Genomic DNA, 134,651 nt, shown 5'->3' with positions numbered 1-134,651 from the left:
GTCCTTCATAAAAATGCCCATGATTGGTGTAGGCATTGCTCGTCCACGTCGTTTCGTATAGACAGGTTAGGTTAAATAAGAGGAAAATTATAATAATGAAAGGAAATTGCTGAGGATAGGTGTATTTGAATCACGGTATGTACACAAAACCAAACTCATTCCATTGCCTTTTCTTAAAATGAAATTAAATTAAATAGCCTCATCAAGATTAAAATATGATTAAAATAAATGAATTAAATATCTGCCATAAGTCTTTGAAAATAAATAAGGAAAATTTAAAAATTATATGCAACCGTAATTAAATAAAAATATTAATGTCCATGATTGGCGTGTTGCCTTCAATTATAAATTATTGCTATATTGCTCTGAATCTACCTGTCTTGCAAGTTGACGGTGCTTAAAAAATAATACACAAACGCTGCAGTTAGCAATAAATTCCAAATAATAAAAACTAATATAGACATGGGCAAAGGGTTTAAAACTAATTCATGAAATGAAATGCCCTTACTAATAGATTGATTAAGTTGCTTTAAGGCAAGTTCAAGCGGAGTCCACTGGGGAATAGTAAAATCAGATAAATTCTTAGGAATATCAAGTGGTAATTCAACTTCCTTAACTTTTACCTCCTCAAAAGCTAAAATTCTGGTATGTAAAATTTGTTGATCCACAATAATCTGAGAAAAATCCTGATAATTAAAAAATATAGATTGCCCCTCGTTAATCTGAATAGATCTGTGGGTGTTCAAATTATTATTCAAATTCTGAATGACAATAAATTGACCTGAGCCTGATATTAAAATACCATTACGTGTTCTCATAAACTGAAATAATTTGTTGTCAGTAATAGACTTCACTTCAAAGTTATAAGAAACTGATCTGTTGTGTAAAAGTAAGTCTTCTAGACACTGTACATCTCTATCGATGGTAACTTCACTATGCGAGCAGAGATAAATAAAAGTTTTTAAGCTCGCATGCGCTCTCAACAATTTGGACTAATCGTGGGCTTCCCTTATGTTGCATACTGTAAGTTAACTCTGGGATTCTAATGCGGGACCAAGAATTATTACGTAAAATGCCTAAGTTAACTGCTCTAAAAATAGGAGCGATGTCATTCATCTATACTAAAGGTGTTTCAAGAAGTAAATGAAATGATCTACTACTCGGTTCATAATTAATCAAATATACTTTGGTCAAAGAATAAAATAATCCTATGTCTGTTTTGTAAAGCGAATCTTTAAAATTGGGGTGATGCTGAATAAATGTACGGAGCCAATTAGGAGTTAAAATATGATAAAATAATTTTCCTGAAGCTATTTCCATAATCATAAAATCTAAACGCTCTATCATCTCAGAGGCGTGCAATAAAGCAACTATATGTCTCTCTCTTCATTATAATCATCACAAAATTTAGCAAGTAATTCTTCTTTTAAATACAAAACTGATTTTTTAAAAGTACCAAAATTCCATTAACAATGTTGACCATCTTTACTTGACTTTGTTTCATATTTTGTTCTTCCTGAATTATATGATGTTTGATTGGCTGCTAAAGTTTTAACTGTTTGCGATAAATGATGAACTGACATGGGATTGAAAACAGAAAGTCCTGCACTAAACAAATTTATTAAATTGAGAAATATCTGCCTCTTCTCTTTGTTGTGGGTATTAGTAACATTCTGATATAAATTTTGACAATTAGGTCTTACGTCTCCTACAGTAAATTTACATGGAAAATACTGAGAAATTTCAGTAAGATAATCATTGATTTTGGTGCTAGTATCATTATGAATGACCTTTATATTGCGCACATGCGGAATCATTTTCAACCTGAATATGCGCATCGATGAATATATTCACTGTGGTAAAAATATTCTTACTGCTATGAATGGTTAACCCTTGTCTCTCATAATATAAGCCTACTGATTTGAAAAATATGTCTTGCGACTGTTCATTGTAGGGTAGGGATACAATAAAATTAATCAGGGGTAGGACTAGGATTAAAATCCAAAGTAGGAAAGTAATTCTGCGAGTAGCCATGCTTCTGTAATAAAAAAAATCCTGCATCAGTGCAGCTTGAAGTTGGGATATATACCTTAGTAAAGCTAAACTTATGCGGATGTAGTGACAATGAACTAAGTATGGGATCAGATAAGTAACTTGATCGGTATTAGGGAAGGGGTAGGAAATAATACATCAGCAATATCATTCGAAGGATGGGAAAGATACTGTAACTCTAAAGCCAATACCGTTAGTAGACCACGAGTAATGGGAAGCATACAAATAGATCCCTACGACTTCTGGATAGGGGAATTGGAAAGGGTACCAGAAATAACTAATAACATCTTGAACTACATTCCCATGGTCCTACTAGTGTAGTGCCACCCTAAATTTATTATTTTTTTATTATATAATTTTGGCTTTTCGTTTTTCTTTTATCAGTTAGTTTACCAGTTGTTTTTTTTAAAGTCGCACCCAGTCCCTTGCTTGGCATGGTGAAAGGGAGAACCGGGCTCTTTAGGCAAGTTACACTGGCTAGGGTGTCCTTTCTTTTTTTTCTTAGTTTTTCTTCCTTTTGGGTATTTGTGTGTTTGTGTGTGTGTGTGTTAGAGCCACTGTACAAGGCTAAAACCGGCAACATTGGGAGAACACAGGGGAAGTTTGAGCGTCTTTGGGGAAAGACAGGACACAAGGAGAGAGACGAGAGGAGTGAGGAGGTGTATTTTGGAAGTGTGGCTAAATTTGGTATGTGCATACAGCGATGCAAGGAGACACGTTACAAAAGGAGGTGAAGTGTGATTGTTGAGCAGCTGACAGCACCGTGCAGCTCAAGGAGCGGTGTTTTGTTCCCGTGTAATTTGAACTACTCCCGTGTGTTAATCACAACATGTCGCCGGAGCATCAGCTACCAATGTAGGTGAAGTGCGATTTGTGACAGCTGACAGTGTACAGTGCACCAAGGAGAGCTGTGTTTTTTTAATTTTGTGTAAATGGAACAACTTCCGGGTGGATACTGAACAATACATGAAACAAATCACACCATGTGACTGGAACGTCAGCCAGCCTGACCTGAAGCCGTGAACAGTCCTCTTTTATCCCCTTCAACAACGAACTACAACTAACCCCTTCTCTAAAATAGGAACAGTGTGTGTGAGGAAGTGCATCGCATAAGTGACAATAAAAGGTAAGGGATCCCAACAAACATTTACTTATGGCCATAAGATACATGAAGGTTATTTAATACTTGTGTTTGTATTTGTATGAGCTATGCCGGGTTAATATACATATTTTCTTAAGATCAATAATAATCTTCCGAACAACTTTCATGTTATTTACATATTGCCCCGCCACAAATGGCAGCCCAACTAAGGGGCACGATTACCACCGATGTTTAGGCTTAAACAAAAGAAAGGACAATTTTTGTTCAAAACTTTATCAGTAAAATTAGCATATTTCCATCTTGATATCAGCAACTAACTTATGTTGTCAGTAGCCAGTATCAGTCATGCTTTGTTTAGCTTTCAAACTTATTTTCCGGTTTGTCTTTTGTCAAGCCACCCAAGCGACTGGATTGAGGAAATTTTATTTAAATTGAAGGGGAAGTTCCTTACATTCAGGCACATCATTTGGCCAATTTTCTTAAATATTACTTTTTCCTAAATAATGCGGGTGTTTTTTTTTTCTTTTTTTTTCTTCTTAGCAAAGGGGAGAAATCCACTAAAAACAGTAATGCTTTGTGAGTCATTTTCAATTTTTTTTTGTAAGTTTCGTTTATCATAGTTTTTTTTAAAGGCATTTATAGAGTTATTTTATGTTTTCTTTGTATTGTTTGGGACAATCATGGTTTTAACGAGGGAGCAAACGCGAATTTCTAGTTTCATCGAAGCTAATCAGGTCACAAAAAATTTAGAAGAGGATGTACAAAATTTAGAGAATTTAGAACGGGATACGGAAAATACTGGGGACAGGAGTATGGAGTCTGAATCTGAAAGGGGGGAAGCTGCCCCGATTACATTAAATGACCTCGCAAGAATGATGATGGATTTCAAGCAGGAAATGAGAGAATTACGGAGAGAATTTAGAGAAGGGATGGAGGAACAGGCGCGTCGGTTCGAAAAGTCGCAATCTGAAATGGAAAGAAATCTGACCCGTAGGATAGATAATGTGGCAAAAGGTAGCGCAGGGACGCGAAAAATTGTGGATCAGCTTGTCGTAAGAACCAGTACTTTAGAAGAAACTGTAGGAAATTTAAGCGAGGGATTGGCGGCTGTTTCCGGGTGCGAACCGGAGGTATGTAGGCAAAATGCGGCCGAAAGAAGGCAGTCTGTAGCAGAGCTTCAGGAAAATGTAGCAGAGGAAGTTCGACAAAATGTTGCGCAGCAGATTAATGGGGTTTTGCAGCGTCATGAAAGCCGACTAAAAAATGATTTAAGGGAAGAAATAGAAGCATTAAACGCCCGCTTGAACGAAGTCCAGGGTTCGGGAGAGGCGAGCGAACAGTTGCTCGCGGCATCCCCTGCGGCGAGCAGCGATAGTAGTACAACCCCAAGTAATGTGTACTTGCACAGGGACATGCGCTTACCAAGCTTTTCTGGTTCGGCGAATGAAGTGAGAGCCAGCTCTTATCTCATGGAGCTGGAAACTTACATAAACCTGGCTCGAATCCCGGCTGAACAACAGGTAGGCGTGGCGAGCTTGTCATTGAAAGGGGCCGCACTCAGCTGGTTCAACGTTAACAGAAAGCAATGCAGAGATTTTGCCACCTTCAGGGAACTGTTTGCGTCGTATTTCATATCTGAAGAAAAATTATTGCGCCTGAAAGCTGAGATTTTCACGAACCGCTATGTTGCCGGGGGCGGGAAGACTTATTGTGAGTACTACATGGAACTCATCGAAAGGAATGCCATCCTTCCCGAACCCCTGAGTGAAAAGGCCTTGGTTCGATTGGGGATAAAGCAACTTCCCCCGTTTGTGCAGAGGAGTTTCCTTGGGTTGACCATCGACACCAGCAGTCAGTTACTCGGGTTACTGAAAGAACTTCAGGAAACAATGAACTGCGGTGTTTCGAGTCAGTCATCCCCACGTCATCGTCCTAGACCCATAAATTTTATGGAAGCGAACCCAGGCCAAAGCAACTCCGAGAGGGGAGCTCGGTCACGGGGCAATTACGGCAATAGACGCAGGAGAGAATTTGACAACCCTCCCAACCTACCTTCTCGCGAGAGGGGAGGTTTCCAGCGAGAAAGAAGGAGCCCGAACCGACAAGTAGGTTGGACGTTTGGCAACGATGGAGAAGGAAGGGGGCGGAGTGCCCGAGGGGAAGGATCACCCCCAAATTTCCCTAATATAAACGCCATGACTTTTGAAAGTCAGAGTGGGAGGGGGCCACCCCCTCCCGACAACGAAGCATGACAAGGGGAGAGCACGTTGAGCGGGGGCTTTGCGGGTCAAGTTGAGAGTTGTTTACGTCAACCCGAAGAAAGTGAGCCTCAGGATAGCCATAAGGATGCCGACTCGTGCGAGACTGCGGTAAAGAATGTATGCTCGGTTTTAAAGGAATTTGTAGAGGAACCACAGACCTCGAAAAAAGAGACCCCAAGATCGTTGCCTGAAATTAATGTGATTATAGAAGGAAAGTATTATGAGGCAGTCGTGGATACGGGGGCTACACATTCATGCGTTAGCGAGAGTTTATGGCTGGAGCTATTGAAAATTAACCCACGGTTGCCTTGCCTCGCCGTAGGCGGATTGAAAGTTGTCTCGGCATTCGGGACTAAAGCTTCAAAAGTAATCACACAGACGTATTTAAATATGAATTTTGGAGGGACTGGAATAGATGTAAACTGCTTAGTGATAAGAAATTTAGTAAAGCCGATTTTATTGGGGACTGATTTCATGGAGGATAACCATGCAATCCTGAATTATGAGCAGCATGTGTTAAAATTAAGAACTGAGAAGGGGTACACAGAAATAGAATTATCAACATTTAATGAGCCAGCGGCGTGTCAGGAGTTGCACAATTTCCGAATAGTTTACTCTTGTATGGATCCTATTTGTCGTTGTGGGGACGAAGTTATGTCAACCATGGGTCCTGTGGGTCCGAATACAGGAAACGTGTGCGGGGCTGAAGGATGTAGCTGCCGGCACGAGAAGGAGCCTGCATTTTTGGTAGAGGGAGATCAATTTTGTGAAGAAAATCACTCGGTGGTTAGGGAGAAAGGAGGACGAGAATCTTTCGAGAATGTAATGGAGGGAGATGTACACAATGTGAATGTAATTTCAAATGAAGCTTTATACGAGAGGGACTCCGTGAATAAAGATCAGCCGCTAGATTCGTTTAGAAGGTTTGAGAGAGGGACCAAAGAATCACAGAGCCACGCGATAGAAGAAACTAGGGCTACCAACACCCAAATTTACGAGAGCGTAGAAAGGGCGCAAGGGTTGACTTCTGAACAAAGGGGAAAATTAAGAGAGCTGCTTTTCGAATATCGCGAGATATTTGATAACAAACCAGGGTTGGTCCGTGGATACGAGCATGAAATCGACGTAATAGATGATAAAGCTTTCACTCAGAAAGTGTATCCCATTCCTTACCAGTACCGGGAGGATGTAAGCAAACAAATTAAGCAGTGGTTACAGTGTGTGACGTTTTTCCTGCGCGAATTGTAATAAAGACGTATTTTTTAGTCACCTTCATCTTACAACACCTAAATAACACCTCCACAAATTGTTTGCTATTTCAATCCCGACCACAATCTATGTCAGAGTTGGTAACTCTCGCCCATTCTATTACTCCCTTGGAGATGCAAAATGCATACACCAAAAATCCAACAGGTCGTGTGGACCGGCATGTGGACTTTCCACTTCCCACAGTCACCACCCGGGACCAAAACCCTCAGCGTTCTTCACATTCACGCCAATCTTTTTACTGTAACTTTTGCCGCCGAACTGGACACTCTGCTTCTCATTGCCGACGTCGTCCCCCCACCACCCGTCACTCTTCTCATGACCCAGTTCCTCGCATCTAAGAAATGCACGGAATACCACAACTTTGGATTTTGTATTTTGGTCCTGTATTTGACTTGGAATATTAAGAATATTGAAGATATATATATATTTTATGCAATTTTGATATATGCTTGATTTTTTTGTTAATATTTTTTCATGTTGTAAATTGGCTTATGTGTGGTATATTGTGTTTTTGAGACAAATGCTTTCTTGTCAGATGTCAATCATGAATTCATTGGTAAATAATTTTCTTAACTGCAATTTTTGATGTATATGTAGAATGACTGTTTTAATCACAAATTGTAATTGGTGCTCCCATTTCTCATTGTATTCCCCTCTGTTTAGGTTTCCTCTCCTCTTTCCTATCCTTTTTTTTTTCTTCTCTTCTATTCTTCTATTCTAATTCGCCCTTTTTTTCTGTTTATTTTTCATGTTTATTGAGGAAACATAAATATCGAGTGTGCCAGCCTGGAATCATTATTTGACGCAAAAAATGGAAAACGTACCACCATATTACTCTCTTGGAGTGCTAACCTGATTGTAAAACGTCTCCTCTGTTTTTAGAGAAATTCTCCACATACTAGTGTTTATTTGCACTCTCCTTTTCTACTTACAGGTGTTATTTACCAGGTATCTTTATATTGAGTGTATTGTGAAACTTGAATGTTTACTTTGATGTAATGCCTTTTTTAATGGCACATATACTCATATCTCTGGTTAAGAGTATTCTTATTTGTAATGTTAACTTTTCATCCAATTTGGTCATTTCATTAATACGATTGCAATCGACTTTTCATGCTCACCTTGTTCGCAATCATTTTTTATAGAGTATTTATTCATCTTATTATCTATTGTGTTTAAATTGGTTACCAACATTGTGCATATTTTTGATATTATTCAATCTAGTCTCAATTTCATCAATTTGTGTGGGATATATATATATTTTTTAGGTTCTTGTTTGCATATATTCTCACATGGTATGTGTGTTCTCTATTTATTATGTGTCTTTATGGTTCTTTAAAAACACACGCATTTGGGTATTTCTTCTTCGATTAAGGGGAATTTGCTTACATATATATTAGATGCTCCCGAAATGGTATATCTGTGTCTGGTTAGTTCATGTGACTTTCTTGCCAAATTATTATGGTTGTTATTATTATATATATTTGTTCTTTTTGTATTTGTTAGCCGGGGGAGTTTGTGACGTTTTTCCTGCGCGAATTGTAATAAAGACGTATTACGTCTATATTTCGCGTAGAAAAAGCCCCACATTCCTCCTTCGTAGTACGCCTTGCGTCTCGCTTGTTTTGTTGGTTGTGCCAATCGCCGATAGGTGTCTCCACCTATCTTTGCCCAGTGCTGCATTTACGAACGTGTAAGCTGAATCAGTTCTGATCCGACCGACTTTCACGTAACAGTCAGGTTCTCGCGGGGAAACGAGCGAGGAAAAAGGAGGATGACGTGCGATTAGTGTGGAACAGTGTCTCGCTGGACGAGACTTGCATTTTTTTGATATCCTAATTGCACGCATCATTTTGGATTATTTTCTCCATACTTCGGACAACCGCTCAAAGTTTGGATTGTTCTCGCAATCTCGCATTTGAAATCAAGTAGTAAAAAAAAAAAAAACTACGTTTGCACGGAATCTAATACGCGTGATTCGACTCATGTTTGACGTGTGACAGACTGTTTCGGCGTATTATGCACGGTACACGTTACCACTACTTCTATGGAATGTTCTCTCGGAGCCGTGATTGAGGGGGAAGCTGAGTTTCGTCATGCTGATTTGAAGGAAAAGACGACTGGATGAGAAGGAAGCCAAATCCTGTTTGACGCTCCATTAGCAGAGTCCGATTGGCCAGATGGAACACTTTTGAATGGACTGTTGAGGTATGTACTGTGTCAAATCCCTCGTTTGTGACATATCAATTAAAGTGAAGTGCGACGGGTTTATATACTTTGAATCTCCAGTTCGAATAATTGAAAGAAAGAGAAGATAAGGGTCGAATTATTGGAAGTATGCAAATCGAATTATCACGTAATTGTTTGGGCAAGCACGTCTACGTCACTGTTTTCTCGTGTACAAAATAGTAAAGGAGAATTTCTAAGTTCTTAATGTAAATTAAGCAAGGCGTACACTAGGGCAATTTATTATTGCGTCTCAGAGGGCGTTAGGATACAATGAGAGATAATGTTTGTTTGGCACAATAAAAGATATTAAAATAAAGTAACTAGGGAGCATCAAAGTAAAAGGGGGATAAATTGTTACAAGAAGAAATAAGAGTTTTTGCTATAAAATGTTGTTGAGAATTTTAGCTTGTTAAAGGTGTTTGACATTATATAATTCTACGGTGTGGTTGAATTTATTCTTGTTTGTTGTCGTAACTATAACGACCTAATGTATGAAAGCTATGGAGTAAATCGAGGGGAGAAGTAATTGTTGGATCTATTTTTGATATAATCTTGTGAGATTTAAAAGACGGGCCTCTCGTTAATAATTGTTTGATGTATATGTTTTCATGTTGGGACGTTAATCAGTCTACGTTGCGAGATTAACGCAATAAATTTTGACCTAAGGTCGCAAATGAACTTTATTCTCTTTTTTCATCTTTTTTTTTTTTTTTTTTTTTTTGTTTGAACCTTGCTTGCTAACAAAAGAACGAAAGATTTACCAGCGTTAAATGAAAAGACGAATTGGTTGGTTAATATTGCATGCATTTTTTTTGTGGTGTTCCGTGTACACTCCCGTACATGAATATACACATATCTAAATTGAATGGTCGGTATAGTGTGAAATTTTCCACGATACTCTGTGATTATATTTATTGCATACCTTTTGTTTTTTTGCTTAGCCTTTTTTGGGAGGGTCCCGTATCTTCGGACGCGTGTCACCCCTTTTTTCCCATTGGTTCTCAATAGAGACTGAGGCGGCAGTGATAAACGCTTGCCATTAACCTCAACATTTTTGTGACTTTTGTAACTGGTTTGTTGTTATTCGTTTCTACGAACGTACGTCAATTGATCCCGGACCTTTTGCACGTTTTCCTAAATAACTTTCACTATCTTTATTACGTACGCAACAACCACGTTACAAGTGGGGGATTATCAAAAGAGCAAAGGCACGATTCGTGAATCCACTTGTTTGCGTGAGAAAACCGGGAGGAAAGTCAGTCAGAGTTTATCTCGATTCCAGGGGTACCAACTTGAGAATACAGCCAGAATACGACTCTCCCCCTTCCATAGTAGAAGTGCTTCAGAGATTTGAAGGAAATAAATATATTTCTTGCCTTGACCTATCGCAATTTTTTCTCCAAATCGGCCTGAAAGAAGAACACCAGCAATATGTGGGTTTTATGTACGAGGGCATTGTGTACACATTTCAGAGACTCTGCTTTGGGTTGAAGACAGCGTTAGCGAGCGCTATAAGATGTTTGCGGCAAGTGTTGGATGATGAAACTTGTCATTTCATGGCGGCCTACTGTGACGATATTTCTCTTGCCGATGATGATTTTTCGGACCATTTGCAGCATTTGCAGGTCATTTTTTCCAAACTGAAAGAAGCAGGGTTAACGCTAAAATTAGAAAAGTGCCAGTTTGCGAGGCAGGAAGCTTCGTTGTTGGGATGCAAGGTGTCGTCCGACGGGATAAGGAAGGACCCAGAGAAACTACAGACCGTCAGTGATTTTCCCAGGCCAAAGAACGCAAAGCAACTGAAGTCGTTCTTAGCCCACTTGCAGTTTTACAGGATTTTCCAGGTGAATCATTCAGAGCTCACGGTGCCCCTTCTCGAACTCCTTCGCAAGGGAGCGGCGTACGTCTGGTTGCCTAAGCACCAGGAAGCATTCGAGAAGATAAAACGTGCGTATTTGCAGGATGTGATAATCCGTAGCCCTCTCCCTGGAAAGACGCTGTATCTGGAGACAGACGCTTCCGACAAAGCTATCAGTAGTCTGCTGTACCAGTTAGAAGATGGAGGGGGTCCTCGGCTGATTGCATGCCACAGCCGCGTCCTCAGCGACTGCGAATCGAGGTACACAATAACGGAGAAGGAGTTATTAGCTATTATTTATGGCATACAGAAAAACACCGTGTATTTACTGGGAAGAAAGTTCACTGTCAGAACGGATCACAAGGCGCTACAATTCTTATTCACATGCAGGTTAACAAACCCACGAATAGCGAGATGGATATTGTTCCTACAGTCGTTCGATTTTGATGTCCGGTACATCAAGGGTGAAGAAAACATGGCGGACTTCTTTTCGCGTTACCCTAGCGGCACAAGGAGCGCTACCGTTCACGAAATAAAGGAGCCGCACGAGGTAATAGCGAACATACACTTCAAGCCATCGCCTGAATTGGTAGAATTCATGCAAGAGTTGCCAAATCGTCAACAAGAGGACCCTGAACTTGGGAGAATAAGAGATGAGATGTTGAAATCGGGAGATGGAAAAAGGGCGAGAAAGCTCGAAGATTATGCCTTGAAGGATAGAATATTGTGCAAAAGAGAGCGAGGAACCTTTAAAGTGTGCGTTCCGAAGCAAGTTGCCAAAGAGCTAATCGCATTTTATCACGGTCGGGGCCATTTCGGACAAAAGAAGACACACTGGGCTGTTGCTGAACACTTCACGTGGAAAAAGATGAAGGATCAAATTAAAAGGTTTGTCAACGAGTGCGATCTCTGCTTGAGGACAAAGCACCTTAATTACGAAGTGAAGGGAGCGATGCATCCCGTGATCGCCGACAAACCGGGAGCGGTGATCTCGGTGGACCTGTACGGGCCGTTGCCAAAGGCTAGGTACGGCTTGGAATATTGCCTCGTTATGTGCTGCTTGTTTAGCAAATACATCGCGATATACCCTCTGAGAAAGGCCACCACCAAGGACGTTTTGGGAAAAGTGAACGAATTTTTGATAATGTGTCCCAACGTCAGAGCTATTCTCACAGACAAGGGCAGTCAGTTCACCTCAAGACTGTGGAAAGAAGAGCTTCAGTCGAGAGACATCGAGGCACGCTTTATAAACGCTAAGCATCCTCAGTCGAACCCCGTCGAGCGATGCATGAGAGAGATCTCACGCTTGTTTAGGCTGTGTATAGATGGGAGCCACAAGAAATGGCCGGAACACATTCCCGATATGGTAAAGTGTTTAAATCTGGCGGTTCATACCTCCACAGGCTTCGCTCCAGTGGAATTGTTTTTCAACAGGAAACCGGACGACGAGATCAAGAAACTTTTTAAATTGCCCTCATTGAATGATGACCCACGCTATGAATGGAAGCTGCTGAGAGCAAAGGAAAACGTAGAAAGAGCGGCAAAGAACCGCAAGAAGCAATATCACAAGGCAAGGCTCACCTCCTTCGAGGCGGGAGATATTGTTTTAAGAAAGTCATTTGCGTTCTCGGACGTGCAAAAGGGAATTTGCAAGAAATTTGTGCACCTTTACGTGGGCCCATTCCAAATAAGAAACGGGTGGCACCAAATGCATATTTGTTATGGGACTTTCAATGTAACAAAGAGGCTGGAGTGTATAATACATCGAACCTGCGACCTTATGCATCGGCAAAGGGACAAGGACAACCTGCTGTTCCGAATACAAAGGGACCCTCGAGAGCGTGAACCCAAGTGGTTGGAAAAGAAGAGGCTCTGGCCTGCAGAAAGGAGGGAGAAAAAGGTCGAAGCTAAAACCCCTCCCCTTTTCCCTTGCACCTTGTCGGGCGAGGTTTACCAGGCAGGGGTATAAGAGTTAATGGAGAAAAGGAAAGCTGTAAATAATAGGAGTAAACATATTTTGGGAATGCATTTAAATAAGCGTGATTATTGCTATTGTGAATGCTTTTAGTGGGTTTCTTTATTTGTTTATTTTTATTTTTTATTTTTTTTGCGTAGCCGGGGGGAAAGAAGGGGCATTACCCCGTTTTAGTCTTTATTTTAAGTTTAAGAAAATAGGTTCAGATAATTATGATACTATTTTCATATTCGTTATCCTAATTATCTGAGGGGGAGATGTAGTGCCACCCTAAATTTATTATTTTTTTATTATATAATTTTGGCTTTTCGTTTTTCTTTTATCAGTTAGTTTACCAGTTGTTTTTTTTAAAGTCGCACCCAGTCCCTTGCTTGGCATGGTGAAAGGGAGAACCGGGCTCTTTAGGCAAGTTACACTGGCTAGGGTGTCCTTTCTTTTTTTTTCTTAGTTTTTCTTCCTTTTGGGTATTTGTGTGTTTGTGTGTGTGTGTTAGAGCCACTGTACAAGGCTAAAACCGGCAACATTGGGAGAACACAGGGGAAGTTTGAGCGTCTTTGGGGAAAGACAGGACACAAGGAGAGAGACGAGAGGAGTGAGGAGGTGTATTTTGGAAGTGTGGCTAAATTTGGTATGTGCATACAGCGATGCAAGGAGACACGTTACAAAAGGAGGTGAAGTGTGATTGTTGAGCAGCTGACAGCACCGTGCAGCTCAAGGAGCGGTGTTTTGTTCCCGTGTAATTTCAACTACTTCCGTGTGTTAATCACAACATGTCGCCGGAGCATCAGCTACCAATGTAGGTGAAGTGCGATTTGTGACAGCTGACAGTACAGTGCACCAAGGAGAGCTGTGTTTTTTAATTTTGTGTAAATGGAACAACTTCCGGGTGGATACTGAACAATACATGAAACAAATCACACCATGTGACTGGAACGTCAGCCAGCCTGACCTGAAGCCGTGAACAGTCCTCTTTTATCCCCTTCAACAACGAACTACAACTAACCCCTTCTCTAAAATAGGAACAGTATGTGTGAGGAAGTGCATCGCATAAGTGACAATAAAAGGTAAGGGATCCCAACAAACATTTACTTATGGCCATAAGATACATGAAGGTTATTTAATACTTGTGTTTGTATTTGTATGAGCTATGCCGGGTTAATATACATATTTTCTTAAGATCAATAATAATCTTCCGAACAACTTTCATGTTATTTACATATTTCCCCGCCACACTAGGTCCTACGTGGGATTGGCGAATAAAGTACATTGTAAATTTCGCCATCAAGGATAGGGTGTTTCGAGAAATAGGCACCCTGATAGAGCTGGAAAATCTGGTACAGGAATACTGGGAGGAGGTGAAGAAACAGGAACGACTTATAGCAGCCTGCCCCAGAAATTACCGGAGGAGGCTAGCCTTCCTCCAGCAGGAGCTGGAGTTGGTCCAAAACGATTTCCTGTGGCTGGGGGACCTATTCCTCAGCTGCAGGAATTGGGGAGTCTTTGATGAAGACTCACAGTAGTGCAAGTGAACAAAATTTCCTAATAATAAAAATTAATAATAATACATTCTCAAATTATAACATTTGTGGTAAACCACACTAAATTTGGAAAGGCTAACGGTGCAGTGGAAGGAGTGTATCCATATGACCATGTTACGGACTCTTCCAAATTTTCGGATAGAAGCCTTCCTCCTAAAGAGATGTTTTACAGTCAACTTATACAAGAGCATATTACAGATAAGGAATACGAATATGCGAAATTAATGTGGGATAAGCTAGATTGTAAAACATTTGGTGACTATCACGATTATTATTTAAGACTAGACGAAACTATTCTTGCTGATGTGTTTCAATTTTTTAGAAAAACATCTATGTCTATTTATCGTCTCGATCCAGTTCATTTCTACGGTCTTACTGGTTTAGCCTGGGCAGCTATGCTGTTGAAAACAAATGTAAAATTAGAACTTATTTCAGATGTAGATATGTTACTGTTTATGGAGAGGACTAGACGAGAAGGGATAGTTCAGTGTACACAAAGGCATGCTAAAGCAAATAATATTTAAACGACTGATTGTTCTAATTCTAATTATATTTTCTATGCTGACGTTAATAATCTGTACGGTTATTCCATGATGGGAAAATTACCCTATGGTGGATTTGAGTGGGTTGATCCTACCAAAATAGACATAGTTAATTTTTATGAAGAAGAATGTGGATTTTTTGCAGAAGTAGACTTAGAATTCTCGAATAGTTTACATAATTATTTTTCAGATTTGCCACCTGCACCCGAATTTCAGCGTGCACCTGGAAACTTATGTTGACTTTAGAGCCTGAAAATAGATACGTACTTTATTATAAAAATTTAAGATTCCTAATAGGTAAGATGGTTTGTGTAAAACATGTTCACAAAATTCTCAAATTCAAACATTCAGAGTGGTTAAAATTATATATTGACACCAATACTCAGCAAAGAACTAATGCTACTTGCGATTTTGATAAAGACTTTTTAAATTAATGAATAACTCTGTATGCGGGAAAACAATGGAAAATGTAAGAAAACACATAGACGTAAAATTAGTGTCAGATAGTAATAAGTAGAGCCCGGAAGTTCAGGCATTTATTTTCGTTAAAATAGGCAGGCAAAAAGGCAATAATAATGTGGAAAATAGGCACTAAAATGAAAAAAAGGCAAAATAAACCGAAAAAAGGCACATTTGGAAGTCGCTTACTTTTATCTATAATTTCTGGCAACATGTTAAAATCTACATTGGGAAGAGCATTTCAATTTTCTCCGTCTTGATTGCACATAACTACAAGGTGTTTTTTTTTAATTACTCAACATTCATTGATAGTCGTCTGTCAGAGAGAATGTTTTTCATTATAGAAAATGATATTTCTACTCCGACAGAAGTTATTGGAGCATACATAAAACAAGCTAATGTGGCTGGACTCATTTCGGTAACAGCATTTTCACCTTTTAGAATATCACAAATTGTTTTCGATTGTTTCAAGTCCTCATTTGCACTCACTACCCGCTTGCACTTTTCCGCAACAGCTGACCCCTTTTCTCCTGGCACTTCCATCATCTGCTGCATAGATTCCTCGTACATTTTCATGGATGCTACAAGGTGTTTTTTTTAAAAGTTTTGTAATTGTAATTATCTCTGGGAATGCACCATAATGTGCAAAAATAAACTTGAATAGCACAGGAGTTTTTTTCACTTCACGAATTGAAGCCGCTTCATATTCTGGAATAGCATCTATCACCTCACTGAATTTTTCAAGGTTGTTAGCATAATATATAGCTGCTGATATGCAGGTTCCCCATCTGGTCAAGACTGGTTGCGGAGGTAAACTAAGCTCAGATGCAACTTCCTAATTTCTGGTTCGAGAGGGAGATTTCAGAAATATCTTCTTTGTGTTCGAAATCAACCTGTCCACTTCAGCAGTTAATCATACACAAGGAAATGTTAACCGAAAGGCAATATCCTAACTCAGCATGAAATACATTTTTCTCACACTTTCTCCTTCAGCAATGTTGAAACATGCATGAGTTCAATATTACTTAAATAAGGCGAAAATTATTCACATAATAAACGAAAGAAAAATAAATGCCAACAACGTTTTTTGGGAGAAAAATAATTTATATACACATTTTGTTTAAAAAAAATTGTCAAATTTAATTGAAAAAGGCAAAAAAGGCATTATAATTAAAAATAGGCAGTGGGGTCCCAAATAGGCAAAATAGGCAAAATGAAAAGTCTTCTAAAACATTCGAAACAACATGAGAAATGTATATCCGGAAAAATTTTATCAATATATGTAGTGGATAAAAAGAGGCATTTTGCCAAACTTCCGGGCTCTAGTAATAAGTGTAGGAAACTAGTGGCTAAACCCGTATTTAAGTCTAGAAAAAAATACTATGAAAACTTATCATTTTTTATTATGCAAAAGAAAATAATTTAACTCAATAAACATATTTATGTTGGTGCAGCAATTATAGATTTATCTAAACTACATATGTTTGAATTACACTATAATGTAATGAAACCATTCTACAAGAATTGTATTTCTCTTCTCTATATACATACGAATAGTTTTCTTTATAATATTGAACCATCTAATTTTTACGAAGATTTGAAAAATCAGAAACTATCCAAATATTTAGATACTTCTAACTATCCTCAGCCAAACAAATTTGAAATTCCATCTTACAATAAAAAAGTTCCAGGCATGTTAAAAGATGAAAAAAATGGTGATATTATTTTAGAATTTGTGGGATTGAGAGCAAAAATATATGCTGCGAAGACGGAAAATGATGTTACTAAAAACGCTAAGGGAACAAGAAAAGATACAGTAAATAAAAAATTGTTTTTGAAGACTACTTTGAATGTCTGGAATCGCATAAATCAATATTAAAAATTGAAAGAAGATTTCAAAGTAAGGACCATGTATTAAAAACTAATAAAATTCAAAAAGTAGTCCTAGATCCTCGTGATGACAAAAGATATATTTTGACTTGTGGCATTCATACACTACCTTGGGGACACTATTGTTTAGAAATAAGTAAGATATGCCCACAATGTACTTAGGAAAAAAAATCTCACACCATCGTTTAGAAATTAATGAACATTGTATGTAATGCACTTAAACAATTGAAACTTAATAACTATAACAACATATTTGGATACACCAAGCATGTAGACCACTTGTAGACTATTTATCGAAATATTTAAATATTTATTAGAACATTGTAACATGTAACATGTAACGTCGAGCTCAATGCCATAAATGTAAAATTAAGAATTGATTCAAATATTATATTTTTTGTTTGTATTTTTAATTAATTTATTTATGTGATATAATTATTTCTTTTATACATTTTATTGAGTCCCTTAAAAAAAGCTCTGAAGTAAATAATAAAATTTTATTAAAATTGTTCTATTACTCTCTCATTCTTCACATCAAAAACATAAGACTTCTCCACAATTAAAATTGCACTGCATATTGTATTTTCTGGTAGAGTCTCATAAAATTCACATATCAATTTTATATTAGTTCGATCATTTATAACTACAAATTTTCTTTTTGATCCATTGATTAAAAATATTCGTCTGTGAACTATGAACTCATCTGGATTATAATACATGTCTATGTTACCTCAGTTACTTGTTTAAAAGCACTATAAGCTTCATATAATTTTAAATAATCTTGTTCTGCAATATTTGAATTGTAATTTTCACGAGGAAATACTTCATTTCTGCCATTCTTCAGATACAGATTTTTAACTTTACAATTATCAAACTGGCTGCTATCCTTTTCCTGATTGTCATCTCTCCCTGTCTGAAACAACACAGCTACAAACTCTGGCATGTCATATTTTAGAGATTGGAACTGATTAGTAAGGTCAAATTCATAAAAATTTACCCTCCACAGGCTTCTGAATGCATTGGTATGTATAAAATTGTATCGTCATTTGGGGATTTTTCAAAATGTTGGCTTTGTATTTGAGAGCATAATTCGATTCATATTCAACTATAGGCATTCGTAACTCCATAGACTGGATCACACATTTCGCAGCTTCGGGTAAACTAGCCTCATTAGCTGTTCCATCTGAATTCAAAGTTTTGTATCAAACCACCTTTCCACATAATTTCTTTATCATCAGAGAAAAATCCAAATAGCAATCTCATGGGGAACAGTACTGTGTGAATTTTTGCTTGAATTTTTGTTCCAGCTTCGAACCGACCAACTTTATAATATGCACTCTCTGATTTGGACAGATTCAATTTGCCCTCTGTAGTGGATGTAATTCCGGGACAATCAAACCTATCAATTACTGTACCATGCTTTCTGACTTCAATTTGAGAAAATAAGAATGGAACAAAATTATCTACAAGTTTTATATTATATTTATATTCTTCACCATTACTTTGTTTTACAATATCAAATTTTATATACAGTGCAGATCTATGTGGATGAATGAATCCATCCCCCACCGTGATGTCATACTGTATTGGGCTGATTCAAATTTGTAAATGTCCTCCTGTTTGGAGGGAAGGACTGTAATTCATAACTCACGATAGTTTCCATCTTGGTATTTATTAATATTTTTTAAATATTAATTTCTATTATTGCAGTGCTATTAGCACCAGCAAAATCGATGATCTTATTTTTCTCATTTGTAATTGTTATTTCTATGTAATTAACTTTATCAATGGAAACAGGGAAATAGACTGGTGGGATTGGTTAATAGAAGATGGGTTCCATAAAATCCGAATTCGGTTTAAATGTAGCAATAATACCTGTCTCCTTGTGACTGCCAATCGAATTTTCTTCTGCTTTGATAATCATACCTTTGGCAATGTTGCAGTGAATATTCAATGTCTCAATAGCTAAGAATTTTGGTATAAATTTACCTATGTGCCTAACACCTGGTTCTAATTTTCTATTGTTCTCAAATCCTAAAAGTTCTCCTATGGTAGATAAGTCCACTGTTTCATTGGTAGTTACAATCTCTACTCTGTGTGTTACAGAATTTTGAGAAAGCAAGACAGTGTTTCGAAGTTCAAATTGTAAAGTAGATAAGTTATACTGTCCAGGAGGAATACTTATTTTTTTATTACGTACTAATATTGTATTGTTGTAGGTAGTTACATTCGGAATCAGATACACGCTGTAGAATGCTCTCGGAGCTATTAATTTTGGATAGATAATATAATCGTGAAGATGTAGTTTCAAAACCGAAGTCTCGCTGGAGACATGAAAAATTCCCATATTTAATATATAATACAGCTTTTTGAAAATTTTTAATTGACGTTTGGTATTTTATTTAAAATTCTCAGCATCGTAATGCAAACATGGCCACATATAATTTGACCGAAATCTTTAATACGATCGTCGTTGTAATAAATTTTAACATGTTTCAAGTAACGAATTAATTCTGTAGGGAGTACCCCTCCGAAAGAATCGAAAATAAAAGCATTGTCATTTTGTTTATAATAGCATATCCAGTGGGTACCAACGTTTTCGGACTTGTCTAAATTCACCACGCCACATTCTCGAGAGTGGGGACTACCTTTTGGGAGAGAATCAGACATGAAACCCCCCTGAAGTGTTTAATTTTAAATATTTTAACTAAAGATTCAATGTTTTGGTTGGTAAGAGCTTCTTCTTTTTTTTAATTATCTGAGTGGTCTAGACTTCACACCTTTGCCTATTTTTTTCTCCGTAGCAAGATTATGACGCTTTTGCTCTTCTAGTTCTGCCTTATTTTTTTTCGAATCAATTACAGTTTTGGCAATAGCAGCACTATTTCCAGCTAAGCTCTCAACTGCCCCCAATGCAGCCAGGATAGCTGGAATGCAGAATAAAAATCCTCCACTGTGTGTTTTCTTTCTTGTATTTTGAAATCGTTTTAATTATGGCGTACTGAGTAATAATTTCATTCCATTTCCTTTGGCTATACATTGCCTCTTTTTCTCTTGTTGTTTTTTTTAGTTAAAATCGAATTAAGTTTTAAATTTTTAAGATCATGACATGGTATTTGGTGCAGAACTCCCTTTGGTTTCATGTTGTTCTATTATTATTTTTCAGGGTATTTATATTACAAACCCAACCCTAATTTTTGTTTTGAATTCATAGCAATGGTTGTACCCAACGCTGTTATTTTTTCAACCAATGATGCATCTCGGCTTGTTAATCTTCCAAAAGCTGCCTCTTCCAGTTTTTGATCAGCTACATGACGATCATTCAGATCTTAGTGTGTGTTGTAAGCAATATCATGTTCTTTGCAAGCTGCATCCAGAGGATTAATACCCTCGTCCCCTCTTTCTATTCGTTTCTCAACTTTTGTACCAGGACCACATTATTGGTAACCAGGTACGTGTAACTCGAACGGAAGTTTATTAATAATATCATTCACTAAACCTCGACCCTCTGATATATTCCAGATATTAGGAGGTAAAGTATTGTTAATTTTAATTAAGTATCCTATACCTTTAGGATCGTTTACAATAAAACTAGCTAATTTATCACTAATCATGTTTACAACACTCATTTTCTCATTATGGAAATTATTGTTCCAAGCATTTTCCTCACCTGCTATAACCAGCAACCTATCTATAAGTTTTCTCACATCGTTTACCCATACAAGTTCCTTAGGTAGAGTATTGTATTGTTTTGTACCACTACCGGTTTTTAGTTGATTCCAGATGGGTTTCATTAAATTTTTGTATTTATCACCACTGCTCGATTTCACTCGCTTCTGACTGGCATCATTATTTTGGTACAGAACATCAGAGAGTATCAACATTTCAGAGTAACTTTGATAATCATCTTCTGTAAAATTTTTTGGTGTTTTTTTTTTGTGATGAGCTCCCATAGCCCTACGGTACCAAGATATCTGGACCAGCTGTTTCTCCAACCCAAATTAATTTTTATGTTGTCCCCTTCGAATGTAACTTATTTGCCAATTTTCCATACTACACGTCCATTAGCCTCTATAGTTGGATACAATCCAAATACTTCATCTTTTTCGAATTTTCCTGTAGTCAAATAATCCCTTGCCGGGGAACCCAATTCCATTTTCTCTAATTATTCTATAGCTGCTTTAGCAGATGGTTTCTGGATGCTGGATAATGGCGTAGGAGGGAAATCTGCATAATTTTTAGCAGTAAGAGTTACCAATTCATTCATGAGGTTTTTATTTTGTTCTGTCACACCCTTAATCTTTTTACCAAGACCACTGATTGCATCGATAATAGGTTGGTCTTGACACTTGTGTTGTTCGTAAAAACCTCGATTATCTGATTTCCAACCTTTGAAAGGTTTGGACAAGTACTCTCGTAATTTCGAATTATCTTCAATTTGGTGTTTCGTCATATTTATTTTTTGATTAATGGTTATTTTATATCGTTTCAACGTTTAAAAAGTCGTTGATTTTATTTCTGGATTTACCATTTTTAGGTTTATGGGTCATACTGATAGTAACAAATCCAAAATCGTCGCTGTTCCAACAAGATGAACAGAATTTTGAAAATTGGTTGTAATTTAAGTCTCCTTCCACATAATCATCGTATACATGTTTCAAATTAGTATGATCGTGACGAAACAAACAGATTAAGTTTGTATTATCTCGTAGTAATTGTTTGGGAATTTTGGAATAAGTTTGAGCTAAATAAAAGCAGTCTATTTCTTTGTGATGACCCTGTGTAAAAAAATGTCTAATTTCATTCTGATTTTCCAGAATAACATCATCAAACACCACAACAGAATTTTTCACCCTCGTACAGCTTCATGAGTTGTTGGTATTTCGGTTGTTCTAAACTCTTTGAGAATACATACAAGTGTCAATTTTTCCAATCTAGCCAATTAGGAGCAAGCAAGAAATTATCAACCAGCAAAGTGGTTTTTCCACAACCTGATGGGCCTGCAATGAGGCATCTTATGTTTTCAGGTAACAAACTGGTAAAACTTGAACTACTGAGAATAACTCCGTACTCCAATTTTTAGTGAATCCCTCCTCGAATAACTATTTATATTTACTGACCCTTACCTGATCCCCTATTTTAAACTTTGGCTTCTTGCTAGTGTATGTATATTTTTTACAATAAACAGTAGAAATCAATCGTTGCTCATCAGATTGGTTACCTCAGCAGGTTTCATGTGAATAGTATTGTGTACTGTATTGTTATAATCATGAACTAGCTCGGGTAAAATTTGCACCCACTTATAATTGCCTTGTAGAGTAAATTGTCTCCACAAGCGATTTTTTAATGTCCTATTGAATCGTTCCACTATACTAGCTTTTAGATCACTGTATGTAGAATAATGTTTAATATTATGTTGTTGTATTAACTTAGCAAATGTAGAATTGTAAAATTCTTTCACTCTATCTGTCTGTAAATATTTTGGTATCCTCCCATCACTAAATATCGACTTAAAAGCCTCGGTAACACAAGTACTATTCTTGGATTTTAGGGGAACAGCCCATGCATATTTGCTAAAGGTATCAATTACTGTAAGCATATATTTGTAACCATGATTTATCTTATCCAACTTTTTTAAGTCCCTCTTGGTGGGAGGCTGTCTCAATCAGATCAGCCTAAAACAAATCATTCACGCCTTTCGTTATCACAATCAGTCGTTTGTACGTTGTAGTTACGACGAGCTGGTCTGTGTAATTCATTAACAACATCAACTTGACATCGGATTCTATAAGAAAATATGACATAAAATGGATTATCCTCGGGGTATAATTGTTTCACTTCAAATAATAATTTGTAATTAGCTTGCACAAGCAAAACAGATAATTCCTGATTCTCATGTGTTTTATATTTATTTCCAGATTCGTCCCAATATGCAACACGTATCTGTACTGCTCTGTAGACGCCATCTTTTCTCTGTATGGTGAAATTTGGTACTTCCACATGCTTTTCCTTCTTCACATAGCCAAATGTTAAAAATTTAATTTCGCCATCAAGGAAAAATTCATGAGACTGATTGTAAGGGTACCTTTTGTAAACATTTCCTGCATTAACATAAGTCCAGTGCCCTCGTACAATTGGTACACTCTCAAGCCTAACTATCTCAACAGTGAAAAATTGACGTAATTCGAGTTCGTCTAATCTGCTTAATACCGTTTCTTGATATTCGTTTATGGTGCGTACCACTTCATCGTAGCTGGGTTAGATTTTTACATCGACATGCAATTGTTTAAATTGTTCTTTTGAGATCGTGAAGTTCTGATGTGAAACCTGATAAAGCAGATTCCTGACTTGTTTCGAGTGTAGCAATTTGTTCTCTAATGGTTGAAGTAATCTCCAGTAAACTTTCTACAAGTTTCAATTTAGTGCTCTGGTTTGTAAGATCTAATACCTGCCTTCTGATTTCTACAAACAATGCATGTAATTCTTTCACAATCCTATTGGTAGGCAAAGTAGCAATTGTATCTTGAATTATGGCAATTTCCGCTTGAATATTCTTAATGTCCTTCGACTTCAATATTCTATTTACTGCTCTTTTTACAGATCTCATCTCCTGGGAAGTGGGTAAATTGGATAATGTATTTTGAAGTGAGGTTAAAGCTTGCTTAACTACATCTAATTCTGTAGCAGATGCTACACTTGTTAAGGCATTTTTAAGTTGCTGTATGTCATCTTGCGTAGGGGTAGACTGTTGCAGTGTTTGCAATTTGTACTGTACGTCATCTATGAGATGGTGAAAATGAGATAGTTCAGATTCAGTGTTGAGATTCTCTAACTTTGTGATCTGTCGTTGAATTACATTTAAAGATTCAGTTATGCTTGGCAACTTAAATTCCAGAGTTTCCTGTATATTAGTTAATTCGTTTCGCATGGTTGTCAAAGTATCTTCAATATGAGCTATGGTAGCCTGTAGCTTTCCAAGCTTCGTAAGTTTCTAATTGCAATTTGATGCTTGCAAAACACTGCGAGCGATGGCATTTAATACGGAAGATGAAAGTAAATTATTGATAAAGTCTTCGAATGTTTATAGGTTGGATTGAAGGCTGCATGTAATTGGTCTGTTTGCAGTTCGGATTTAATATATTCCAGTGAGGGAATTTCAAAAGATAAAAATTGCTCACGTAATTCAAGAATACTTGCAATAAGCAGTTCATATTGCTCTTCAGTCTTGATAGTTCAAGTTATAGAAAGTATTTCGGTACGAATAGTATTCGCTTGGTTATTAGTTCTTGCTTTAGATGTTCCGAGGTAGTTGTGTGAATTTGACTGAATTTATCAAGATCATTTTTTAATTTAGCTAAATTCTCTTTCAAATTTTCAACATTATCGAGAGACGGTAAATTAGTATATTTTTGAAGTAGAGAATTGAGTTCCCCATCAATTTTTATTATGGGATTAATTAATTCAGACTGTAGATTGGTAATTTCAGCATGTTAGCTTACATTCAAAGAATTTTGTAATATTAATAAATCTGATTTAAGTTTCTTTAGACGTGCATCTAAACTAGCAATCTCGCTGGAATTATCTGGAATCTCCTGTCGGCTTCAATTGCCAAATACGAGGGTTGTTAAATAATTATTGTTCCTGACATATAAGTAGTATTATTTTTCCACAAAGTCACCCTTCACAGTAATGCACTTCTTCCACCTATGCTGTAAAGCCACTATGCCAGCTTCAAAGAATGTCTGTGGCTGAGCCGTGAGCCATTCTTCCGCAATGTCCATAACAGCAGCATTTGAGGGAAAATGCGTCCCCTTTAGGTGCTCCTTCAACTTCGGGAACAAATGAAATTCACTAGGGGCGAGGTCGGGTGAGTAGGGAGGGTGTTCCAACACATGGAAACCAGAAGCATGGATTGCGGCACCTGTAACATGGCTTCTGTGTGCTGGAGCATTATCGTGGTAAAACAGCCCTTTTCGCCGCAACATCCCACGCCGTTTCTCCTTGATTGCTTCGCGTAACTTACGTATTAGGGCTGCATAATAGTCCCCAGTAACAGTGTCTCCCACCAGGTAGTCAATAAGGAGCACACCCTTCGCATCCCAAAAAATTGTGGCCATAACCTTGCGTGCTGATGCTTGCACCCTGAATTTGCGGGGGGGAGGTGAATTGCTGTGCCTCCACTCCATACTCTGTCGTTTGGACTCGGGATCATAGTGGTGGAGCCATGTCTCATCCACTGTCACAAATCTATCACAGAACTGCTTCAGGTCTGCCCACATCAGCTCCAAACCAGCCCTTGGACATTGAACTCTGTCTTTCTGTTGTTCACGAGATAACATTTTGGGGACCCATCGCGCTGACACCTTTCTGAATCCCAAGTGTTCATGCACAATGGTTTCCACTGAGCCTACAGAGATGTGCATGATGTCTGCTAACTGTTGCACCGTGATTCTTATGTCAGCCATAATCATGTCATGCACAGCATCAATGTTTTCTGGGGTGGATGCTGTTGTTGGAGGACCAGATCCAGGGGCCTGTTGACAGCTTTCCCGGAAATTGCGGCAACAGTTTTTTACCACCTGGTAGCTAGGAGCCCCATCACCCAACACACTGACCATGTCCTCATGAATCTCCTTTGCGCTTAGCCCCTTTTTCTGGAGGTACTTGATGACAGCCCGTTGTTCGGTTTTCTCCATTTTTCAAACTAAGTGCCACCATCACACCTAAAACGAGAAAAACAAATTTACTATAGCACCTACGGTTCTGAAATTTTGCATATAGGCATCTAAGACATTAGGCTACAATAACCCCATCATTCATTGCAATTCATATACTTCAAGTATGCCGGGGACAATAATTATTGAATTTCCATCGTATATCCATGTTTTTTTTTGTTTTTTGGTTTTAGGTATTTTATATATTAATAAGAGGATAGATTAATCTTATTTCGATAAACCGAGGAATCAATTTATCATACTCTCCAATTATCTCAGCATACAAAAATTCACCACATCATAAGATATATCAGGAAGTAATTTACTATGTTTAATTCTATACAAATTTCGACCTATGTGCAAAACTGCCGCATTGGGTGGTGAAATGTTTATTTGCTTTCCAGTATCCTCGTCAACATGAGACCAAATACTGTTCAAGTGAACAAGAAGTAACCCTTTCAATTGATAATAAATTTCTCTAAATACATCCATGTTTACTGTAATTCTCTCTACAGGCTAATTATGTTGTTGCTTCTTAAACCCAAAAATATTCATGACTTTTTATATTAGATATTTTTTGTTACATATAAAATATATATGTGTACTAGTAAAAAATATCCCCCTGTACTTAGCACATGAAAAAATGTATAGAGGAGCACTGCAACAACACGTCCGTACTCTTCAACTGATCTCGCAAAACTAACTAATCTGTCAATTCACATCTTATCATGACAGGTTAGTATTTTATTGAGTTTCAGTTTTTGTAAGACTAAACCTCAGTATGTTTGGTCTTTAGTGTTATTTTTCATGTTGGTATATATTGTAAAATGTCAAGAAAATATCATACTCTCCAACTGTTGCAGAGTATTTTGGTGTGGTATTTAGATAGGTTGCATAAATTCAAATAATGTAATGCCAAAAACTCTTTAAGTAGCCTAAAAACATCTGAGACAAAAAGCTAATCAGAAGACACCACGTCAGATACAAGTCATCATAATATTACGTAATAACCTGTTGCATAAACATGATGGAACAGGTTACCTTCTGTGCCATTGTAATGTTGCGTAATGTTATGTAATAACCTGTCGCATAAGCATGATGCAATAGTTTACCCTTATAAAAATACAATAAAGGGAGCTTAATATGGGAGCATCACAATATTATGTAATGTTACGTAATTTAACTCGTAAGAAATTATGACACTCGTACAAAATACGAGATGAAAAATCACAGAGTTGCAATACTATAAAATCGACAAAAACATCGTCAAAATAGGTTCACCTCGTACCAAGTATTATTTTGACTATACCTTATCACCACTACTTATAAAAACTTATAAAAAACTGGAAAAACCCACAGGTGTCTGTCAAGTAAACCGGAAGTAGACCGGAAGTAAACCGGAAGTAGACCGGAAGCAGAGCGGAAGTAAATTTGTGTGGGTGTAAGTGTAGATGTGGGTGGGTGGAGGTGTGACGTACTTTAACTCGAAAGAAATTGTGACACTCGTACCAAGTGTGAGGTGAAAACACAGACTTGCAATAGTATAAAATCGACAAAAACATCATCAAAATAGGTTTACCATTGTGGTTAAATTAATAAAAACAATAGGCCTCGTACCAAGTGTGAGTTTGAACCGCCAAAATATATGTGCTATTTATTCATTTTCTTCTTTTTTTCAATCACGGCGACCAAGATGGGTGATAAGTGCCTGCTTCCATCCCACTTCTCGTGGCGCCGCATCTGATCATGGCTTCAATGGCCGTTCGGTGATACGCAGGGCGTCGCTGTCGTCTAAGCTGACTTCATTTCATCTCTTCCTCTCTCTTCTTCTTTTCTCGGCGTAGCATCTGTCACACTGGCGTCGACGTCGTCGTTGTGATGCAGTAGTTGTAGTCTCTGACATAGGTTGGCATTTCGGGCTGGCGTGGTGGCGCGGCTTCTATATCAGTTTAGGTGTCGTGGCGTTGTCTTCTTGGCTTGCGGCAAGCGTCGTGATGCGGTTCTCCTGGCTTCATGGCAGCAGTACTCGGAGACTCGAAGGTCCCCTCCCTCTCGTAGTTTTAGCCGGCTATGTTCATTCACTGTTACTCCTTACAAAAAGGGAAAAACCACACATCAGGAGCATGTGAACCACGTAATTCACTGCCTCAATCCCTGGCTGACACTGTCACTTTGATAACACACTCACAATAATTCACACGACTCGCGAAAAGTAAAACATAGCAAAGTCCCGTATATCGCGGAAAGTGACCCGGAGATGGCGTTCGTTCGGCAAACTGTATCGGTCCTCTCGAGTCCAAGGGTATTTAAGGAAAAATCGAAACTTCAAAAATTCACCGCATCGAAGTTCGTTAGCTTCGACAATTTTGGACGGTAGCCTTTCTTCCCAGATTCAATGTCCACTTGGGGGTTGAAGACGAAGAAAAAAACAGAGCAATCTTCACACATGTTGCGAAAGAACTCCCCCTCGGTCGGCATCTTGGACGTTCTTGCTATCGCTGGACACGTAAAAGTCACCCTTAGTGTAAAAAATTCCACAATTTTTATTTGGGAGTATTTTTCTTTTTATGTTGTATGAGAATAGGGGTATATAAAGTAATATCTGCCGGGTGGTCGTCTAATTCTAATTATGCGTTGCTTGGGGGTCTTCGAGCAGTTGCTCAAACTATTTCCTATGAGGTTAGATTGGTGTTAATTTTATTATCTTTTATTTTTTTAATTGGTGGTTATAATTTACTTTTATTTAATATTTTTCAGGATTATTTATGATTTATTTTTATTGCCTTACCATTGGCTTTATCCTGATTGAGTTCTTGTTTAGCTGAAACTAATCGAACTCCTTTTGATTTTGCTGAGGGGGAGTCTGAACTTTTTTCTGGGTTTAATGTTGAGTATAGTGCTGGGGGGTTTGCTTAATTTTTATGTCTGAATATGCTAGTATTTTATTTATAAGTGTTTTATTTAGAATTTTATTGTTGGGTGGATACCATTTTTCTTATTTTTTTACTTAAGGGTTATTTTTTTAGGATTTATTTATATTTGGATTCGAGGTACACTACCACGATTTCGTTATGATAAGCTTATATATTTAGCTTGAAGAAGTTTTCTTCCGGTTTCTTTAAATTATTTTTTTTTGTTGGCTTTAGGGGCTTAATTGTATCAATTTATATTTAGTTGCATAATAATTAGAATGTGAAGACTTCTAGAATATTTATATTCTATTTTATGTTTTCAAGACATACACTTAAAGTTTCAGTCAAGAAGTCATTTTTTTAAAATTTTATCTCATAATAGTAGTGTTGCGGGGGATATAATGAAATATATAAAATATTTAATTGTCAATACTTGTCCAGTAGTGATGTATGGAGTTTTTACGGGCCGGGCCCCAATTCAAGTTAATAATATAAAGGTTGCAAATATTAATCAAAATAATATTTGATTTAAAGGGTAAAATTGTAGTCCACGAAAATTTCTTTTATGATGTATCGGTATAATAAATAAGATTATAATAGATAATACTTGTGCTATCACTCCCCCAACCTTCTTTGGAATTGATCGTAGAATGGCATATGCAAATAGAAAGTATCATTCTGGTTGAATATGTACCGGGGTTACTAGTGGGTTTGCTTGGGTAAAATTTTCCGGATCTCCTAGGGTTGTTGGAAATATTAATGAGAGTTGTATTAATCTTAAAATTATAAGTATAAATCCTAGTGTGTCTTTTATGGAAAAGTATGGATGGAACGGGATTTTATCCATGTTACTATTAATAGATAGTGGATTATTAGATCCGGTTTGATGTAAAAAGAGTAGATGGATTATGGATATTGCTATTAAAATAAATGGTAATAAAAAATGAAAGGCGAAGAATCGGGTTAGTGTAGCACTATCTACTGCGAATCCACCCCAAATTCATTGAACTAGTATAGTTCCCAAATATGGAATTGCCGAGTGCAAATTAGTAATTACTGTAGCTCCCCAGAATGGCATTTGACCTCATGGTAGTACATATCCAACAAATGCTGTTGCTATTGTTGTTAATATAATTATAACTCCAATAGATCATGTGTGAAGATATAAATAGGATCCATAGTATATTCCTCGTCCAACATGTATATATATACAAATAAAGAATATGGAGGCCCCGTTAGCATGAATGGTTCGTAGTATTCATCCATAGTTTACATCTCGGCAGATGTGTATTACTCTAGAAAAAGCTAAGTCTGTTCTTGAAATATAATGTATTGCTAAAAAAAGACCTGTTAAGATTTGGATTGAAAGACATATTCCTATAAGTGAACCAAAATTTCATCAGTAGGAAATATTTAGTGGGGCTGGCAAGTCTACTAATGCATTATTTGCTAGTTTGAGTAGGGGGTGATAAATTCGTGCTGGTTTTGTCATTTGTAATTATTTAATTATTTTTAGAGGCCCATATGAGAGTCTAGTAATTTTTACAACTGCAACTAATGTAATAAATAGGTATACTACTGTTATAGTAGTTATTATTATAATGGATTCATTATATAATTTTATTCCTGGTAGTGGGGGTGTACTTCTTCAGGTTGTATTTGTATCTATATTTTGTAGTGTTGATGGAGTTAATAATGGGTCTATTATTATTAATATAAATAAACATAATAATATTAGGGTTACACTTACAATTATTATTTTTGTTCTTATCTTGAATATTTCATTTGGTGTAAGTCTTGTTGTATAAATAAATAGAAACAGTATTCCCCCTAAAAATACTAGGGATAGTACATAGGAAAGTCATGTGGATAGGAATGTTGATATTGTTAAACATACGGTAATAGTCTGTATGATTAATATAATATAATATAATATAATATAATGTTTTATTTGTAGTATTATTAGTGCTAATAATAACATAATAGTAATTAATATTAATTGTATTTTGATATCAAGGAGTAGTTTAATAAAAATATTGGCTTTGGGAGCTACTGATGGTATAACTATATCTTCCTTGATGTTTTTAGAATTATTAATTCATTTATGATTTACAAGACCATTGTTTTGATTAAACTATAAAAACTTATGTTAAGAGTATTATTTATAATAATTATTTTATTTATTAGATTTTTATGTTTTATTTCTCAACGCAGGCATTTATTAGTAACTCTATTAAGACTTGAATTTATTGTATTATCCTTATATTTATATATAACTTATTATTTTATTAATAATCAGGAAGAATCTTATTTTTGTTTATTATTTATTTCATTTTGTGTATGTGAGGGGGGCCTTGGTCTATCTGTTATAGTATCAGTTACGCGTACTCATGGTAATGATTATTTTAATTCTTTTGTATTATTAAAATGTTAAAGTATATTTTTTATTTTATATTTTTAATCCTTTTGAGATTTAACAGTTCTTTATGAATGGTGGTCCAAGTTTCTATTATTTTTGGTTGTTTTTTGTTTTTATCAGTAGTGTGGGTCGGTATGGGGGTATGGGGGGCTGGTTATTTTATTGGCCTGGATGTAATACCTTATTCTTTAATTTTACTTAGTATTTGAATTATTTTTTTGATAATAGTAGCTAGAAATAGTATTATATCTATTTATTTTTACCCTTTTAGATTTATATTTTTGTTAATTATTTTATTATTACTGTTAATATTAACTTTTATAAGAATATTTTTTTTATTTGTTTTTTGAAGGATCATTGGTACCTACTTTATTTTTAATTTTGGGGTGGGGGTATCAACCAGAGCGAGTACAAGCAGGGGTATATTTGCTTTTTTATACACTACTTGCTTGTTTACCCCTTTTGGTTGGCATTTTTATATTCAATTATAGGGTAGGGGGTCTATATATATATATATATATATATTTAGGTATATTAATATTAATATAAATTATTTTATTTGATATATTAGAATGATATTGGCTTTTTTAGTAAAAATACCTATATTTTTGGTTCATTTATGGCTACCTAGGGCTCACGTGGAGGCTCCAGTTAGTGGATCTATAATTTTGGCTGGAATTTTACTAAGGCTTGGTGGGTATGGTATTTTGCGAATTATTTCTTGTATAGAGAGATTGGCTGTTAAATATAATATTTTTTGATTTGGTATTAGAATTGTTGGTATTTGAATAATTAGTCTTGTTTGTATACGTCAAATTGATTTAAAGGCCTTGGTTGCATATTCATCTGTAGCACACATAGGTCTTGTTTTAATAGGAATTATAACTATAGGGGCGTGGGGAATAAATGGTGGACTTACTCTAATAGTGGCACATGGTCTTTGTTCTTCTGGAATATTTTGTTTAGTAAATATTACTTATGAACGATTAGGTAGTCGTAGCATATTAATTAATAGGGGAATAATTAATTATATTCCTAGATTACCTTTATGATGATTTATATTAAGAATTACTAATATAGCCGCTCCACCCTCTATTAATTTGTTGGGTGAGATTAGTTTATTAAATAGAATTATTGGGTGATCATACTTTAGTTTTGTAGGTGATGCATTGCTTTCTTTTTAAGTGCTGGTTATACTTTATATTTATATTCTTATACTCAACATGGAATATATTATTCTGGTGTATTTTCTTGTTGAAGAAGTAATATTCGTGAATATTTATTATTATTTTGTCATTTATTTCCATTAATTTTTTTTATTATTTTTTGTTCTCCAATATTTCATTGAATTTAAATTATTTAAGTAGTTTAAGTAGAATAGTAAGTTGTGGACTTAGTGGTAACTAATAAGTTCTTAAATCAATGGTTTTTAATTTTTTTATTACAAGCATAGTATCAATTATTTTATTAATTAGTAGAATAATTTTATTATTATTAGGGATGCTATTTTTAATTAAGGATGTTACAATTTTCATTGAGTGAAATATTATTAATTTGAATAGTTCTAGAATTATTATAACAATATTGTTTGATTGAATATCTTTAAGTTTTATGGGGTTATTTATATACATCTCTTCTATGGTTATTAATTATAGAGGTTCTTATATAGAGGGTGATTATAATATAAATCGATTTATTATTTTAGTTTTATTATTTGTTGAATCTATAATGTTTTTAATTATTTCTCCTAATTATTATTAGAATTATTTTAGGGTGGGATGGTCTAGGATTAGTTTCTTACTGTCTAGTAATTTATTATCAGAATGTTCGTTCCTATTCTGCTGGAATATTAACTGCTTTGTCCAATCGAATTGGTGATGTATTTATTTTATTATCTATTGCTTGAATGTTAAATTATGGTAGCTGAAACTATATTTATTATTTATGATTAGTTTCTGATTTTGATATAATATTAATTACTAGATTTATTATTATTGCTGGGATAACAAAGAGTGCACAAATTCCATTTTCTGCATGACTACCTGCAGCTATAGCTGCACCAACCCCAGTTTCTGCATTAGTTCATTCTTCTACTTTAGTTACTGCTGGGGTTTATTTATTAATTCGTTTTGGGGATATATTAATATATACTGTTCTTGGTAGGATACTTTTATTATTATCTGGACTAACTATATTTATAGCTGGTGTTGGTGCTAATTTTGAATATGATTTGAGGAAAATTATTGCTTTATCTACACTAAGACAGCTTGGATTAATAATGTTAACATTATCTATGGGATTAAAGGAGTTATCATTTTTTCACTTATTAACGCATGCTATATTTAAGTCTTTATTATTTTTATGTGCTGGTGTAGTTATTCATGTTATAGGAGATGTTCAGGATATTCGCTGTATGGGGGCCTAATTAATAAAATGCCAATAACTATTTCTTGTATAATAATTTCTAGTCTTGCCATATGTGGAATACCATTTTTGGCTGGGTTTTATTCTAAGGATTTAATTTTGGAAATATTAAGTATATCTTCTTTTAATTTAGTAATATTTGTTTTATTATGAATTTCTACGGGTATAACTATAGCTTATAGGTTTCGGTTGAATTATTATTTAGTTGGTAAATCTTATAGAGGTGTTTTATTTCAATTTTTTTCTGATGATGGAGGGTGAGGGATATTTAAGGGTATATTAGGTTTACTATTCCTATCTATTGTAGGTGATTAATTTTTCCTTCTGTTTTTGTTATTATTATTCCACTTAAATTGAAGATAGGGGCAATTATTTGTATTTTATTGGGTGGGTGAATTGGATATAATATCACGTCTTTCTTGTTTGAAGTTTATCCATTTTTTAATAATAAAATAATATACTATTTATTAGGAGGTATATGATTTTTACCTTACCTATCTTCGGGGGGGTTAATTGGTAGTTCATTTACGACTGGAGGTTTATATATTAAGGCTATTGACTATGGGTGAAGTGAACTTATAGGTGGACAGGGGGTATATAAATATATAAGGAGTGGTTCTTTAAATATTCAACTTATACATTCTAACTATTTTAATATTTATTTTATATTTTCATTTTTAATAGTAGTTTATTAATAATTTATGTGTGTTTATATAGCTTATAATAAAGTATAATATTGAAGTTATTAGGAAGAATAGAATAATAATTCTATAAACATTTCTTGAACTTATTTAGAGTTCAGCTTTATCATGAAAAGATAATGTAATTTTATACTAAAGAAATAATATGAAGAGTATTAATGGAATTTCACCACTAAAGATGGAAGTTAGCAGCCAACACTTAATATTATACCCCTTAACTGAGGAAACAATCCTAATTTTATTATTAACATTAATATGCCGCCTTCCTTTGGCTTCAGTTAAGTAAGCAAGGGTAATATATACCAATTTATTCAGGTCGAAGCTGATTGCTTTTGCTTCTTGCTCAGTAAAGTAAATTGAATTATTCAATAACTTTTGAATGCAACTCAAATGTTATTATTAACTATTACTCCAGCATGCTCATTCTAGTGATCCTTGGGTTCATTCGTGATATAAGCCTAGAAGTAAAATTAATAGGAATAAGAATCTAACACATAATCAATATATTAGTTTTGAATTGGTAATAATAACTGTTATTGGTAGTAGTAATACAATTTATACATCAAAAATGAGAAAAATTACTGCAATTAAGAAGAATTTTATAGAGAATTTAATTCGTGCAGAGGATTTTGGGTCAAATCGACACTCAAATGGTGATCTTTTTACTCGGTCTGTAATTATTTTTTTTGATAGTAGTGTGGATAATATTATTACAATTGAGGTGATCATTATAATTAGTAATGAGATACTTATAATTATATTAATTATTTACTTTATTTTATTATAATCTTTTTAATTGGAAGTTAAGCGTACTTTAAATATACTAAGTAAATATTATCTACCTCATCAATAAATTGAAATATAAAGGAATAATCATACTACGTCTACGAAGTGTGAATATCATTCTGCTGCTTCAAATCCAAAGTGATGTGTTGGTGAAAAGTGGCATAAGATGTGTCGAGCTAAACATACTCCTAGGAATGTTGATCCAATAATGACATGTAGTCCATGAAATCCTGTTGCTATAAAGAATGTGGATCCATATACTGCATCAGCAATAGTAAACGGGGATTCATAATATTCATATGCTTGAAGAATAGTAAAATATACTCCTAATATTAATGTTAATATAAGTGCTTGCGTTGTGTGCGAATGATTTTTTTCTAACAATCCGTGATGGACCCATGTTACTGTTACTCCTGAGGCTAGCAGAATTGCTGTATTTAATAAAGGTACTTGTATTGGATTAAATGAAGCAATTCCCCTTGGTGGTCATAGTATCCCTAGTTCAATTGTTGGGGATAAACTTCTATGAAAAAATGCTCAAAAGAATGATACGAAAAATAGTACGTCTGAAATAATAAATAGAATTATACCTCATCGTAGTCCTATTATAACTTGATTTGTATGTAATCCTTGGTATGTCCCTTCTCGTGAAATGTCTCGTCATCATTGAATTATTGTAAGGAGTATAGTTGTTATTCCTATTAGTAATAGTATTATATTTTGTTGGTGAAATCATCTAATTATACCTGTTGTTAATATTATTGCTCTAATGGCCCCTGTTGCTGGTCATGGGCTTTGATCTACTAGGTGATATGGGTGGTTTTGGTTTGTTGACATTAGTTATTTTGATTCTCTGGAATAAATAGCAATTAATAAGGCAAATACATAAGATTGGATAAATGCTACGGCTGTTTCTATAATAATTAATATAATTTGTGTTAAAATTAATATTGAAAGTCCAATAATTTCTAATATTGTTCCTGTATTTCCAAGTATTGATATTATTAGGTGTCCAACTATTATATTTGCTGCTAATCGCACTGATAAAGTTATTGGACGAATTAAATTTCTAATTATTTCAATACCTACTATGATTGGTATTAATAGTGCTGGTACACCTTCCGGCACTAGGTGTGCTAATATATGTTTCGTATTGTTAATTCACCCAAATAGTATGAATGATAATGATATTGGTAGGGCTTGGGTTAGGGTAAAGACTAAGTGGCTTGATCTAGTAAATACATAGGGGAGTAGTCCTATTGAATTATTAAATAAAATTATTGAAAATATACTAATAAATATTAGGGTTCTTCCTTGGTGATTAATTATTCCTAGGAATGTTTTAAATTCTTCGTGTAATTTTATCATTATTATGTTATATAATATAGAGGTCCGTGATTGTATTAATCAAAATGGAGCTGGAATTATTAATAATCCCAAGAATTTTCTTATTCAATTTAGTGATATATTTATAATTGATGATGTTGGGTCGAATGATGAGAATAATCTTGTTATCATTTTCAATATTTAATTTTTGGTTTATTTTCCATTTTAAAATTGTTATTATTTAATAATTTATTATGATTATAGTAGTTAACAATTATGAATAAAAAATAAATTAATATAAATGTTGTAAATAGAGTAATTCAGTTTAATGGGTATATTTGTGGGATAAAAAAGTATCTATATAGATAATTTAGGTTTGACACTCCTATTTTATGTATTAACTAACTCTTTTCATTAGAAGTAGTTGTTATATTACTATTTTGTGGTTTAAGAGACCATTACTTACTTTTCAGTCATCTAATGATTCTTGTATAATTTTTATCAATCAATTAATAAAAGATTTGTGAGTTGTAGTTTCGATAATAATTGGTATGAATCTATGATTAGATCCACAAATTTCTGAACATTGTCCAAAAAATAGACCAATTCGACTAATGTTTACTCCTGCTTGGTTAAGTCGTCCTGGAGTGGCATCTATTTTAATTCCTATAGATGGTATGGCTCATGAATGTAATACATCTGCAGATGTAGTTAGTACTCGAATATCTATATTAATTGGTAGTACTGTTCGATTATCCACATCTAATAATCGAAATGACTCTATTGTTATTTCATTTGTTGGGGTTATATATGAATCAAATACTGCTTTTATAAAATCGGAGTATTCATAACTTCAGTATCATTGATGTCCAATAGCTTTAAGGGTTAATGAAGGTTGATTAATTTCATCTAATAAATATAATAAACGTAGGGAGGGTAGTGCAATAAAAACTAGGGTAATTGCTGGTATAATTGTTCATATTGTTTCTAACACCTGTCCTTCTAAAAGTATTCGGTTTGTTAATTTATTATTAAATAATGATGCTATTAGGTATCCTACTAATACTGTAATTATAATTAAAATTAATATTGTGTGGTCATGGAAGAACATTATTTGTTCTATTAGTGGGGAGGATCTATCTTGTAGTCCTATTTGATTTCAGGTTACCACTTTTAAGTAAGGGTTACACCCTTATATTTGAAGCTTAAATTCAATGCACTTCTCTGCCACCTTAAAAATTAGTTGTTAGTAAGTAGTATTGGAAGTTCTGAGTATGTGTGTTCGGAAGGAGGTGATATTTGATATCATTCAATTGATGACGCTTGTTGTAGATTAAATAATGTTGGTCGAGCACTTGTTATACCTTCTCAGGTAATAAAAATTATAATAATTACTGCTGTAAATTATAAGATTGACCCTAATCTTGAAACAATATTTCATATTGTATATGCATCTGGATAGTCAGAATATCGTCGTGGTATTCCTCTTAGCCCCAGAAAATGTTGTGGAAAGAATGTTAAGTTGACTCCAATAAATATTGAGATAAATTGAATTTTTAATCAATCTGGATTTATTATTACTCCTGTAAATAGTGGAAATCAATGTACTAGTCCTGCTATAATAGCAAATACTGCTCCTATAGATAATACATAATGAAAATGTGCTACAACATAGTATGTGTCATGTAGTACAATGTCTAGTGATGAATTTGCTAGTACTACTCCTGTTAATCCTCCTATTGTAAATAAAAAAATAAATCCTAATGCTCATAATATTGATGGGGAGTAGTTAATTTGTGTTCCGTGGAATGTAGCAATTCATCTAAATACCTTAATTCATGTTGGCACGGCAATGATTTTTGTAGCTGCAGTAAAGTATGCTCGTGTATCTACATCTATTCCTACAGTAAATATATGATGTGCCCATACAATAAATCCTAGAAATCCGATTGCTATTATTGCATAAATTATTCCAAGGACTCCAAATGTTTCTTTTTTACCTCTTTCTTCAGTTACAATATGTGAAATTATTCCAAATCCTGGTAGAATTAGAATATATACTTCTGGGTGTCCAAAGAATCAGAATAGGTGTTGATATAAGATAGGGTCCCCACCACCAGATGGGTCAAAAAATGAGGTATTTAGATTTCGATCTGTTAATAGTATTGCTCCTGCTAGAACTGGTAATGATAATAATAGGAGAACTGCGGTGATTACTACTGATCATACAAATAATGGTACTCGTTCTATGGATAGTCCTATGGTTCGTATATTAATTACAGTTGTAATAAAATTTACTGCTCCTAGAATAGAGGAGACCCCTGCTAAATGTAATGAAAAAAATGATAGATCTACAGAGGCTCCGGCATGTGCAATTCCTGCGGATAGAGGAGGGTATACGGTTCAACCAGTTCCTGCACCACTTTCTACAATTCTTCCTGATAATAGTAGAGTTAATGATGGAGGTAGTAATCAAAATCTTATATTATTTAATCGTGGGAAGGCCATGTCTGGGGCTCCAATTATTAAAGGTACTAATCAATTTCCAAATCCTCCAATTATAATAGGTATTACTATGAAAAAAATTATAATAAATGCGTGTGCAGTTACAATTACATTGTAGATTTGATCATCTCCAATTAAACTTCCTGGTTGACCTAATTCTATACGGATTAAGATACTTAATGATGTTCCAACTATTCCTGATCAGACCCCAAAAATTAAATATATTGTACCAATATCTTTATGGTTAGTAGAAAATAATCATCGTTGCAAGAATGAGATGACTGAAGTTATAGGTGATAAACTGTAAATTTATTTATGAGTTTTAAACTCTCTCATTAATTTTGGCTTTATAGTTAAGAATAATAATTTTGAACTGCAATTTCAAGGTGATACGTTGTATGTATTAAGGCCTAAAAGAATACCATTTATTTATGACTTTGAAGGTCATTAGTTTAAAATTAACTTAAGACCTTATAAAAATCTTATAGAGATATATAAATTGGTTGAATTAGAGGTAAGCCACAAACTGAGAGAAAAATTGTAACTACCGATAATACTTGTTCTTTTAAATTTAATGGTTTGTTGTTAATAATATTTCATATATTAGTTTTATAATTTATTAAAATTGATGTAAGTGAGGTTCGTAAGTAATAGTATAGGGTTAATAATGATATACTAATTAGGATTATAATTATAATTAATTGCCTAAGGTTGGTTGTTTGAATAATAACTATTAATTTTGGTAAAAACCCTAGTAGTGGTGGTAGGCCACCAAGAGATAATATTGACATAACTAAGGACATTTTTTTAATGGGGGGAAGCTTTAATATGAACAGTTGATGGACGTAGTATGTCTTGTTTATTGAAAATAGTATAATGACAGAGGTGGTTATAAGAATATATAGTAGTAAATATGTTAATCAGGTGTTATCTTCTGATGTTATTCTTAGAATAATTCATGGTATATGGTTAATTGATGAAAAGGCTATAATTTTTCGTAATGAGGTTTGATTTAATCCCCCAATTGCTCCAATAATTGCTGATGTTCTAATTGTTAAAATTAGAATTATGTTTAAATTGTTGATTACATAACTAAGTAATGTTGATGGAGCAATTTTTTGAATAGTTGTTATTACTAGACAGTTAATCCATGTTATTCCTTCTATAACTTCTGCTATTCAAATATGAAATGCAGCAGCTCCTATTTTTATTAATAAAGCTATGGTTAGAAGCTGGGTCTGTATATTGAAATTTACTGAATTCATTATAATTAATGCTGCAGCCAAAATTATTGATGATGCTAATGCTTGAATTAGAAAGTACTTAAGTGATGCTTCTGTATTTTGTTGATTATTTGGTGTAGAAAAAAGGTAAAGGTAAAGTGCTCCCCTGTGCATAGCACCACGCCATGAAGGCGTATAGGGGCGTATTTGGTGTAGAAATTAATGGAATAAAAGATATTAAATTAATTTATAAGCCTATTCAGGCTCCATATCATGAGGTGGAAGAAATAGAAAGGAGGGTTCCTATTGTGAGGGTCAATAGGAATATTATTTTTTTGGGGGTTGTGAGCATTAAAAAGGGAAGGATTAATTATAAACCTTCATATGTGGGGTATGAGCCCTCTAGCTTAATTACCTTACCTTTTTATTATATTTTGGTGTATGATGCACTATGGGGTTTGATACCATTGGAGAAAGTTTAATTCTTTCAATTATAAAAATGGATTTTTGTTGTAATAAAATAATAAGAACATGTTAAATTTCATGTATACTTTACCCTATCATGGTAATCCTTTTTCAGACATCTTATTTATAAAAAAATTATAATAGTGGGTTAATAATATTATTTATTGGACTTTTATTTTTATGGTTAATAAGTAGAACCTATTTATTAAATAATATAAAATACTTCAGAATTGTTTTTAATTTTATTTAATTTCTTTTAAGTGTTTGTAGTCTAACTTAAAGTAATTGACTTACTTAATATGTCATTTTAATACTTATTGAGTTTAGAGAAAAAAGAAGTTAATATATCCATATAGAACACAATTTTGAGAGAAAAAAAATTGTGTTCTATATAGTATGGGAAAGTGAGTAGAAAATTAAAATGGAGGAAATTTTCGTGAAATAATTTCTAATTATAATTTAATTTAATTTAATACATATTATATGATAATAAAGAACCTCTCTTTATATTTTAAGATTAAAGTTTTATTCTAGCTTAAATCTCCTTAGTTAAATTTTACATATGTATTTGTTAAAGAGAGGTAGAATTTCCTCCAATTTTTTATGGGTTGAGACGGTATATCTGAATTTAGTTCGCAGTGTGTGGGTTTGTTTAATTTTAATGTAAATTAGATTACAGGATTTTAAATTTTATTATTTATTTTGTCCGGCTAAATTCGTGCCAGCTGCCGCGGTTAGACGTGGGGACATAAGTGGAGAGTTGTTGGCTTAATTGTAGTAATAATTGATTTTGGTTGTCAGTACTGCTAACTACTCTGCGCGGAGATGGGCCGGATCTCCTAGAAGAAGAAGAAGAAGACGAGAATGGTTACATGATGACTGCGTAGCAGTGGGTGGGATGATCTGTGAAAATGTTGCTAACTCCGGGAAACCATGCCCCCTTACTTCCAGCACTGCTTATCCTTTTTCTTTTTAAGTGATGGGTAGAAAAACAAACCCTGTCCTGGATACGTTTTCTGAGTAGCCGGAAATCACATCAGCAGTTGATAGTTTTAAACATGGCCATTACATAAAAGTACATATATTTCTCATGTGGAAAGAAATATTAATTCGTCTTTTGATATTAGTGTGTCTTTTTGTTAATTTTGTGCCCATTTGTTTGCGTATTTTAGGGAAATTTAGTGCTATTAAATCTGCACTCTAATAGTTAGACATTATACACATCAATAACTATTGTATTGGGGACTCGGTTCAAAAACTAAAAAGTGGACTTGATCTTTCCTATTTCCCTTCAATTATGTGCATGAAATGATAGCTACCCATTTTATTGTATTCTCTTCATACATGCATATTTCTCAAAATATATCCCTTAATAATCAAGTAATGTAATATTATCATAAATCGACAGTGTTTTAAATGAGAACTTAGCAATATTGCAGTGGTTTAGAGGCCAAATATGTGACATCCATAAAACGTAAAAACTTTCACTGTCGAACGCGAGGAGAGCCTCCCCGATGGCTCAGTAGTAGTGTCATATTCTTGTAATCAAGGGGTCCGGGTTCGATGCCCAGTGGAGGCACATAGTGTTCGGATCCCACTTTAAACTGTAGGTCCAGTCCCTATTAGCCTTCCTGTGCGTAAAGTGGACTTAAAACAACAACTCAATCAAACGCGGGGAAAGCAAGGTAAAAAGAGGAGGAAAAATAACTGATCCTGGAGTGTCTTACAGTACCAAGTTTAGTTTTAAAGAACATATCTATCCAGTAGGTGTTAAATCAAGGGTATGAAAAATTCGGTTTAGTAAGATGTCGTGGATAAGATCTGGCAAACGTAAAAATTATTAGAAGTTGTTGATTGATGTGATGAATATTCTAGTAATAAGATAAAAATCTAAAAATAGTCTGCCAATGTTTTCGACATTGTGAAACAAAACATTCTATTGGCTAAAATAGTTTGTTTGGCAATTGACAAATAAATAGAAACTCTTTAATTAATGAGATATTTCCTCAATTAGAGTATCAGTTACATTTCATATATATATATATATATATATATATGAACCGGTGAGACCAAGAACGGAAACAACCCACTTTTTGAACAAAATGGGCTCAATACTTTGAATACATATCAGAGCCAAAATACAGGTTTTTAAAACAAACCACTTACACCCGGTCCGCACGGGCGGAAAGAATGCTTAAAAAGTGCTTAATATCTAAGCATTCTTTTCGCATTTTGTCCGTAAGGTAATGCAGAGAAAATGCTGACACTCAGCGGAAACTGAAAATACGTAACTTTTATTCAAGTGACAGCCAATTATATTTTGATGAGGAAAGTAAACATTCAAAAAATGATATTTTCACCAAAACAAAAAAAAGTTGAGCCCCTTCCCTTTTTCGGAAATGGGGATGGCTTTTATGTCAGTGTATTTTGAGATATATACTAGTAAACTTTTTTTAATTACTCATCCAATATATATATAGCCCCAATCCCACCACTCACTGACATAAATGTTCTCCATGAAGGAAGCCCCGGAGGCGAAAAACGCCCGATTACGACCCCCCATGAAATCGTCCCAAATGACCGAGAAAATTCAAAAATCGCTCAATCGGCCCTTCCATAAGGGTGAAAATGCCCTTTTCTCACGTCCTTAGCAACCGTTGCCACGGACATTTCTTTTGCACACATTGTTTCCTTCAATTCTTAATTGTCGAGATACGTTATATTTCTCACAGATCAATAGCACACAGATGAAGCAACTCCTGGCTTTGAAAAGGTGCCTGAAACAAGGGTGACATCTACGTACATAATAAGGAGTTTCAGCCCAGATACAATTACGTATATATTGTTATACTCAATGCGTAAATATCTGTATCGTCCTTGTTTCAACTAAATGTTTAGGGGGTATAATGACATAAAATTCCTTAGAGCTTGCTGTGCTTGTTGTTCACCATGGAAACGGACGTTGCTAGGGAACTTAAAGAAAGTTTATTTTCACCCCGAATGCTACTGTAAGGGAATTATGCTAGAGTTTTCGATTGATTGATTGATTGATTGATTTGGTGTTTTAAGTCCACTTCGTGCACAGTATTAGAGTTTTAGAATTTTAAAATGTGAGCATCAGAATTCATTGCAGAGGAGAGATAGAAATTTGCGAAGAATGAAGGAAAACATTTCTTTATTTCAATTATGTTTAAAAATGTAAAACTGACTACAGAAGTAAAATGTTACTTTTCCAATTTAGTGTCGCTATTGAATTCGTTAACATAAAACATCTAACTAACTATCCTGAAACTGTTATTACTTACCCAGCTTATTATTAAGAAAGAAACCAATAACATTTTTATTATTTGTACATATTACAGCGCATACACACATAAATTTACGTTCAAAACTTTCCAAATAAACGAACCACGTCGGCGAGCGCACGAGACGTGGCCACAGGCCACGTCGAAAGTGCGCGAGTCCAATATATATATAGCCCCAATCCCACCACTCACTGACATAAATGTTCTCCATGAAGGAAGCCCCGGAGGCGAAAAACACCCGATTACGACCCCCCATGAAATTGTCCAAAAGGCCGAGAAAATTAAAAAATCACTCAATTAGCCCTTCCTTAAGGGTGAAAATGCCCTTTTCTCAAGTCCTTAGCAACCGTTACCAGGAGCATTTTTTTCAGCACACATTGTTTCCTTCAATTCTTAATTGTCTAGCTACATTCTATTTCTCACAGATCTACAACACACAGATGAATCAACTCATGACTTTGAAAAGGTGCCTGAAACAAGGGTGACATCTACATAATAAGGAGTTTCAGCCCAGATACAATTACGTATATATTGTTATACTCAATGCGTAAATATCTACATCGTGCTTGTTTTAACTAAATGTTTAGGGGGTATAATGACATGCAATTCTTTAGAGCTTGCCGTGCCTGTTGTTGTCCATGGAAACGGACGTTGCTAGGGAACTTAAAGAAAGTTTATTTTCACCCCGGAAACTACTGTAAGGGAATTATGCTAGACTTTTCAAATTTCAAAATACGAGCATCAGAATTTATTACAGAGGCAAGGTAGGGATTTGACGGAAAACAGTTATTATCCAATTACGTTCAAAAATGTGAAAATAACAAAATACGTAAATATTGCATATTCAATTTAGTCGCTATTCATTTCGTTGATGCAAAACATCCAACTACTTATCTTGAAACGCTTATTATTTACTCAGTTCATTATGAAGAAAATAGACAAAAATAGTTCGAATATTTGTACCTTATTAGAGCCCATACGCACAAAGTTACTTTCTAAACTTTTCAAACTTATACATATGTTTCCCATCATCCAATACAACATGCAGACATTTTCAAAGTCATTAAGATCATTGAGGAACCCCATCTATAATGTGATTGCATTCACAAAGTGGCCGAAGGTCAAGCATGCGAGCGTACAAGACGTGGCCAAAGGCCACGTCGAAAGTACGCGAGTCCAATATATATAAAGCCCCAATCCCACCACTGACTCACTCACTGACATAAATCTTCTCCATGAAGGAAGCCCCGGAGGCGAAAAATGTCCGATTACGACCCCCCATGAAATCGTCCCAAAAGGCCGAGAAAATTCAAAAATCGCTCAATCGGCCCTTCCTTAAGGGTGAAAATGACATTTTCTCACGTCCTTAGCAACCGTTGCCACGGACATTTTTTGCAGCACACATTGTTTCCTTCAATTCTTAATTGTCTAGCTACATTATATTTCTCACAGATCAGTAGCACACAGATGAATGAACTCGTGGTTTTGAAAAGGTGCCTGAAACAAGGGTGACATCTACATAATAAGGAGTTTCAGCCCAGATACAATTAAGTATATATTGTTATACTCAATGCGTAAATATCTACATCGTGCTTTTTTTAACTAAATGTTTAGGGGGTATAATGACATGCAATTCCTTAGAGCTTGCCGTGCCTGTTGTTGTCCATAGAAACGGACGTTGCTAGGGAACTTAAATAAAGTTTATTTTCACCCCGAAAACTACTGTAAGGGAATTATGCTAGACTTTTCGTATTTCAAAATACGAGCGTCAGAATTTATTACAGAGGCAAGGTAGGAATTTGGGGGGAATGACGGAACACAGTTATTATCCAATTACGTTCAAAAATGTGAAAATGACAAAAGACGTAAATATTGCATTTTCAATTTAGTGTCGCTATTGAATTCGTTTATGCAAACACATCCAACTATTTATCTTGAAACGGTTATTACTTACTCAGTTTATTATTAAGAAAATATACAATAATATTTTGAGTATTTGTTCCTTATTAGAGCCCATACACACACAAAGTTACTTTCTAAACTTTTCAAATTAGCGAACATCCCCATCATCCAATACAACATGCAGACATTTTCAAAGTCATTAAGATCTATGAAGAACCCCATCTATAACATGATTGCGAACATAACGTGGCCGAAGGTCACGCATGCGAGCGTACAAGACGTGGCCAAAGGCCACGTCGAAAGTACGCGAGTCCAATATATATATAGCCCCAATCCCACCACTGACTGACTCACTGACATAAATGTTCTCCATGAGGGAATCCCCGGAGGCGAAAAACGCCCGATTACGACCCCCCATGAAATTGTCCCAAAAGGCCCAGAAAATTAAAAAATCGCTCAATTAGCCCTTCCTTAAGGGTGAAAATGCCCTTTTCTCAAGTCCTTAGCAACCGTTGCCACGGACATTTTTTGCAGCACACATTGTTTCCTTCAATACTTAATTGTCTAGGTACATTATATTTCTCACAGATCAATAGCACACAGATGAATCAACTCCTGGCTTTGAAAAGGTGCCTGAAACAAGGGTGACATCTACATAATAAGGAGTTTCAGCCCAGATACAATTACGTATACATTGGTAAACTCAATGCGAAAATATCTACATCGTGCTTGTTTCAACTAAATGTTTAGGGGGTATAATGACATGCATGCTTGCTTGTTGTTGTCCATGGAAACGGGCGTTGCTAGGGAACTTATTTATTTTCACACCGAAAACTGCTGTAAGTGAATTATGCTAGACTTTTGGAATTTCAAAATATGAGCATCACAATTCATTATAGAGGAGAGGTAGGAATTTGATGTGAATGACGGAAAACAATTATTTATCAATTACGTTTACAAATGTGAAAATAACAAATGACGTAAACATTGCTTTCTCAATTTAAGGTCGCTATTGAATTTGTTTATACAAGAAATATAACTAACTATCTTCAAACGATTATTGTTTACTAACTTTATTATTAAGAAAATAGATAATTTTGAATATTTTGCATATTTGTACCACACAAAGTTACGTTCAAAACTTTCCAAATGAGCGAACCACGTTGCCGAGCGCACGAAATGACGGAAAACATTTTTCTTTTTTTTAAATGTAATATAAAAATAAGGACGTATGTGTGTATGTTTGTTCCGGCATAACTCTCGAACGCCTGAAGCGATTTCAACAAACGTGGAACGCGTATCGCTTGCAATCTAGAAAGAAATACTGTGGGGGTAAGACACCCTTGGCACCCCTAGGGGTGGGGGTGGGTGACATGTATAAATAATCGAAAACGATCGATATTAGTGTGGAATCCATAGTTTTCGGGGTCGCTAAGATGAATATTGACACTCCTAATATCGTTCCACTTCAAGTTCATCACCTATCGGGATGGGGGAAGAGAGGGGGTGAAAATTAAAATGTCAAAAATGAGCAAGATTAGTGTCGAATCCATAGATTTTTGGAATCGCTAAGCTAATTGGTGACATTCACGATGACCAAACTTGCAATCTGGAATGAAAGACTGTGGGGGTAAGACATTCCTGGCACCCTTAGGGGTGGGGATGGGAAGGGGATTGACATGTAAATATAATCGAAAACGACCAATATTAGTGTGGAATTCTCAGTTTTCGGGGTCGATAAGATGAATGGTGACACTCCCAATGCCGTTCAACTCCAAGATACCCCACTCACCTCTGGCACCCCTAGGGGTGGGTGTGGGAAAGGGGTGCCATGTAAAACAACCGATATTAGTGTGGAATCCATAGTTTTCAGGGTTGGTATGATGAATAGTGACAGTCCCAATGCCGTTCTACTCCAAGGCACCTTGCACCCCTTGGGATGGGAAGGGGATGACATGTAAAATAATCGAAAAGAACTGATATTAGTGTGGAATTCATAGTTTTCGGGGTCGATAAGATGAATAATGACACTCCCAATGACGGTAACTCCAAGACACCCTTGGCACCCCTAGGTTTGGGGGTGGGAAGTGGCTGACATGTAAAACGACCGATATTAGAGTGGAATCAATAATTTTCGTGGCCGTTAAGATGAATAGTGACGCTCCCAATGCCGTTTAATTTATTTATTCTTGCTCTTGGGGGTGGAACTAAAAATGTCGTTCATAAATTGTTGTTCAATTTATATTATAGTGAATTTCAATAGATATTACTATATAATTTGTATACTGTACTTGTGCTTTTAAATAGCTGTAAATAAAATTAGTTACATTTTACGCTATAGTTAGAATTCATTTAACACCGGGTAATCTGCTAGTTACATTTTAAAATGTGAAAATAACACAAGACATAAATACTGCTTTTCCAATATAGTGTCGCTATTCAATTCGGTTATCTGAAATATCTTAACTATTTTGAAACGGACATTAATTACCCAGTTTATTATTATGAGAATAGACAATAACGTGTTGAATAATGAGTTGAATATTTGTACCATATTAGAGCATTTCCATAAAATTATTTTCTAAACTTTTCAAATTAGCGAACTTATACACTTATTCCCCCTCATCCAATACAACATGCAGATATTTTTAAAGTCATTTGCATCATTGAGGAACCCCATCTATAACCTGATTGCGTCCACAACGTGGCCGAAGGTCACGCATGCGAGCGTACAAGACGTGGCCAAAGGCCACGTCGAAAGTACGCGAGTCCAATATATATAAAGCCCCAATCCCACCACTGACTGACTCACTGACATAAATGTTCTCCATGAAGGAAGCCCCGGAGGCGAAAAACGCCCGATTACGACCCCCCATGAAATCGTCCCAAAAGGCCGAGAAAATTCAAAAATCTCTCAATCGGCCCTTCCTTAAGGGTGAAAATGCCCTTTTCTCACGTCCTTAGCAACCGTTGCCACGGGCATTTCTTTTGCAACACACATTGTTTCCTTCAATTCTTAATTGTCGAGATACATTATATTTCTCACAGATCAATAGCGCGCAGATGAATGAAATCATGGTTTTGAAAAGGTGCCTGAAACAAGGGTGACATCTACATAATAAGGAGTTTCAGCCCAGATACAATTACGTTATACTCAATGCGTAAATATCTACATCGTGCTTGTTTTAACTAAATGTTTAGGGGGTATAATGACATGCAATTCCTTAGAGCTTGCTGTGCCTGTTGTTGTCCATGGAAACGGACGTTGCTAGGGAACTTAAAGAAAGTTTATTTTCACCCCGGAAGCTACTCTAAGTGAATTATGCTAGAGTTTTCGATTTTCAAAATACGAGCATCAGAATGTATTACAGAGGCAAGGTAGGAATTTTAGGGGAATGAAGGAAAACAATTATTATCCAATTACGTTTAAAAATGTGAAAATGACAAAAAACTCAAATATTGCATTTACAAATTTAGAATCGCTATTGAATTCATTTATGCAACACATCCAACTAATTTTCTTTAAACAGTTATTACTTACTTACTCACTTTATTATTAAGAAGTTAGACAATACTATTTTGAATATTTGTACCTTATTAGAGCCCATACACACATAAAGTTACTTTTTAAACTTTTCAAATTAGCAAACTTATACACTTGTTCCCCTTCATCCAATACAACATGCAGACATTTTACCCTATCTATAATATGATTACGCCCACAACGTGGCCGAAGGTCACGTAAACGAGCGTACAAGACGTGGCCAAAGGCCACGTCGAAAGTACGCGAGTCCAATATATATATAGCCCCAATCTCACCACTCACTCACTCACTGACATAAATGTTCTCCATGAAGGAAGCCCCGGAGGCAAAAAATGCCCGATTACGACCCCCCATGAAACCGTCCAAAAAGAGCGAGAAAATTAAAAAATCTCTCAATCGGCCCTTCCTTAAGGGTGAAAATGCCCTTTTCTCAAGTCCTTAGCAACCGTTGCCACGGGCATTTCTTTTGCACACATGCTTTCCTTCAATTCTTAATTGTCTAGCTGCATTATATTTCTCACAGATCAATAGCACACAGATGAATGAACTCGTGGTTTTGAAAAGGTGCCTGAAACAAGGGTGACATCTACATAATAAGGAGTTTCAGCCCAGATACAATTACGTATATATTGTTATACTCAATGCGTAAATATCTACATCGTGCTTGTTTTAACTAAATGTTTAGGGGGTATAATGACATGCAATTCCTTAGAGCTTGCCGTGCCTGTTGTTGTCCATAGAAACGGACGTTGCTAGGGAACTTAAAGAAAGTTTATTTTCTACTACTGTAAGTGAATTATGCTAGACTTTTCGTATTTCAAAATACTAGCGTCAGAAGTTATTACAGAGGCAAGGTAGGAATTTGGGGGGAATGACGGAACACAGTTATTATCCAATTACGTTCAAAAATGTGAAAATGACAAAAGACGTAAATATTGCATTTTCAATTTAGTGTCGCTATTGAATTCGTTTATGCAAACACATCCAACTATTTATCTTGAAACGGTTATTACTTACTCAGTTTATTATTAAGAAAATATACAATAATATTTTGAATATTTGTACCTTATTAGAGCCCATACACACACAAAGTTACTTTCTAAACTTTTCAAATTAGCGAACATATACACATGTTCCCCATCATCCAATACAACATGCAGACATTTTCAAAGTCGTTAAGATCTATGAAGAACCCCATCTATAACATGATTGCGAACATAACGTGGCCGAAGGTCACGCATGCGAGCGTACAAGACGTGGCCAAAGGCCACGTGGAAAGTACGCGAGTCCAATATATATAAAGCCCCAATCCCACCACTCACTCACTGACTCACTGACATAAATGTTCTCCATGAAGGAAGCCCCGGAGGCGAAAAATGCCCGATTACGACCCCCCATGAAATCGTCCCGAAAGGCCGAGAAAATTAAGAAATCGCTGACTTTGCCCTTCCTTAAGGGTGAAAATGCCCTTTTTTCACGTCCTTAGCAACCGTTGCCACGGGCATTTCTTTCGCACACATTGTTTCCTTCAATTCTTAATTGTCGAGATATATTATATTTCTCACAGATCAATAGCACACAGATGAATGAACTCATGGTTTTGAATAGGTGCCTGAAACAAGAGTGACATCTACATAATAAGGAGTTTCAGCCCAGATACAATTACGTATATATTGTTATACTCAATGCGTAAATATCTACATCGTGCTTGTTTTAACTAAATGTTTAGGGAGTATAATGACATGCAATTCCTTAGAGCTTGCCGTGCCCGTTGTTGTCCATGGAAACGGACGTTGCTAGGGAACGTAAAGAATGTTTATTTTCACCCCGAAAACTACTGTAAGGGAATTATGCCAAACTCTTCGAATTTCAAAATGCGAGCATCAGAATTTATTACAGAGGTAAGGTAGGTAAAAGAGGGGAATGACGGAAAACAGTTATTATCCAATTACGTTCAAAAATGTGAAAATAACAAAATATGTAAATATTGAATTTTCAATTTAGTGTCGCTATTCAATTCGTTTATGCAAAACATCCAACTACTTATCTTGAAACGGTTATTACTTACTCAGTTCATTATTAAGAAAATATACAATAATATTTTGAATATTTGTACCATATTAGAGCCCATACACACATAAAGTTACTTTCTAAACTTTACAAATTAGTGAACTTGTACACATGTTCCCCATCATCCAATACAAAATGCAGACATTTTCAGTCATTAAGGTCATTGAGGAACCCCATCTATAACGTGATTGCGCCCAGAACGTGGCCGAAGGTCACGCATGCGAGCGTACAAGACGTGGCCAAAGGCTACGTCGAAAGTACGCGAGTCCAATATATATATAGCCCCAATCCCACCACTCACTCACTCACTGACATAAATGTTCTCCATGAAGGAAGCCCCGAAGGCAAAAAATGCCCGATTACGACCCCCCATGAAATCGTCCCAAAAGAGCGAGAAAATTAAAAAATCTCTCAATCGGCCCTTCCTTAAGGGTGAAAATGCCCTTTTCTCACGTCCTTAGCAACCGTTGCCACGGGCATTTCTTTTGCACACATTGTTTCCTTCAATTCTTAATTGTCTAGCTACATTATAATTGTCACAGATCAATAGCACACAGATGAATCAACACCTGGTTCAAAAAGGTGCCTTAAATAAGGGTGACATCTACATAAGGAGTTTCAGCCCAGAATCAATTACTTACGTATATATTGGTAAACTCAATGCGAAAAATGTTATCTACATCGTGGTTCTTTTAACTAAATGTTTAGAGGTATAATAACAAACAATTATTTAGAGTTTTTGCCGTGCTTGTTGTTGTCCATGGAAACGGACGTTGCTAGGGAACTTAAAGAAAGTATATTTTTACCCCGAGAACTACTGTAAGGGAATTATGCTAGACTTTACGAATTTCAAAATACGAGAGTCAGAATTTATTACGGAGGCAAGGTAGGAATTTGAGGAGAATGACGGAAAACAATTATTATCCAATTATGTTTAAAAATGTGAAAATGACAAAAGACGTAAATATTGCATTTCCAATTTAGTGTCGCTATTGAATTCGTTTATGCAAGTCATCCAGCTAATAATTTTGAAACGGTTATTACTTACTCAGTTTATTATTAAGAAAATAGACAATAATGCTTTGAATATTTGTGCCTTATTAGAGCCCATACACACACAAAGTTACTTCCTAAACTTTTAAAATTAGTGAACTTCTACACTTGTTCCCCTACATCCAATACAACATGCAGACATTTTACCCCATCTATAATATGATTACGCCCACAAAGTGGCCGAAGGTCACGCATGCGAGCGTACAAGACGTGGCCTTGGCCACGTCGAAAGTACGCGAGTCCAATATATATATAGCCCCAATCCCACCACTCACTCACTGACATAAATGTTCTCCATGAAGGAAGCCCCGGAGGCTAAAAACGACCGATTACGACCCCCCATGAAATCGTCCCAAAATGCCGAGAAAATTAAAAAATCGCCCAATCGGCCCTTCCTTAAGGGTGAAAATGCCCTTTTCTCACGTCCTTAGCAACCGTTGCCACGGGCATTTCTTTTGCACACATTGTTTCCTTCAATTCTTAATTGTCCAGATACATTATATTTCTCACAGATCAATAGCACACAGATGAATGAACTCATGGTTTTGAAAAGGTGCCTGAAACAAGGGTGACATCTACATAATAAGGAGTTTCAGCCCAGATACAATTACGTTATACTCAATGCGTAAATATCTACATCGTGCTTGTTTTAACAAAATGTTTAGGGGGTATAATGACATGCAATTCCTTAGAGCTTGCCGTGCCTGTTGGAAACGGACGTTGCTAGGGAACTTAAAGAAAGTTCATTTTCACCCCGGAAGCTACTGTAAGGGAATTATGCTAGACTTTCGAATTTCAAAATACGAGCATCAGAATTTATTACAGAGGCAAGGTAGGGATTTGAGGGGAATGACGGAAAACAGTTATTATCCAATTACGTTCAAAAATGTGAAAATAACCAAATACGTAAATATTGCATTTTAAATTTAGTCGCTATTCAATTCGTTGATGCAAAACATCCAACTACTTATGTTGAAACTGTTATTATTTACTCAGTTCATTATGAAGAAAATAGACAAAAATAGTTTGAATATTTGTACCTTATTAGAGCCCATACACATATAAAGTTACTTTCTAAACTTTTCAAACTTATACATATGTTCCCCATCATCCAATACAACATGCAGACATTTTCGAAGTCATTAAGATCTATGAAGAACCCCATCTATAACATGATTGCGACCACAACGTGGCCGAAGGTCACGCATGCGAGCGTGCAAGACGTGGCCAAAGGCCACTTTGAAAGTACGCGAGTCCGAATTAATGTGTTTGCATGCCGTGTGTTATGAATATGCTCTCGTACATGAGTTATGACTTACCAACACACAGATTTCCTCTCTGCATCTGAAAGCTGGAAAAAGGTTCCTGGACCGTATTTGAATTGTTCTTGAAAAAAGGTTCCTGGACCGTATTAAAATTGGTGCGGGGAAAAAAGGTTCCTGGGCCAAAACTGTTTTTTCTCAATCCTGCCACAGGAAGTCTTACCAATACATATAAAAAATACAAACTGACATTTGTTCTATAAAACAAATTCAGGCTGAAAGGGGTTAAGCCCATTTAGAACAGATTGGGCAATGATGCAATCCAAGTTGATGCTGGAGCGCAACTTTTGAAGTTTGAATTTCTCTTGAACCGAGGTGTAACAAAATTCTCTTCGACCTGTACAAAACTGTACAAATTCATTTTCGAAAATGTACGGCCGTTTTTGAAGTGAGATGTTTACTTGGATTGCAACTTTAGAAGTTTGAATTTCTTTTGAAACGTGGGCGTTACAAAACTCTTTGAAAATGTACAAAACTGTACAAAATCTGTACATTATATTAACCCCATTTTCGGACAGATTGGGCAATGTTACAGACGCCGGAGTGTAAATTTTGAAGTTTCAATTTCTCTTGAACCGAGGCGTTACAAAACTATTTTCGAGGTGTACAAAACTGTACAAAATCTGAACATTATTTTAAGCCCATTTTGGAAGACGTACGGCATTTTCCATGTGAAATTTCTGCTTGGAGGGTAACGTTTGAAGTTTGAATTTGTCTTTAACTAAGTCGTTACAAAGCTATTTTTGTGGTGTACAAAACTGTACAAATCCAGTGCATTATTTTAAACCTATATTCGAACAGATTGGGCAATGTTGCTCTCCTAGTTGAAGCTGGAGTGAAACTTTCGAAGTTTGAATTTCTTTTGAACCAAAGCGTTACAAACCTTTTATTGAGGAGTAGAAAACTGTGCAGAACTTGTACATTTTTTGAACAGATTGGCAATGTTGCACTTCAAGTTGACGCTGGAGTGCATCTTTTGCAGTTTGAATTTCTTTTGAACCGAGGCATTATAAGACATTTATGTAGGTTTAGAAGACTGCACAAAACCTGTATATTATTTTAAGCCCATTTTTGAACACACTGGGCAATAATGCACTCCAAGTCGACGCTGGAGTGCACCTTTTGAAGCTTGAATTTTTTTTTCTTGAAGCGAGGCGTTACAAAACTATTCTTAAGGTGTACAAAATTGTTTAAACATGGACATTATTTTAAGCTCATTTTCGAACAGATTGTGCAAAGTTGCAATTCAAGTTAACGCTGGAGTGCAACGTTTGAAGTCTGAATTTCTGTTGAACCGGGGCGTTCCAAAACTATTTTCGAGATATACCAAACTGTACAAAACATGTACCACGGCGTGAACAGCGATTGTGTTCTAAAATATCTGTTCCTGCCAGAAATCTCGCAGGGAGCTGGTGGAAACTGGTTAATTGTGTCCTACCGTAGTATGCGCTTAGTTTGTTCTTGTAATGCTAATGTATACTTCGAGACTTGTAAACACATGTGGAACGATGCTACCTTTAAGGATAGTTTGCGCCTTCCAATTGTAAATTTTGGATTCTCGTGCAGGACCCGAATTCTTGCGAAAATATATACTTACCATAATCTATGCCCCGACACTCGTATTTGTTATTTAGGTTCCCTTTCTTACCACTTTTAGCTAAACGCGACGATCAAGGTGAAATATGAATACACGAAAATGAGAGAATGACTCACACAAAGAACACCCATACATACGCCGGGATTCCAACACAATGATTCCGACCCGGTAAATTCGGTGAGGAGACAGAAAGTCACTACTTAACGCTCTCAGCCACCAAGACAGCACACAAGTTCCTTAACTATAAGCACTAAATTGACTTTGAAAATGAACTTATAAAGAAATGAATATGAGATCCCCTTATTCTTAATGCAGTAAAACACATCTAAAATAACTTAACCTGTGAACACTAAGCTCAAACAAGGTGGATGAAAAGATAAAATGGAAGAATGTGAATACCGTAGATGGATGACAGGACTAACACATCGGAGAACAAAGGAGCGTGTGAAATGGATATAGTACGAAATGAAAACTGTTTTGGGAAGTGTTCGTGAAAGTAGAACTATGTTCAAAGTGATCAAGGAAAGGAAATATAGTCGTCTGGGACACTGACAAAGAGGAATTGCTTGATAAGATAAAGGGAAGTAATGGAATGAAGAGTGGGTGAAAAAAAGCAATGTTCGAAGTGATCAAGGAAAGGAAAAATAATCAACTGGTACACTGACTAGGAAGAAACTACTTCATAATATATCTGGAGGTAATGTAAGGATTACCAGATTTATGCAGATGTACTATGCTTCGGCGTCTGGCCTTATTCCCGCAGATTTCCTCTGTGAACCTGTGTCGTGTCACGTCTATGTGTGTCATCCACATCATCTTATTACCATGCATTTCATCCTCCCATTTAGCTAAAAGCTGCAGGGAAACGGCTATAACTTATTTCGTATCAGACAATATGAAATTGATGAGCAGACAGTGAGAAGCCCGGAATCGACCAATCGAACTTGTGGAGAGATCGTAAAATTATACCAAGCTGAAAAACGCACCAACAGTGGTTGATGCACGGAAGAAATATTTGGACGTCACATTTACGTCAGTAGTAAACATGATAGATATAAAATATATTAGTGCTGAAAAATCAAATAATACACTTACGAACATCCTGTTGCATAACAATTTTATTTTTCGCCGTAATACACTGCCTTCCAAAAGTTAAGCTTGCAATGTAAAATTTCGTAAGCGTATTTTAAATTGAGTGACTGAAAATCGCCGCGGATCTACACTTTCTATGTGTAGCCTCGTTTTTGTAAGTAGAGAGTGAATCATCTGTACCTAGGTGCGTAATCTGAGCTCTGGAAATAGAATAAAAGCGAAGATTTCGTTCATTAAAGAATCATCGCACTTTCGTTGAAGACGTCAGCATTCTGAAGGGTTTGGGGTGCATTTAAATGCTGTGTCTATAACTTTTGTACTTTTGTAGGATTATTTTTGATAATATTCGTGTTTCTATGGCTGAAAGAAGACGAATGACAGATAGTGAGAGCTGGCGTTCTGTCGGACGCATTGAAGCAGGACAGTCAAACAAAGATGTCGCTATTTTCTTTGGCGTTGATCATTCGTTAATTTCTCGATTATGGAAACAATTCCAAACAAGTCACACAGTTGTCCGGATACCTGTGCCCGGTCGTCCAAGGTTTACCGCTTCCTCTGATGATCGATATATTGCTATAGTAGCCAAACGGAATCGACGAGCGACTTCCATAAATGTTACATTCATGGTTGCAGCGGCACTTGGTAAGACAATATCTGCCACTACTATGCGCCGAAGGCTCCACATGAAGGGATTGTACCCCCGAGTACCACGTGTTTGTGTTGCACTAACCGTCCAAGCCAGAGGGGCAAGATGAAAGTGGTGTCGTTAACATATCAATTGGACTGTCTCAGAATGGCGCAACGTCCTGTTCACGGACGAGTCCAGATTTGCCCTGGAATCATATGATAAGCGTCTAAGGGTCTGGAGAGAACGAAGCACACGCAATCAGGCCAAGAACATCATCGAACATCACGCATTCAGAGGTGGCAGCGTCATGGTATGGGCTGGAATTTCATTCGGATATCGCACCGAGCAGCACATCTTTAAAGGCGGTTCTGTGATAGCTGTGTGGTATCGGGATGAAGTCCCAGACCCCATTGTGAGACTCTACGCTGCAGCAGTTGTTCTTGATTTCCCCCTTATGGACGACAATGCCCGTCCCCATCGAGCCAACATCGTTGACGAGTACCTGAAAAGTGAGGGTATTTCTCGTATGGAGTGGCCGGCGTATTCCCCTGACCTTAATCCCATTGAAAGTCTTTAGGATACCCTCGGGCGTGCTGTCTCAGCACGTTTACCTCCGCCAGCCAGTCACAGAGAGTTGGAAACTGTCCTAATGGAGGAATGGCCATTGCTCGCATCTACGATGGTTGATCACCTCATTGAAAGCATGGAAAATCGTTGTAAAGTTTGTGTGAAAGTCCGGGGTGGTCACATACCATATTAATGTAAGATTTGTTTTGGTCACATACCATATTAATGTAAGATTTGTTTTGGTCACATACCATATTACTGTAAGTTTTGTTTGTTTGCTTTTAATCATCATCATGTTAATGACCCATATGTGACGTCATCGTATAACTTACGAAAAGTAAATATATATTTTTAAACCTTCGTACACAATTCTTGTTTTCTTTAATGCACAAACACATTTGCTACCTTCATGTGCATTTTTGCGTTAATGAAAGCTTTACTTCTCCATATTTGCTGATTTTACCATGGCGTGTTTAACTTTTGGAAGCGTGTTTATAAAACCTACTGACGGAAACGAGAATTGTGTTTCTGTATTTGTTCCACTATTGGCCAAAAAATTGCGCATTCGTAACAATACATATATAGAAAAATCTGCTTCCTGCCATACAAATAAGTGAAGGCCGAAATATCATTCATTGAAGGAGCCATAGTCTCCAAACATCAGGTATTCGCAGCTTCACACTGGACCTCATCCGAGCAGTGAACAAGACCTATCTATCTTCATCGCACCAGCTGAAAATGCTTACAGGGAAGCTTGTGTTTATTGCTTTGGTATGCTTATCTTTCCAAAGATTTGCTAATGCAGATGTTTTTGCTTGCGATGTAAGTGTTCTGCTCTTATGGAGCTAACATTCACTTTCTAAATCTAGTAACAGATTGTGAATCAGAAATATTTTTGTGTAATTTGGAACAAAATCAGAACAAACAGAAGTTGATTTATTTATTTATTGAACTCAACAGGTACATACCAAATTACAGAGCCCATATAATGGATATATAGTGAATACAGTTACATATATAATATAGAAATAGAAAAAAGTAAAATAAAAATATATTTTAAATTATTAATTTTTTTATATATATATATATATATATATATATATATATATATATATATATACATATACATACGTATACACCCACACACGTGTATTTTATCACACCATTTTATTAGGAAATTATGTTTTTAAGCTCAAGACATTGCTGTTGTGTTAATACTGGCTTTACTGAGTTCTTATGTTCATGGAAAAGATGTCTATGGTCTTATACTTGGTTAACATTTTATTGTAACTAGTGCACATTCTCCACAATGGAGATTTCTTTTCAATTTTCGATCTAACCTTCCTTGTCAGAAAAACTTCATTCTTGAGTCCAGTTTTTGCCGACGGGATTCGAAAATTATTCTGACAGAGTAGATGTTCAGCATCTATTTCGTGATTTAGCAACTTCCACAAGAATACTATTTCATGTAACGTTCCTCTGTGACACAGCTTTGTAAACCGACATTCATATATTAGGTTGTCGTAGTGATCAAATGTGGGGTAAACTTTCTGAAATTTGTATTTTATAAAATTTAAGAAATCTTAATTGGACTCTTTCAATTGCTTCACTGTACTTTGCAGTGTCCGTATTCCATATAACAGATGCATATACGAGTTTTGGTCTTACATATGAATAATACAAAACTTTTAGTTTATCTATACTATTGAAATCCTTCCCCATTCTAAGAATAAACCCACGGATCTTGAACGCTTCACAAATTATTTGTTCTACGTGTTTATTAAAAGTAAGATTTGAATAAAAAATGAACTCCAAATCCTTGAATATAAAACAGTATGGTTGTATATTTGATATTGAAATTCAACTGGGTTTTCCTTATTGAGTATATACGGGCTGCTTCGAAATGATGTCAACGATTTTAAGTCCTTATATTTATTTATTTTTATTTTTCGTCCGAATTGCTTTAAATTTTACATGTAATTCCTAAAAATGTCCAAGTTGTTTTGATAAAATTTTGAACACAGTACCTTACAAATGTTCTATGTGAGCCCCCTTTTTTACCCTGCATACATCAATTCGGTAACCCAATTCCGTCCAGACCTGTTTCAACATGTCTCATCAACAATTTGCACTGCAGCAGTAATGTGCTTTTTCAGTTCATTGACATCTGTGGGTAGAGGACGTTTGTACACAATGTCTTTTAGATGTCCCCACAGAAAAAAAAATCAGAGGGGGTTAAATCCAGGTATCGTCGTGGCCAACATAGTAACTGTTGGTCACTTTGAGTAGAACGCCCAATCCAGCGGTCTGGCAGTCTGTTATTAAGGTAATTTGTAGTAAGCATGTGTAGGAATATTTGTCCAGTCACAGTTTGTTCGTGAAAGAAGTACGGACTGTACACTTTGGTAGATGAAATGGCGCAAAACACATTAGTCTTCGGTGAATGACGCCCAACTTCAACGATTTGACGAGGATTCTCAGTCCCCCACATGCGAACATTTTGCTTGTTCACTCTTCCTGTCACATGGAACGTAGCCTCATCACTGAAACAAAATTTGTCAATAAAATCATCACCACCACTGCATAACTCTAGAAATGACTCACAAAAATTTTTGCGAGACGTGTGATCATTAGGTGTTAAATGTTGTAACAACTGCACTCGATAGAGATACATCTTTAAACGCCTACACACTACGGGCCAAACAGTTGCTTGAGACATTGTTTGCTCTTGACTCACTTTCTTTGTAGACTTTTTGGGGCTGCGTTGAAAACTAGCTCGAACTCTCTCGACATCTGCCACAGACGTGGACGGTCTACCGGACGATTTTCCTTTGCAAATGCATTCCGTTGTCTTGAATTTATCATACCATTTACGTATGGAGTTGTTGGATGGTGGTTCTTTTGAAAATTTCGTACGAAACTCACGCTGAACACTAACAACAGACCAACAAACGTGAAACTGTAGGAAGCAAAAAGCTTTCTCTGCACCACAGGCAGCCATCTTGGAACTTATCACCCTGCCACCTAGTGGAGAAATGTGGAACTACTACGACCATTGCAAACAAACCTCGAGGAAATGGTTGAAAGTATTAACATAGAACTTTAATTGTTGATAAAGTTTTATCGCTCCAGGAGCCATTTCTTATCGTTCAAACCATTTTGAAGCACGCTTATTACAAAATGGCATTTATTGATATTTAGTGTTAAATCATTGTTTATTGTCTAAGTTTGTAACTTTGTAATATCATTTTGAAGTTGAACACTGTCCTGTAAAATTTCAGGTCATCTGCAAACAGCAATTTGTGTGAATTTTCAAATGAATCAGGGAAGTCGTTAATAAGCAATGTGAAAAGAAGTGGCCCAAGGTTAGACCCCTGAGGTACTCCAGAGGTGACTCTTATATCTGAAGATCTGTAGCCTTTATACGCCAAGTACTGCTTACTGTTCTGCATATAGGATGCGAACAATTTGTACAATGGTTCAGAAATATTGAATTATGCAAATTTACTTAATACGATATCGTGGTTAACCAAGTCGAACGCTTTGCAAAAGTCTGCATATTTTGCGTCAACTTGACCTCCTTCGTTCAAGGCTGAACTTATAAAATTTGTAATATCGGAGAGATTGGTCAACACTGATCTACGTGGTACAAAGCCATGCTGAAACGATGATATTACAGGTCTAACGTGGGTAAATATGTAGCAGTGCATGATTTTTTCGAATATTTTTACTGGGGCTGATAGTATACTTATTGGTCGGTAGTTTTGTACATCATTAGTGTTATTGCTTTTCGGATGTGTACATATTGCCGTGGCTTTCCATTTTCAGGAAATTTGTGTTTGGCAATAATGAAATTGAAGAGGAGATATAATAGGTATTTCAGTATATCACTGCAATCTTTGACTACATAGGGCGATATCTTGTCCGGTCCGGCTGATTTCCTAGGTTTTAAATTTTTAATTTATTTTTCTATATCTTGAATTCATATCTCTGCAATATTAAGATTATCTAAATTTTCATATTGTTTATGGTTAAGCAATACTTTCATGTATGTCATATCTGGGGGGATCTTTTTTATACCCCGACTGAAAATGCTGTGCAAAAGCTTCAACTACTGAACGTCGGTCTGACGACACTTTATGGTTGAACTGTACAGGATCTTTGTTGCTTTTCCTGCGTTTATTTGTAAGAAACGACCAAACCTGGGTGCTATCTTTTGCAATATGTATTTCTGAATTGGCAACATAACTGTTGTATGCTTCAATAATTGAGGACTAAAAGATGTAAACGTTGTAAGTGCCAAAAGTGAAAGTGTTGGGAAATCTCATCGTTCTGCACATCAGCCCGTAAGAACTTGCACACTAGTAACATCTTTACACGCCCATTGAACTTCTTAGAGGGCTACCTGTCACATTTCACGTTTACCACATTATTAAGCATGGCACAATTCACTTTAACGTGAAAAACGGTGTTTGAATTAATGTGGCACTTACAGCGTTTACCAATTTTAGTCTTCAATTTCCTTCCTAACTATTGTTCGAAATTCGCTAAATTTATTGTAGTGGTATCGAAAGTCTCCCGCCTGTTTTTTCCACTTCCTGTGGTGGTAGTGTTTACTACTTATATTTTTAATAATGCTGCTCGTAAACCAACACGGGTACTGTCTTTTGCCACTTTTCTTTAATGGGACACATTCATCAAATATTTCATATATAATTTCATAAAAAACGTCTGTAGCTTGATCAACGTCATGCTTTGTTTGCAATATATCCCAGTTCGTGTTAAGCAGCTTGTGATAGATGGATGGAAAGTCGGCTTTACTGAAGTTGTAGTGTAGCTTATGACAAGTTTTATCGCGTTTTATTTTTTACATGATTAATTTCTACTAGCAGCGAGGGATGGTGTGTGCCTTCAGGAACTAGTGACTGTGTATTTCGTGCTACTGTTATTTCCTGCCCATTTGTCAAAATCAAATCGAGTGTTTTCGCATTGCTATTTTTAATGTCGGTCAAGCTTTTTAGTTGATATACATTAATAAAGTTGTTTAAATCGAATTACGTTTTTGCTGTGAACTAGTTAGATTGTAATTGCTACCAGTTATATGCCTCAGATTAAAGTCCCCACCTATCAGGAGTTTAGCGTCACCAGGTTGACAGTGCTTTTCTATGAACCTAAAGAATAAAGTGTATTTGTCTTTGTTACTACCAGTTGCTATGTACACAACGCAAATATATACATATCCTATTCCGTTCAACAATATTCTAAAACAATGCAGACTATATTCGGATGTAAACTCGATGAATCTATAATATATTCTTGACGATTGATTTCACTGTAATGATTACACCACCACCCATTGTTTTACCAGTCACTTTTTTGCTTGGGTCCCTCCTATATAGAACATATCTTTCATCGAAAAGTTCATTATTCTCGTGGGTATTCGTTAACCAACTTTCAGTTATTATTATTATTGCACCAAAGTTATTACAAATGACATTCATGTAAAATTATCTTGTTTTGGTTCGGAGACCCCTAACATTTTGGTACCATAATTGAAACAACAAAGTGTCAAGATCTGCTGAAATACATTTGGATTTCTGTGTACTTAATTGGCCGTTATTTTTGGTGTGATCTCTTTTGTCACCGGGTTTGAAGACCTCTAGCCTGGTACGCAGAGGGAAATATTCTAGTGCGCATCGGTGGTAAGTTATTGTGGCTCGTTGAGGGAGTGGGAGAATGGAACATTCTTCTGTCCTCGGTTCCTGCTGCATACGTGCGGGCGCCGTTCTGCATCGCTGATTGTGGTGCGTCTAGTTTCCTTGTTGCTTCATTGTATGATTTCCTATTCTTCGGAGATGTTCCGCTTCTCGACCGGCACTAGGAGATACGACACACTTGTCATTAACTAAATCATTTGAAGTTTGAGAATTGGCAACACTTTCACTTATTAAATCACTCGCTACCCACGGAAGTCCATTTTTACTCAAATAATACTTAAAGTGTACGATCTGCCTTCTATCACCAACATATTGAACCTCATGACTGCATAAATTTTTGTTCTCTCTCCTGTTGCAAATAGTTAGCCAATTCCCTCCAGGTTTCGTGCACACCCATTGAAAAATCCTCATGGACATTAATTCCCGTTCCTTAAAAAAAAAAAAAAAAAAAAAAAAAAAAAAACGAGCCCTAGTAAGAATCAACAGCTTGGTGTCTATTTTTAATAGGTCCCACAAAGCATCCCGAACTAGACGTTCCGAGCATTCCCACGTTTCACCTTGCATCTCGTTGAACCCTCGAAATATCAAATTATCTTCCCTCGATCGGTTTTGATGTTAACTTAAGAAAAGTTTTAAATTATTTTGAAAAATTGTGTTTACAATTGCATTTTCTGCTATTACAGTGCTCTCTGTTCAAGTCTGATAAAAGGAACAATATAATTGTTGAAATTCACTTTAACGTAATGGCTAAGTATTACACAAAAATTTCCAAAAAGCATATAAATCCAAATCACAGATAAAACAAACAATATGCAAGACCCTGTAAAACGTTTTGTAAATTTCTTGAAAATTATTGAAAAATTCGAGAAATGTGAAAAATGAAATTAAGATGGCCTGCAAGTATTTGTTACTTTCAAAATTTGAAATCATATTTGTACGAACGTTTATTTTTCTTCCTTTTATAACGTGGCCGCGGTGGCTCCGGTAACGCGTCTGACTACCATGATAAAGGTACCGGGTTCGATCCCCGGCCGGTTCAAATCCGGGAACTTTTCTAACGATGGAAGCGGCCCCGGCGCCCACCCAGCGTCGAATAACATGGGTACCTGGAGGAAACCCTGGGGGGTAAAGACGGTCAGGGGCGTGATGCTCATCACATCACCCCCACTCACGACCGGGATCAAGAAAGTGTGGGGCGTTACCCCCACACCCCCTATACGCCTTCATGGCGTGGTGCTATGCACAGGGGAGCACTTTACTTTTTTTTAACTTTATATCCCCTCTCTGCCATTAAGCGTCGGGTTCCATCATCCACTTCCTGTACACTTTTTCTGTCCAAGGCTAGTTTTCAGACTTCTAGTATTGTTTTCAATTTCCTCTTTTCTATCTTTTCCACATACTCGTCCCATTGAACTCTTGGTCGTTCACTTCTCCTCTGGCTTTCTGGTCTGGCTTCCATCACCTGTCTAGGCTTCGATCCTCCTCCATTCTTGTCACATGTCCAAACCATTGCAGTGCCTTTCTCTCTATTGTTTCCAAGATCGGTTTTTGCTGTAACTGGTCACATACTGGTGGTATTTCTAATCCTATTTTTTTTAGTCTTTCCTACTACTTTTCGTAGGTATCTCATTCTCTGCTGCTTGAAATTTGCTACTCTGTTTTGGTAATAATGTCAAGCTCTCTGTTCCAAAAAGCAATGTGGGAATGTAGATTGTCTTTTATATCATCATCATCGTTTGTTTACATATTTCCTTTCTACCAATTAATGTGATGTTGAGTTGATAGTACACTTGGTTTGCCTCTTGTACCCCATTGATAACTTCTCATCCATTCTTCCATCTGCCATCACGTCTGTTCCTAGGTATCTGTATCAGTTTACTTGTTCCAGCTGTTTCTTTTTCCACTGTATATATACACCTAGTTGTTGCAAGAACTTGTAGTGGGTTGTGAGGCTTGCGAGCTCTGATGATCCAATAGGCTATATCGGAGGTAGCTTAGCTACCAGTAGGGTCACCCATTTCGGGCAGGCTAGGAGGAAGAGCCAGACTAAGAAGAAAATAAACCGTGAACTGCTCCAAAGGCGAAAGAAGATGGATGGTCATCTCAACGGCTGAGGAGGCGGAGGAACCTAGAGAAGTAATACCTCTTTAAAAAAAACTTTGGGTCATCTGGCTCCGGTTGGTAGTATTTTGTGAGGGACCCTTTCCAGGGTTACGGTGAAGTCTTCAACGGCAGAAGTGGCGCAGAAAAATGTTATTTTTGCACGGATGACGGAAGAAGCAACTCAATCTCACTAGAGTTTAAAAGTGAGGATCTCCTGCCTTTGCAGATGGAAGAAGGATCTTCAAAGGCTAGTGGAAGAAACTGTGAAAGAAAATCTGGCAAGACTAGAGACCAGGAGCAGGCAGCCCGTTTATTAGGCTAACCTGGCGTAGGGCCCAACCAGAGTAAAACAAAATATATAATCAGAGAAATCAAGGGAAAGAATATGGACGGATTCATTGGAGGCAACAAGCAAGGAAAGGACAACGACATTTGGAACATGGAATATTACTTCTTTAACAGTCAAAGAGACTGAAATAGTTTTAAAAAAGGGAAATATAAAATTATAGAATTGGGAGTTAAATTGTTGTACACGCTATATTCACTGCCCAGACAGAAATAATCGGTCCCGACTTCTTGCAGGGAAATTACATACAGGTGACTTTGCTTAATATAATCTAAGAATGCATGATGCTTGACAATAGATTTCATCTTATTAATGTTTATTGTTCCAAAATTATATATGGGTTTCGTCATGTGGGATTCTGTTATATTGTAGCCGGTGGGAATGTTATGTGCAGTTACTGACGTTAAACAAGTTACCATTTTCAAATTCACTAAGACATACGACAAATATAACCATAATAACATTGTGAAGAGGACAATACACTTCATAACTATGATATGTTAGACATATATCACTCATTTACTTCAAGCAACCAATCAGAGCCGCCGTCAGATTTCTCATGTTCTCTTGTCGCACTCATCGTTTTACGCAGTCGCCGAGACACTGGAGACACCGAACGATAAGGACCATCTTGCCGCCACGTCGAAGCCGTATCGCTCTTAGGGAGACTACGATTCTTCTTCTTTTTCGGTTCCTTCGTTGTTTTCGGCAGATCTCCTGATGCGAGGGACGCCGTCTTGGAGTTTCCACCTCCAACTGCATGATCATTATCTGCCTGCTGCATCGGACTATGATGAACCTCTAGAGTAACGTCCATTGTTTCTTCCCCATTCTTCTCTGCTACGTGTGCTGCTTGGTTGACATACACTTGGTCCACACTGACGGGGATAGGAACGTCTTTTGTTGTCTTGTTTCTACACTGGGTGGTAAAGTGGAATCTGGTACGGTAGTTTTAGGTACATCCTGTAGTGAAGCTTGTACGTTGCCCTCATTATCCTGGTCTCCGGAGCGTTTCAGGTGAACAGGTAGTATAGTGGGTGTCGGGGTTAGCATTTTCTCAGCATCCGGCACATTCCTCGGGACAGGACGTGCCGCCCCGGCATAGGACGTATCGGCGGGTTTCTCAATTTGATGACGTCGGGACGGACAGGTAACGTAACAATGGTCACTAAGCTCACAGTAACTGCAAGAACGGTCTTGACCGCTATATGTCACCCAGTATCGTCCGCCACTGATTTTCACGTACGATGGAATCGCAGGAGTTAGATTCATTTTTGCAATTTTTCGGACAGTTCTTACCGGATAAATGTGATCGCTGAAATACCGTTCATCGTACAGGGATATTATCTGACCGTACGTACTCAGCACCGGTCGAGTAGCGTCATCGGCGAGTTCACTCGGTACAACGTGCACTCTATCACGTAATTTACATCCGCCCACGTAACAAGCACTGGACAATCCCCGTCTTCGTCACTATATTTATACTCTCCGTTTGACTGCAGCAACAACTGTTCACACACTACTTTCCATAGTAATTTCAGAAAAATACAACGTCTATAATTGTCTACTTCAATACTTACTACTTGTTCCGGTTTCAATTTTATCGTCTTGCTAATCCAATTGTGTATTTGCTTTGAAGTCTGTTTCCTTCGCACTTGACTGAAGTGTATTCAATCTCTTGATTACCATGTTGGCAGCGTCGTCGTGTTTTACTTCATCCGGACTCGCGAGTAATACGCGCTACGTGAGTTTCAGCTATTAGAGAGACGCGAAACGAAACAGATGAAATTGTCTTACTTTGATCACTGTTACAAAATATTTTTCCACATACGTGTCACAAATTATGCACTTCTTTAGAATCCGAAATGAGGCAAACTTAATAATGAGATTTGATACTTTATTTATTCTGACGGTATGAATTTATATTTGAGTTCAGATTTCAGTATCTCAGATTTCATTAATTGCCCTTCAAATCGCATTTATTTTCTTGTTAGACACGGTACACAATCATAAGACCAAATTCAAATAGAGCATTGTTCCAAAGTAAAGCCTGGTCCACACTTAATGTTTTATCGTCAGTTTTGCATGATCATGCCAGACTGTTCAAACAAAACATTACGTTAGGATGGAAAGTTTAAAGTCTTGCATGAACTGAATGACATTTGACGACCGTTCGACGAATGGGTAGGAGCTTTGTTTTTATTCTTAAAAAAAGGTCAAACTACTCGTAATTTTACGCCAGGTCTGGTTGATGTTGCAATGAGTAATGTCTTCTCTCTTTTAGTTTTTGGGATTTCTATAGCTCTCGCCACGAAAACAGTCCAGTCAAGATCGGAGTTTTTCCCTTGCCTCCTCCACACAACCTGGTCTTCCAGGGTTGCCACTGTTCTTCTAAGCTGATCAGTCTACTCTTCTCGCGTTATAGGACGTATGCGGTTGATTTCTTCGGTTGAAATTGTTGCTTATTGGCAAAACTATAAGTGAGTGGCGTGACCTTGAATGGACTGTTTTCGTGGCGAGAGCTCTAACGCAAGTAATTTACAGTAGGTGTACACATTGTATTGTGCCTAATCTCACCGCACGTGCTGAAATCATACTTATCAAAAATGCTTTATCCATGGTGTTTATGTAGTGATTGAAGAGAAGGCTGACATGAATAGTGCAGCCGTGTGCCTTACTTCAGTCTTACCTGTCAAACTTCTATTATCATGCAAGACTGGCGACAGAACATTACGTATGTATCAGGCATAAGTCTTGGAGCTTTCTTTTCCACAACTCATCTGTTTGATAGCCCAAGAGAATCTTTCCATCATTGCATTGTTCTGTCATTAGAATCCCCGATAGTTTCATTTACAGACGCTAGTTGCATTGTTGCATTATTTAAAAATGAGAAATACTAGTAATGGTACTTTTAAAACAGCATACGATATGATGAAATGTTGTAAAAATCAAAGTCGAGATTACGATCTTCACTTAAACTTTTTACAGTTGAAATTTTGATAAAGTATTGCTTATTTTCGTGCCAAGTCGGTAACTGGCATTGGGAACATTTTAGAATCTACATTTCAATTTTTTTTCTTTTTAGTGCGAGAAGAAGATATATCGCCTTACTAAGATAGAAGAATGTGAAGTGGATGAACGGAAGATTAAACTACCGCCTCTTGAACTCACTGCTGAAGGATGCCTAATTTATGCAAATGGAGGCGTTGAAATTCTCAAAAACATAAGCGGCAATATTGATGTAAGTAAACAGTTTAATTATGTAGAAAAAATAGCATAGTTCATGTAAGGTCGAAAACTATAGCATGAACTAAATGATGTTGAGGCAATCTAAGACTTCTGTCAATATATTTTTTTGTAGAATTGATCATCTATAGTTAGTTAATTACCTTGATTTTATTTTAACAATCATATACCACGATTTGCTCAAAAATTATATTCCACAACACAATTTTTGAATTCAAGACGTCATTTTTCTCGTCTTTTTATCGTTCTTCTTGGTCACTTCCTACAATTAGAAAAATAATAGTTTAATGGCTAATTTCTAAGCATTTGCTTGTATCTGTCCAATAGGAAATCGATTATAAATGTTGATTTGTTTTGTTTTCAAAATAAATATATTCTACAGTCGTCGTGAGTCCCACACAAACAAAATATGACTCGAGACTATCTGGGATTTAAAAATAATTTTAGAAATACCAGTACCATAATTAACACATTCTACACCCCCGCAACGTTTAATTGTCTGCCCCTGTTAGTTTGTTTTTAAAATAGAAGATTTCATTTCTAAAATATTAATTCACGCTTACATGTACGTACAGGGTAAGCAAAAGTTCGACAGCACTCTTCTAATCTGAAAACTACTTGACGGAGGACGAAGAAATTTCAGATATGGGTAATTGTTTTGGGGGCACACCAGTTGGGGCTAATGTGTATCATGGCGTCCATCTTGAAAGCTGCCTTCTTGGAATTACATCCAGATTTTTAAATGGGAAGGGGTCATGTAGCATACCATTTTACATGTGCGTTTTCTCAGAAATAAGAATATCCAGGTATTTTCTCCCTAACTTTATTTGATGAAAATATTTTCACAGTTGAAATTCACATTTGGTATCCTACAAAATGTGCTCTATGTGTTGCCTGTCCTGTGCTACACACAACGTAGGACGTTTCAGCCAGTCCTCATGGACACGCAATAACACTGCAGGGTCGACAGAGTAACATGTTTGTTGGATCCGATACTGGAGATGTAAGAGATCAGTGACTTTCTCTTGATAAACTATGGCTTTGAGAAGACCCCAATGGTAAGGTCCGGAGAACGGGGTGGACACAGTGGGCCCTCTTTGACCAATCCCGGGACCCGAAGGATGTTCATCCAAAACTACTGTCTGGCACATAACGCGTAGTGCAGAGGCACGCCGTCCTGCTGGAAATAGGCTGGTAATTCCCCGTCTGGGTTTATAAGTGAGGGGAACATTCACATATATACACATATCACTCCCAATTCACGTTGCCATGGATGAAAACAGGTTCCACAAATCGGGTATTCCATATCCAACACTTCGGGCTTTCCGTATCCCACAGAAACAGAAAAATGAACCCACTCCTTTTATTTCGTAGCCGATTTCATCTTGAAACTGAAATTAAGAATATTAGTTAACAATGTCATTGGTAACCAATAAAAAAATGAATTATTGTGTTAGACCCACTTCTTTAATACCTTAGCACAATCTTTTTCGCAAGTTTAAATTTTGTTGTAAGTCCACTTTATGCACAGGTAGACTAATCTGAACTGCATACAGTTTAAAGTGGGATCCGAACCACTATGTGCTATCTCCTGGTATCGTACCCGAGACCCCTTGATTACAATGCCTTACCACTACGCCATCAGGGAGGCGCACATAATCTTTTTATTTCGACCTTTTTAAAGCTATATATGTATCATAATAAGTTGTTTAACGTTCCGACGCCTCTATGGTGTAACGATTGATAAATTTTGGTAAATTTCTTTATTATTCAAATTAATTTTCGATAGCCCTCGTATAAATTATTTTGTAGTCTAATCTTTTTGAATATATATTTTATCCTTGTTAAAAATTGTAACGCAGTTTCTGCCGAGCGGAAAAGAACGCAAAGCAAGTTGAAGCTTGCATTCTTTTTCTTTCTTAACAACAATGGGTTCTTTTTCGTTCGGCGCTGCGCTGTTTTGTAAGTTTTGCAGCATTGTGTTTCTCGATATGCTTTTTCAACGGGGTAATTGTTGAAAGCTAAAAATAACTTTACATAGGTCTAAATCTTTTGTTCAGGGAATAGGATTGCGTAATCCCGCAAGTATAAATACCAGCCGTTTCGCTGGCAAAATAATCAGTTGATCAGTTCATCAGTATATCTTTAGGTGATTAAATCGCTTGTCGAGGTCCAGGGCTGGGAGAATACGGGCTTTGTGTGGGGAGTGGCTGGTCAGCTCTCCCTTCCACAATGTCCGAGGTTTTCCGTAAGCCACCTTTTAGGATTAGTGCTGGTCAGCATTATCCTTAAAGGGGATTTTGGCAGGCTTATAAATAATTAATTCATATATAAATATTTAATCTTAAGAATTTGAACTTTGAAATTATTCATAAATTTTAAATCCTGTCGAAGTTGGCACTGGTCAGTGTGGCTCCGATGTAAATTCAAATTAAATAAATTAGGCTCATCAAAGATATACATCCTTCTCGTCAAGTTAGTTTTTATGCTAAATCATTCTGAATTGTCCTGGTCAGGAGATTCAATTAAATAAATATGATTCATTTTTTGGTTAATCCGAGAGCATACCTCTGGTCAGAGGGTGTCTTTTAAATCTCACAGCTTATATAGTTTTCATGTCCGTTTTAAAGTCTGAGTATCCGGAGCGTTAAGGAAAGTTTATTGGTTTCTCTTATTTAGGTTTATATCAGATGTATTTTGAAACAGCTATAATAGGTGACCGGTCGAGTATATGTTTTTATAGAAATTCATTTAATGTAAAAATCTATTGTTTTGCTTTTGCAATGTGAGTAGCCAAAAAAGGGTAGGCATAGAGTCCCCTATTATGTTAAGGAATTCCACGCGGACATTTGTAATTTGTGGCCGAGATATGGCATTGATATTGGGTAGAGAAAGGCTCCCCTTATATTTTGTTATGAATGTTTTTGGAGGTTGACCCTGAAGATGGTAGTTTACCTCATGAGTTCTAGAGAACATAATGCAGATGTGAAAATATGACAGAAGCACGAATAGAAATTTACGGATAGATATTTTTGTAAATTTTTCTTTGGTTTTGGCAAATAGAAATTTTGTCGACCATTACTGAATAATTAGTCACCTTTAATTGAAACCAAGTTACAGCTGTGTTAGTTCTATGATGGGATGTGGACATAATATATAAGAGAGTGCTGTCTGGGTTTTATGTTTACTCTAAAGCAAGTTTCAGTCTATGTTACGGAGTCGTTATTGATCTAAATTTTATTTTGGCATTGTAGTTTTCTTTTGATCAGAAGTTTGTATATTTTTCTTTTAACTTAACTATGTTTGGATTTGTAAATAAACTTGTAGACGTTAATAGGAATTTCCTTATAGTAAATTTGGTTCATAAGTACAAATTAACTGGCATCCTTTTGGTTTGATGAGGTGTCCCGCCGTTACTGGTCAGTGAGGCGGAGGCTTTATCAATCCATCAGACGTTAGTTTCGATTATGCTGATTTCGCTCGCGACTCGCATGCGTATCCTCACTGGTCAGTGGGATGCGGGTGCGATCACGATTGAAGTTTAAGCATGAGAATGGTTACCTTATTTTGGAGTTGTTAGATAAGTAAGCATAAATTTAATTTTAATTTTATTATTTAAAAGCAGACCCTTACCCGAACTTTGGGATGCGGGCTCTCATGCCCCGCAGGAACTCAGCGTAGTCGTGGCATATATTATAAAAGAAAGATAATTGGTAGGCAACGACGCCCGGTCTTTGTCTTTCGAGGGGACCGAGCCGGTGTGTCTTGTGCCTTGGCAACGGGCTGACGGCCTAGATTGTTGCAAGTGGCGCCCAACGTGGGGCAGACCACTTGGATTGTTGCAATGGATTATTTAGCCAGTATTCGAGCTTGTCTTCCACGTTTATGGTTTCCTGTCTGCAGCAGAAAAACTGGCAGGTTCCCATAACTTCTCTTTCAATAGTCTTACAATGGTTGCATATCATATCACCAAAAATTGATTCATTCGTTTCGAACACAATCCCCAAGGGCGCAGTGGGATCGTCGTTGCCTTTTAATTAAGGGATCCTGGGATCGATACCCGGTGGAGGAACATAGTGGTTCGGATCCCACTTTAAACTGTAGGTCCAGTCACGATTAGCCTAACAGGACATAAAGTGGACTTAAGACACCAAATCAAGCAACCAACCCAATCCCGTTATTGCTCAATTATCGAATCCAGAACCTTCGTCGCGAATAACATAAGCAGGACGACAATGTGAAATAACCGAATAGAAGCAGAACCTAAAACCTAAAACGGATAGATTGGATTAATTCGACGATACAGCAAGCGTTCTGAAATGAACAAGAATACGAAAGTTGAAGGACCTCTATACGCACCCACTTTTCCTCCCCTCAATGGTGAAGATATGCTTCTTGCCGAGAAGCCTTTACGTAGGAGTGCCCTGAGGGAACTTCAAGGCCATGACGATAAAGTGTTCTACATGCAATGACGGGACCAAAACATACGTCTGAAAGCTGTGTTCCTCTTTATTTCGTACGCCATTGATAACAGGAACACGTTACCTCGTCTTTGGTAGAGCAGACGCCTGCTTGCTTGCCACCACCTTCTAGTGCAGTGACCTTCGCCCGTAGTTAGCAAGAGTGAATGACTCACCAGATACTTGTTGTCTGTGAGGCTACACAAGAATATATATTTCGTTAGTGGCTGTAAGTATTGTTTCATCTGCAGTTATATCAGTTAACATTCGAATAGCTTCATAATGGTTACGTTAGTGATAAACATGTGAATTAGTTCTCGAGAGTGAGCTTTTCATCTATTTGAACGGGGGGATTTTTATACTGCTTGCATGCATTATTTTTTCCTGAAACAAGAAGAAATTCGAAGACTCAAAAAGAGTCGTATAAGAGTAGTTAACAAAAGGAAAGAAGAAGAAAACAAAAATGTAAATGTTGAAATAAGTTATTGTAGAGATCGAGTGGTTAACATAAAGTCACGGGGCCTCCTCGATGGCGTAGTGATAACGTCGTCGCCTTGTAATCAGGGGGTCCCTGGTTTGATACACTTATGTTAGTTGTTCGTATCCCACTTTAAACAGAAAGTCCAGCCCAGATTAGCATATCTGTGCACCAAACAAGTACGAAAGAAATTGTCACAGTGTAAGAAAATTTCATGTTGAACCACATACGAAACAAAAGGGAATAATTTATTCCAGGTTGGAGTTCACATCTGTAGCACCTAACCAACACAATTATGAATCGCAACATATTTTATCAGATCCATTTTAATTATACATGTATGATAATATAAGAGAAGTAGATGAAAGAGAAAACCAAGCAAAACACGGGCGCCTTCTTCAGAATTTTAAATCTTGTTACATAAGGTTCTGGGTTGGAGTCCCGGACAGGCATGACTTTCTTGTTCTTGCCCATTATATCTGCTTCATTTCATCATAAATCATCGTTATGGTTTACCTACAGGGGAAGAATAAAGACAATAATTGTCAATACAAAACCAATAAAAACAGAACAACTCGATTACGGAGTTGTCTCCGTCTCTCGGTTTGTCGAATTAAAACCTAGTCATTCCATTGATTGATCCCAATTTAGCACACAAAATATGGTATAATGTCCACTCCATGAAGGAGTGGTTAGCACAGTGCGCTACGATGGCGTGGGTCCCTGGTTCGAATCTCGACTTGGGCATGGGTGTCCTTGGTGAGTGTCCCTTCATCAATTTCATCATATCATCACTCATCTTCATCGTCGCTATTTCCAAAAGGGAAAGAATAGCGAAACTCAATTTCAAACATCTAATCAAATCGAACATCTCCACCGATTTAATTCTATACGGTACCAATTTCCCACTTTATTACTGCATCTTACGTCATTTTACAGCATCTCAATTGTTTTCCGATTCGAAAGAATTGGAATGTTGTTTTGGGCAGTTGATTGTGCATTGTTTCGTTGTTTGGATTGTTTCATTAACGTCGCATTAATTAGTTTTAGACCAATCGTGACAGAGGGAAGCAAGAGACCAAAGGAATCGAAAAAGTCAACGGAGAGACCACGGCTCTCTTTAAAGGTAGCATTCGTGAATACGAGTGAAGTGACTGCAGAATAATATAGATGAAAATTGTTTCACTTTTTCCTTTTAATTCTGTTTCAGTTATTTTACTTCGCTTTTCTTCTACCACTCGCCTTAATCGTGTCGGCGAGGAAGAATTATATACTCGTGAAATGGACGATGGTACAAAAAAATAAATGCCTCTCCCACGGTTCGATACTGTAACTACAAAATATTGTCTTATTTTTAAAATTTACGTTCAAATATGGTTTGTCACGTAGCAATTTTCGCTCGTCTCTTTCTCAAGGCGTTCCATTGCCTCTCCGATGGCGTAGTGGTAACGTCTTCGACATGTAATCAAAGGCTTCCGAATTCAGTACCAGATAGAGGGACTTTTGGTTCGGATCCCACTGTAATCTGTAGGTCCAGTGCATAAACTGGACTTAAACAACTAGCGTGTGGCATGTGGTCTGTGATGAGAACCATTATTTCTTGACAATGACTCTAATAATACTGGAAATAATATTTCCTTACGAGTAGCTCTTGTTAAGAAACCAGTTCCTGAAATTTTCTTCTGGAAGCCTCGTAGCACCCAGCTGTTTGTTGTGGCTGGGGCATGAGTCATGTGACTCATGCTATCAATGTTCAATCCTTCCCGAGAACTCAGAATCACCAGGCAAACGTAAGCGAATATTTTGTTATTTGGGTTGCATAAACAACAGGCTTTAATACGTTACGAAATTCTAGGTCCCGTGGCCCAGGTAATTCTTTCTCTGACTGTACTTGGAAGAGATTTTCATTTTCTGGTAACTTATTACAATTGTGAGAGGAATTGATTTTAGCTTGCACTATAAGACCACCAAAAAATACTGCAATATTTACAGTAAAATTCACTGTATATTCAATATGTTTTACACTGTAGTACAGTAGTTTTGTTTCATTAAATTACTTTAGTAATGCATGTTTCTGTTCATTCCAATTTTCGATACCTCGATTTTTCGAATTGAAAGAGTTTATTATGTTAATTCCCTGTTGGCATCTTTTAATGTCAATTCATCTACTGTAAATGAGACTTCATACAATATAATTTCCAGAGAATATAATTTTACATAGGGAGGTGTACTATGGCTTTCATTGAGGAAACTATCTACAGTAATTATTACCATATAGATGAGTGTAAATGATCATAGAAATACATATTATGGGATGGGACCGGCATGATTCGTAGCCTGCGAAGACAAACAAAACAAACGCAATCTAACATTGGAGAGGAGAGATCTAAATGCAATGGTTCCTTCTGCAATGAGAGATTGCTCAAATAGGAGCTCCTGATTGATTTATTCACAATTCAGAGCTTCCAAACTCAGAAACTATGGGAATTGCAATGAAAACAGTGCCATTTCAGGAACTGGTGTATAGCAGTTGAATATTTAAGTGAAATGTCTTTGCAACACATGTCTCGTGGAAGGGTGAATTGGCGTTTGAAATGGTTGACATTAGGCACACATGTGTAACTGCTAACCTAATCTAACCTAACATTCAAGTAAAATAGCTGCATTATACTGAAAATATAAGGGTAGTAGAAGGAGGAAGAAACTCTCACAGTATTTCTTCTGATAATGGATGTACTTAGTACTTCAGGCCAACCTGCAGTAACAATAAGAACCCCTCTCGCAGTAGTTGCGTTTTCGCCTTGCAATCAAGGGGTCCCATGATCGACTCTAAGTGGAGATATAAGGTGGTTCGGATCTCACTTTATACTGCAGGTCCAGTCCGAATTAGCCTTACTGTGCATAAAACAGCAAGCCAATCAATCCATCGATTAAAACTGCTCAAAGAAACGGTTTTCACTTTCCCACTTACCTGCCAAAGCTGGTATTCCTGAATCGGAAACATTCCACGAAAATGTCGGTTATTGAATTTGAACTTTCGTCACAGTTCCTGAGTTAGGACTAGTCATCTGCACACCAACCAAAACTGTATGTGCAGAGACTCAAGAAGAATTCATAATAAGAGCTGTAGCTTCTAAAACAATAAACGAAATCTGAAAAAAAAACAGGTTAGTTGCTTAATTGCAATAATTTAATTGGAATAAATTGCACACAATTGTTTTTTTTAGCTCGGGGCCTCGGCGGCTTGCTCTAACAATGTATATTATCCTAATAAAACAAACTTGTTATTGTTCTTGTAAATTACAGGTGGAAGTTACAATTGTTAACACCGAGTTCAAGAAGGATGACAAGATGATACACTATTTTTGCTACGACGGAGAAGATCGAGAAGGAACTTTGATTGCAGCAATCGTCCTCATGGCAGGTTTTGAAAAGGAAGATAACTGTGAAAGATATGAGGTAGGTGAGGCAACGGTGACACTCTAGGAAAACTAATTTTACATAACTAATTTTATATACATAAGCATTAATATCCTATACATAACAAAGCTGCAAGCATCATCCATTGGATATCAAGAATGTCCAAATTTGATTCAGTCATGGATATCATTCATGGATGTCCGTAACCATTTCTACATATTGAAGTGTGGTTCGTAAAATAGTCTGGGGATCGTTAGAGTCACAAGGGATGTAGCAAATTACGTAAAGAGAGATTTTCATTTCATAACTTTATTATCCTTCTCTGTCAACAAGAAAAAAGAAGGTTGATAACAGAGCGAAGCTCTCTCCACACTTACCGTGACTCGAAGTGATTATGCTAGCTGTGGTGTCCTGGATTCGAGGTGCAACTTACTGAGGCGTCTCACGCTTTAATTTATAGGCCACGTCGAACTATTCCGCCAAAGCGCACACTATACTCGACGAATTCTGATTCAATACTGAGAGCGTATTTTATTGTCAGAGTCGTTTTTATACATTTCTTACGATCCAGTGTTTCTGACCCCTCAACGAGAGGTTAAGCCTCTATCGTCCACGGGAAGTCCCCAGGGGATGTGAGGCCAGGGTTACATACTCAGCGGTATGCAGCAAGACGAATACTCCTACTCTCTTTGGTATGCAGCATTGTCGTTGAAGGATCGGGTCGTTGGTCAGCTGGAGAGGTGGAAAAGTGGAGCTCTTCCAGATTTCGCTTTGTATCACTCCCCATTCCCCTCACTAAAAGCATTCATCCACCGATGGTTGCATGGTGACAAGCGTAAGACTTTTGTAGCATTATTACATAAAGAGTTGATATAAAAAATAAGAACTAACATTATTTCCTAAAACCCAAAACCCGTATCACAAAAAGTATATGCCAATAATGAGTTGAGTAAAGAAAATTATGCCAGGCACTATAGTAAAAAATTGTTAGTGTTCAAAATGCGTATCAATCAAAGCACTTCATTATACTCCGTAAAACGCCGTGGTTACGTTCGGAAAGCCCTATCGAATTATGTAAACCTACTGGCGAAAACTTGATGGTTATTCCCAATTTATTCCCAAGTTCCTGAAAAAGCTTAGATTTAAATGCTGATCCGCGATCGGTATAAATTTCAGGTGGGGTCCCAAAGCGTAACACTATTTCTTCATACACAAATTCAGCTGCTGTACTGGCCGTACAATCCGCAACTTGTTTGGCTATTAAATACCGCGTCCTAAAATCTGTTGCGGCAGTTATGTATCGGTGACGAAGATTGGATGAAGGAGGATATGTACCTGAAAAGCCTAGGCAAATCCGCTGGAATGGCTTCTGTGCGGGAAAAGTACAAAGTTCTTCTACTGGTGGACCTGGACGGCGTTTATTCTGCTGGCATGTAATACATTCCCTAATTTTCCTTTGAATAAATAATTTCATATTTGGAAAATAAGTTCGTGATAATGCAAAATTGTAAAATTTGGTAAATCCAAGATGAGAACCTCCTATGGGTGAAGCGTGGAGTGTCTCAATCACAGAATCACGTAACGTCATTGGAATGCATAACAATTTCCTGGTAGTGGCTCCCAATTTCTCTTGTCTATATAATACACCATCTTCCAACACATGATGATAAACCTGCCTTTGGATGGATAAAGGTAGTGTTCCATCGTCCCTTTCTGGGTCCTCAAAAAATTTTAATAATTGGGCCAAAAAAGGAATCGTGTCTCTGATGTTCCGCGACATCTGTGGTTGCATCAAATAATGTAAGTGTCCTGGGTTCGGGAATGTCCTCTTCAGTGTTGCCATCCTCTATATTTTCTCCACATTCTCTGCTGAGGGGATCGGCGATGTTCTCCGTAGTTTTGACATGTATAGGAGTGAATGAAAAATCCTCCAAAAGGTTACTCCATCGAAGAAGCTTTGAGCTTAAATTACGGGATGTCCTAATTAACGTAATTGCTTTATTGTCCGTGTGTAAATCAAAATGGCGCCCCACAAGAAATTATATAAATGATTTGAGAGCATATAAAATTGCTGTTAGTTCTTGTTCAATGCCTCTCAATCTTTTTTCAGTGTCCGTCAACGTTCTACTGCAGTACGCACATGGCAAGTACTCTCCTTCTGCATTGGGCTGCATCAATACGCCAATGACCGCATGAGATGAAGCATCGGTAAAAACCTTGGTGTTCTTCGCTGGATCGTAAGGTAACAAAACAGGTGCAGTACTTAGTGATTCTTTTAATTTCTCAAATGCTGATTGTTGTTCAGGACCCCATGTAAATTTCTTGCCTTAAACCTTCTAATGGTGATGCAATGTCAGAAAAATGTTTGACGTACTTCCTTACGTTGCTGCAAAGACCTAAAAACATTTTAACCTTTTTTGTGGTGGTAGGAATCTTATAATTCTTAATGGATGACAGTATTCTCTCGCTGATACGGTACCCATATCTGCCCACATTGTGGCCTAAGGCAATTGTCTCGTAGTATCCAAATGATCATTTAGGTGCAGCCAATTTCAATCCGGCAAATCGTAACATTGGAACATTTTCTCTATATTCACCAGCATATCCTTAAATGTATTAGCAAATACAAACATGTCATCAATATAAAAGGCAAAATTATTATCATTCATACCCGCTGTAGCAAGCTGGACACATCGGGCCATCGCCGCGGGAGATGTCACATGTCCTATAGGTGTAAAATTCATAGAAAATTGTCCCCTGGCTGGTATAGTAAAGGCAGTGTATTTTTTCGATTCTTCCGCTATTGGAATCTGAAAGAATCCTTGTTTTAGGTCGGCACTACAGTAGTAGCTCTTACCGGCCATATTATGCAATATTTCTGAAATGTTTCCTATTGAAACTGCATCGAAAACAGACCTGGCATTAAGTAAACGAAAATCCTGCACCATGCGATAAGCTCCTGATTTCTTCTTAACAAGAAAAACTGGGGAATTGTAGGGTGATGTGTAGGACTGATGACCCCTGCTTCTATCAAGTTGTCAATTTGCTGATTATTTACCGAACTTAGGTGTACAGGTATGGGGTAGGCTGGGACGTGAAATTCAGAATCGTCCTTTAACTTTATACGATGCGTATAATTAGTGGCACAACCAATGTCCTGCTCAGACCAAGGAAACACATCTACATTCCTCTCTAATAATTGTGTAAGTTGCAATTTCTGATCGGGTTCTAATGCTGGATTAATGTCAAATTTAGTAATGTCGTGCACTGGTTTTGTCATGGTGCCAGTCTCCTTGGTCACCATCACGTTAGGTCCTTCGTCATCTGCAATATGACGCGAAGGTGGTACTGGATTATGCCATGCCTCTGCGGTACCTAAGCGTGCCCCTTTCCTAATTTTAATTTTGTAAGAATTTGGGTTAGTAATCCAAATTAAAAATGACTCCGGATTTACAATGGCTCGAGGCACCATTAAGCCTGTGTCCATTTGAAACTGTAAATCTGGTTCTAAAAAAGTCAAATTGTGATTATTAGAATTTGTCAATTTGACAGGAATACACAAATGAGACCTAGGTTTAATTCTAATTTGTCTGGAAGTTACAAATTCTGGCACATATAAATCCCTGATCAGACTAGCAACTTTTATGGATACGTCAAAGGTTTTTCTGTGTTCCGTCCTTAACTGGTTCCGCGGAAGAGTATAAATCTCCTCAATGTGAGTCGATTTTGATCAAAATCCAAATTTGCTTGATGAGCTCTTAAAAAATCATTTCCCAAGATTGTCCCATGTTCAAAATTTGGAATCATCCGAAAAGGATGGGTAAAATTGAGGCCGTTTATTGTAAATATTAACAGGACAATCTCTTAATTTCAATTTGTTCTTTTGCTACTCCCCTTATGGCCGTATGAATTTTAAAACGTTTGGCTGTTGAAGGAATATCTCGATCACTAGTAACTGATACTTGCTCCCGGAATCCACAAGAAACCTCTGACGTTGTCCCCCTAACACTGTGTTAATATATATTAATTCCTCATAGGGTAAAGTAGAGACTGAAATTTGCTTTCCTACAAAATCTGCGCATACGTCTCTTCTATGGGCAGTCACTGTTCGTTTAAAGCCTCCTTGTTCTGAAAACAAGTGGCTGCCGAGTGATAAGGGTAATTACAAATTGAGCAGCGTGATCTTCGTTGCTTTTCTCTATCTTCCTGGCCTCGCCCTGCTGAAGACGACGAACCCCGCGAGTTCTGTCCGCGGAAGTTTCCACGTCCTCGCCATTGTTGGGTATTGCCATATCGCCTATTGCGATCTGAATTGTTGTTATTATTAGGGCGTGTATTCCTATACCCCTATTGTATTGTCGTCGTCTATTATTGTTACCCCGGTAGGAACCTCTATAATTATTTCCTGTCTGATAATGCTCTCTATAACATGGGTCTCTAAATTGTTTCTGACTAGATGAGTCGGTGCCTGGGTGCGGTTTTTGATCCTCCATACTATCCAGTCTAAAAGTAAGGCTCGCTAATCTTGCTTTTAAACCAGTTTCCTGAGCCTGAACTTGAGCTTTGTTACTTGGAGGATTATTAGCTAATTTCAATTTCTCGACCTCCTTTTGCAAGGCATTGAATCTTGCGTCGATCTCTTAAGTAGGTCGCGATTGTGCAGAGTCAGCAGTAGCCGGATTGTTATTCTGCAATAAAATTAGCTGCTGTTGCGAAAGTGTTGGTGCACTGTGCAAAGGAAGGAATAAACTGTCCCTTTGATCTTCGCACCTCAGCTCTTTGAGCTTGCGCTGCCTCATCAGAAACTGAAGCTTTTCAAAGGATTTTAAATTCTTAAGTAACCCATGCACTGACTCATATTCTTTATGATGGATATCTTCCATGTAATCCACCTGCAGTCCAAATATAATCTGTTTAATCTGCTGTTGAATGCCCATTTTGGGGTCTGCTTTAAGTAAAAGTAGCTGCTTGTCCCGAACATAATTTGTAACCGGCTCAGTTTCCTTATGCAACCTGTATCGAATTTGTTCCTCAATCTGGAGTTGATCCAAGGACCCTGTAAATTCATCTTTATATTTTTGTCGTGTGTCCTCGTAAGAACTGTCTTGATTTTCTGGAACATCTTTCCAAGTCTGATACCATCGTAACGCTGGCCCGGCCAGAAGGGCTGGGAACAATTCCTGCTTTCTGGCGCTGTTCCAACCATTTAAAATGGCAAGGCTATCTACTTTGTCTAAAAATTTCGATACATCTTCCCCTGCTATCCCCTGAAATGGGATACCCTCTAAAATAGTTAGGGGAACAAACTGAGACTGAGCCACAGTTGCAAATTGTGTTGGGCCTATATCTCTAATAACCTGACGTTGGTGCTCTAATTGCTGTTCCTTTTCCTGTTGTTCTAATAATTGTCGCTGAAGGCGTCTAGTTAATATTGGGCTACGTTTAAATTTGGGGGTGGAACTTGCAGTTGGACCGCTGACATCTAAATTAAAACTTGTAGTCCCTCGTTCTATATCTAATAACTGGACTAATGTTTCATCGAGTTCATCAGCAAGGTGAAAGCTCGACATCTATCATGGCATATATAAATCCTTCTCCCGCCATTAACGTTAAAAAACTTTAATCTCTATGTATTTTCAAAATCAATTGTGGCAAGGACATCCTAAAAGAAACTGAACAAGTGAGCAAAATTTTGGGGTGGATTAATCAAAACTGGTTAACCACGTGTCAATTTTTGGGGTAGGGTTAAATTTAATTAAAAACTGGTTAACAATTTTCCATCTCATTTCCAAAAAATGGATGAAAGCCCTAAATATTTCCATCATGTGTCAAAATGGACATAGGGGGAAAATTTCAAAGCTAACAATTAACTGCAACTCTTTTAATTTTCTGGAAAAAAATGAAAAGGCCTCAAGCACTCCACCACGTGTCATTCTAAAGAATGAGGGGATCTGAACCAGTGTTTGTGCAATTAATTGCTGGGTGATGTATGTTACTCATCATTCATCCTCTGATGAGAGCACTGTCATTGGCATGACGAGTTAACGCTTGGCAATGCGAAAGGTACAAAATCACACTAAGGAACTAAACTACAGAAAAGACAAAGGTCACTCGTTGGGTTTTGTGAAACGTTGAACCTAAATCATGGCTGGGTGTTAGGATAATTACCTGTCTATCTGAAGTATTAGGCTGAATAGAATATGCGAAGGCCTCTGTTAGCTTCTCCAATTTGTCGACCAGAGCGTCGTTCCACTTCTGACCTACTGCTCTGCTAACCACCTCTTCTCTCAACTCAAATCCCAAAAGTCAGTCCCCTCCCAGCTTGTCTCACCTCTATATCACTAATCCATCGAGCTCTTCCTCTATGCCGAATCGTGTTTTTTTAATTGCCACCATGCAAACCGCTGACTCTATAACCAGAAGAATTACCTGTTTCCTGAATGCTCAGGAGGTTTGCATGGCACAACAATTTGCATTGTAAACATGCCTCAGAGGTTGAGACAACTGAGAAAAACAAGTGAATTCCCTGGTCAACGTGAAGCATTCAGAGAGACTTAAAAAACTAAACATATAATATTAGGGATTGATACGACATTATTAGCCACGCATTGGTTCTGAAAAAAATATATAAAGAATATGTAGGTCAGTCACAAGTCCGGATTGACCGATAAGGATATCACAACAATAAGGATGTAAAAAAAATGTCTTTCGCAGATGAAAGTCAATGGTATGTCACCACAGTCTTAATTTATCCCGTGTCAAACAATATAATAAAAATACATAAGCGGTAACACATATACATAGTTGTCGCACTGATATTGGTGAAACACGCAAGTTTGTGTGGTACCGACTTCGCCAGACATGGTTCGTACATGACGAAGAAAAGCAGCGATGTAAGTGGTCGACCATGCACACGAAGGGACACAAAGACGCATGGAAGCGTGTTATGGCGTATGACGTCATAAAATGACGCACTGTGACGTAAAAACACTTGACTGCACTGTAAGCATGTTGAGGCCATGACATATGAGAAACACTGGCGATGCACTGGAAATATTGACGAATTGCCATAGCACTCTGAGAGGATAGGACGTCGGAGCGATGGTCCAGTAAAAAGGGGGCGGGGTCGCTGAACACTAGGGTGGCAGAAGCAGAAGGGAGCAACGCTAGCGCAGTATATACTAGAATCGTAAAGTCCCTGATGTAAATATGGACACGTTAAGATTTAATTAATTATCCTCACATCGTCTTATGCAATTTGAAAAACAGTAGTTGTGCGAGGCAATTTGTTGGATCTTTTTTTATAATACACCAAAAAGACAAGTTTCGTTCGTGAATATGAATATAGAAAATAAGCACGAGAACGTAAGTCTGACTTTGGGACATATTAAACACATATGAGGCCAATATGGCCACCATTTGTGTTACTGTTTTGAAAAGTATAAGTCAATCAAAATACAACGTAAAATTATTTATACAACTTTTAAATGTTATTTTATACAATTACATGGTTTTAAATTTGATACAGTTAAACATGTAAAGATTGAAAAGCAAGTTAAAAAATGTTTGGAACATTTAAGGACCTTTTTTAGATATTTACGTTTTATTTTATAATTTTTGTAACTTTTATGCATTCAAATGTTAGATAGAAACATTTAACATTACTAAAGGGCGATCCATAAAGATCGCCGGATTTGAAAAGGACGCCATATTTTTTTTTGTTTGATTGGCAGCATAGTTTGTGCGATTGTTGTTATCAGTTACCATTGAGGTTTTGTGTTGAGAAGCATTTCAGTTGTTCTACTTTTTGTGTGTGTTGTTAACGCCATGGAAAAGTACAGTAAGGACCAGCGAGTTTTGATTGTCAAAACGTACCACAAGAATGGTGAAAGCTTCGCGATGACTGTTCGGATACTCCGTACAATACTTGGTCATCTTCATGCACCAAACGAATCAACTGTTCGTAGATTGATCAAGAAATTAGAAGAAACTGGATGAACACAAGACATCAAAAACCCACTGAAACCAGCGGATGATCTAAAACGACTGCGATTTGTTGACTGGATCCTTGAACGGGAACGAGAGAACGAAGGTTTCGCAAAGAGCATCATTTTCAGCGATGAAGCTGATTTTCATTTAAACGGGTTCGTAAACAAGCAGAATTGCCGAATATGGAGATCTGAGAATCCAAGAGTGATTCTCGAAAAGGAAAGGCATGCTTAGAGAGTTACGGTTTGGTGTGGAATTTGGAGTGGGGGTTTGGTCGGTCCTTACATTTTTGAAGACGAAGAAGGAAATGCTCTGACAGTGAATGGAATTCGTTACCGTGCAATGCTAACTGATTTTCTTTTGCCTCGTTTCGATCAAATGAACATCGAAAATGTATGGTTTCAACAAGACGGTGCAACTTGCCACATTTCAGGAGAAACAATCAATCAGCTACGTGAGAAGTTCCCGGACAGAATAATCACGTTGCGAGGAGACCAAACCTTTCCACCTCGATCTTGTGACTTGACACCATGTGACTTTTTCTTGTGGGGGGTACTTAAGCAACTTAAGCAAGAAATTCGACGTGTGCTCAACACGCTTCACGGGGAAATGTTTGATCGGCTCATGGTGAATTTCATGGACCGAGTGATTGCGTGTAGGAGGGTCATATGCCCGATATTGTTTTCCATGCTTAAACCTTAATATCTCGTGAAGAGAATGGTGTGTTTTGTGCTTTTTTTTTCTTCAAAAATACATTTCATTTATACCAACTTAAAATCCGGTGTTCTTTATGGATCACCCTTTACAAATGGAAGAAGAACATAAGAATTATAATGAAACAATAATAATATCTCATTTTTTTATTTTGACTTTATTGTTTTTTGGACAAGTGAAAAGGTCCTTGTCATTCTTTACAAGCCCTACGCACTCCTTGTGCACATCAATCGCACACACCACACGAGTATCATATCTTTCACCTCATCTTCACAACAAATAACACAGTATCAGTTCTCATTATTTCTTGGGAAGTCTTCTTCTGCACAGTCTTCCGTTTTCCCTTCTTCGGTTTTTGTTTGTTCTTGGCCGCTGATTTAGTGATCTTTTCGATGACTTTTTTGTCTTGAAATAAGCTTTTCCTCGAGACAAAGCCTCGACTATTTAATGCAGGTCTCATCACTCGGGTCATCTTTCTTGGCTCTTCGGTGTTAGAAAAATTTTTTGAAAAGAAGTTTGAGGGGTCGATGTTGTGATTATTTTTGGATCATCCATATCTTCCAATTCCTTGGAGTCATCTGAAGAACATCCATTCACATTATCCAACACAGTGAACCTCACTATATTTTCAGTATTTTTACAGGATTAACCCATAATCGCTGCACTTGGCCATATTAGCTGCTATTGATTTTTTTTAAAATTCCAAGTTATTCTAATTAATATTGTTGATTAGCGCTGGGCTACAATTTTCCTGAAAACGTTAATGTTTACATAAATCATGTTATTCAGCTAATTCATTTTTTCAAATACAAATTGAAAGTCGTAGACAAAATAACATTGCAACCATTTGTTATAATAGGAAAATATTCATGTAAATTCCTTTCAACGTATAATAAATTCCTTTTTTATATAACTGAAAATATTTAAAGTGTAAATACTACCGTATTGAACTTACATCGTTGATTGTACTGGCGAGCCCTTAGCCCTTCCTGAGTCCAGAATCCACGTTCCTTCTTCCCTGGATAATAGGGTTTCATTTCTGAAACAAAATAAAGAACACATAAATAGAAATACAATGTAACAAAATTCATGACATCATGAATTTCTGAAGTAAGTGTTGTTCAAATATTTCTAACGTGTTTTCTGAACGTTTCTGACTTTTATGATATTTTTGACGCAGCATTAATCCCACATCCTTCGTAATAAAGCCTACCCTTTGGACGAATCCCTTCGCGCCTTCATCGTGTTATGCAATGTTTCAACAACCGAGATCATTGCGCGTCCAGCTTAATTTTTCAAAATTTTGATTTCGACATCAAATATATTAGGTCCGCCCACAATGAAATGGCTGATGACTCCATTTTCTAACTATGATATATCTTTTTAGTAATTAGATCTGCTATGTGCTACCTCCGACTAGACTTACTATTTCAGTGTTAGTAAATTAGTAAATTAGCACGAGGCTTAGAAATAATCAGTGAATTCAGTCGATAATTGAGAATTCATTTAATAAGACTGGTCAGGGAACTAGATGTATTTCGCGTGGAACCATTTTGTGTAGGCTTTAAACCATCTCATGCACATCTCGAGTGCTGTAAAAAGAGGATTTCTGTCGAGCGCCAAATCGTTAGCACAGACGACGCTAGATACCGTACCGAATAGGGTTTCTTCGTTCGAGCGAATAACGCTCGAACAAGTAAAGCGAGCGGTATAAGCTCGAAGCCCTGCACACGTACAATCGTAATTTGTCTGTCGTAGCGGGCCCTCAAATATGGATAGTGAAGTGAAAGACTCAGTGAAATTCAAAACTAAGTGAACATATTCATCACCACCATGTTGAAATGTAGTTTAGTCTCTCTTACCAACGCACAGTGGTAAACAGATGACTGTAGGCTGAAACTGCGAGGACGGATTATTTACATATATGTGTCTACGTTCATTGTCACATGAAAATTATATTCCATTGCATACGCTGGAGATTGGGAGACTCGAAAGAGTACGGACGAGCAAAAGTGGTTCCCTGCAGTACTCTAGTATGTGTGTGTACGTATAGGGTATATATATTGATGAAGTATAATGAGTGAAGTTAGAGAAGAGGCTCGTTTAATGCTCTCTTCCACTGTTCATTAACCTTCCTCCTTCATCTATTGCTTCAAAGTTATCCCAGGAATGCGCTGCATTTCATATTGCTTCAATCCTGAAGTCATACGGGAGTATACGAAAGTAGCCTCGCCGACAGAGAACTGGAGGAGTAACAACCTCTAGTCTGGCATGAGTATAAATGCGAAGTCCGGAAGGACATCGCTCTCATTCGCTTACAGTTTTACTCTGAATCTACTTCCATACACTCAGCGCGGGATAACGGAGGTCAAGTTGGTCAGAGTCGAAGTACTGACTCTGACACGATATGGACACAACATACATCTTCGTCTAGGACAAGACTCTACAAGAACTTCGGGCAGGTATGATAGTGGGGAAAGAGCATTGTCACTCATATACATATAACTCATATTTTTCCTTCATTCACTGGGGGGAGGGGTCTCTTTTGAATTAGTTATGAACCATAAACCTCTCGCTTAATAATTTGCTACATACCGGTGACTCTCGATTCACAAGGTTCAATTGAGTCACACATCATGGTGGAGTTGCAGAACACTGCATAATAATGATGCAAGTAACTGTTTTTCTTTTGTTTTTAAACCCTCCCAACAAACCTTTGTTTAAAAATCAAGTATTTTACAATAGATTCTATTTCCCCAACTAACACTACGTAATGGAGACGCTTTATTTTTTTCAAACCATTTTGTACACACCCGTGCAAAACAGTCCTAAATTTTAAAGAGTTTTTCTCAGTCCCCAATTTTTTTTGTGTTCATTAACCTCACTAGTTGAACATCTTCATTGCTACGAATAACTATTTGAATTTGTTTAGTGACAGTGTTTTTTATCCTAACATAAATAAATACTTGCTGCGTACTACCCCCACTTGCTTTTTTTCACTTGCATAAAATTAGCGTATGAATAGCTCACAATTAAACTTGCATGAAGACCTTGACCATTATTTAAATCAAATCCTTGAATTAGCTACTTCGTTCACAGAACCCTCACCCTCAGTACAGCCCTTGAATACCTCACCTTCACCTCCACTTACTAGATCTTAATCTGCTAACACAGCCTACCCACAATTCTTTCAAGGTCTAGAAACACCCAAAAGAATACGTAAAGCACCCGTAACCAGTACTCCCAGTAACAGACCCTAAGGTTTACCCCCAGCAATGGCCAGTATACCTCAAGCGTTGTATCCTCACCCCATTAGTGAGCAAATTCCTCAAGACATCGAGCAATTTTTCTTTAAATTTGAGGTGATTTCAATCCCGAGTAACTGGAATGACCTTAAAAAGAAAGAAATGTTACCCCTCTCTCTGACAGACATACATAGCTTTGACCCACTTCCAGGACATTAAGACAAGAACAACCTTTAATGACTTGACGTACACTCAGATCAAGGACGAACTAAGTACTTTATTCAGGGGAGCTTATTTGCCCAGTCAACCATTTCAAATAGTATTAGCAAGAAAACAGCTACTAACTGAACATATTCATGTCGATGTCATAGCAAAGAAATCTCTAGTATTACAGTACTTCCCTGGGGCCTCCGAAGAACAGATTATATCATATATCATAACTGGTTTGCGTTCAAAATTTATTGGATGCTTAACTAACAACACATTTTTGAAAACAGAAGATCTGATTTCCCATTTACAGAACTTTGAACGGCAAGAAGCATTAATTCAGTCTCGTTTAGTTGAAGAACAGAGAGAAATAGAGAATGCGCTAGCGCAAGCAAGATACACTCAGTCAGTGAGCCCAGCTTTCCTTCGTTCCTAGCTACTCATTTCCGATACACAGCAATACCTATTCTCCCACCGCTGAAATGCAAGTCCAGCACATTCCTCAAGTCATTCAAAGTCCACACGCTTCAGTCCCACAATGTAATCAGTGTTCACAAGCACCACCTCAAGCGAATAACATACATTGTCACCCAGTTAGTTCCTTGAATCCCCGCAGCGCGGAGCCACAATCAGTGACAAACAATGAAGTCAGTCACAATACTAATCTTAGTGGCGAAAAAGAGAAACTTAATCCAGTAGAAGAGATTACGAACCCAGTGGAGAGTTTATCTCTCTCTACAAAAGAGACACAAATACCCAATTCCGTATTTGACTTTTGCGCAAATATTCTAGAATTTGAACGTACAATCTTAGTGACAATGAAGTTCGACCAGTCACAAATATAGGAGTGCGTTGTGAAAGAAGGAGAACACATGCATATGCTGAACATATTTTATTCAGCAGGCTACATGGAACAAAGGAAAACATAAATTTCCGCTGCAACGCAGCAATGTATGGTGTCCACACAAAATAAAACATTTTCGTCCATCTACACGTGACATTGAAGTTCGACCACTGTTAGAGGGGATCCTGTTTACCATGGTGTGACGCCGCCCCGTCGGCGAATTACTGTGGCAATGCGTCGGGGCATGCTGCGGACGAGTCGTTCAAGGTATTCCACATCGATGCGGTGCCATTCCTCCTGCAGGCAGGCGATAAGAGCAGCCACTGTCGTGGGTCCCCTCTGTTGCACACGTCGCTTAAGAACACGCCATACATTCTCAATGGGCGAGAGGTCGGGACTCGATGGTGGCCATGGCAGAGTTCGCACGTGATGGCGAGTCAACCATTCTCTTGTCAACCGCGCTGTATGAGGCCTGGCATTGTCGTGTTGAAAGATGAGACGCCGCCTGTGGAACAGGTGCCTTCGCACTGTGGGAAGATGCCGCTCCAGTATGCGTGTATAGGCGTGTGCATTCACAATGCCCTCACAGACGTTTAGTGGGCCAACCCCAGATGCCGTCATGCATCTCCATACCATCACTGACGCAGGTTTCTGTCCCCGACGTGCATAACATTTTACTTCATTCTGTTCCTCCTTCCGACAAATGACTGTTTTCCCGTATTTTCCCGTACACAACATTGAAAATGGATTCGTCCGTCCACAAAACCCTGTTCCACTGCCGAAATATCCATCCCCGGTACATTCGTGCTCACCGTAGTCGATTGCCTTTGTTCAACATGGAAAGGAAGGGTTTACGTTTCGCCTTGTACACTCGCTAACAGCATCGCTGTAGGTAACGGCGAATGGTTCTGGTTGACACTTCAATGTGAAAGCGTTCTCGAGTCCACAGTCGTAATTCGGCCACAGAAACATGATTGTTGGTCTGGATATAGCGCCTAAATATCCGTAGGTCACGCACGCTCAGCAGGCGTTTTCGACTAGGGGCCTTACCTGGCTCTGAAGTACCGTATTTTGGTGGTGTTTGATGATGAAGTGGACGGTTGACTTGGGTAAGTTCAGCTGGCGCACTATTTCCCGTTCACTGAGTCCATCCCGTTGCAACTCCACCACTCTTCTCCTCACGGTTTAGTCAATAGGTTTGCCCCTGGCCATGGTGATGATGCACTGCGGTTCCTCGGTGCACAGCACGCTCTTATATACGTCGGACTCCCTTATCGTGTCCGTGACGTCATGCTTCCGTCGAATGCGCCACTATCTGGAATTTTTCCGTATGGGTCTGGTGCCTGGTCGAAGTTCAATGTCACGCGTATAATTCCCCGTTTTCGTTCTTTACGTGACCTTGGGTGCAACATGCTGGGATCAAGATTCTTGCCTGCTCACACGCTTCCTCTTACACTCATGCGTCAGTTCTGCGGGTTACCCATTCCACCGCCTATGCCTCTGTGCATTTAATCACGTATTCCTTTCTGGTCGAACTTCATTGTCACCAAGGTTGTACCTCTAATAACTCAGTAAATAACAGGGACCAAAGAAAGTGAGGGGAACAATAATTCCACTCACCGAAATACCTACAGGGCTAATAAAAGAGGACAATATCGTTCCAACAATAGAGATCAATCTCGGGAAAATAAGATCTAATTCACGAGGACATTACAGAAATACGGCTAATCGCGACTCTGTGGATAGGCCACCCTGTGAGTATTGCCATAGGACTAATCACGAGAGTATTAGATGTTTTTATAAACCAGATGATGCTAATCCGTTAAACTAAAGTCATATTCGTTGTGCAGGAACAACTCTGAAGATAAATTCAGACCAGATACATTTCCAATAAATGAGAAAAATGGGTTATATTATATTAACGCTACTATTCAGGAGAAACAAATTGATTTACTTGTAGACGTGAGTTCTCAAATTACAATTTTTCCCAGGCACTTACTCCCGTCTAAAGTGAAAACATATAATGTACACTCCAACATTCAAGGTGTTACAGGGACAAAACTAACTGTAACTGAGATTGTAGCATTCCCTATTATAATTTGTAAATACAAATATTCACATCCCTTTGGAGTTGTATCAAAAACCCTTCGTCCCATCTTTGTAAATGATTTTCTAAAAACACATAGGTGTGATATTTCACTAAATAATAATACCATCAATAATTTAGGATACATACCGAAGTGTAATATCTCCAAAATGAAACAAACCACTCACACAGTATCACATGATATTTTTAGTCAAATTGAGAATGTAAATGTATTTAAAGGTACAGCTACAGTCACAGAAACAGTTCAGTTGAATCCGCACACCCGAACATACATTAATAAGTCATTTTCCTGCCTTCCCAACCTACCAAGTAAATCAACTTTACATTTGACCCCATCTAAATCAACAATGGCTAAATATGCAATTACAATTCCAAATGCTTATGTAAATGTAAATTCAGCAGTCATTCATGTAATAAATCCTAATGACACTCCTGTTAACTTACAAATGAACACTCCCATAGGTGATAAGTAATTGTGCCAAATTTTGGATGACGTCACATCTATTTGGAATCCTGCGAGTAATGAAGTTAACCACTCATATACATGTATTTAACACAGTACAGTAGACCAACAGTTAAAGGAAAGCCAGCAAAAATACGATCCTTCCCTGCTTAACGTCAATCCAGAAATACCACCAGAAGACAAAGAAAAAATTATTAAGCTAGTATACACGTATGCAGATGTTGTTCACTGGCCTGGTGATAGTTTATTTAAAACTAATGTCTTGAAATATGATATCAAACTCAAAAATAACACTTCTGTATATGCCAGACCTTACCCTTTGTCATTTCATTATCGTGAACCTATGAAAAAGGAAATTAACAAGCTATTAGAGTAAGGTTTAAGGTTTAATAACCCACTGTATGGGCAGTCCTTATAGACATCCAGTACTATTAGTAAAGAAATCTGACGACCCTTTTATACTAGTTTCTGACCTAAGATCCTCAAACATGCAAATTGAACCTCTTTCTTTACAGACACCCGATATTACTACGATTCTGACTGAAATGTCTGGAAAGAAGTATTATTCCGTTTTAGATTTCTCCAGCGCTTTCTTTCAGGTAGAGTTATCAGAACGTTCTAAAGCCATTACAGCATTCTCGGTCAACTACCTAGGCTCATTTCGTTTTGATCGATTACCTCAAGGAATATCCACAAGCAGTCAAATAATGAATAAAGTTAGTGAGTTGGCATTACAGGGAATAGATAGTTCTGAACTTTCAGTGTATACCGACGATGTGATTTGCTATTCCCAAAACCTTAGTTCTATGATCAATTTACTTGAAAGAGTGTTTCAGAAGCTTCGCAAAACCAACCTTAAACTTTCTCCACGCAAATGCCAGTTTGCTTTCACTCAAATTAAGGTTCTTGGGCATTTAGTATCGATGCGCGGGTTAAAAATATAATTTAGGGGCAATCATTGACTTTCCCCCCTCAGACTAAGAAGCAATTGCGTTCTATTCTTGTCCTTGTCAATTTCATAGGCCGGCACATTCAAAATTTTGCAGGACCTGCAGAATGTTTATTTAGGTTACTCATGAAAAATGTAAAGTATTAATGGACAGATGCACATCAAAAGAGTTTTGACACGTTGAAAAAATGATCACCTCCGCCATATTCTCCGATCATATGACCCCAAGCGCCCGTCATTTGTGTACGTGGACGCTAGTGCAGATGGCCTTGGTGGAACATTTATGCAACATGATGATGAACCTTCATCCTTGTGCATATTGCTCAAGATCACTCACCGACACAGAAAAGAAAGCAGACATATTTTCGTTTGAAGTACTTAGTTACTTACTTACTTATTCCGATCCTCTTCTACCGATTGGTGTCGAGGTTTTACAGAGAGCTCGCCATCTGTCAAGATCTTCTGCCAACTTCCTTCCTTCACTCCACGGGATGTTCCTCCTGCTCAGGATATCATTCATTCCCTCATTCCATGTCCTACGTGGAATTCCTTTCGGTCTCTTTGAGTCGAATCCTCCCATTCTTGTTTCCTATACCTGTTTAGGAATTCGACGTTTAGGCATTCTGCTGAGGTGTACAAACCATCTAAGTTGTGCTTGCTCATCATCATGATATATTGGTTTTGTGTTTATTGTTATTCTGATTGTTTGATTTCTGATTTTGTCCGTTCTGGTCTTACCCACTGTTCTCCTCAAATATTTTATTTCTACTGTTTGTAAGTTTTGTTTTTGTTTCCATTAATTATCCAGGATTCCCTTTCATATATCAATGTTGGTACATAAGTTGATTTGTACACAATCATTTTTTTTGGCTTATTTCCTTTTTTCCTAAAAATCCTTTGTTTATGGAATAATATAATCTGTTTGTATTCTTTATGCGAGTGTTTAATTCTTCATCTATTTTCCCATTACTATTGATTGTAACACCTAGATACTAAAAATTTTGTACTTATTTTAGCTCTGAATCATCAAGACTTATTATGCAGGGTTTTCCTATTCTCCCTATCCTTAACCCAGTTGTTTTATCTTTCTTTCAGAACATCATCCATCAGAATGATAAACAAGTATGGAGATAAAATATCACATTGTCTTACTTCTGTTGTTGTTATGAATTCCTCTCATCTGTTATTGCCTGTTCTGACATGGCATCTATTTATTTTGTAGAAACTTTGTATTGCTTCTACTAATTTTTTGTTTACATTGTTTTTCTTTACGGTTTTTCATAGCTCTTGCCATGGCACCTTATCGAAAGCCTTTTCCAAGTCTATAAAGCATAGGTATAATCTCTATTGTATTCTATAACTTTCTCTATTATTTGCCTTATTGTAAATATGTGATCTTCGACACTTCTACCAGGTCTGAATCCACTTTGTGTCTCCTCTAATTTATATTCTATTTCTTGTCTTAGTCTAGTTTCTAAAATTCTTGAATAGACTTTGCCAGGAACACTGAGTAGTGAAATACCACTGTGATTTCCGCATTCCCTGTTATCTCCTTTCTTATATATTGGTATTATTATTGATACTTCCCAATCCTTCACTATCTTCTTTTCCTTCCATGCCACATTTATTATTCTGAGCAACAGATCTTCTCCTTTCTTTCCCATATACTTGATTATTTCTGGTGAAATGCCATCATGACCAGCCGCCTTTCCTAGTTTCATTCTACTAATAGCTTTCTTTAGTCCTCCTCCGTAGCCGAGCCGGTTAAGGCGTTCACTCGTCTTGAGATCGTTCGCTGCGGGACGGCGTAGGTTCGAATCCGGCTCTAGTCGGAATCTTATTCGGAATACGTATAGGGCCGGTAGCAACCCACCATCGTGAGGAAATTGGCGAGCTCCTGGTGAGTGAGCGTAATCGGGTCGCGAAGACCTACAACGGCTGGGGGTTGGTCGGGCCGACGACCCGTCCCCCTAGTCTGGCTGCAGATCCCCATGCCCCCTTGGTGGCCCGCGTGGGAGGGAGGCAAGCAGTCGGTAGGTAAACCTTGGCCCAATGTCCCCAGCAGGAGTATAAATTTCTTTCCGTGGCGGAATGACATCGCTCTCATTTGCTCACAGTTTTACTCTGAATCTACTTCGATACACTCAGCGCGGGATAACGGAGGACAAGTTGGTCAGGGTCGAAGTACTGACTCTGACACGATATGGACACAACATACATCTTGGTCTAGGACAAGCCTACAAGAACTTCGGGCAGGTATGATAGTGGGGAAAGAGCATTATCACTCATATACATATAACTCATCTCTTTCTTTAATTGACCGAGGGGGTCCCTTTGGAATTAGTTATGAACCATAAACCTCTCGCTTTGTAATTTGTTACATCCAGGTGACTCTCGATTCCCAAGGTTCAATTGAGTCACATATCAATATATGCACTCAGAGCTGCGTGCGTATCTGCGTTAGGATCCGAGAATAGTGCAAAACTTACAAAAAAGTATGGTGTGTATGGGAGAAACTAACTAACTAACTCTCTAGCCTTCTTAAACCCGAAGGTTCATGGCTGCAGCAACACAGGCCTTCCATCTGTCCCTATCTTGAGCAAGATCTATATACTCTTTTCCATCCCTACCGATTTCCTTTAGGTCCATCTCAACGTTGTCCCTCCTTCTTCGTCTTGGCCTTCCTACAGGTCTCTTACCATCTGGTTTCCCAACAAGAATCCTGTAAACTCCTCTTTCCTCTCCCATTCGTGCCACATGGCCTGCCCACCTAAGTCTTCTTGATTTAATTATTCTAATAATATCTGGACATGAATACAAATTATGTAGTTCTAAATTACGTAACCTTCTCCACTCACCTGTCTCCTCATCCCTTTTAGGTCCAAAGATTTTCCTAAGGATCTTATTTTCAAATACTCTCAATTTATGTTCCTCTTTTAATGTAAGGGACCAAGTTTCACACCCATATAATACTACAGGCAAAATTACTGTTTTGTATATTTTAACTTTTAGTTTCTTAGATATTAAACGAGAAGACAAAAGTTTATGAAGAGAGAAGTAACATGCATTTCCTGAATTAAGCCTACTTTTTATTTCCTCTTTAATATAATTTTCATTTGTAAATATTACTCCTAAGTATTTGAATTTGGAAACTGGTTCAAACGAGTTGTTATCAATAATTAGATTTTGATTTTCGGCCTGTAAGCATATATTTAGTTTTCTCTTTGTTAACTTCCAAACCTATCTCTTTAGCAGTTTTGAAAAATATTTTAGCATTATTCTTAATCGTATTTATATCATCCCCCAGTAAGTCTACATCATCTGCATATGCTAACAACTGAGTCACACCATTTAATTTTAGTCCTTCTTTAGTTTCTTTTACCTTCCTTACAGCATATTCTAAGGCAAAATTAAAGAGCAATGGAGATAATGCATTTCCTTGTTTTAACCCATCATGAATTATAAATTTGTCAGACATATTATTACCAACACGAATTTTACTTTCTGTTTCACTGGTGCATATTTTTATCATACTAACAAGCTTCTTAGGTATTCCAAACTCTATTAATATATTATATAATTTATCTCTTTTGACCGAATCATATGCTTTTTTGAAATCAATGAATAGCTGATGGACATTTTGATTATATTCCCACTTTTTTTCAAGTGTCTGTCTGATGTGAAAAAATTGATCTGTAATTGATCTGTTACGTTTAAATCCACATTGATAATCACCTATAATTTCATTAGCATATGGGGTTAGTCTTGTTAAAAGAATGTTAGACAATATTTTATATGTTGTTGAGAGTAGAGAAATTCCACGGTAATTATTGCAGTTCATTTTATCACCTTTTTTAAACACAGGAACAATTATGGATTCTTTCCACTGTTGAGGGATTTCTTCTTTATTCCATATTAAACAAATTAATTTATGAATTTGACATATTAATGAATTTCCACCATATTTAATTAACTCGGCTGGTATTAAATCAATGCTAGGTGCTTTGTTATTTGTATGGAACAAGGATTATGTATATGTATATTTATATGTATGTGTATATGTATGAATGTATGTATGGATAGATGTATAAATTCGAGATGTATGTGTATATATATATTGTTTTTACTTTCAGGGAATTATGGACCCTGGATATGTGCGTGAGTTCGATTTCACAGCATATGCAAAGCAGTTCAAACGTTTTGATGGTGAATATATTATTAAGATACGTTTAACTGAAACTGACGGAACGGTAATCTTCTGTTACGACTTCAATTTTTTTTTCGAGCAGCCATGTACGAGTATTACGTGTTGAAGTAGAGATTTTACAATAATGAACACAGATTAAATATTTTCCGTTTTTCGAAATATGATTAGTAATGCTGAATAAATAAAATACTTTATCATTCATCTGTTTGTTTCTTCTATTTCTTTTTGATAAATTCCATTCCCTACTTGTTTCTATAGGAAATGAGCCACAGTGTGCGCAAATTCAGGTCGGTTCAAAATTACAAGTTTTATAATTGAGATGAATGAAAAAAAATCCAGCATTTCGTATTCACTGTTATTCTTTGAAGTTTAAATTTTTATATCCATCCTTTTACAGATGGTATTGGTTTTCCCAACTCCGTGGCGATCGGACAACAGGGGTCCCGGGCTCGAATACCGGACTGCACATGTGTATTCTTTATGAGTGTTTTCTTCACCAGTTTCATCATCTCATCACTCATCGTTTTCGCGATTCAAAAGTGTGAGAAGATGGAATTGAAATAAACCAAATACATCAATCAATCAAAACAGATGGTGGGAGGATCGCATCCCGTTTCGCCTAATCCCGTTTCCTAACACAGTGGAGGATTATAGTCGTTCGATTCCACTTTAAAATGTCGGCCCACAGATTTACCTTTCCGTGCATAAAGTGAAAAGGTGGGTCGACGTCACTCATTTATGCACACCCTATTTGTTTCTTATGTTCAACCTAATAAAAAAAGAAACCGCTAACATTTATTTATTTCATTAATTAATTATTTTTTTTTTATTTTCACTTATAACATAGCTTTGGCTTCAATTAGAAAAGGCTTACGTACGTTGTAAACATTTTTAAAAGTTACTATTTCAACACCACAAAAGAAGAGAGAAAGGCAGCAAAACTGCACTAATCATTGTGTAAATAATACTAACACAAATTTTATACACGATAATGGAAGCAAAAAAGTTTCAGGAAACATGGGTCTGCAAACGAACCGTTATCGAGATAATCGCGAATGTGTGATTACAAGCTGCCACTGACTTCATTGTTTGTAAACGTCGTCGTCCAAAAATGTATGTGTGTATATTAATTTAATTGATTGGTTGATTGATTTGGTGTTTTATGTCCACTTTATGCACAGTAAAGCTAACAGGGACTGGATCTACAGTTAAAAATGTGATCAGAACCACTATGTGCCTCCACTGTGTATCGAACCCGGGACCCCTTGATTACAAGGCGAAGTGTATATTTATTTATTTATTTATTGAGAAAAATCCAGATACATTACCGGTGGCCATTTTACACTGAAATTATCAACAATGAAAATGCAATAATAATAATAATAATAAAATACGAGTATACATGCATGCATTTATATATTGATATATTTCATTCCACAATATATATATACACACACACACACACTCACACACACACACACAGATCATTCCCTGACATTCGCTACGAGACTCGGCAGCAAGCGGCCCGGCATCAGAATTTGCCTTTCACGGTAAACGGGTCCCCGACAGTCGTTAGAGTCGACTATTAAAATTACAGTTTTCATATCGTGTACTAACCTTGACTACAGAAGGTGTTGAAAATGATGTCCCTCTGCTGCAACACAAGGAAATTGACATTTACATGTGCAAGCTCGTCTACTGTAATTCTCCCGATTTCTCGTACAATACTCTCTTTTAACTCACTGATGGTGTGCGGATTGTCTTTGTATACTTTATTTTTTACATTTCCCCATTCTTCTTTCCACTTTATTCAGAACTGACCCTGTTACTCTAAACTTTTTTACGAGGTTTAGTATAGTGGTCCTATGTGGAACGGGAACACCAAGAAATTTCGTTGCAAAATGTCGTCGCACTTCTCCACAATTCTTCTTTCGGAAGTAACACTCGACAAGATAAGTCCTTTGCTGTAATGTAAACTTTCGTGGTGCCATATTAAGCCACAATCTTCAACACACGGACACGACACAACACAACTTCCGAGGGAAGATTATACTGGCGTCAGTCTGCAACGTCAACAGAAAGGGAAAGAGAGCGAAGGCAGGGAGAGCGAAAAAAGCAGACTGTAGCGTGCGACTGTCGCGGACCAGTTCACCGTGAAAGGCAAGCGCTGCCGCCGAGTCTCGTAGCGAATGTCAGGGAATACTCTGTGTGTGTGTGTGTGTGTGTATATATATATATATACACATATGTGCCTGTGTTTGTGTGTGTGAGAGAGAGAAAATAAGGGGGCGGTGAAACGAGGGAAGTGGCAAATGAATGACGGAAAACATTAATATTCACTTACCGATGTAACCCAAAGTTTTAAACGTACATTCTCTTATTTCTCTTTCACAGAAGAATAACTTTTGATCTTCCGGTGGGATTTGTTACCAAAAGAAAACATCAGAAGTGGTTGTTATATGCACGGATTGCCACACTCATTGTCCTCTTAATAATTATTTTCTCCTTGCCAGACGAACAACGACAAAGTATAAAGCTGTGAGTCGGTGAAATACTTCTCGTGGCACCCGTTTGGTAGAAAAAGAAAATAAACTTAGACCACGCAGGGTTTCGAACTTAGGATTTCAACTTACGAAGCTGGCTTTTTACCGACATGGACACACGCCGCATTACGATGAATTCTCCTGAAGATTGCACTTTTCCCTGTCCGGTTCCAAACTTTCAATGTCATTAATTTGAAAGCAATACGCTTCATGGTATAGTGCCTCTAAGCTGTGTTATATGGAGTGAGGTTCCTCCAGGTTCGAATCCTGGTTTCATGTATGTATTTATATCATTATCTTTGTTTGCTCTCAGACTATAAATTAATGTTTTGTGTGTGTATTAATAGACACGATCGAAGACGTGCTTTTGTGCAAGTTTAGTGTTTCCAACCCGTAATGATCTTAGTGCTCTAGCTTCTGTCAACTAAGGAGATTCTTATATCTGACTACATATGTTATATGTCAATGGCACATACATAATTATATTTTTAAACCAACTATTTGCCGAAGAAGTGTGATTTTTTAGGAAAATATGAAGACATTCATCCAGCCTGTAGTGATTTTGGGAGCTTTATTATCCTACTTTGGTGTTCAAATTACAAGCTAGAAAAGCAGTTTGCATACGTAAGAGAAAGTAACGAAAGTGATTCTGAAGTCACATCGTTCTGGCCGTGATAGATAATATTATTGGCTTGGACTGTTTATCTTCTCTCGTCGGCATCTTGAACGTCAATTTGATTTATTTTTTGTTAGCTTCGCTTTTCTTCCAACTTTAGTTAATCGCGACTATAAATGATGATATGGGAAAGGTGATGAAAGGACACTCGCAAAGCACACCCACTCTCAGGTCGGAATTCGAACCCTGGTCCTCTTGGTGAATGTTGTCGTTACTGTTACGTTAAGCTACGGAAAGAGGTAATGGAACCACCATCCACTGCCATCTGCTTTCAAATGAATATGTGATTTTCCCCAAGCGAAGGGATTGAGGTAGGGTTTCTTTTTAGATTATTTATGGGATACTGAGTATACCAATCATATTTCCCGAATTTTGTCCTGCCATTCTCTTTTCAAATTGAACACTGTATTGCATTAATAATTGCAAGGCTTTCCTTCATCCGGTGAAAAAACTTTAGTGGTTAGCATCACTGTTTTCCCGAACCTCTACTTCGGTTGTACTGCCACTCGACCAGCTCCGAAGAAAATCTTTAATTCAAACGAGTGTGCCAGTTTCTCTGAACAGAAGTGTACATGCACACAGCTTTGCCGGTACCAGCACCCCCCTCCCGCTCCCCAACAAGCTTCTGGTCAGCAGATTCCCGGATTTTTCACTTATTGAATATATCAACCCTAATCATACCAAGAGTTGAACACTCCCCTTACGTGAACTATATACAGGGTGTTCCAAAACTCTTTCAATAACGCCTGGGTGCTGATAGATATCATAAAACAAATAACTTTTCGCTATAAAGTTCACCTCGAAAGTGCTTAGTTTCTGCGCTATAAGCGCTTAAAATCTATCCTATACGTATGCAACCCAACACAGCAAACGCTTGCTCTGACATAACTACCAGGGGCGCGTGACAGGGTTGCCACTAGCGTTCCTCGTTAAGAGAGACGGCTTGAAAACAAAAACTTGGGAGTTTTGCCAGAGAAAAATCCAAAACATTAATGATACTTACGATGTTGTAAGAAGCATTGACAGTATTTATAAACTGACCAAGACAAATAATGGGCAGACTTTAATTCAAGATTACTCATTCTAAAATATGTCCATAATTGATTGATTGATTTGGTTTATTTTTTTTCGCTTTTCTGCTGCCTTTGGCTAATCGCGAAGATGAGGATGATATGATGAAATAACAAATGACACCAATGTCTAGGCCAGGATTTAATCCCGAGACACCTGGCGCCGTAGCGAGCTGTGCTAACCACATCACCAAGGAGTGTTTAGTGTGTCATGCAATATCAACAATTGCAAGGGACACGTGAGAGAGGGGAAATCCAACGTCATCCACAATACGAAGAAACCGTCGGGGTTGGTGTCTCCAGCGCCCGCGTAAGAAACACAGGGCAAAATGTTATGAGGCGAATGTCACAAATAGTTAACATACAATACAATACTTATTTTAGAAAACAGTGGCAACCTATATAGCGACAACTGATATGCATGTAAGAATATTTTTTTAAAAGTGGGTTTCAAGAAAATTCCAACGATTATTTGCAATACTAGGAACATGCGAATTAAAAACTCTCTCTCTTCCTCCATCCCTCTCTCTCTCTCTCTCTCTCTCTCTCTCTCTCTCTCTCTCTCTCTCTGTTTCTCTCCACTAAAACTGGTTCATCTTGAATGCTCTATTAAAGAAGTTGTATGATGAAATTAGTATTTAATTGAAAGGAATTACATTGAGTTTGGTGCGTACTGCTTTTACTAGTATGTTCCGCACTTCAAGATATCGTTTGATATTGGTACATACATCAAGCGAAATCCTCGTAATTTACACTCTTTTCATATGTGGGAATTAAACTAAACCCACAGCGCTACAGCCCTTTGAAGGGCCTTGGCTTACCTACCGACTGCTGGTCTCCCTTCCACACTGTTCCTCCGTCACCTGTTATAGCGTGGAGGTCTTAGACCAGTATTGGGGTGACGGGTGGTCAGCCCGTCGAACCCCCAGCCGTTATTGTAGGTCTTCTTGACCGGGTTACGCTCACTCACTCGGAGCTTCCCAATTTCCTCACGATGGTGATATGTGGGAATTAGTTTTCTCATTTTGTGTCTTTGTTTTGCATTTTTCATCAAACTTGAAAACAAATCAAAAGGAAACCATTGAGTACACATCATAAATTGTACATATTTATAATTCATTGTAGCAACTTGATATGAACATTGAAATGTAAGAGTAACATTTTCGTAAGGCACCAAAATGTCAACTTCAAGTTCACCCTGGAAACAACGTTTTGTAGAAAAAGAGTCAGATTCTGACATCTAGATGAATTTCCTGGATAATTCTTGTGAATTTCCATTCTTCTCATTGTACGTCATTTTTCTGCAGTTTCAGGCAAATAGTAAATACAAGGACGAAAGATCCAGTGGCACCTTTGTCCAGGTATGAACTGGTGTCCGGAACATTCGGTAGAGAGATCATGTGTTGATCACTAAACGTACGCAGTCACCGAAGTGGCTCAATAACATTCATCTGCCGGAGTTTTTTGTTTCTTTTCAGTATAGAGGTTTGCCTGCTTTTATAACGAACTCGATTCGCAATAGCGCTAGTTCACAATTTTCTAATAAATAAACTGTAATAACTTTACAGTCTGCGTGTTCGAAACTAGGCAGCAAACACTTCATGTTTACATTTGTTCGTTCGTGGATTTCCCCTATCTCACGTGTCCCTTCCAATTGTTGATATTGCATGACACACGAAACACTCCTTGGTGATGTGGTTAGCACAGCTCGCTACGGCGCCAGGTGTCTCGGGATTAAATCCTGGCCTAAACATTGGTGTCATTTGTTATTTCATCATATCATCCTCATCTTCGCGATTAGCCAAAGGTGGCATAAAAGCGAATGAAAATAAACCAAATCAACCAATCAATTATGGATATATTTTAGAATGAGTAACCTTTGATTTCAGTCTGCCCATTATTTGTCTTGGTCAGTTTATAAATACTGTCAATGCTTCTTACAACATCGCAAGTGGATTTTGTTCAGGTAAGACTCCCAAGTTGTTGTTTTCAAGCCGTCTCTCTTAACGAGCAACGTTAGTGACAACCCTGCCAAGCGTCCCTGGTAGTCATGTCAGAGCAAGCGTTTGCTGTGTTGGGTTGCATACATACAGGTTAGATTTTAAACGCTTATAGCGCAGAAACTAAGCGTTTTGGAGGTAAACTTTATAGGGAAAAGTTACTTGCTTTTTTTAATGATATCTACCAGCACCCAAGCGTTGTTGAAAAGTTTTGCGACACCCTGTATGTATATATATATATATATATATATATATATATATATATATATATATGCCAAAAGGTGTTAGTCAACCATCAATGGTTCGGATCTTGCACAAATGGCACCCGTATAAACTTCAGCATTAACAGTATGTTGTTACGGATCCTTACTTAAAGAGGACGGTACTTTTCCGGAGATCTTTAAACAGGACGGAAGAACCACCGCATTACGGAAACATTGCCAGAGAGTTTGTTTATGCTCAATTTCCCGGACGATGGATAGGCATACGGGACCTTTGGAATGAGCTCCACGTTCCTCTGACCTAGCACCATTAGGCTTTTACCTGTGGGGACATGTGAACGAAATGGTATATGCTGTGAAAATCCGTGATATTGACCATCTGCAAGAACACATAGTTTCTGCTTGCAATGTAATCCCACCTGCTACGTTGCGGAATATTCTACGTGCGTGCAAGGGACGCCTACGAGTGTGCATTCAGAAACAAGGAGAACATATTGAGCAGGTTTTGTACGTGTTAGATATTGTCCAAACGTTTTCCTGAAGCATTGAAAGAAACTTCACCATTACATTTCTCGTAAAATTGTAGCCTCATTTGAACACATCACCCCTTCCCATCTAAAATGTTTGAGTTCAATTCAATATGGGAGAAATATGCTTAGATCACACCAATTTGGTTTCCCCTTGGCCTAGCTTGTTTCTATCATGACCATTTGTACCCAACCTAACTCCGTTATATTTCATACAGGGTTAAGGGACTTTTGAATCATCCTGTGAATTATGCATTGTAGATTTTACAATAATGTAGAATGTGCGGCAAGAAGAAGTTTGTGCGATATTCTTTATAGATTGGATAATATTCCATGACTACGTTAAATACGGGATTTTCGGTAAATGTCTGTTATATCGGAGACACATTTCTAGCGGATATTTTCAGTTTTAAATGGTTCGTACTTACCAGTTGCGTATTGCGGAACATAGTTGAAGGTGCCATTATGCTTTTTACACGAAAATAACTTCGATTTTTCGCATTACGAGTAATTCTTTTGGGTCCTTTCTTCCGTTCCAGAACATACAATATGACACGTACAGCTGTGGATCATCGCCCATCGTGCTTGTGTTTTGTCGATTTTGAGTGGGTATGAAGTGTTTCAACCTTCTTAACCGAAAAATACCTACTTTCGTGTTCATTATGTCTTCATAAACCATTGACGGATAGCACCAAAAACCATTCCCGATAGCCCCAAAAACCATTCACGATAGCCCCACGAACCATTTCCGGCAAGGTTAGGTTGGGTTAGGTAAGCATAGTTAAAAAAATAAAAATAATAAAATTCTGGTAAAAAAAAGCACGTTTGGAAACACTGGCTAGACCGCGTGACTTTCGAGGCTCGCGCCATCTGCAGATACATAATTGAGACAACGGTATAATGGTGTCGCTTTGCACAAAATGCAAGTTTATTATATCAAAATTGCTTATTTCTTGTTGTGCAGCATTCTACGGTGAGAAAATAACCTCCACGAACTTTCAAAATACTACAGAAACTCATTTCCGTAAGTAGTTTCTTCTGTAAAAATGAAGAAATGTGTCTCTGATATAACAGACATTTACCGGATTTTCTTATTGGATGCTCGTCAAATATAGAGTATTGTCCTTCGGTATATGTTGAAGATTTTCTGTTCGGTTTTCGTCAAAGAGAGGGTATTGTTCTTTGGTCTTAATTAAAAATAAAGTTATGTTCCTCGACCTTGATTAAATACAGGCTATTGTTTTTCTGTCTTCATTAAATAGAGAGCGTTTGTCGTTAAAGATATTCTTTCTTCGTTAAAGATAAAATATTCACCTCAAATGACTGCACAAGACAATATAAAGAAATTGTCCGTATGCGCTACGTTATTTTAGTCATTCTAGCAACTTTATCTCTTGTCTGGTATTAAGGCGTACTGCCTACATGCTGGCAAGGGAATCAAACTTAGCCTAATCTTGATGGGGGTAGAATCAAACTGGACCTAATTTTGAGAGGGACAGAATAAAACTGAGCGGGAGTGGGGAGCGGGGAATACGACGCAGATCAATCAGATAACGGCGGTGGAGCAGAGAGTTACGACGTTGCGGGAGGAGGTGCAGCAAGCACCTCGTTCTACAAGCTGCAGTGTTTCTCATCGCTCTGGATTGGTCAATTCCCATTGCCCCATTTCCCTTGACAGAATGTAGGCCGTCCGCCGTAATACCAGAAAATAACTATAGATAGATGCAGTTTCGTAATATTTCCACATCATGAATACCATTGGAGGTAAATAGTATTTGTTTTTTAGCCGAATAGCTTTTCCATGTTACAAAGCACATATGAAAAAAGAGATATCAGTGTATTTCAATGTTTTCGAAAGAGTTAACGAACTCCCATCGTGATCGAATATGAAAGCCGGATTGCAATTATGTTCCATATCAATGATAGCATCCTCGAAAATAGGTTCCAAGAATACTAAAATCTTTCTTATATTCATCATTGTGTTCGCATCAGTTTTCATTCAGTCTATGCTTGTATAATGCAGCCGAAAGCACATCCCGTTTTCTTGTTGATTTCCAGGGAAAAACGTTCAACACTTCCTGTTTAAGCAATTTCCGGGACGCTGTTGAGATTCAAGTCGACGTTATAATGGCAGTTCGCCAGAAATATATTATGCAATATTTAACGTGCCTATTTGACATGGGTTATATGCGTTTTTCTCAGCTGTCTGCATCTTATTCTGTTACGTTTTAACTCAATCGATGTTTTTATTAGAACTGGAAATGAAGCGAAAATGAATGCAGATTGTCCCTGCTTAGTAGTAATGCCAACCCTAGCTTAATGATGCTAAACTTAGCACAATTTGAGCTTCGTTGGCATAGCATCCTGTGTTTGTATAATGGGAAAATCTAGCACAATTTTCAAACTTGCTTCTCTGGGAGGGAGAAATTCATTTCAAAAGACGATAATTTGAGAAATTTAAAAAAAAAAAAATACATCCAGATCATATTTCCGGTCCAGGAACATGCTTTCCCAACCACACCCTCTGATCTTCATATTTTCCCTGCAAGAAATCAGTCCAGTCTTTGGCAGTCCAGTACACTCACTGTTCATCTTCCAGATTGAAATTACTCTCTTAGAATTGCTGAAACCACATCTAGCAGATCCTGTATGATACGGTATCTTCTCCCAAGGTTAATTTCCCTTGACCTAGCGGCATTTGTCTTCAGCTGATATGTAAAGATCATGCAGTGATTGAGGTGCTATTTTTCGAACGACATCTTCTTCATTACTGCTTCTTTATGTTATGTCGTATATGATGAGTTTGTGTATATACAGGGTAACTCAAAATTACCAGCATCATTCCTTTATTGCTTCAATAACATTCTTCAATTTTCAACAAAGCATTTTCCGTTGTCATCGAACCAGTGTACAACAACATTAGATTAAAAATCACATATTTCCAATATCTTTCTTCCATTTCCATTTATCGCTATCTGCACTGATAACACACACTTGGAGACTTCACAAGAACGTTTTGATCAACGAACAACAAATTTCAGAGCGCCACCTACTGTATTCTCCTACATGTTGTTCTTCCAAATGCAAAAGAAGATATTACACCCGTCTAGTTCGCTGCATCTTTTTGTCTCTCTCCTTGCACTCAAGCGTAGTTGGTTACGAAGTGTAACACATTGGTCGTCCATAACTTGTCCACGCATAGGCCCTATGGGTGTGCACTTCAGTTTTGCGTCCAGATGAAGTATTATATGTCACCGCTCTCAAATATTTGCACCCGTTTTTGCGTACATAACGATACTAAATATATTGGTAAGCCAAACTATGACCATCTTTCACAGAAAACGAGGTTATGGGAGAGTTGCATTTCATGAATAATCATATCAAACAAGGTACCCGGTCTATAGACCACATGCAGAAAATCAGTTGCAATCTATCTAGTAGTTGTTTATTTCTAATAACTGACTGACCAAACTAACAAAATCAAGCGAAATCAAGAGTATAATAAAAAATTGAAGAAAATAACAGTACTCACTCAGTCCACACTACCCTCCTTCCTACTTAGAACTTTTCTTTCCCTTCCGTCGTATCCATATATTACTGCAGTCACTGCGTGCTTTGTATATAACTTCCCTCTAAACATCCAACAACGTTAAATATTACGTATGTGCTATCGATGTGTACAGTTTTCTATTTCATCATGAAATCAAACACTTTGCACAAAAACAGGCACACGCTTCGGACAGTGCAACAATTTTGCAAGGCATGAACAGGCACATAATGAAAAATCTGCCTGTTAAGACAGTTCATTTTGCCCAAGCTGCATTAAGCAAAGGCTAAGCACGATATTGTTTAAAAAAAGCGTTTTGCTTTCGGTTGCCCTCATTTCTCCCCTTCTTGCTTGCCCCAGCCATGCTCGGAACAGGGTGGGCGAAGATACCATAGAAATATTCCATTCCAAAAAACAAAATCCATTGATTTACGATGAGTGTGGGTTACCTTTTAGTCCACCACACGATCTCGAATGGAACAGTATTGCAACACTCCATTTGGAACACAACGTTAGCAGTGCGAAATAAGTCCAAAATACATCAAGCTAGAAGGGCGAATCTCTTCTCTCTCCTTGCGTACTGCAAACAGCGGCAAATGAGCACACTGAAACGTGTGCGAAGCGATCGTATCTTAGCGGCAGGCGCTGGTAAAGCGAGTGCGATGGGGCGTCGGAATGTTTGATGTTTTGGTGGATATAAGGTTTCCTTCTAGACCAGGGACATTTTTTCCCTTTCGAAAATGTTCATATTCTCATGAATGTTCATGGTTTTGAGACCCTAACATCTGGAAACAGGCATTTTTCTAGCTGTGATCATGAAAAATTTCATGTTTTTTTTTTTTTCAAATAGTCGAAGTTCTCTTGAGGCACTTTTCACGATCATGTTCGTAAATGATAATTTTTATAGCCGCGATCCAACCCTCCCTAACATTTTTTTATTTATTTTAACGTTTGTAACTTTTTCGTTGCGATTATTCCGAAGTTGAGGCAAGCGACAAAAATGTTCTAAAAAAAGGAGTTGGCTTTTGTTAAAATATACAATATGCCAATGAATGGTTTTGGATTGATGAAGCATAACATTCTTCAGCAGGTGGAATCTTCAGTGAAAATGGATGTGATTAGAGAATCACGTCATCAACTGAATGGTTTGATCATTGTACGTTTGAACAGCATCTGGCAGCAAGTACATGACGATACGGGTAAACAAATTATATATATTTAATAACAATGAGAATTACTACCTAGGTACAAATTTCCTGTCGGAGGAAAAATGCTAATTAGCGTCTCCTTTCGGATGCAGCGATCGTCCTTATGGGCCGACGTTTGTACAGAATCAAACATTCTAACCTAAATTCTAACACCACGTACAACGTGGAAGCAGGTGAATTCTTGTTTGCTGAAATGATCGGTGAAAATAACAAACTGCTTCCTCTCTTTATCGAATTGCGAATTGTTTATTCTGTTGTGAGTCTTACCTATGTATATAGAAATACCCAGCTACCATAATGCCTAACGACATCTTTGGAAATACACGGCTTCAAGCGATGCGGGACAACAGTGGCGAGTGTGTGAGGAAACTTTGATAGATTTGAAAACTTTGCAGAAAACATTAAATTCTAGTACACGGACTGAGATTATCAACTTTCGAACCAAATTAATAGACCCCATATTGAAAATTGATGCGGAACTTAAATCTTCATTAGAGAATTACGTTCATTTAGCTTCTATAGAAAGTGTGCAAGATATTCAATTGAGTGTAGGCTCGCTACAGAGCGAATTACTGAAACAACAGCAACTTCAAACTAAAGATATCGAAGAACTGAAACTTGAATTTCAAGAGCAAACTTCTAACATACAGATTAACTTGACAGAACTCCAAAATTTGTTACAAAATATTAAAAATGATATTAATGTCTAACAGATGAATAATTTTATCACAAATTTACGTGAGGAACTTGAATCTTACCAAAAGCGCACTCTGACATTAGAAGTACATATAACAAAGAAAAACTTCGAACGGAAGAAGTTCACTGTACTCTCGCAGAAATTAAAAATGAATTACAAATATTAGAAGACGCCATTACCTCGGAAGAATTGAAAATAATCAGTAAGAATGTGACAAATATTAAACTGCAATTGTAAACGTACGAGGATTTCGGACGTGTCCAAGCAACGATTGCAAATATTCAATCAGCATTGGAGTCGATGAATGATGAAATTAAAAATATTCATGCTTTCATCGGAACCTTACAAGATCGACTCTGTTGACCAGTACTCAAGAAACATTAGTAACTGTTCAGCAAAAAAATGTTTATTTAGACAACTTGAATGTGGAATCAGATCTCACACATGTTTTAGATAACATACAGCGTGATCTTGAGACTTTGCAAACATCTGTCTCATCCCAAGCCGTTGTAGCACAATTGAAAGCAGCTGTGTCGGCAGTAGTTGTATTGATGATATTATAAACTCAGGAAAGGAAGAGCCCCCCCCCCCCAAGCAGGTTTGGCTATACTTAAAACAAGCTCAACATGCCCATATGAGCTTTTTGCTCAAGTGTGAAACCCCCTCTAATCCAAGATTTTTGTAAAAATGCCCTCGGGAATTTTTCGGAAAGGAAGAGCCCCCTCAGATTGATTTGCTCATACTTACAAAAATTGCATCAGCCAAATTTTTGTCCATAAACTTGTCAAAAATTGATATTTTTTTGGCCACACCAGAAATTAAGCCAAAAAGCTATATACACACACATACACACCCATATACACACATATTTACTTCTAATTTAAGTTCAATTGGACCCCAGGTTCAATCTAATATTAAAACAATGCAATATGCAGAGCTCCTCTAGAATTGCTCCGTGACTCTCTCATTTCTTACATCATAAACATATGATTTTTCTCCTATGAGAATAACACTACATATGGTGTCATCAGGTAATGCCTCATGGAATTCACAGATAATTTTAATATTTGTTCTGTCATTCACCACAACTTGTTTCCTTTTTGAAGTGTTAATTACAAACATGGGTCTCTGTGTTTTGAATTCATCTGGTGTGTAATACATGTCAGTATTGCCTGTAGTGACTCTTTTGAAGGATGTAAATGCTTCATATAATTTAAGGAAATCATCCTTGGACATGTCTAAATTGTAATTTTCTCTAGGAAATACCTCATTTCTGCCATTTTTAAGATATATGTTCTTGATGTTGCAGCTATCAAATTTACTTGAATTTTTTTCCTGATTGTTGTGTCTCCCAGTCTGAAACAATACTACCACAAAATCAGGCATGTCATATTGTATGCTGGAGAATGAATTTGTGGCATCAAATTCATAATAAGAACCAGATGCGGGCTTCTGTACGCATTGATATGTATAAAATTGCAGAGGAATTTGTGGATTTTTTATTATATCTGCTTTGTATTTAAGAGCATAACTGGCCTCATACTCAACAACAGGGATTCTTAACTCCATAGTCTGAATAATGCATTTGCCTGCATCAGGTAGGGTATCGGGCAGAGCTTCTCCTGTGGGGTTTATTGCACTGTACCTCATCAAAGCATTGTTATCATTTGCAGCTCTTCTAAATGTAATTCTTAAACCACCCTTCCACATAATTTCTTTATAATCTGAGAAGAATCCTGGCAATAGGCGCATAGGGAACAGCACTGTGTGGTTCTTAGATAATATTTTCTCACCAGCCTCAAATCCCCCGATTTTGTAGTATGAAGCCTCGGTTTTGGATAATTTTAATGTGGCCAAAGCTGTGGAGGTAATGCCGGGATAATCCACTCTGTTTATAACAACGCCATGCTTTCTGATCTCAATTTCAGAGAACAGATGAGGCACAAAATTGTCTACAAGTCTTATATTTGAATTTGCCGGATAATCTGTTCCATCGAGCTTTACAACATCAAATTTGATGTATAGATCTGCTCTGTGAGGGTGCATAAATCCATCCCCTACATCAAGATCAACCTCAATTTCTGTGTTGGGTTGATTTAAATTTGCAAATGTCCTCCTGTTTGGAGGGAATGATTGTAGCTCATAACTCTCAATATTTTCCATTTTTTTCTTGTATGTATTTTTATTTAAATGTTAATCTCTATGATAGCAGTTGTTGTGGCTCCAGCAAAATCAACTAATTCTTCTTTTTCATTAGTGACCATCAACTCAATATAATCTATTCTATTATGGCACACAGGAAAATATAATGTTGGGGATGGATTGTAGATGATGGGCTCCATGAATTCAGAATTAGGCTTGAATGTTGCAATAATGCCTGTTTGTTTGTGAGTGCCTATCCCATTTGATTTGGTGATCATACCCTCAGCCACATTACAGTGAATATTTAGAGTCTCTATGGCTAAGAATTTAGGTATATTCATAGCAGTGTGTTTGATGCCTGCTTCAAGTTTTGTGTTGTTCTCAAATCCTAACAGCTCTCCTATGGTACCCAGATCCACTGTTTCTGTAGCAGATACAATCTCTACTCTGTGAGTGACAGAATTTTGACTTAACACTACACCTCTGGGTAATTGAGCATTTAAAGTGGATAGATTATATTGCCCTGGAGTGATGACAATTTTTTCATCCCCAACTGCAATTTTGTTGTTGTGGTGTGTAATATTAGGGATTAGGTACATGCCATAAAATGCCCTGAGAGCTATTGTTTTGGGATATACAATGTCATCATGCAATTTGAGTTTCAATATTGAATTTTGGCTGGTGAGATGAAATACCCCCATGATGTTTCAGATACCACAAGGCTTTTTGAAAATCTTCAATTGATGGTTTATTTATTTGAGACATATATCTAAGAACAGATAAACACAAATGTCCGCAATTAACATCTCTGAAGTTTTGAACACGGGTATTATTGTAATAAAGATTAGGTGATTTTAGATATTTTATTAAATTTTCAGGAGGAACACCTCCAAATGAATCAAACACAAATGCCTCATCTTTTAAATATTTAAGATAACAGATCCAGTGAGTGCCCTGATTTTTGTACTCATCCAAATTAACAATGCCACACTCTTTGTTGAGTGGTTGTTCTGGCAAAGAATCAGACATGTACACACCTCTAAAATGTTTGATGCCCAGTGGCTTGATTAAAGCTTCAATATCTTGGTTTGTAAGCGGCTCTTGTTTTTTTTAAACTTATTCATGGCTCTTTTAACACCTTTTCCTTGTTTCTCAATGGCCAGGTTATGGCGCCTCTGCTCATCTAATTCTGCCCTATTCTTCTTGGCATCTATTACTGTTTTTGCTATGGCGGCTGATCCCCCGGCCAAGCTCCCAACAGCCCCGAGAGCAGCTAAGATGGCAGGGATGGTAAATATAAATCCCCCCACATGTGATTTTTTTCTTGATTGCTGTAATTTTTTTAATTGGGGGGTACTAAGTAACAATTTCATACCATGCCCCTTTGCAATACAAGATTTTTTTTCTTGCGCTGCTTTTTGGTCAAAAGACTGTCAATAGTTTTAAGAGATTTGAGACCTGCATAAGGTATTTGATACATAACACCCTTGGCCTTCATTGTAGGTTTATTATATACATATTCACAACCCCCACCCCAATTTTTGTTTGGTGCTCATAGCTATGGTGGTTCCCAATGCTGCTATTTTTTCACTCAAAGATGCATCTTTGCTTACAAATCTGCCAAATGCAGCCTCTTCTAATTTCTTGTCTGCAACATGTCTCTTGTCAAGATCGGAATGTGTGTTGTATGCAATATCATGGTCTCTACAAGCAGCATCTAAGGGATTAACACCAGGATCACCTCTGTTTAATCTATGATCCAATTTTGTACCTGGACCACAATACTGATAGCCTGGAATATGTAGTTCAAATGGCAGCTTGTTTATAATGTCATTAACAAGGCCCCGACCCTCAGAAATATTCCAAAATTTGGGGGGTAGAGTATTAATAATTTTTATAAGATATCCAATCCCCTTAGTGTCATTCACTATAAAATTACACAATTTTGTGCTTATCATGTCCATAATTCCAACCTTTTCATTGTAAAAATTGTGGTTCCCAGCATTTTCCTCCCCAGCTATCACCAATAACCTATCTACAAGTTTCCTGACATCATCAACCCATACAAATTCTTTAGGCAGGGTGTTGTATTGTTTGATTCCACTACCTGTCTTAATTTGTGACCATATGGGCTAGATTAAATTATTGTATTTTGCCCCACTGCTAGACTTGACTCTTTTTTGTGTAGGATCATTGTTCTGGTATAGAGCATCTGATTTTATTAATATTTCTTTGTAATCCTCATAATCTTGATCTGTATAGCTGCCAGGCCTTTTCCTAGTCATCAGTTCCCACAATCCAGGTGTTCCGGCATATTTAACAAAAGCACCTTTTTCTCCAAGTCGAGATTCTGAATATACAATTATATCATCTCCCATAAATGTTACTCTGAAATTGCCAATTCTATGTATGATGCTGCCATCAAGCTCTGTGTCAGCATATAAGCCAAACACCTCATCTTTATTGTCTTTAGGTGTGGTTAAATATTTTTGAGCAAGAAGACCCAATTCAATAGGATCCTGACTAGCCTCAATTCTTCTAGGAGCAATAGGACTAGGTGTATGAATACTTGAAAGTGGGGTGAATGGATAATCTAATATGTTCCTTGCAGCTACAGGTACAAGCTCTGTGAGCAAATTTTGATTCTGCTCTGTAACAGTTTTGATATTCTTACCTAAATTATTAATAGCATCAATTACAGGCTGTTCTGTTTGTTTGTGTTTTTCATAAATTCCACGGTTCTCTGATTTCCAACCCTTAAATCTTTTTACAAGATAATTTCTTATTTAAGATCATCAATGATTGGCCTTTTCATGGTTATTTATTTATGTTTCAATGTCTAGAAAATTGTTGATTTTATTTCTGTATTTGCCACTATTGGGTGTTCTTGTCATATCAATTGTGACAAACCCATAGCTGTCCTGGTTCCAGCACTTGCTGCAAATCTTGGAAAAATCATTGTAGCTCAAGTCCCCACCTACATATTCATCATGTATGTGTTTGAGGTTGGTATGGTCTTGATGAAACACACATATAAAATTGCTGTTGTCTCGGATCAGTTGCTTGGGTATTTTTGAAAAAGTCTGTGCCAGGTAGAAGCAATCAATGTTTTTGTGCCGGCCCTGTGTAAAGAAATTCCTAACCTTGTTTTGATTATCCAATATAATGTCATCAAACACAACAACAGAATTATCGAGACATTCATGAAGTGGCTTAACATCTGGTTCAAAAGTGGCAATATCCAATCCATCATATAGCTTCATCAGCTGCTGATATTTTAATTGTTCCAAGCTCTTAGAGAAGATATACAAGTGCCTGTTTTTCCAGTCTAACCAGTTGGGTGCCAATAAAAAATTATCAACCATTAGTGTAGTTTTACCACAAGCAGATGGCCCAACAATAAGACACCTAATATTATCAGGCAGCAATTTGCCATTTCTCTTATTCTGCTGTTCAGGTTCTGGCAGCCTCTTTATAACATCCCAGGTGTTCATATTATTATTTTGTTTGCATCGATCCAGCTGTGTTTTGGAAGTCCTAGCCATTTGACAAATAACTTTTTGCCTTTTCTTCGGATGATTTTTTCTATGAGATATGTGTCAGGCTGTTTAGTTTTGCTGAGCTCTTGTTCATAGAACCTGCCTTTGAGAATTTCTCCTCGGTGATCCTTTATTATATATGTGTTAAGGGTCCCAGGTTTAACTTGAACCACTGTAAATAATTCAGTGCTCCAGTTTCTTGTAAAGCCTCTTTTGAATAAGTGCCTATATTTGCTGATTCTTACCTGATCCCCAATCTTGTATTTGGCCTTTCTTGTTGTTGGCTGGTATCTAGGATAATAAACAGTTCTGATCAATTTTTGCTCATCAGATGAAGTTACTTCAGAGGGTTTCATGTTGATTGTGGAATGGACAGAATTGTTATATTTATGTAAAAGTTCTGGAAGAATATTAATCCATTTATAATTACCTTGGAGGGTAAATTGTTTATACATAAGATTTTTTAAGGTTCTGTTGAATCTCTCTACAATTGAGGCTTTGAGGTCACTGTAACTCGAATAATGTTGTATTGCCTGGCTTTTAATAAATTGTTGAAACACTGAATTATAAAATTCTTTGCCATTATCTGTTTGCAAATAGCGCGGGGATCTTCCACTCTGATTAATAATTGTTCTGATGGCTTCTGTAACACATGCCCCAGTCTTGGATTTGAGTGGCACAGCCCAGGCAAATTTTGAAAATGTGTCTATTACAGTGAGTAGATACTTGTGGCCCTTGTTGATTTTGTCTAAGTTTTTCAACTGCCCACTTGCCATTTCAATCAAGTCGCTTTGCCATAAATCATCTATGCCCTTTGTGACTACTGGGAGTCTCTTAAAATTATGTCGGGCCTGTCTGTGTAATTCATCAACAATAATTTTTCTAGACATAATATGTAAACAAGAATATTGCAACTATGGGGTGTTCAGCAGCTGAAACTGCAGGATTTTCTAAATATAATTTGTCCCCTATTTGTATTTTAAATTCCAGAGTGCCATCATCTTCAGTATAGGCTGTTTCTAATGTATTGGGATCTGTAAAATCCTCTAATTCCACACTGGTGATTTTCACTTTGTTATCAGCATTTGTTATTGATAATGTAGGGTAGTGGTGTGCCTGTGGTTGAAGCCAATATTTGATCTTGATTGGTCTCAATGTGCCCCCAACAAAAAATTGGTAATAAAATTGTGCAGGGGACAGCATATATATTTTGCCACCTGGTGTAAATGGAGAATCATATTCTTTGTTGGGGATGCTGTACAATTCAAGAATTACTGAATGTTTTGGATTCTCGATTATGCCTGTTATTTCTTTTTCTGCTGTGAGCAATCTGCTTGTTACAGATTCAAGATGCTCATTGATGGTCCTAACAACATCATCATGGCCCGGCTTGATTTTTATGTCCACAGCAAGTCTCTTGTATTGTTGCACAATTTCTTGTAGCTGGGTGGCAAAAACAGACAGAGCATTTGCTTGATTGGATTCCATGGTCCCTAGCTGTTGCTTGATATTAGCTACAATTTGTTGCAAATTTTCAACAATTGCCAATTTTGAATTTTGAGCTGTAAGATCATGGACCTGCCTTCTGATATCCTCAAACAGGGCATGCAATTCATTAATATGTTGATTGGTTGGAAGAGTGGCCACTGTCTGAGTGAGATGTTTGATCTCTGCTTGGATATTTTTGATATCTTCTGATTTCAATATCCTATTCACTGCCCTCTTAATATTTTTAAGTTCCTGTGATGTGGGCAGATTTGATACTGTATTTTGCAAAAATTCAAGTGCCAATTTCACATTGTTTAATTCAGAAGCATCAGCCACATTTTGCATAGCATTTTGGAGCAGAGCTATATCTGCCTGAGAGGGTGTGGATTGTTGTAAAATTTCAAGTTTTGTTTGGATATCATCTATCAAGTGATGAAAATGAGACAGTTCAGATTCAGTGTTGAGGTTTTCAAGCTTTGTGATTTGTTGCTGGACACTGACAAGGGTATCTACAATCCCAGGCAATCTGGATTCTAGTACATTTGCCAAATCACTTTGCACTGCTGCTATTGTACCTTCAAGATGGGTTATGGAACTTTGAATTTTTCCAAAATCTTCATATGTTTCAAGTTGCAGCTTAATATTTGCTACACTCCGAGTTATTGCATTCAAAGCATCAGAAGATGGCAAATTGTTCATAAAATTTTCAAGTGTCTCAATTTTTTCTTTAACCTCGGCTATGGCATTGTTCAAGGGGTCCAGATTAGGTATTTGGAGTGACTGAATCTGTTCCTTTAGAGTGGAAATCACTAGATCAAAATCTTCTTGTGATTTTATGCTTTTGACAATTGTTTGGAGTTGTGTCTGGACATTATTTATCTGCTCTTCCAATTGCTGTTTCAATTGCTCAGAGTTGTTAGCCTGGGTCTTAAATTTGGCTTGAAGAGCTGCTACAGCTTCTTCCAAACTTTGAAAATTATCCAATGTAGCCAGGTCAGTATATTTCTGAAGCAGCAATTTGAGTTCAGAATCAATTTTAAGAAGAGGGTCCATGCATTGTGATTGCAAATTTGTAATTTCTAATTGAAGACTGGCATTGAGTGTGGTTTGTAAAGCTTGTAAATCACTTCTTAATTTCTTGACTCTGACATCAAGCATCAGAATCTCATCACTGTGATCTTCATGTCTTGTATGGCCAAAAATATCATTAGGCATTTTGTTTAGTAGTTATTTATTATAGAGTATCTGATTCTTAATTCTATAAAAAAGGGTATAAGCTTGTCATAAGATCCAGGGACTTCAATATATAAGCAGTCACCAGCAGAAACAGTATAAACAGTGCCAGAAATCATGTTTGAGTGCTTAATTCTGTAAATATTTCTCCCTACTGAAATTTTAACATCACCCTCAGGGGTTGTAATAAATTGCAATTGCCCACCTACAGGTAATTGGTAATGATTTAAATTATTGTTAAATATGTACAATATTTTGCCTGTTTCATCATCAACATCTGTAAATATGCTGTTCAGATGAATAATTAACAAGCCACTCAGTTTAGATATGATATCAGAAGAGGGTTGTGGTGTTGGCAGGTCCATAATACCTTGTTTTTTAAACCCAAATAAGTTCATAGGCATGTTTATTTATTTCAAATCATGCTCTGTAATTGGGCATTGATTCCCATTTTTCAAATCACAATGACCCCATGGTAAAGTATGTATGCCACATGATAAAATGCATCTCTTATCATCATGTGGGTCCAGAGCCACTTTTCTTACAACATTTGAAGTCAATAAGTGATCCACACTCTGGATTCTGGATTCTGATGTTTTGATTAAATTCTGGGATTTGATGCAATTTTTATAATCTTCAAATTCAAGCTCTTTTTCCACAGCTACTTTGCCAATACCCTTGGCCTTTTTAGCAGCAACACCACTACATGTTTTAAAACTGTACATCTTGGCACTTAACCCAGCAAATTCCTCAATAACATCACCAAGTGTCTCATCTTTTAACTTGCCGGGCACCTTTTTGTTGTGGGGTTGAATATTCAAATGGCCTGGCAATTCACTGGTATCAAAATATTTAAACAATTCAGGCTGGGTCATATCTTTATAAACATCTTCTGTTTTAATATCAAGAATAAAACTATCCGTGTCCATGTACATAAATTTTATATTATCACCATAAAAAGGTTTCAACACATCATAATACATTGTTAACATATGTGATTTGGCCAATTCCAATATTGCAGCCCCTACATAAATAGGTTTATCAAACTTAATTTTTGTTTTTCTCATGTTGAAAAGTGCCATATTTTCATCATAAATTCTTCTGTAATTGAAATTAGGCTTTGCAACCAATTTTTTGCTCAGGCTGGGGTCAGTAATTATTTTAACATCGGTATGTTTTCTGACATTTTCAATTGTTTTGCCATATACAGAATTAACCATCAATTTAAACAAGGCCTTATCAAATTGGCTCTTTGCAGATGTTCGAAGCTCCGTGTTTGTATCAATGTATGATTTCAACCATCTTGAGTGCCTGAACCTCAAAACTTTACCAAGTATGGTTACTTGAACACCATGTTTCATCAGGAACTGGAGGTTCTTGTAATATATGACATAGCCTTGTTTTGGATCCAGTGTCATCATGAGCTTCTTCTGTTTAGAGCCAGGTGAGCACTGAACCTCAGGAATTGGGGGCAGATTAGAAAATTTGTTATGTAAATGATCTGGAATTATCAGATCAACCTCTAAGAAGAGGCCATATTCACGGTCATCAAAGTTCTGAAGATCCTCAATATTGAAATTTTCAACCCACTCAAGCCCTGCATATGGCAGTTTTTGCATCATAGCGTGACCATAGAGGCTATTTGCATCCACATACAATATATAATTTGATGGCCGTGCTGGATCATAATCAGGCATATATTTGTTATTTGCTCTGGCATATCTCTGAGAACATTGCACCATACCTCCTTTTATATTTTCCTCCATAAACAGATACATATCTTGATCCTGGATCAGATCCAATTGCTTTTTAGTGTTGAAAAACATTGCATCCCATGCTAGGCCCGGGGCACTGTAAAAATATATTGGGTCCAGTCCATAATTTTGCATTGATGATTTTCTGAATGCCTGCAATATATCTGCTGAGAGGGTCACATCAAGTTTCAAATATGCCATGTGATAATCACAAAATGTCTGGCATTTTAAATTGTTAAGCATCAATTGGGCATGGTGATAATCATCATCAGTGATTCCAGATCCTCTGATTTTGCTGTAAAACTCATGTTGTGGAGGCAGGGAACACTCATCAAATTTAGAAAAATCTGTAACATAATCATATGGATATACACCCTTCCGCCTAATTAATTTCAGGTCCTGATTTGGAAACAATGCACGTGTGATTTTGAATTGATCATCAGATAATTGAGTGGTCAGTGTAGCCAGGCTAGCAGATAAAATTCTGTAAGAATCAAGAAATCTTATGTGAATAGGAACACCATTAACTTTAATTATTTTGCTAATAGATATATATTTCTCATCATTTTCAGCTAAAATATTTAAATTCTGCTTCTCAAACCCCTCATATCTGATCAAATGATGGAAATCATAATTGGATGCTCCATGGCAAAATATGGGGACAAATTTTGGTCTCTTGATCTTAATATTACAGCTATTACACAGGGCCATTAAGAATTTACCATCTGTATGAGAATGGTGTTTCACCTTGATATTTGTATCTGAAAATTCAGAATCACATACCGGGCATTTTTCTGCATTGTTGAAATCTTCAATCTGTTTCTCTGTTAAAGGCAACATGGGCTTTGATTTTAATAAAATATTAGATGCTATGTCACGGCACTCATTTTCTATTTTATGTGCAAATATTTTGATGGCATCTGGCCCCAAGTATGAATATTCTTTACTAACAACACCATCCTGTACAATCACATAACAAAAGCTGGAAGGTTCATGTAGCTGGTATGGTGTAATTGAAGATTCTTCAGGATCTGGATTGCAGGATGCAAGAGATTTGAGGATTGATTCAAAATCACAGACAATATATGCTGGGTGTTCCAACAAGGCTTCAAACTTTTTGAATTTTGCATTTTCACTTGGATTAGGCATCACCATATGAACAGGTTTATGGTTCCCACAGTATTTCAGATGCTCAATTAATTTGTTCTTAGCAATTTCTGCATTCTCTTCCCGAACCCTATTTGCCATTTTTTGACCATCAAATACAGCTAAGCATCTTCTACACAACTTGAATATTCTATTAGATTTGTCTAGTTGTGCCCTCACTAAAGCTTCAAGATTATGTATCAGAGTGTAATGATTTGTGCCATCCTCTTCAATTAAGAGCAAATCAATTGGAATAGCAGATTCATCATCAATTGTACTGATTCTGAGAGGTTCTATCGGGCAATTGCCAGTGGAGCAAATAAATACATTAATAGATAATTGTTTATTATTGATATTCCTGGCCCTTTTTTCAAATTTATCAATATTCTGTACAGACATTGGATATTCTAAACCCTCCATTGCATCGTCAAAATCATGTTCATGTTGTTTGTAATAACTTATTCTCTGAGGATTTCTTGAAACTGGAAACAAAGCAGCTAATATACACCACAAAAAGCATTTCTGGTCGTTATTTTCTATATTAACCACGGCTCTTCTGTTTTTAATATTATCAGGTAATGGCAGATATGTAGATCCTTGTAATGGGCTGAATTCAGAAATATTAACATAGAGCCTGTGTGGAGAGCCGCATAGGCTCCATCCAGACTCTTTTGCTGCAAATTCAGAGTGTTTAATATTCAATTGATCCATTAAACTGCTTATTATTCTGTCTGAATTTGCATTTGAATATACCGGTACAGTTTCTGTTATGTGGGGCTGTGTAAATTTTATGCCATTTGGTTTCTTATATTGAGTATACAATTTGAGGGAGAGCTTATAAGAGCCATTTTGTGCATTTAGAATTGCCTGCAGATCAGGTTTTTTACTGTTCAAAAAATTCTCAATGCCACATCTTGGCTCTGATACAAACCGATAATCCCTAAGTTGGGCATTAAAACTGCTATGGATAGGTGCATAGCATAGCTGCTTTGCAGGTCCAGCATTAACAGGTGCTTCATGCTTCCTTTTCAGACCAGATGTAGATGCTTGTAGGGGCAATATTAATGACTGTGCAGAACAAGTATCTTTATGTGTATATGTGAAGTATTGCATGCTGTATTTTCTATTGCATTTGGGGCAAATTTTTGTGGGAGTTCTGTATTTGTCTGGGTTACAAATCTTTTGGTGTCTGGCCCAATTAGAGCTAAATATATTTTTATTGCACTGATTGCAATATTTTTGATTTGGCATTTTTGCTGTTGTTTATTATATACAATTTCCTGGGTTTCAATTCAAAACTTTATACTGAATAAAAAATATCAGTTGGGTTCAGCACTGTGCTTTGTGTGTATATATATGTATATGTGTGTGTATGTGTGTTAATATTTCTGGATTTGGTATTTATATAAAATTTCCTGGGTTTTTAAATCTAATCTCGATGCTTATCTTATGACAGGTTGTAAAGCCAATAGCCCACAAGTGGAAAAAGAGAATAAATATTCATTCACACTGACCTTCCGCAAATACCTGCACGAACATGCTTATCTTGAATGGCAATGACCCAGCACTGAGTGTTATGTATTGATTTTTATATAACAAGCTGGGACAAATATAATCCTGACCCTAAATAAGAGTGGATTACAACAAACAAACTAGATGTAACAAATATCAGGCAACAATATATATTTAATTAAATCAAACAGGCCTATAAATATGAGAACCACTGTTAACAACACATCTGTTCTCCTCAGCCACTCTCACAATACTGGCTGATGTAATATTGCATCAAAGCTTTAAATGCTCGGGAATTTCTGTAAATACTGGCGCTGGGGAGAACATGCAAAGCAAAAATCAATACTACCGTCTCGGGAATTGTACATACTGACACAGAGGGGAATTACTTGAAACATGCAAACATATAATGTAAGAAATGAGAGAGTCACGGAGCAATTCTAGAGGAGCTCTGCATATTGCATTGTTTTAATATTAGATTGAACCTGGGGTCCAATTGAACTTAAATTAGAAGTAAATATGTGTGTATATGGGTGTGTATGTGTGTGTATATAGCTTTTTGGCTTAATTTCTGGTGTGGCCAAAAAAATATCAATTTTTGACAAGTTTATGGACAAAAATTTGGCTGATGCAATTTTTGTAAGTATGAGCAAATCAATCTGAGGGGGCTCTTCCTTTCCGAAAAATTCCCGAGGGCATTTTTACAAAAATCTTGGATTAGAGGGGGTTTCACACTTGAGCAAAAAGCTCATATGGGCATGTTGAGCTTGTTTTAAGTATAGCCAAACCTGCTTGGGGGGGGGGCTATTCCTTTCCTGAGTTTATAATATCATCAATACAACTACTGTCGGCATTATCCGAGGCTAGCGATGTATATACAAGCATATTGACCAGCTATGTTTAGAAAGTAATATATTTATAAATTAAATGATACGTATTTGAAATGAGTCTTATAATAAAAAAACATCTGAATGTAGGTTAACCAAGAAATGCAAACGGGACATTTTTCGCATCGAACGGACGGACCGACTAAATCGGGACGCCTGGTAGCCTTACATCAATGGTTTGTCAATTGCAGACTGCAGACTCCGGAAGTCTGTCTCTCTCAAAGGAACCATTCATTTATGCAAGGACAAAATAAAAACTTGAAAGATGTGAAAAATCGTTTGTTATTTTCGAAAGTTCTTACAGGTTCGTAATGAAATATATAATAGAGACGTGGACATAAGCCTCTTATCCACTCTTTGTGTACGAGCCTGTCTTGATAGCACCCCAGCCAAGGACAAAATTTCAAAACTTATCTCCACCTGCGATTTTTCCTTCTTAATGTGCTGAAATTTGCGTCTCCATTCAGGGTTCTACAGATACGTGAACTACGAGAACATTTTATTTTTCCGACTGTGCTCGGCAGATGAAGGGTATGACGGGAGACCAGGTCCTTACCTTCACACAGGCGAACCAGGAAGGGAAAATAATTATCTGTTATGACCTTCAAGTTAAATTTCAAACACGAAAGCCTGGAGTATAGAAAGACATATGCACATTGTATGTGTGAATTTAAATGGGTGTTTTTAAATTGAAACCCTCATCGTATATGAATTCAAAAATTAACAAGTGCATAGAATCAAAATAATATAATTTCTGCAAGAACATATCATTTTAGAAAATTAGTTTTCCTTTAAAATTATTTCTTTTAATATATGCACTTATTCCGTAAACAAAGGGGAATATTGAATTTGTGTGATATCACTTAAATTGAGGCGTTGAAAATATGAGGACGAACTCGATAAACATATTTTTTATATATATAGTTGTCTCATATACAAGCAAATTAATTCCTTTAAGAACTGGTTCTAAATGTCGAGAATTTAGTCAATAGGTGAAATATTTTTAATAAGTGTTAAATTTTATTAAATTATTGCTTTCTATAAATAATGGCCAATAAAATTATCAGTTCATACACTTATACAGTATTACCATACGTCCTCCTTTAACTAAATAGGACCTGTTTTAAGTAATAAAAAAGGTGTCAGGGCAGATTTTCTTTTCGGAGAAAAGTGATCTGTTTTCTACAAGTTTCTAAAGAAAACTTGAATATAGATTAGCTCCACATTTTGTATATTCATTAGAAGTTAAGATGATCATGTCAGAATGGTGGAAAATGGTTATGAAGATGGATGTAGGGACTTAAGTTATCAAATATCACAACTTGCCTGGTTTATGCGTGGATTGTTTGAATGTGTAGGCTGAACAGTTGAATTGATTCTCTCTTAGTTATATCAGTATGAATGGTTCAATCATTTGAGGAAAGAAATAACTTGCTCTTCAGTATGTTGTTTCAAAGTTAGTCAATATTGATGGCACATCGTGTTGTGATCAGCTTTGCCATCTTCATCTATTTGAGAAAGAAAGTGAAAGCAATGATGAATTCTATTCCCTGCTAGTGGGTCCACTATTTCAGTACAGGTAACAGTGTTTTAATCAGCATGTTTAACACAATATTCTCACCAACATTACTATTGCTGATAGGTTTTATTTGTCTTATGCAGACACGGTGGTCCACTAAAGAAATACGTTGACTTCAGATTCTGTTAAAATATATGAAACATATGCCTTTGGGACAGTTCCAATGTTAAGTCGAAGGAATGCCGAAGCTGCTGAATAAAATAGGCTATTTGATAAATATGACAAGAGCAAAAAACTGAGTCACACTGTCTTTGTGATCTTCTTTCTAAGAAGTTTTATTAAACGGTCAGGATATACAGTACATCCAAAGATAAACAATTTCGAAGTTGTAGAAGTTGTAGTAAATCATAAACACACATGTTGATTTAGAAATGTAATGTATGTGTTTAGTCACGCAATTTGCTGCTGAAAAGATAAAAAGAAAAGATATCATCCGCTTTTTCACTTCATAATATATGGTAACACTCGATTTAGTTGTAAAAAATTGATATAATTCAAATAACATTTTATTTTAAAGAGACCTGTTTGAAAATTTTTAATGAACATTACTTTGTAAACCTTTGAAAACAAAATGTTAAGTAAAGGAGCTCACTTTACACATTACACAAAACATTTATGTATGAAAAATAAATGATTCTAAGTTTTTACAATGTGAAAGTTAGTCTGGTTGTTACGCTCTTATTTGATTCAACAATGCGATGTTTAAAATTTTAAATATAAAATAATACATTTTCATGTTCTCACGTCAATTTTTTTACACAATTTTAATATTGACTAACCTGAAAGTTTCTGTTTCGATTGCTGGGAGAAGTTAGTGATGAATTAGAGTGGATGAGGTACAAGATAACTGATGTAAGCTGATATAATGTATGATTTGTATAGTGTAATTGTAGAAATGTTTTCGAAACATATACTCTTTTTCCTGAACATAAGTTTCTTGGTGATTGTTGACTGTGCGGAATTAACATCAGCAGAAGTGTGAATGGTTGCCATTTTATTTTTTGGCGAATGGAGCATATTTCATAATAATCACAATATTTATCAAACTGTCGAGACGTATTATTATTATTTTAATTATTACATTTCTTTTGTGATTTCTTGTAACTTACTATAACAATTTTATTTTCGTAATGTAACTAAAATCGGTCTGCTTGTAAAAAATACCACCATGCCTAGCACCTACCACCATAATAGACAGCTGTAGAAGGAGAGCCTTGTAGGATTTGTGAAAGTACTTTACGTTGCGGGTTGGCCGGGTGGTGACTGGTAGATGAAATTGATTGATTAGGAATTCGGTTTTAATTTTGTCCTTGATGGTTTTATGCAAGGATTTTATATCTGCTAGATCTTGTCGAATATGTGGTGACTGGATATTCAAGATTGACATAATGTCTGTTTTATGGAGGTGTCTGAGAGAAGGTATTCTATGGAAAGGAAAAAAGCTGAGGACAGAATCAACCCTGGAAATATTAGTTATAGAACCAATGGTTCAGAATAAGGGAGATAAAGGATTTGAAAAATATGCTAAAAATGGACTGAACATGTAATTTGCGTGTGTGTAGATGCAAATAAAATTCACAGTAAGTAAATAGCATTTTTGTCTAAGTCTTGTAGGCCCTTCGACACTTCGACATTTATACCTTAGACTAATGTAAGTTAGCACCCATGGACAAAGTTTTGCCTCACTCCTTATTGTAGTGTGTAGCACATGCTGCAATCAGCAGACGGTGTACAATCTAAATTCACAGGTACAGCACTTCAAAAACGTATTTCATGTTCACGAAATGTCTACAGAAGACCTTTGCGGCCGGAAGGGTGTGAATACACACATGTGAGGATAATTTGAGTGTGATCAAAAGGCAGTTATCTTATGGAGTTAACAGTCCCAAAATTTAGGAAAGGAAAGAAGGATTTCTTGATGAATTTGCAACAGACTCTAATTATAGAGTTGGAATATTGGGTGTATTCCACGAAAGGTGGTCCTACTCCATGTAAATAACGTACTGAATTAACATGGACATTATTATTGTTTCTAATTGCATTAAGGTTCAGATGTGTGTGAATGCATATAATTTGAACATTTCACCAATAGAAATTACTATAGCATCTCCAGCTTTTCTGTTTAACAGAAAAGTGAACTCAATATGTGCAAAATTTTTTAATCGTCACACACGTAATGCACTTTTTTAATGCTTTTCATGCATTTAGCCTATGCCATCATTTGTTAGCGGGTACTTCATAATTCTATGAAATCAGTTCGTTATGAATATTTCAATCCAATCTCATGTATAGAACCTTAAATTTTGTTTTTAAAGTGATTGCCCCATTTGCTTCTTTTTCATATGTTTCAAAATGTTGTATTATCAAGTTGTAGGATTGTGGTAGGTATGGTGGTATTTTTTACAAGCAAGACCGATTTTAGTTACATTACGAAGATAAAATGGTTATAGTAAGTTACAAGAAATCACAAAAGAAATGTAATAATTAAAATAATAATAATACATCTCGACAGTTTGATAAATATTATGATTATTATCAAATATGCTTCATTCGCCAAAATATAAAATGGCAAGCATTCACACTACCTGTCTATTAAGTAAAACTTCTGCTGATGTTAATTACGCCCAATGTACAATCACCAAGAAACTTATGTTCAGGAAAAAGAGTATATGTTTCGAAAACGTTTACAATTACACTATACAGATCATACATTATATCAGCTTACATCAGTTATCTTGTACATCATCCACTCTAATCCATAACTAACTTCTCCCTGCAATCCGAACAGAAACTTTCAGCTTAGTCAATATTAAAATTGCGTAAAAAAGTTGACGTCAGAACATGAAAATGTATTCTTTTATATTTAAAATTTTAAACATCGCATTGTTGAATCAAATAAGAGCGTAACAACCACACTAACTTTCACATTGTAAAAACTTATTTTTCATACATAAATGTTTTGTGTAATGTGTAAAGTGAGCTCCTTTACTTAACATTTTGTTTTCAAAAGTTTACAAAGTAATGTTCATTAAAAATTTTCAAACAGGTCTCTTTAAAAAATAATGTTTTTTGAATTATATAAATTTTTCATAACTAAATCGAGTGTTACCATATATTGTGAAGTGAAAAAGAGTATGATATTTTTTTCTTTTTATCTTTTCAGCAACAAATTACATGACTAAACACATACATTACATTTCTAAATCAACATGTGCGTTTATGATTTACTACAATTTCGAAATTGTTTATCTTTGGATTTACTGTATATCCTGACAGTTTAATAAAACTTCTCAGAAAGAAGATCACAAAGACAGTTTCATTCAGTTTTTTGCTCTTGTCATATTTATCAAATAGCCTATTTTATTCTATTTAACAGAATCTGATGTCAACGTATTTCTTTTGTGGACCATCGAGTCAGCATAAGACAAAGAAAACATATCAGTATTAGTAATGTTGGTGAGAATATTGTGTTAAACATGCTGATTAAAACACTGTTACCTGTACTGAAATAGTGGACCCACTAGCAGGGAATAGAATTCATCATTGCTTTCACTTTCTTTCTCAAATAGATGAAGATGGCAAAGCTGATCACAACACGATGTGCCATCAATATTGACTAACTTTGAAACAACATACTGAAGAGCAAGTTATTTCTTTCCTCAAATGATTGAACCATTCATACTGATATAACTAAGAGAGAATCAATTCAACTGTTCAGCCTACACATTCAAACAATCCACGCATAAACCAGGCAAGTTGTGATATTTGATAACTTAAGTCCCTACATCCATCTTCATAACCATTTTCCACCATTCTGACATGATCATCTTAACTTCTAATGAATATACAAAATGTGGAGCTAATCTATATTCAAGTTTTCTTTAGAAACTTGTAGAAAACAGGTCACTTTTGTCTGAAAAGAAAATCTGGCCTGACACCTTTTTTATTACTTAAAAAGTTCCTATTTAGGAAAAGGGGGACTATGGTAACCCTGTATAAGTGTATGAAGTGATAATTGCTACCCTACAAAACTTACGTTTTAAGCCTCCACTTAGATTCAGGCAAAAATAGGACACCACCTCCGAAAGGTAACTACCTGAAAATGACCAAAAGAGCAATTGAAACTTCAGAAAGAGACTTAAGATTTATTTGTATTGAAAATCCAAAGCCTGAACTTAAATAAGGCAATGTTTGAAGACATTGAAACTAAGTCAAATTTGTTCTTTCAAATTGCAAAATGAAGATTTCAATACTTTGTATTATGCTTTCTTTTATTTTCCATTAAAAGAGAGGGAGTATTTTAAACGGACCATGTAGAAATTTTGAATATACGAGGATGATCGGATAAAAGGAATACAGACGGATTCACGTGAAAGGACACTTCATGCAGCACTTTATAAACGCCAAATGTGGTTCGAATCTACAACTGAAACCACCATGGATGTTTGTTTACATACAGACAACCTGAAATTAAACATATCAAAATACAAATGCATGACGGGGGGAGGTTTTGTTAAGTAACGGCCCAAGATCCGGCCAGCGGATAAGAACGTTTACATTTCCTATTCGCTGGACTTCGATCACAAGCCAAGTATATGCAATTTGTTGCTGTTAAATAAAGAAATCAGGACACCTGTTTGATACCAGACAAGAAGTTTAATACACTACGCCAAATACTTACTACATCTCACCACACAACATACATTACCAAAACATGTGAACATCACAGCGAGTCGACAGACCCATCCAGCTCTGGGTGAAGATAGTTGAATGTCGTGAGCCGTCCTCGCGACGTTCCGTACACACACACACACACACACACACACAAAAACCCACTACCGATGAACTTCTTAATAAAGTAATAAAGTTTAACTATAGATAAGAGAGCACAAAGCTCACACATGAGTGTTGATGCCGAAGTGAAGAGGAAAGTCTCTTCCCCTCCAATAGTAAGAATGTTTTGCCGGAGTGTTGTGTTGAAGCGCCTTGTGGGTCACGGGTACTGTCCTTTTTACACCGTCTTTTCTTCTCAGGTTCGTCAACCTCGTCGCACTAGGGGGAAGATGTCCTTCCTTCCTATTGGCTGATGGGCCTTAACTCCATCCACACGTGACTTCATGTTTTCACGGAGGAGATATGATTGCGAGGAGGGGTGATCGCGTAGTACCAAAAAATAACAAACAATCCCTTGTTCTTTGGAGAGCGAGAAATATGAGACCCGGATTAATTTAAGTTCCTCGTAACTGTACGTGACCACTTCACTCGTATAGATTTTGGAGAGCTGTTAGATTTCAAAATTCCGGCATCTTTCATGCTGTCGGTAGATATCAGCGCCGTAGTCATTCTGTCAGGAAGGTCTGAATTTACAATTTCTGTTCAGGTTCTCGAACACGTCTGTAGACCGGATTCTCAGAGCCAGTGAGATGGTGGGCTTCGAGAGAATAGAAGGTTACTTGTTCCTGACGTCCATATTGAAGGTGAGAGTCGTGTTCTAGTATCTCTGGAACAAAGGTTTCATTGTCTTTACCAGTCTAGGCTGAGAGCGAGCTATGGCTCCCACTGAACTTGTCGGGGTAGTTAAAGATTAAAGCGCGGGAAGGCAGTAATAATGGTACGTTTCTGGTGGCCATCTGCCTTTCCCAATTTCGACCCGCTGCATCTTTATGAGTTTTCGTGGTGACAGGAACGAAATGTAAACTGGTTGAATATCAGAGTTTATTGTGGGTACACACTGGCTTCTATATCTTGACGTAGGCCCATGTCCGTGGGAAGCTGGCTCGTTAAAGAGACGGTTTTGTCATTCCTCAGAGAGAGAGAAAAGAAAAAAAAAACACGGGGAAGTTTTAAAGCAAGACCGATTATAATGGTAAGTGGAAATTGGTACATCTGTCATAACTTCCTTTCATAGTCTCCTTCACAGCGCTTCCCGAGGTTCATGATGCCTGTCTCATAGAACTCGGGGATCCTGTTGTTGGAGCACAACTCTTAATCCTGGCCTGCTGGGTTTTGGGTGGCATGTGCTCCACTATTCAGCATACTTCCCGGATTTTGTTCCGAGCAATTACCATCTCTTTGCTCCTGTGAAGAAGCCTGTCTCACTCGGAAGATGTTGTCAAGCACGGAGCAGGGATTTGGCTCCAACAACAGGGCCCCGGGGTCCTATGAGACAGTCATCATGAACCTGAGATAAATGCCTGAACCTGGGAGGAGACTATGTTGAGAAGTGTTGTATGAAGTATCCTCTCACGTGAGTCCGTTTGTATTCGTCTCTTAAATACCTACTGGAATTTGCAGGCTTTGCATTCTGTATTTCCGATCATCCCTAGTACAATCTTAAAAATAAAGTAGACTACATATTTTTCCCCACTTCCATGATGGTAGAACAGGAAACGTCCGGAATTCTCATCAACCAAAAAATTGCTGGATCTTGTAAGATCCACCATGAACTAGGCGAATCTCAAGATTTCGGATGATGAAGAGAATTGAGGCGTTGCGGACCTTACTGGCGAACTTACAAAATACAAGTTGTGGGAATCGGTAGTTCTTCAAACGTTCTTCCTGTTCTAAAGCACGTGCATTGTTTTTGTCTAAAGCAAATTCCATAGGCGAGGCATAATCCTGTCGGATGTTGCATGAGTGCCTACAGCCAATGCATATGACAGGCCAATATCCAAGGGAGGCAATGAGGCCATGCTTCCCCTCGAGCCATCAGATATTTTAAGCTAACCTATAAAAAAACTACAAGAAAAACATGGATGGTTTTTCACATTTTGCAAGAATTTCAATATTCTTCTTGCATAAATGAATGGGTTGTTTCTGGACAGAGGTAGATTCAGAAGTCTGCACTGTAGTATATTTAACAATTCTAGTTTTATAACCATTTATGCAAAGTTACCAAACATCTCAATTTGGTCGGGACAGTTCACTATTCTTAATCCCTGTCCTGATATTTTCGTACTGCAGATTTGACGAGAAAATGTCCATTTTTTTGGTTACGAATTCACATACAGACATGTTCTTCATTATAAAAATCGTTCATAATACAAGTCATTTAACTTATAAATATATTACATTGTAATCATAGATTATTTTTATTACAAATAAAATCAAATCGTCGCTGTTCAGTGGTGGTGGTATAATAAAATTGAAAACATTGTTAATTTGTGAATATTGTATTATTCAAATACTATTGAGAATGGAATGTAAGCAATAAGCACCGAGCTGTACGCCAGGTAACAGCTTTTCTTTGTAAGTAATTGCATTTTTGATTGTCACTGAGTTGATTTTTTCTCGTTACTTCGGTTCATAATTTGCAACACGACAATTGCACATCCAGCTGCAATACTACCTTAGCGATGGTGACCACATCCAGGGTACGGATTCCAATGGCGGAGGGGTATCTCCCACCAATGATCCTGTTCTATTAAAATCTTCCCCCCATATCAAAATTTTTCGATAGGAAGAGTTTGTGTTATAACAAAAAAATTAGCAATTAGTTTTGACTTTATACATACTTTACTAAGAATAATATCAGAAACAAATACAAAGAAGGAAGAACAAAGAATAATGTATGTGTGTGGGTGTGAATGCTACATACATATCTTGCTCTCTCTCTCTCTTTTTCTCTCTCTCTCTCTCTCTCTCGCTCTCACCCTCAATCTCTCTGTCTTTCTTTAGAGCTGGTAACAGCATGCGGTTAAAACACACTTCTATATTCATAGACAGTTGCGGCTATTAGAGGGGCGAGGGACGCAGTCCCACCCCCCCCCCCACCTTTTACCGCTTTTGCTCCCGCACTATGCTAAACATTATCTATCAAGATAAACTGAACTGATAAACTGTCCTTGCCCCCTCCTGCAATTTTGGCAACTTGCCGCCACCTAATTTTTGGAACCCAATCGCCGCCACTGGTCAGAGATAAGATTTTATATATTATATCAAAATGGACTATTGTCCATTTTTTTCCACTACGAAGTGGATGTAAACAAAAGCACGTGTTCTGGAGAAAGCCAGTGCAGCCCTATTGGTGGATTCTGGCAATAGTCCCTCCGCAGACATTTTGCACCCTGATAGATAGTCCATTCAATGCCGTCTTGAAACTAGAGTAATACAGCATTGTAAGCTGTTCAAAGCATTTACTAGCCTTATCCTTGTTTATGAATTCATAACCATTCTTTAGTAAAGCACCTATGGTGACATTCACTCATTTAAATTAACGAAATTCCCGCTACTTGTCCGTCACTCCGTGTTGTGCAGTGTTGCAAATTCGCAATATTAAGTACAGTCTATAATCTTGAAACACAGGACTAGACAGAATCAGAAAACATGATTTAGACTGACAGTAACTGACATGGGAATCTCTAGATTACACATGTGTTGATGTATATACCACAAACACGCACACACTACTTTCAACTTCATGCGTTTTATCTAGAATGGTAAAATCAACACACTGCAAAAGATTGTAGCGAAACCTTTGAGAAAGCCAAATTGCTTGGTGCAAATACAACCAGTGATGCTTAAAATCGTACGGAATATTAGTTTAGCATTTATTAAATGATCCACCTATGCTTCCTTTCCTTACTTCCCACATAAAACATGCTCAGATTTCAGGAACCTGAATTCCCCCAGCTTGTCAAAGAAAAATGCCAGATGCA

The 134,651-nt window shown here is 37.0% G+C and overlaps 1 protein-coding gene and 1 pseudogene across 1 annotated transcript; one reads left to right on the top strand and one right to left on the bottom strand.

Moving 5' to 3' along the window:
* Positions 1 to 35,191: 35,191 nt before the first annotated feature.
* Positions 35,192 to 35,968, bottom strand: LOC146000085 (cytochrome c oxidase subunit 3 pseudogene; annotated as a pseudogene).
* A 22,415-nt stretch (positions 35,969 to 58,383) lies between these two features.
* On the top strand, positions 58,384 to 98,417 carry LOC146000084 (uncharacterized). The gene is made up of 4 exons (XM_083137416.1): positions 58,384 to 58,552; positions 68,982 to 69,137; positions 77,387 to 77,539; positions 98,152 to 98,417. The coding sequence occupies exons 1-4, from the start codon at positions 58,469 to 58,471 to the stop codon at positions 98,329 to 98,331; spliced, it is 573 nt and encodes a 190-aa protein (XP_082993542.1). The 5' UTR covers positions 58,384 to 58,468; the 3' UTR covers positions 98,332 to 98,417.
* Positions 98,418 to 134,651: the final 36,234 nt, after the last annotated feature.

The sequence above is a fragment of the Lepisma saccharinum genome, chromosome 16 (assembly GCF_977018435.1).
Source record: "Lepisma saccharinum chromosome 16, izLepSacc3.1, whole genome shotgun sequence".
NCBI lineage: Eukaryota > Metazoa > Arthropoda > Insecta > Zygentoma > Lepismatidae > Lepisma > Lepisma saccharinum.
Note: the sequence above shows the minus strand (reverse complement) of the source record. Positions and strands in the feature narration are given on the sequence as shown.

Coding starts and splice junctions, on each gene's coding strand:
- LOC146000084 (XM_083137416.1), top strand. CDS start 58,469: ATGCTTACAGGGAAGCTTGTGTTTATTGCTTTGGTATGCTTATCTTTC. Junction 69,138..77,386: donor ACATAAGCGGCAATATTGAT/GTAAGTAAACAG, acceptor TGTAAATTACAG/GTGGAAGTTACAATTGTTAA. Junction 77,540..98,151: donor ATAACTGTGAAAGATATGAG/GTAGGTGAGGCA, acceptor TTTTACTTTCAG/GGAATTATGGACCCTGGATA.